Source organism: Solanum lycopersicum, chromosome 11, assembly GCF_036512215.1.
Source record: "Solanum lycopersicum chromosome 11, SLM_r2.1".
Lineage (NCBI taxonomy): Eukaryota > Viridiplantae > Streptophyta > Magnoliopsida > Solanales > Solanaceae > Solanum > Solanum lycopersicum.
In genome coordinates this window covers 11,400,407-11,544,585 of record NC_090810.1, presented here as the reverse complement: position 1 = coordinate 11,544,585, position 144,179 = coordinate 11,400,407, and the positions used below count along the sequence as shown (strand labels likewise).

The 144,179-nt window shown below is 33.1% G+C and overlaps 8 protein-coding genes and 1 long non-coding RNA gene across 19 annotated transcripts in view; 7 read left to right on the top strand and 2 right to left on the bottom strand.

Annotated features, from left to right (window-relative positions):
* LOC101251351 (protein TIC 40, chloroplastic) overlaps positions 1–1,084 on the top strand; it is a 13,419-nt gene extending 12,335 nt beyond the window's left edge. Inside the window, exons 12-14 of the mRNA XM_004250365.5 lie at positions 1–100; positions 277–324; positions 660–1,084. The exon at positions 1–100 is cut by the window's left edge and continues 4 nt beyond it. Coding sequence (XP_004250413.2) covers positions 1–100; positions 277–324; positions 660–719 — 208 coding nt within the window. The 3' untranslated portion in view covers positions 720–1,084. The remainder of the gene's footprint in view (positions 101–276; positions 325–659) is intronic.
* Positions 1,085–26,500: 25,416 nt separating this feature from the next.
* Positions 26,501–35,589, top strand: LOC101251055 (WD-40 repeat-containing protein MSI1). Of its 11 annotated transcripts, XM_069291306.1 has the most exons (8): positions 26,501–26,812; positions 29,042–29,148; positions 29,623–29,669; positions 30,564–30,602; positions 32,187–32,524; positions 33,373–33,525; positions 34,005–34,408; positions 34,958–35,589. In XM_069291306.1, the coding sequence occupies exons 1-5, from the start codon at positions 26,647–26,649 to the stop codon at positions 32,236–32,238; spliced, it is 411 nt and encodes a 136-aa protein (XP_069147407.1). In that variant the 5' UTR covers positions 26,501–26,646; the 3' UTR covers positions 32,239–32,524; positions 33,373–33,525; positions 34,005–34,408; positions 34,958–35,589. The 11 variants fall into 11 exon arrangements, with proteins under 11 accessions (XP_069147407.1, XP_069147413.1, XP_069147410.1 ...); XM_069291312.1 differs by lacking the exon at positions 30,564–30,602 and having other exon boundaries at positions 32,136–32,524; XM_069291309.1 differs by lacking the exon at positions 30,564–30,602 and having other exon boundaries at positions 26,503–26,812.
* Positions 34,185–35,344, top strand: LOC138339220 (phosphoenolpyruvate carboxylase 4-like). The gene is made up of 3 exons (XM_069290802.1): positions 34,185–34,211; positions 34,259–34,408; positions 34,958–35,344. Exons 1-3 carry the CDS (start codon positions 34,185–34,187, stop codon positions 35,342–35,344), a joined length of 564 nt encoding a protein of 187 aa, XP_069146903.1.
* A 13,104-nt stretch (positions 35,590–48,693) lies between the features above and the next one.
* LOC101250763 (receptor protein-tyrosine kinase CEPR2) lies at positions 48,694–53,196 on the top strand. The gene is made up of 3 exons (XM_004250363.5): positions 48,694–48,969; positions 49,941–52,574; positions 52,677–53,196. Exons 2-3 carry the CDS (start codon positions 50,006–50,008, stop codon positions 52,991–52,993), a joined length of 2,886 nt encoding a protein of 961 aa, XP_004250411.2. The 5' UTR covers positions 48,694–48,969; positions 49,941–50,005; the 3' UTR covers positions 52,994–53,196.
* On the bottom strand, positions 52,781–66,197 carry LOC101250857 (probable LRR receptor-like serine/threonine-protein kinase At3g47570). The gene is made up of 2 exons (XM_069291653.1): positions 63,725–66,197; positions 52,781–53,767 (listed from the first exon to the last, which is right to left on the bottom strand). The coding sequence occupies exons 1-2, from the start codon at positions 64,578–64,580 to the stop codon at positions 53,427–53,429; spliced, it is 1,197 nt and encodes a 398-aa protein (XP_069147754.1). The 5' UTR covers positions 64,581–66,197; the 3' UTR covers positions 52,781–53,426.
* On the top strand, positions 53,502–76,018 carry LOC138339711 (uncharacterized). Its single transcript, XR_011212570.1, has 2 exons — positions 53,502–53,632; positions 75,617–76,018. It is a non-coding gene; the product is annotated as an uncharacterized lncRNA (long non-coding RNA).
* Positions 76,019–98,699: 22,681 nt separating this feature from the next.
* LOC138339219 (uncharacterized) lies at positions 98,700–99,970 on the bottom strand. Its single transcript, XM_069290801.1, has 2 exons — positions 99,358–99,970; positions 98,700–99,304 (listed from the first exon to the last, which is right to left on the bottom strand). Exons 1-2 carry the CDS (start codon positions 99,968–99,970, stop codon positions 98,700–98,702), a joined length of 1,218 nt encoding a protein of 405 aa, XP_069146902.1.
* Positions 99,971–110,449: 10,479 nt separating this feature from the next.
* LOC101249139 (uncharacterized) lies at positions 110,450–115,794 on the top strand. Its single transcript, XM_069291418.1, has 4 exons — positions 110,450–114,091; positions 114,197–114,901; positions 114,989–115,107; positions 115,188–115,794. The coding sequence occupies exons 1-2, from the start codon at positions 113,065–113,067 to the stop codon at positions 114,745–114,747; spliced, it is 1,578 nt and encodes a 525-aa protein (XP_069147519.1). The 5' UTR covers positions 110,450–113,064; the 3' UTR covers positions 114,748–114,901; positions 114,989–115,107; positions 115,188–115,794.
* LOC138339218 (uncharacterized) lies at positions 114,841–115,637 on the top strand. The gene is made up of 3 exons (XM_069290800.1): positions 114,841–114,901; positions 114,989–115,107; positions 115,188–115,637. Exons 1-3 carry the CDS (start codon positions 114,841–114,843, stop codon positions 115,635–115,637), a joined length of 630 nt encoding a protein of 209 aa, XP_069146901.1.
* Positions 115,795–144,179: the final 28,385 nt, after the last annotated feature.

Below are 144,179 nucleotides of genomic sequence, written 5' to 3'. Positions count from 1 at the left end.
GATAGGACTTACTCCCGAGGAAGTCATTTCGAAGATTATGGCTAATCCTGATGTTGCCATGGCTTTCCAAAATCCAAGAGTTCAAGCAGCCATCATGGATGTATGCACTTGTTGCCCCCTTTCACGCCACCCCATCCCACTTCCCACCCCCATTATATCCTCTTGAATTTGTTGAAGTTCCAAAAAGCATATATTTGAATAATCATAGAAGAGATATGACACACATTTATTATTGCTTGAAATGTTGATGCACGCTGACTTTTATTTTTATTGCAGTGTTCTCAGAATCCACTGAGTATTGCAAAATACCAAAATGACAAGGAGGTAAGAACGTAATTTCATCTTTAACATGTCTTCTTGATATATCGATCTAAATTTGAGTAAGAAGTCTGTACTTGTTATTGACTAAGTTGCATTTTGCTTCAGTAATTAATACTAGAGATCAGTAAGATGCATCAGTTAGACAGTTTTGAGTGATAACTTTTGGTTCTTACTTCATCTTATGTTTGCCCAGTATAGCACAAATTCAATGTTTACATACTCGTTACTATGATTATTATGTTGACTAAATAGACGGAGGTTCAACTGCATATTATGTTGCATGTACGTGTATATATTTGATAAATACCTAATACATATAGTTGAACATATGATTATAGGTGATGGACGTCTTCAATAAAATATCAGAACTATTCCCTGGGGTGTCAGGTGCGCCTTGATTATCTCCGTCCTGCCTAAGCAGCTATTATGTGACAACGCTGTCATTTTTGTTCTGTTTGAGTGAAGTATCAGTCAGAATTGTTGGGCTCTGAGATGTAGTTTTCGCCCTCTGTTGCAACTCGGATGCACATGAAAACGTCGCTTCCTTTATATAAATTCATTGCCCTTCTCAAATTTTGTGGATGTGAACATACTTGCCTTGGCTTACCAGTAGTCTTTAGAAGCCAATTTCAGTTGTATATTTGCCAGTTTCTTTATGGTTTTAGAGTTACTTAAGCTTATTCAACTGTATGATTTGATGAAACGGAGGAATAAAAATTTTATTTAATAATTACTTCAATTATGAAGTTATCGCTTCTAGTTACTCAGTTGAATTTTCTGGATTTTTTAATTTTAAATTCAAGTTGATTTTATATTTAAAAGAAATGGATATTTTCTTGCTTGAGGAAGTGTAAGGATGTGCAGAAGATAATAAAGGTGGATGAGAGTGAGGTGGTGCGGGGGTGGATAAGAACTAGGAAAATAAGAAGGGAGTTAGAGTGTGTTTGGTAGGAAAGGAAAATGTTTTCCCGCAAAATAAGTAGATTTTTTACTTATTTTCTCATGTTTGGTTGGTCATTAAAAATTATATTTTGAAAAAGATTTTCAGTGTATTATGAATGAAAAATATTTTTTATTTTACTAGTGCGGAAAATAATTTTTTAAAATAAATTTTATTTCTTTTGGGGGGGAGGGGGTGTGAGATAGGGTAAAATAATAAAAAATTGAAATTGAAAATATTTTTTAAAAACAAAGTTTTTTTTGGGAGGGAGTGGGGGGGGGGGGGGGGGGTTGCCGGTAGGAGTGGGTGGGGTGAAAAAAATTGAAAATATGTTTAAAAATAAATTAAAAATTATTTTTTTTTGGTGGGGGGAGGGGGATGCTGGTGCTGGTTTGTGTGTGTGGGGGGTGGGGGGGTTAGTGGTGAGGGTGGGGTGAAAAAAATTGAAGCTGATTTTTTTTTAAAAAAAAAAACAAACTCAAAATTCTTTTTTTTTGGGAGGGGGTGGGGGCTGATGAGTAGGAACGAGGGGTTGGGTTGGGGTGAAAAAGTAAAATTAGAAATTAGAAATATTTTCTAAACCAAATTACAATTTTTTTTGGGGGGGGGGGGGGGAGCAGGGGTGAGGTTGAGGGTGGGATGAAAAAAAAATTGAACTCCAATATACTTTTTTTAAATAATTTTTAAATTTGTTCAACAATCAATTTTTTTTTTAAAAAAAAAAAATGTAATTTGAAGTTGGAGAAGAGTTTTGTACAATGTTTTTCTGAATTTTTGAAGGAAAATCATTTTCCTTAAAATCGAGGAAAATGAGTTGATTTAAAAAATATTTTTCAAAACTTTTAAACCAATCAAGTATATGGAAATTAAAAAATATTTTCATATTTTTCTTCATACCAAATACATCCTTAAGATATGTTTATTTTACTATACTTTTATGTGTCATTATAAAATGATATGAAATCTCACATGTAGCCAATCAATAAAATCCATAAATGATTAAATGAGAAAATAATTTAAATTATAGTGTTTTGGGATATCATAGATTTGTCCAACATATTTGATTGAGTTGGCATAGCTTTATTAATTTCTTCTTCATCGATTTGACTATATAAGTTATACTATCATCGATATATATAAAAAATTCATTATAGATTCTTGATTTGTTTCTACATTTTAATTTTCTTTTCTCCTTAGATTGATACAATCGACTGTGTCTATGAATCAAAAAAAGATTTGTATTTGTGTATCAAAATATTTTATCCTATTATCAAAATTTACCTTCTTCAATTCATACATAGATATAGCAAAATTCTATTTCTGTACAAGAAAACATTGTAGATGTGTATCAGAAAAAACTGATACAAATATTATCAGATAGCATTTGTGCATCGATTTTTTTTATACAACTATATATTAGGAAAAAAATGTATCAATTTATTTATTTCAGGAGTGATATAATATTTAATCAGTGTATCAATATCTTTTTCATTTGTGTATCACAAAAAATGATACTTATCATATGTCTATTTATTTTAGGGAAGATACAATGTGTATTCATTATAATATGCTGATTTGTGTATCTGTGTGCGAGATTAGGAGAGGTTTGAGAGAGACAAAGTGAGATTCGGTAGAGAAATGAGATTCTTTATATGTGTGTCTCAATTTCGATTGAGATACAAGTTATATTTGAGATACCAAATTGCTCGCATCTCTCCTCTATCTCTCTTGATCTTGCTCGTCTTCTCTCTCTTCTATCTCGCTCGTCTCTTTTCTCTACCTCTTGAGATATTGCTTTCCTCTCTTCTATCTAAAACTATTGGTATGAATATAATTAAATTACAGTTAATATTTTAATTAGGGAAAATTGTATATAATAGCAAACTATAAATTCAAATTAAATGTTATAATCATTGTTTGATTTAATTGTAAATTGTTGCTATTTCGCCTCTCTCCTGGTGAATATCGATCGTCACTCTCACTCTGTCTCGCCTCTATCGCTTTTTATACAGACGCAAATGTATAAAATGCTTTTATTTGTATATAGCGAGAGAAAATTGCATACACACATATATTTTCATTCCCTCTCTCCCCTCTCCCAGACTTCGCTTACCATTCTTATCTCTCTCGCCTATACAAACAGAACAAAATGTATAAATTGTGTTTCTAGTTGTATAAAGCGAGAGAAAAATTGTATATACACATGCAAATATATATATCTTCGTTCTATACCCTTATAATTATACAATACAAATATTCCCTGCCCAGCTTTCTTTTATCTTTCTCTCTTTCTCGTTTTATACAAACATAGATTATATAATTGACTTTTGTATATGTATACTAGAACTGAAACAATTTATATACAACTATTTTCTTTTGTATATGTATAGCAAAATATACATATTTGTTATGGAGCACAATTATACAAACTATATCTATAACATACAAATATGATTTGTGTTTGCTAAACTAGAAAGTTGCTCTTATTATTATGATCAAAACTATAGCTATTCATAAAAATTAATCAAAATAATATAACATTGACCCAAAGCTACTTAATTAATACTTTTTACTACAAATGGGCACAATAAAACCTCGTTTTAATATTTTCTTTGCAACGTTTGATTAATCATTTTTCTCAAAGGAATGAATTTCTCATTATTCAATTACTCCCTCGGTGGAAATCAATTAGAATAAAGATGAAATATCAATGATATGACCCATCATTCAATGGGTACATGGATAATTATTTTGTGTTCCTTGGATAATTTATATGTATACGTATATGAGTAAAAAAGAGTAATTAAATAGATTAACATAATACATAAATATGTCCTTTAACTTATTTTTAATAGGTACGAGGTATCTATGTCTTCCAACTTTTGTGTGTGTGCAAGTAAACACTTAAAGTTGTATAAAATTGAATAAGTAGACACTCGTATTCTACGCAACTAATGCATGTAAGACACCACGTAGGACACAACACTGCCATGTAGGATGTCACTTAGGATGAATGTGTCGATTTGTTCAATTTTATAGAAGTTTAAGTGTCTACTTGTGCATACTCTAAATTAAAGGACATAATGTCAGTTAAGGCCAAATTAAAACATATATTTATGCATGACATAATACATATATTGGACCCTAAACTTGGATTCAAATTTTAACTTTGACCTCCAACTTTCATAATGCACAAACAAACACTTTAACTATCCAACATTTAAATAAATAGACATATGAGTCTTACATAACAAAAACCACGTAGGACAAAAAATGATATGTAGAATGACATGTAGGATATGTGTGTCTATTTGTTCAAATTTATACAAATTCAAGTGTCTACTAGTGCATTACTAAAGTTAAGAGGCATAAATGTAATTCAAAACCAAGTTAAAGAGTACATTTATGTATTATGCCTTTATGCATTATGTCAAATAGATTCAAATGAATATTTTGTACAGCTTTCCCTTAAATTTACGTGTATATATATACATTTTCTAGACAATCAATTCATCTCAAAATACTTTCTTCATTATCCTTTTTTCACTTCTCTCATAGATCTAGGGATAAGATCATTAAGAGTGAATGTAATAGCTAGTCTATTCAAGTCAAACTTATGAATTTTAATAAGTTGGCATCAAAGTGAAGTTAGTGGCATTTCTTTTGACTAACTAATAATAAGTGATCTAGTCACTTATCTTATAATAAGACTACAATAATAAATTCCTGGTCCTCAACAAAGTAGAGTCCCACTAGTACCATTTACAATCACTACTAAACTTAAAAGTAAGACAAACAAATATACCTCCAAAACTATTAACATCAACCTGATAATCACTATGTAGGAAGAATATTTCCCATTAATTGATAAAGAGAGTACATATTTTGAGAATATATTTTTGTATTTATTCTCACATTATGATACACCCATAAATCATACTATTATACATTCACCTATATTATGATTTATGGGTGTCCACGATTAAATTATTAGTTCTAGAATAGCGAAGGAGTTTAGAATATATATTAGGAAAAATGCACAAGTACTTTCTCAACCTATGTCCTAAATGCCAGAGACACACTTATACTATGCTTAGAACCTATTAGCCCCCTGAACTTATTTTATAAGTAATTTTCTACTCATTTTCGGCCTACGTGACACTAGCTTGAAAAAAAGTCAACCAACGTTGGACCCACAAGATAGTGCCATGTAGACTGAAAAGGGGTAGAAAATTATTAATAAAATAAGTTTAGGGGGTAATAGGACCTTAGTATAGTATAATTGTGTCTCTGAGATTTCGGGCATAGGTTGAGGGGATACTTGTGCATTATCCCTATATATTATAATCTTTTATAAGGTATTAAGTGATAATCCTCAAAGCTAGTTTTTTCAAGTTGAGTTATAAAAATAGTTTATAATTAATTATTTTATTCTTTTTCATTTCCTCCACTAAACCAACAATTAGATGAGTATATATACACGCATAAAATATACTATGGCTACATTCATTTTGTCTAATATAGGTGTTCCAATGTTACATTATACACTTAATTATCCTTGAAAACACATACATATATGTGACTACGCGTACACACAATGACTGAGACATCCATTAGTATATATGTTATCTTGATATTACTTTACAGAACTGTTTCCTTGTATATTATAACGTGTATAAATAATATTTTTTCTAGAAGCAACATAATATGACGACATCACTTAAAAATAATACAAATTCAAACAAGGAAAAACTTCAGATATAGCAAACATCAACATACATTTTAAAATAAATAGCTAAAGTTTACTTTATTTTTATTTTATGGATATAATTAAATATTAAATAATTATATACCTATAGAATTCAGTTTTTTAATAGGTATATAAATGAGTATTAAATGACAAAATTATCATCATATGCCTAATCAATTATGGTTAGGCACGTTTTACAGTGCTGTTTCCATGCTTACCATCTTAATACTTTTCAGTACTTCCTCTTTCAAAATTTACTATATCACATATTATTATTTTTTTCCAAAGTCCTTCAATTTCACGACTCTTGCATGATTTTAGAAGTGATTTTTATGATTCTTCTTTATGAGGTATCTTGTATTTGTGCTTTTTCTCCTTTTTATGGCGACTATATTTTTGTACATATATATTTTCTTTTCATAGGGTTTTGTTTGAAAATTTTATTTTTCTCCATTACAATGGTGGAAGTTTGTAACGACTCATTTAGTCGTTTTGACTACTAAAGTTTTTTATTGCATAAAAGGCTATTGTCATAGATTCTAAATAGGTATTTTGAACTATTCTTAATTAAAATTGTATAAGTATGGGGTAATTTGAATAATTAAAATTAATAATGGATCATTTAAACCACTTTTATATTTATTCCTTTTTATAATTAGGTTAGTAAATAATCCATAGGAAATAAAATAAAGGATAATTGTATATAATATAAAACTAATAACCTAAAATAAATGAAGTAACTATCTTTTGATTTAATTGTGCCCCATAACTAACGTTTGCAAAGTTTGCCAGTCGCCTCTCTCCCAAAACTCTCGCTCGCCACTCTCCCATTCTCACTCGCCACTCTCCCTCTGCTCGCCTCTCTCGCTTTATACAACAAAAGTGTATAAATTGTGTTTCTGTTTTGTATAAAGTAAGAGAAAATTGTATATACATATGCAAAAATATATATTTTCGTGCTATACACTTAATTATACAATTTACAAATATTTTACTTCGATTCAGTTGTATACAAATGCAAATTTTATACAAATATTGCAGCGAAAAAGGCCAGCGAATTATACAATTGCAGTGAAATACAATTTTTTCTCGCTTTATACAACAAAAGTGTATAAATTGTGTTTCTGTTTTTGGATAAAGCGATAGAAAAACATATATCTTCTTCCTATACACTTATAGTTATACAATATACAAACATTTTACTTCGATTCAATTGTATGCAAAGCAAATTTTATACTCATATTGCAGCGAAATAGGCTAACGAATTATACAATTGCAGTGAAATAAGCCAGCAAATTATGCAATTTAGGCCAGCGAATCATACAATTGTATATGTATAGCGAGGCAACAACGAATTATACGGTTGTATATGTATAGCGAATTATACAATTATATGTTTGCTATGTGGCGCAATTATGCAAACTTTGTTATATCATACAAATATGAATTTTTTATTTGTTATATATGAAAGTTGCCCATATAATAAAAATAAAAAGAAGAGAATGAGAAAGCCGCACATCGAAGGCAGCAACCTCAGGTATTACAAACCCTTCGTTGCCCCTTCCATTTAGTTTTCTGTTGGTTAGTTATCAATTAATGTCCCTTTTGAATTTATTTTAAGTTTTTAGATGGATTCAAAATACAATAATCTTGTCATGAATGTAATGATTTAGGAAAGGTATAGTTTGTAGGCGTAGAAAATTTTTACTACTTGTTGATTCGAGAAGAATGAAGGTTACCCGGGTTGTTGTGTTTGACTGTTTTTTATTATTGTTATTTTATATTAAAGAATTGGGTGAAAACTTATTAGGCCTTTCACGTGAGTTAATCTGGGAATTATTGTAGGACCTCTTAATGAGCAATTAATGCCTTGCAGTGAACTAAGTTAGTACAACTATATTATATTTATATTATATAGATCGAATGGAGTTGCACGAAAGTGAAGGTCTTGGATGTTGCACATAATTTTGATATCTCAATTATAAATTCAATCTTTTTTTTTTGGTATATAGAAATAGGTAATTATTTCATTGCATGTATAGTTGTTAGTGAATTAATGGAATTATGAAGGGGAAAGGTATTACTGGTAATATGCATGAATTTGTATCACTGATTGGTTGAGACATTTGATGAAAGTGAGAAAGCAATAATTTAACAATATTGATTAAGGATATAAAAGTGTGGGGTATAGTTGAGGTGTTGGCTGCCACTGGTTCTTTAAACAGTGACTTTAACTTTTAAACAATACAATTTGTTACTATATTCTAAATTATATTTTTATATTGAGTTAAGCAATTAAGTATTTGGTGCATCAAATTATTTAAATTTTATTAAAGATATGCTAATTGGAGGAGTTAAGACTTACCCTTAAGTTTGAATTTTAGGAAAATTATTATAGAATTAGCTGAATTTTTGGGTTCTAGATTAGACATAGAATACTATGAGTGTTTATAGACTCGTCAACTTACAAACTTTGTATGTATATATATAACTTGACTTCGGTTCTTTAGTGGAGGTAGGTTATGATTTATGCTATTTGATAATGAACTCTTAATAGTGATTGATATGCATTGGATCATATTGTGAAGTCCTCTATGTACTTGATTGTGTGATTGTGTGGTTTGTGATTGGTCTGAAATCCTTAGACCGTGGAATTTGTAATCTTGAACCCTCTCTATCAAAGTGATGCCTTGAATGAAGAAGGCTTGATGAAATATTATCAATGAATTGAAAGTGGTGGTAATAAAAGATAAATTAATGGTATTATTGGATCAGAGTGTCACGTTCCGACATGGTATTCTTGGATCGGAGTGTCACATTCGACACAGTATTATTGGATCGGAGTGTCACGTTCCGACACGATATTCTTGGATCGGTGTGTCACATTCAGACACGATATAACTGAATCGAATTTTCATGTTCCGACATGATACTATTAAAGGAAAACATATTGAATTAACGGGATGCACTCAATCTCAAAGAACTCAATTCCCCAAATGGGTTTAGTTGGAGGCATGAGTCTTCATGGATGATCTTGAATTTTGTTGACTTATTACATACGTACTTTAGTGTTGTTGACACTTGTTCATGTTGCTTGTTGCTTACCACATGTTAAGTGCAATAATTTGTGTTCATACTATTATTCATTGTTCTATTTTGGATTGGCCGATGATACCTACTCAGTATATGTTGCCTCGTACTGAGCCTACTTGAATTTTTCTTTGTTTTCCTTTCATGGAGTGCAGCAAGTGTACCGGAAAATTTGACTCGCCCTTAGCTCTAGCAAGTCTCGGCATATCAGGTTCAAGGGTGAGCTATTCATTCAAGCTTGGATTGGATTCTCTCGGTCATTACCTAATGTCCTTAGTTTTCGGACACAAATTACTTTATTTTATTATTTTTATTTGTTTTATACTCTTAAACTTAACAGTTGGAGATTAGATGTCCTTGTTGTGATGACTTACAAGTTTTGCGAAACGATAGTTAATTAGTTTTGGAGCATGCACATTATTTTGTATTCGTAGTTGAATTATTGGTATATGTTGAAATTTGGATTCCTTAATTCGCCTACCTAGGAGGTTAAGTGTGGGTGCCACTCACAGCTCAATTTGGATCGTGACAAAATTAGTACTGCAAGGAGAGTATAAAATGTATACATGTATTTGACGAATTTTTGGATTAACTGTTGTCAATCTGTGTTATGAAAATCAGAAATTACTGGTTGTAATAAATTATTCAGAAACACGAATTAACTGAGATTTTTAGAACCAGTAAATAAGATGAACAGAAATTTATTTGTAAAAAATAATTAAATCTGTAAAACTTACCAGAATCTGGAATACTCTTATTGATAATTTAGGAAGAAAATCAAGTCCACTGAATTCACAGTGTCCCCTTAAGGAAATTATTCCCCTCTAGTATCCGAGGTTTGATTTGGAATATAACCTCCCAAGGTAAAATGATCTTAATCAGTAGAGTATAGATACCAAAAACTCTACTGTCAGCGAATCAATCCACAGCAGGAAAGTACACGAAGAAAGATGTGTTTTTATGAAGAAGGAAGATCAGAAAATTCGTAGTGAAATATTCTGAAGATTGGATGGTATTTATAGGCAAGAATAATATATTCTGAAAGGTTGCTACCCTTTCAGAATTGACACGACCATTAATGAAAGGTTGCAAACTTTCAAATGGTATTGACTGTTCCTGAAAGTTGCAACCTTTCAGAACAGTCATGGCGGAAAATTTTGAATATAACGGAATTTAAAATGGGTCACTCGCGCGGATCCGAGGCGGGTCGGGTTAACTAAAAAGTTGAAAATATTTCGGTTAAATTCTGTTATCAACTAATTTATTGAAAATAATTTTTGGCCATTTAAATTAATTAATAAATAATCAAAATAAATTTTGTCCAAAAAATTATCTCTCGATCATTTGCCAAAGCCAAAGCCGAAGCCGAAGCCGAAGCCGAAGCGAGCGAGCGACGACGACGACGGCGCGAGGGGGGTCCCTCTTTCCAACCCTTTTAACAATTAATAGGAGTGTTTATTTATTTAAATTCTCCTATTTTCATTTCCATTACCGATGAGGGACTATTGCCTTTTTAAATAAAGCATTAGAGGACTTTTCAAGTTCCCAACCTTTCAAGTTCTAAAATTTTCAAATTCCTCTCCTTCCCTCTAATTCCCATCAATTCTTGCTACATACCCAACAATCCCCCACATTGATGGGGAATAGTTATAACATAGGAATGCACGGACAATTATGTACTTTACAAGCAAGGATTAATTGCATTTGGATAAGTAGGTTTCCCCTTGGACTTTCCGTAGTGAACATATGTCGGATATACTCGGTCAATCGGTAGATGTGATATCTTTGAACCGTCGAACTTTGGTGTATACCTAGACAACCATATGTCACACAATTAACCCTTTACTATTTATGATTCTTACGGTTGTGTTCGTTTCAGCCATGAACACCTCCTGGTTTCATGAGTGTATAGAGAATAAGCTTTTGACATAAAATTCTCTTTGAAGCGGCTTTCACTTCACACTCACATAGGTGATTTCTAACCGTGTCATCTCGTAGATACACTATTTGGTCAAATCTACCAAACTTAGCAAATCATTAAAAACTTTAAGCTTTATTACCTCATTAACAAGCCTTAAAGTCTTAACCTTTTCCTGAACATTGTCTTCATCATGAGAATGGATTGAGTTAATTGACAATGTCGAACCGTCAGCCACAACTTTGTTTTTCTCCTTGAATCTAGCTCTTGGGATCTCCAGTCTGCTAGATAGAGTTACTGTCATGCTGACTTGTCCTAAGCCGTAAACCCATTCCCTTAGATGATCTTTCAACTGCCTCTCTCACTAGGCCTTTCGTTAGTGGATCTGACACATTATCGCTTGACTTAACATAGTCAATTGTGATAATTACACTAGAGAGCAATTGTCTTATGGTGTTATGTCTACGTCGTATATAACGAGACTTCCCGTTGTACATAACGCTCCTTGCCCTACCTATTGCTGCTTGACTATCGCAATGTATGCAAATTGGTCCAACAGGTTTGGGCCAGAATGGAATATCTTCTAGGAAATTCCGGAGTCATTCCGCTTCTTCACCAGCCTTATCCAAAGCAATGAATTCAGATTCCATTGTGGAGCGAGCAATACATGTCTATTTGGAAGATTTCCAAGAAACAGCTCCTCCACCAAGTATGAATACATAACCACTCGTGGATTTTACATCATTTGACCCGGTGATCCAATTTGCATCACTATATCCTTCAATCACAGCAGGATATTTATTATAATGCAAAACATAATGTTGTGTCCATTTTAGATAACCCAACACACGTTTCATAGCCATCCAGTGAGTTTGATTCGGATTACTAGTGTACCGACTCAGTTTACTAATAGCACATGTTATATCTGATCGCGTGCAATTCATAATATACATCAAACTTCCCAACACTCTGGCATATTCCAATTGAGAGTCACTTTGACCTTCATTCTTTTTAAATGTACAACTTAAATCAATTGGAGTTTTAACTACATTGAAATTCAAGTAATTGAACTTATCCAATATTTTTTCAATATAATGAGATTGAGATAATGCTAGTCCCTGAGGAGTTTTGATAATCCTAACCCCTAAGATCAAATCAGCAACTCCTAAGTCTTTCATATCGAATTTGCTGGACAACATGCGCTTAGTAGCATTTATATCGTCAATTTCTTTACTCATTATTAACATGTCATCAATATACAAACAAACAATGACTTCATGATTCGTAACGTTTTTAATGTCAACACATTTATCACATTCGTTAATCTTGAATCCATTTGCCAACATTATTTGATCAAATAGCATGCCATTGTTTGGGTGCTTGCTTGAGTCCATAAAGTGACTTCACAAGTCTACACACTTTCTTTTCTTTACCAGGAACTATAAACCCTTCAGGTTGTTCCATGTAAATTTCTTCCTCTAACTTTCCATTTAAGAAGGCTGTCTTTACATCCATTTGGTGGATTTTAAGATCATGCACTGCTGCTAGTGCTATTAACATCCTAATTGATGTTATCCTTGTTACTGGAGAATATGTGTCAAAGTAGTCCAGACCTTCCTTTTGTCTGTACCCTTTGACTACCAGTCTAGCCTTATATTTGTCAATAGTCCCATCAGGTTTCATTTTCCTTTTAAAGATCCATTTTGATCCTAAAGGTTTATTTCCTGGAGGAAGATCAGTCAATTCCCAAGTGTGATTGCTTAAAATTGATTCAATCTCACTATTGACTGCTTCTTTCCAATAAGTTGACTCTGACGAAGACATAACTGCTTTAAATGTTTGAGTCTCATTTTCAAGCAATAGTGCTACAAAATCTGGTCCGAAAGAAACAGATTTTCGTTGTCGAGTACTTCGCCTAGGTTCCTCACTAGTGAGAATATTTTCCATTGATTCTTCTCGTGGTCGTTTAGGTCTTTCACTTGTTGACTCACTTTCACTTTTATACGGATAAATGTTTTCAAAAAACTCTACATTATCTGATTCAATTATCGTATTAACATGAATCTCAGGATTATCAGATTTGTGAACCAAAAATCGACTGGCTTTACTATTCACAGCATACCCAATAAAGACACAATCTATTGTTTTGGGTCCAATTTTAACCCTCTTAGGTAAAGGAATCTCTACCTTGGCTAAACACCACCACACTTTGAAATATTTCAAGTTGGGTTTTCTTCCTTTCCACAACTCATATGGAATTGATTGTGTTTTTCGATGGGGTACTCTATTGAGTATTTTATTAGCTGTAAGGATTTCCCCCCAAAGATTTCGCGGTGAACCAGAATTGATCATTAAGGCATTCATCATTTCCTTTAATGTTCTGTTCTTCCGTTCTGCCAAACCATTTGACTGTGGTGTATAAGGTGCAGTAGTTTGATGAATAATACCATATTCCAAACATATCTCTGCAAAAGGAGATTCATATTCTCCACCCCTATCACTCCGAATCATTTTTATCTTTAGATTCAATTGGTTTTCCACTTCATTTTTGTATTGCTTAAATGCATCAATTGCTTCATCCTTACTATTAAGCAAATATACATAACAAAATCGAGTGCAGTCATCAATAAAAGTTATAAAATACTTTTTCCCACCACGAGATGGTGTTGACTTCATATCGCATATATCTGTGTGAATTAAGTCTAAAGTTTTAGAATTTCTTTCAACAGACTTGTAAGGATGTTTAACAAACTTACTTTCCACACAAATTTCACATTTCGACTTATCGCATTTAAAATCAAGCAATACTTCTAGATTAACCAATTTTCGCAAGGCTTTGTAATTTACATGTCCCAAACGGGCATGGTATAAATCACTTGACTCCAATAAGTAAACAGAAACAGAATTTTTATTAATACTGTCAATAACCATTACATTTAGTTTGAAAAGACCCTCATTGAGGTAGCCCTTTCCTATGAACATTTCATTCTTACTTATTACAGCTTTATTACTAACTAGGACACACTTAAACCCGTTCTTAACGAGTAGTGCAGCAGAAACTAAATTCTTCCTAATAGTAGGGACATGCAGAACATTGTTTAAAGTCAACACTTTGCCGGATGTCATTTTCAGCATTACTTTCCCAGTTCCTGCAATCCTTGCTGTTGCTGTGTTTCCCATGAATAAATCTTCATCGTACTCAGCAGGAGTGTACGTTGCAAAGGCTTCTTTTGCAGAGCAAATATGTCTAGTGGAACCTGAGTCGAGAAACCACTCCTTGGGATTTCCAACTAAGTTACACTCTGATATCATTGCACACAAGTCATCTGCATCTTCCATCTTTTCCACGATGTTTGCTTGACTTTTGCCTTTGCCTTTGTTTTTGTCCTTTCTTGGAGCATGACAATCAGAAGATCTATGACCAGCCTTGCCACAATTAAAACAGTTGCCTTTGAATTTCTTCTTGACCTGTTCTGACTTCTGCCCGTTGGACTTTTTTCTCTTTTTGTCTTTGGTAGGAGCTTCTTCAACAATATTAACTCCAATGATTGTTGAATTCTTACGCGACTTCTTTTCGGCATTTCTGTTATCTTCCTCAATCTTGAGCCGAATCACAAGATCTTCAAGCTTCATTTCTTTACGCTTGTGCTTTAGATAATTCTTGAAATCATTCCATGAAGGAGACAGCTTCTAGATCATTGCAGCCACTTGAAAAGCTTCATTTACTACCATATCTTCAGCAATCAGATCATGGAGAATAAGTTGAAGTTCCTGTACCTGTGATCCAACAGTTTTACTATCTACCATTTTATAGTCTAAAAACTTTGCGACCACAAACTTTTTCAAGCATGCATCTTCTGTCTTATATTTCTTCTCAAGTGCATTCCACAACTCTTTTGAAGTTGTTATTGCACTATAGACATTATATAAGTCATCCTCTAAAGCACTCAAAATGTAACCTTTACATGGGAAGTCTGACTGTTTTCATGCTTCAACAATCATAAATTTTTCCCTGTCTGGCATATCATCAGCAGGAACTGGAGTATCTTCACTTGTAAATTCTGCAGACCAAGAGTGGTAAGCAAGAAAAATACTCGTTGCTGCCATCCTTTGAAATTCACACCATTGAATTTACCCGGTTTATCTGCTTGTGATACAAGAGTTCGGGTTGGTGCAGCAACAACCACTGTAACACCAGTGTTTTCCATTTCTGATAAACAAATTGATACAATCAATATAAGTAAGCAATAAATTATAATTCAGACTTAAAGGAGTATAAAATCGCAAAGATTTTTGTCTCCACCAGAAACACAGATTTAATAATTTCCTTAAGATTGTTGTCAATCTGTGTTATGAAAATCAGAAATTACTGGTTGTAATAAATCATTCAGAAACATGAAGTAACTGAGATTTTTAGAACCAGTAAATAAGATGAACAGAAATTTATTTGTATAAAATAATTAAATCTGTAAAACTTACCAGAATCTGGAATACTCTTATTGATAATTTAGGAAGAAAATCAAGTCCACTGAATTTACAGTGTCCCCTTAAGGAAATTATTCCCCTCTAGTATTCGAGATTTGATTTGGAATATAACCTCCCAGGGTAAAATGATCTTAATCAGTAGAGTATAGATACCAAAAACTCTACTGTCAGCGAATCAATCCACAGCAGGAAAGTACACGAAGAAAGATGTGTTTTTATGAAGAAGGAAGATCAGAAAATTCGTAGTGAAATATTCTGAAGACTGAATGGTATTTATAGGCAAGAATAATATATTCTGAATGGTTGCTACCCTTTCAGAATTGACACTACCATTAATGAAAGGTTGCAAACTTTCAAATGGTATTGACTGTTCCTGAAAGTTGCAACCTTTCAGAACAGTCATGGCGGGAAATTTTGAATATAACGGAATTTAAAACGGGTCACTCGCGCGGATCCGAGGCGGGTCGGGTTAACTAAAAAGTTGAAAATATTTCGGTTAAATTCTGTTATCAACTAATTTATTGAAAATAATTTTTGGCTATTTAAATTAATTAATAAATAATTAAAATAAATTTTGTCCAAAAAATTATCTCTCGATGATTTGCCAAAACCAAAGCCGAAGCCGAAGCCGTAGCCGAAGCGAGCGACGACAACGACGGCGCGAGGGGGGTCCTTCTTTCCAACCCTTTTAACAATTAATAGGAGTGTGTATTTATTTAAACTCTCCTATTTTCATTTCCATTACCGATGAGGGACTATTGCCTTTTTCAATAAAGCATTAGAGGAATTTTTAAGTTCCCAGCCTTTCAAGTTCTAAACTTTTCAAATTCCTCTCCTTTCCTCTATTTCCCATCAATTCTTGCTACATACCCAACATTAACTACCTTCTTTCGTTTGTGTATTACTAAAAAACAAGCCAAATTTTCAGGCTCTATTGCTGCAATGGAGAATGAAAGAAGAACAAAGAATTGCAATGGCCCTATACCTCCAATTGTATCGATAGATTGATACAATGAAATATTTATACATTTGAATACTTGTATTGTATTAAAAAAAATTTTAAAATTTTTGGATCTTCCATTTATATTAAAACATTATAACAAGTTGAAAGGATGATTGACTACACTTGGATACATAAATACATTAAGTTTGTATCTTAAAAAAAGTACTTGAAGCAATATTGTTTGTCCTTTGTATCTAATTTTGTTTAACAACAGATATTTATATGTATGCTATATAGTTGTATCGATAAGGTAAATTTTATTTAAATTGTCTTCTTCATATGCTAAATTGCTTTATTTTGTTTTGTTTGATATATTCATAGATTATGTATTATAAATACTTGTATACATTTAAAAACAAAGTATTCATATGCTAAATAGACACATAATATATTAATCGTGAATAGAAAATTAGATTCTCTGTGTTAACTCGTCTTATTGAAGCCCCACATATGTAGATATACAAAAGTTATAACATAGTCATACTAATATAATAATTTAAAAGTACATGTTTTGGTGTATATACTTGTATTATGCAGAAATCAAACCTTTAACTGCTTAAAGGTTATGTGAATTGAAGGATAGACAAGAAAGTGATGAATCAATTTAACTAAACAAAATTAAGTGAATACTTTATGCTTGACTAAGAACAATGGAGACAACTGAAGAATTGAATATGACGTATCTCAATCTTTTTGTTGAAAGGATTGGAATCCAAGTGGATATGCATTGACTAGGTATTATTAGTTATTAATTTAAACTTGAGAAATTCAGAGTTTCATGGACATAATTAAAGTGATTCAGTTATAGTAAATATCTTATTAAGTGCAATTTAATTATAATTGTATTATTGTATGATTTTAAAAGATACACAAATACAACTAGATATAAATATAAACTATAGTTATTTTTGATAATTAGAACACTTATAGCTATTGAATTTCAATAACCATATAAATGTAGTCATTTATGTAAGTTGATCTATATTAATTTGGGACAGAAGGTAAGACCACAATAGTGATACAATTACAAATTAAATTCTTTCACAAACTCGAATTGTGTCACTAGACAAAAATTGTTGAGAAAAAAACTCTAGTGCATACCTTTATTCGTACGCATACAAATATATTTTGTGTGGTGTGTCCAAGTATATGTATATTCTAAGACTGTTTACCTTAAATTTTAGAATACAAATAAAGAAGTTGGAAAAAGTGGCATGGACTAAACCTTGATGAGTGTTAATAACATGATAATTCAGGCCCGTTGTAATGAGCTGATCGGTCATTTTTGGGAGGTTTCGTGAATTCATCGTTTTGCCCCTCCCAATATCGATCACACTAATTTTATAATTGAGTTTTGAAAGTTGGTTTCGAACTTTGAGTTTAAAGTTGAGAATTTGGTAAGATATGTGCTTGAAAGGCTAACTTTGTTCACAAGTGATGTTTGGTGTCTTTTGGAGTTTCGAGTGTCAGAATGAAATTCCTCTGTTTTCATCAGTCCCACAATGATGAATCTAGTTTATGAGAGTTATCAGTTTTAGATTTAGAGTCCTTTTGAGGATTTGAGGTCCTAAGTTACGAAATCGTGGAAATTTAGTCTTTGAGTTGATTTTGATCAACATTCTAGGTTCGGATGCTAGAATTGGAATTTTGAGAGTTCCATTAGATTTAGGGATGATTTTAGGCCTAGGTGAGGTCTTGGTAGATTTTTGAGAGGTACTGAGCTTGTTTTACCCCATTTAGACATTTAGTTAGTTTCTTGTGATTTTCACGGATGTCGGATCAAAGAGTCCTCGGATACGTGTTTTGTGTTAGGTTTAGTCCTCGGATACGTGTTTTGTGTTACGTTTTGCCCTGATTTTCTTACCTTATTTGAAGTTTATTTTTCCTAAAAGAAAAGAAAAAACATTACCATAAATATTTTAATTTTTCTGAAATGAAAATATAATTTTCTTCCACATTTGATTTATTTTTTCCTTAGAGAAAAAGTTTGGAGATCTATCGATTGAAAATCCATATTCTCATGGCATAACACAATAGCATCCACAATGTAGACGTCTACAGTTTTGTTGTGGAGAGATTTTCTCTCTACAGTTTCTATGTTTTTAATTAGTTTTTAATTATGTAGTCAATTGGTCAGTTCATTTAATAATATTATGTCTTTTAGTATAGTTTTATGTGTCGTCTAATTTATTGTCTTATGATTTGCAATTGTAAGCTTCTACATGACGCCCTAATTTACCTTCAAACCCAACATTTCTAAGGGTCCATTGAGTTTGGAACGTTTAGTATAACTAATTTGTATAGAAGTTTTGTGTGTATGGGGTTCCGAACGAACCTCAAGGGTTGTTTTGATGTTTTGAGAGATTGTTGATATTATTGATGCCTAATGCTGGTGCACCTCGTGGCCGCAAGGGATGGCTCGCTTTCGCGAGGCTCGTGTTAGCAATGTTCATGCAGAGTAAAATCTTGTTGACCTTCACATTTGCGATTAGTTTCCACTTTCGTGACTCTCACATTGAAGAAGCTATGGTTCACGATCGTGAAGGTATCCACTTTTGCGAGATTCGTTTTTGTGAACTCAAGGGAGTTTTACGACTTCAGATGGGGGTTTATTTTCTATTTTTTTTTTATTTAAGCTCATTTTTCATTTTGAGCTTGAGAAATCCTTGAAGGCAATTTTTGAAAGAATTTCTTGTGCAAAATCATTTGGGTAAACTTCTATGATCCAAGAACTTCATTTCCCTTGGATATATATGGATTCTAACATCAAAATTTGGAATTTTTATTGGTAAATGGAAGGATTTTCAAAAACTTCAGTTCTAAACTGTAATGGAGATTGTGAACTGTTTTTAAGTCCTTTATCGAAATGATTTTCACCAATGAGTTCCTAAAGCCTTGTGAATTGTTTTCAAGTGTTTATTCATTGATTCAAATCTTATTTTTGAAATTGAATTTTGAGATGATAGATCCATTTTTCAAAGAAATTGATGTGGGTATTAATGTGGTTTCCAGAGATTTATGGTTCATACTTGATTGTCATAGATTGTGTGACTTTCGACATTGGCCGAAAGAAGAAGACTCAACTCTTGGAGTGATTAATTAATTGATCTAAGGCAAGTGATCTCTTAAACCTTATATTCTAGTGGAATTTGTGTATTTCCTTCATTGTTTATGTGTTGAGAGTGATGGGGGTGATGTGAAGGGTTAATTTTCCACTTAGTAAATCTTAATAAATAAAAAAAGATTGAAATGAAAAGGTTATGTGATGCTTATGATGATGTGAATTGCCTTGTTGTGACCCTTATTGTTTGATTCATGAAATACTTGACAACGTGAATGTGGACTTGAATTGCATGAATTTATGTCTCTTACATATGGTGTGATATTGATCGTGTGCATTGATTCTTGGATATCGTGATGATACATGTGATGGTTATTATGCTGACATTGTTCCCTACAAGTGTCTATGATGCTGAGGTCATTGATGGTGAGTGCTAAAAAGCATGTTCAGTCTAGTGAGTTGATATAAACTGATGGAAAATAGTTTCGGTTGGTGAATTGATATAATGCTTATGGGAAAATATATTTGGCTAGTGATTTAATATAAAGTCAATGAAATATGGTTTGAACTAGTGATATTGTACTCATGGAAAATGATATTAACTAGAGATTGATTATGGTGATTTAACGTGTTTTAATATTTTTGTGTGACTTATTAATTGTGATTGACTCACTTGTTACGTGTAATTGACCTACATACATTGAGATTTCCTTGCTTGATGCATGTTGAATATTGACAACTGGAATTTCACTTTTGAGCCTTGTGAGCTATTTACTATAGAACTACTAGGTTTGGCTGAATTCTGTGCGGATTGTAGTTTGAGAAGGTTCGGTTGAGATAAAAGAAGTATTCATTTTCTAGATAGCTTGCTTCATTTATTAGATTACTTGTTGGATATTGTGTTGTAAGTACTCACTCCTTGTTCTATGCTTAAATAGATTCCAAGCCCGATACTGTGTGATCATCCTCAACCTCTTACTTTTGGAGGCTTGTCAAGGAACTATTCAGAGGTAGATGTTTGTTATTCCGATGGACCCTCTTTTCTTTTTCTTTAAGATTTGTTTTAATTTAGCAACAAAGACTGAAACTTGAACTTATTTTTTAATTCTGCACTTTATGTATATAGTGGTTTGTACATTTGCTTATCACATCTGGGGGGGGGGGGGTTAATAGAACTAATAGGTTTTTCCACTGTATTTTGTCTTCTTGCTTTATAGTTCTATATTTTCTTCGTTTAACTGGGTTGAGGTTGATTTGTCTTGGTCAATAGTTTAGTGTCATCATGTTTATTTTTGAGTCGTGACATATTGTATCATAAACCGAGGTTTGTAGGTCTCACGTGTGTGCAAGACAAGTCTAAGTAGAGTCTTGAGGATCGATACAGAGACATCTATATTTATCTTCGATAGGCTATGAAGACTGTTATATTCATCCCTTTGTATCGTGCGTGGTTACCATCGCTAATGTTGAGTTGTCACGTATTATTTTCACAGATGCCTAGGAGGATACTCATAATTTCTTGAATTAATTTTTCCGTGAGATGCTTGAGGCAGTGTGTATAGTGCATCCTCATGGTGTCCGATTTATTGCACTTCAGCTTTGCAGACGCGCCAGAAAGTGGTGGAGGACTTTGTGTTAGAGAGTGCTTAAATTGCATAAATTGTTGTCTCTTTCATGTGGTGTGATATCATTTCTATGCATTGATTGTTGAAAACTGTGATGAGACGTGTGATAATTATGATGTCAAGGTCATTTTCAACTAGTGTTTATGTTATCAACTAGGTTGTACTTCTAGCTAAAGTCGATTAGGATTATATTATGACTAGGATTAGATTATTTATTTATTTATTTATTATTATTATTATTATTATTATTATTATTATATCAGTAATAGCTATTGTAGTAGGACTCTAAGTATAGTTAACTTAGAATTCTACAATTCTCTCCCTATATAATGAGTATATACTCAACAACTTTGATCATCAATGTAATTCTTGATTTCTCTAATCAGTGGTGTGAGATTTCTACATGGTATCAGAGCATAAAACTCTTGCGCTTTTTGAGTATTAATAAAAAAAATTATTAAAAAATAAAGAAAAACACACGTAAAATGCAATGACCACTTCTACCAATACTATGTGGACCTCCTCATTTCACCAACTCATTCTCGCTTGCTCCATTAAACTTAAGCCAGCAAACTACCTCATAGGGAGAACATCTCAATTAATTCACGTGATGAGATTTACTTGTCTCATTACAGAGAATGAATTAAGTAAAAGCAGTTGTTCCACTGGACAGACTACTTGGAAAATCGTAGAGGTTGAGAATGATGCAAAATATAGTGGCATCATTGATGATTGGAAGACGAAATATGTGTTACTAAGGAGTTGAATTTCAAGCACATTGACCTAAGAAAACATGTACATAATTGTAGGCCGCTCAACTTGGCGATGTGGGAATGCTTGGAAGAAACTTATCTTCAAGCAACAAAAGATAAAGACTTTCAACTTAAACAACAACTACAAAGTGTTAGGGTAGGAACCAAAATTTTTGATAAATACATCAAAAAATTTAAAGTGATATGTGATGGTCTTGTAGCCATTCACAAGTCTATGGATGAAGATAGCAAAGCAATAAATTATTGCTAGAGGTGTACGTCTCAAATACAATACCTTTAGAACCTTCATGTTATATATGACATCATATTCCATCGTTAATCAATTTGTTTATGCTCTCACGAATTTTCATATAAAGGAAGATGAAGAAGATATGCCACAACAAAATCATAACATGGTATTCTCTGCCCAAAAAGGTAAGGGAAGAGGAAACAACAACATCAACTCCAAAGAAACAAGTTTCAAGCTTGCTGGATAGGGAACAGGTCCTCAGAACAATCAACATGGACCAGGTTCTCTTAACAATAAAAGTTTCAATATGACATAAGAAAAGGAACAATATTGAGTCATGTTAAATTTGTGGTAGGAATAACCATACTGCTCTTAAGTGTTTTTATTGGTGGTAACACTCGTATCAATCTAAAAATGAACTATCACAAGCAATAACTAAACATCACATTCATATTGAAGTATTGACAAAATAAGTTTTTGTTGGGTATTCGAAGCAAGTTAGGAGTAACCGTTCTTTTACTCTCTAGCTTGAAGGGAAGTGTTGATGATGAAGGAAGTTGATAATTGAAACATATCAAAGGAACATGTGCAACAAAGATGATTGGCGTATTTACAACACACATGTTTACAAAACTGATGCCAATTTAGAGTCACACTAGTATTAGACTACTTATATCGACTAGGCTGCTACTTCTAGCTGAAGCCGATTAAGATTATATTACGACTAGGATTAGATTACTTATAATTGCATTATTATAATTATAGTAGTAATAAATATTGTAGTAGGACTCCAAGAGCCCGTTTGGATAAGCTTAAAAAAGTAACTTTTAAAAAGTATTTTTGAAAGTGCTGGAACTTATTCTTAAAATAAGTTGTTACGTGTTTGGATAAAAGTGCTCAAGTTAAAAAAATGTTGATGTTTTTGGAAAATAAGTGTTGGTAAACACTTTTTTTAATCAAAATGCCTGAAATATCCTTAAATTTTGTTAACATGATAAAAGTTGATTAATTTAAGGTTTTTATACTTAAAAAAATGAAACAAAATTAATTTATATTTTACATCTATAAGTAATTATATTTTTCTGTCATTTACAGATTTCTTTGATATCAAAAATTATTTATAAATATTAATTATAACAATAATAATATGGTAATAATAATAATAATATAATTATTATTATTATTAGTATTATTATTATTATTATTATTATAATGATAATATATAATAATAATAACAATAAATAATAATAAAATAAATAATAATAATAATAATAAAATATTATTACTAATAATAATAATAAAAATAATAATAATAATAATATAATAATAATAATAAATAATAATGATAATAATATATAATAATAATAAAATAATATCAAAATAATAATAATAATAACATGAAAATAATAGTAATAATAATAATTATTATTATTATAATATAATAATAATAATAATATATAATAATAAAAAAGAATTAACAAAATAAATAATAATAATAATAATAATAGTAAAATAATAAAATAATAATAATAATAATAATATATAATAATAATAGTAATAATACTAAATTAAATAATAATAATAATAATAAAATAATGAAAAATAAATAATAATTATAAATAATAATAAAAATAATATAACAACATGAAAATATTAATAATAATAATAATAATAACATAATAATAATAATTTATAATAATAATAATAATATATAATATATAATAATAATAAATAATAAAATAAATAATAATAATATATAAAATATTAATAATAATAAATAATAATAATATATAAAATATTAATAATAATGACATATAATAATAATAAATAACAATAATAATATAATATGAAAATAATAATAACAATAACAATAACAATAACAATAACAATAATAATAATAATAATAATAATATACAATATATAAATAATAATAATAATAATAATAATAATAATATAATAATAATAAAAAAGATAAATAAAATAGAAAATAATAAAAAAATAATAAAATATTAATAATACTAGTACTTATTATTATTATTATTATTATTATTATTATAATAATAATAATAATAATAATAATAAAATAAAAATAAAAATAATAATAAATAATAATAATAATAATATTAAAAATAAAAGAATTAAGGGTAAAAAGGTAATATAGACAGTCAACATAAAATGATTATTAAGTTGGAAAAAAAAAAGCACCCCTCACCTAACTTTTAACTTTTGGCTTAAAATAAGTTATTTTTTATTTAAAATAAGTTACTTTAATATTCGTCAAACACTCTAAAAAGTCAAAAACTGACTTTTAATTCAGTTTGACCAGCTTTTAAGCCCATCCAAACTGGCTCTAAGTATATTTAACTTAGGACTCTACAATTTTTTACCTATATAAGGAGTATGTACAGAACAATTTTTATCATCTATACAATCCTTAATTTCTCTAATCCTAGACATTGAGATTTCTACACCCAATATTAATAATTCTAATATCTAAAGGTTTAGTAGGTCAATATTCTATGATCTTATTCATTATAGTATTAAGTCTAATATGAAATTATAATGCATAGGCAATATGGTAACTTTAGTTCTCGTTATTGTAGAAAGTTATGTATTCGAAAAATAAATTGTTAAATGAATCGAGGTTGCTAATTGTTATGACTTATTAATTAATGAATATGAGTGTGAGAGAGCAAAGTATTATGTCCCACCACTTCACAATTTAAATTTGGCACCGGATGAAGGGGGAAGAGTCTAGAGTTGTAGGGAGGTTAGTGGATGACTCTAGAATTCCCTAGACCTCTCCTTAGAATTCTCTAGAACCTTAGAAATTTTTTTGAAAATTTTTAGAAATTCCTAGAATGTGTAGAGATTTCTAGAGAGGGGATCAAAGTATAAATAACTTAGGGACTTGTGAGTAATTTTAAATTACAACTTTAGCCTCCTAGGAAGTAGTATAAATAGGAAAGCTCTCATTTGTAAAATTCATCCAAGCGTGAAAACAAGCATCCAACAAGTTGTAAGCACTCTTCCAAATAATAAAAAGTCTTCTTCCAAAGTTCTCAAATCTTTTTAAGTCTTCCTTTCATTCTCTTGGCGATCTTAGTCTTAAAAGCTTACTTGAGCTTACAAAATCGTGAAAGATTCGTGAGTAAGTTGTCAAGTGTAGCACGGAGCTTTAGTAAGACACTAAGTCTGTGACAAAGTGGTATCAGTTCAACCGGTACCGGTCCGATATACCAAAAGACCGATTCCTTACCAATTCAACCGGTACCGGACGGGCCGGTACGGGAACCGGACCGGCCAAAAACCGGTCCGTTTGCCACCCTTAATGTGGACGATGGAAAGTTCAAGACTCTCGATAACTTTACCCTTGAGGAGACGAAAACCTATGCAAAGAGTTGAAGGGACGCCAGTGTGCTGAGTTCGAGATGAAGGAGGCTATCACTTCCTTGTAGTGTTGGCTCATGGAGGCGTTGAACACGATTGAGACTATAAAGGCGGATATGAAAGCACACAAGGAAGGCATGGAAGTTGGAGGATTATCGTCCCTTGACTGAGATAGAGAGGCCATAGTCGAGGCTCCCAAGCCACCTATGTTCAAAGGTGTCTGTGACGCGCAAGAGGTGGAGAATTTCTTATGACACTTGGAGAATTACATCAACTGTAAACGAGTGAAGAGCGACGAGAACAAGATCAACATCGTTGTGTTGTATCTTTCAGAGATGGCTATGTTGTGGTGGAGGTGTGAAGAGTCGGAAATACGAAAGGGACTTTGCAACGTTGACAGTTAGGAGCAATTCCAGGTAGAGTTCAAGAAGGCGTTCTTCCCTAACAATGTCATCTATGAGGCGAAGTGCAAGTTTAGAGAGTTGAAGCAAATGGGAAGCATACGCGCATACATGAAGGAATTCACTACCCTCACGCTTCAAATTCCTAACCTCACGGATAAAGATATGTTGTTCTACTTCATGGATGGGCTGCAAAATTGGGCCAGGACGGAGTTGGAATGCTGACAGGTCAGGACTATTGACGAAGCCATCACGCAGGTCAAAGCTTTGACAGACTTCAGGCACGAGAAGCCCGACAGATCCAGAGGAGAAGAGATAAGAGGTAGTCATGACCATGGTGGGGGAGATTGCGACAAAGGCGAGGAGCAACAGCAACATCCTAAGAAGCATGAATAAGTCCGATGGCAAGAAGTTTGGACGTCATGGCGACGCAAAGAGAAAGACAAAGGTTGCCAAAAGAGGTGGTTGCTACATATGTGGTGGGCTGCATGGCTATGCGAGGTGCCTTGAACTGAAGAGCATTCATGCTATCATGCGAGATAGGAAAAAAAGGATGCACATGAGCAAGAACAAGGCGCGGAGACGATGCAATCAGGCTAGATAGGACTATGAGAAGCCATCACGAAGCAGCCAGGAAAGCCGAAAGAATATGGTCGTGCTATGATCAACATGAGTGCAGAAGCCAACATCATGACCAAGACGGCAGTGTCAAGGTTGGGACTGCATTACAGGCCAAGTAGCGGCCAACTCGGGACGGTCAATGCATCACCGACTTATATGAGCAGAGTCACACATGGAGTAAGCATCATGCTAGGAGAGTGGCAAGGTAAGACAATTTTACTATCGCTCCTTTAAACCTCTTTGATATAATTCTTGGGCAAGAATTCTTCCAGCAGTGTCACGCTGTGATCGATCCTTACCTCAAACGACTTATGGTCATAGAGAAAGAAGCAACATGTATTGTTCCCATGGTTAAGCTCACTGAAGACAAAAGGGCAGGTCCGACTAACGGCCATGCAGCTCAAGACAAATCCTAAGAAGGAGAAGTCGGCATTTGTATCCACCATTCCAAGTTTGAAAGAAGACAATGATGCTAAGAAGTCCTTACCACCGTGCACGAAGAAGATTCCAAGAGGGAACAACGTCGTGATGCCATAGAAGTCGTCGAGGCGCTTGTACACTAGGAAGGAGGTAGATCGTGAGGCCGAGTTAGAAGAGATAAAGAAGAAATTGAAGGAGTTACACAAGGGCATTGATCATTTCAATAGACTATTGGTCGCACATACGAGAAGGCAAAACTCAATCGCTGATGCAGTGACTATGTGACGCGATCGTCGCATCAATAGGTGGTGGAGAGTGTCATGTTCCTCCACTTCACAGTTTAAATTTGGCACCGAATGAAGGGAGAATAGTCTAGAATTATAAGGAGGTCAGTGGAGGACTTTAGAATCCCCTAGTCTTTCCTTAAAATCTCTAGAGCCTTAGATATTTTCTTGGAAATACTTAGAAATTCGTAGAAAATGTAGAGATTTCTAGAGAGGGGGCCAAAGTGTAAATAACTTAGAAACTAGCAAGTAATTTTAAATTACACTTTAGCCCCCTAGGAAGTAGTATAAATAGGGTGGATCTCATTCGTAAAATCCATCCAAGCTTGAAAACAAGCATCCAACAAGTTGTAATCAATCTTCCAAATGATAAAAAAAGCCTTCTTCTAAAGTTCTCAAATCTTTCTAAATATTCGTTTCATTCTCAGCGATCTGAGTCTTAAAGGCTTATTTGAGCTTACAAGATCGCGAAAGATTCGTGAGTAAATTGTCCAGTGCCGCACGAAATTTTAGTAAGACTCTAATTTCGTGACAAAGGCTATAAAGCAAAAGAGACGAGACAAGCATACAATCTTCAATAGTGCATTATTGAGTATTAAATCTAGCCCCATACTTGTTATTTGAAAAATGTCAAAGATTTCATTACAATTGAAAATGACTCTTTGGATAAGTGGTAACAAACGCAAGCACATGACACCAAGGAAACAACTGGTACAAATGTCTCTATAGGCTCATCCTATTATTGAAGCATTAAGTGTTCAAAATTTATTTTCCATACGGACCTTTTCCTAGTATAATTAATTGCTACTACTAGTTTTTAGCTTAAAATCTTGTCGGTATAGTGAGAAGGTTTCCTCTTCTTCTTTTTTCCTCACATGAATTTTGCATGTCACCTCACCACAAAAGGAGCTTATACTTTCGCACGTACTTTAAATTAGGGTTAATAGTTTCATTCGATCAATTATTTTCAAAAGGCATGATACATATATTAAACTATAAACTTGACTTCAAATTTTAACTTTGACATCAAACTTTTATAGTGCACAAATAAGCACTTTAACTATCCTATCTTTCAATAAATAAATAAGCGTAAATTTTTTGAGCCAAAGTACATCAAAATGCAAACGCTCTCACGTGTATTAGAGAGCCAATCAGCGGCTGCCAACTAACTAAACATTTTACATGTCTTTTTTTAAAAAAAAATATCTTACATGTCATTTTGAAACTACAAAAAAATTAAAATTAATTTTAATTAATATAAAAGAGACTCATTAATGATAGAATTGTCATTTCAACATTTTTTTACCTTTGTGGCCTCGAAAATTATCCCTCACTCACGCAGAATGCGTGCATTTCACGCATTTTGCCAAATAGAAATCACGTGTTTATTTATTGAAAGATGGGATAGTTAAAGTGTCTATTTGTGCACTATAAAAATTTGAGGTCAAAGTTAAAATTTAAAGCCAAGTTTAAAATCCAGTATATATATTATGCCTTTTTTTAAAATTGTATCATAGCAAATTTTTTATTATTGTACAATGTAATACTATAATTAGACTTATAAGAAATTGCCTCAATCATCTTAATTTTTCCTCATTTTTTCATATGGTTTAGTTGAATTTTTAATTCTACTATATTAGAAATGGCTTGTTCAACATGCCTGGTTCATCACATCTGAGAATATTTTTGTCTTTTTCATTCTAAAAGATAACTACGTGTCTTCTTTCCAGGTAATCTTCAGAATGCCTTTTTCATTTTCAATGCACATCACTCTTTACCCTTCAAGGCTTCAACTCCAAAAACTTCTCCTTTCTCCAACATTGTTCCAGCCTTCAAGGTAATTTTCTTCATATTGTTTCTTTGTTTTCTTCAAAATTGAAAGTACATTAAAAATGTTCCCCAATTTTATCTTTCGTTGACCACTTCTTATTCCATATGGGGTTTATTGTTCATGTTCAATTTTTCAGCTGCTTTCAATAGTTTCAATCATTGTGCCTTTAGTTTTTGTTTTGTTCTTGTGTTTTCATCAGAAAATAACTTCGGGATACTCAGATTTTCGTTTTATTTTCTCTCATGCAGTAACTAATTTGGTCTTATTTCATAATAATTCTTTTGAACAAAATGAATTTTCCGTCAGAATCAATTTTTTCTGGATTCCTTCAGTTCAGTTGGTCTTCTTTCTTCATAATTCTTTTAAATTATAATTCATATATGGGTTTTTCATTGAAATTAACTTTCTGCTTTCTTCATTTAGTCTTATATTGTTGAATTTTCTTCACCTCCTTCATTTTGAAATTATTTTCACTTCCAGTGTGACGTTCAAGATCTGCAGCTACTTATACCAAAATTGAGCAAAAGGTATGTCCGTTAATGCTTTCGTACGACCTTCATTTCAATTTTTGTGTACATTAGATTCTTCTATAATTTCGTAAAACTATGAAATGCCCTATCTTTTAAGGGTGAACTAATTTGTTGTTCTTATGTTTCGAGTTTTGTAAAACTTAGCTATCTTATATGGCTGATTCTAAATATTTTGTTATCTCCATTGATTAATTTTGTAGCAAAATTTTATGCTTTCAGAGTCAAAACATAACTTTTCATCTTGTTCGATTCTTTTGTGCTACTGGCACCAGGTAATTGGTGTGAAGTATATGAGGTTGATTCTTTGTATGTATGTGTCTTATGTTTTAATTATTAATAATTTAATTGTATCTTTTCATGAGTTGAGATCTCTTGTTTAGTTGGTAGTTCTGTCATCGACCTTCAGTTACATATGTGTATATGATCATATCCATTCATTGTATTCTTATGAATTTTTTATAATAGTATCTTCATTTTTCTTTATTCTTATTCTGAGGGATAAAATTAGTGATTAATCACCGTCAAAATCTTGCTTTGTTCATATATCATATTCTCAAAACTGTGATGTTTGATGTCGTCTTTGTTGAGTGAATAACTTTCAAGCTCTCTTCTTGTTATTAATCACACCTCACAACTTGGTTAGTATTTCACATATGATTTGCTGGACAAATTGCATCCATATCAATAATTGTGAACACATAATATTCTATAAAAGCAACTGTAGAATTTTAAGGATATAATACTTTATGTTTTGCTCATAAATTTGGCGTCTTCACAAAAAAAAAATATAGATTTCTTTTAATTATAAGGAATAGTTGATTCATTGCTATGTTATAGTTATACCATATAGCTGGAATGTTTCGACACTAATTTATGTCGTTACATGTTTAGGCTTTCGCACAAAGAAAGAGCTATGGTAGTGGTTACCATGTAAGATCCCTTGTTTATGCTGTTTGTTTTCATTTGTTTAACCTCCAAATGAAAGTCATTGTTCCCATAATTGCTATGATTTTATCCACCAAGGTTAATCATCTTACTTTGATGATATTCGTTATGTTTGTTGATTTAGAAATATTTAGGGGGATAAGGTTTTATGGAATATTGGCATCTTGATAGTATTTGAGTAAGTTTGCAAAGATGATAAATATGCTCAAGGAATCACTCATAGTTCAGTGATCGTTGAAGATATTAACTCTACAACTCCACAACGAATCAATACGTTTTAAATATCTTCTCATCTCACTAAATGCATACATGTAGTATGTGAATCAAGAAGATCCTATTAGACGATGCATCAAGTGTAAATAATGCTGGTTCAGCAGTGAATAGGAGGTCATTGCTATTGTCGAAATTGAAACACGGTTTGTTAAGTAAGCACAAAGAGAGTAAGAAACTGTTCCCATGGAAATTTAGATTGGAAGCTAAGGAGAAAGTTGAAGAGGAGGAAAATAGAGTTGAGGAGGAAAGGACTAGTAAAAATGAGAAGAGACTAAAGACGGGTCCAGTTGATCATGATTTGGTTTTGAGGGCAATGTCCAGGGCTCTTGAAGTTACTGAGTTAGCGTACCTGGATATGACAGATAGAGTTCTTGATCGATATCCGGAGCTAGCACTTATGGGGTTTTGTTTGTTGGTTGCTTTAATGAGAGACGAAGATGTGTATGTAATGAACGTAGGAGACAAAAATAACAATACAAGCACGTATTCAATCAAGCACCACAAACTGATCCAAAAAGAAAAGATCAGCAGCCCGTAGGATCAAATGATGTATGCAAATAAAAAATAACTTCAAGAAGATTGAGCAGGTGTAAGCAAAAACCTCTGGCTGCTTGTACGTAGCTAGATGCTCAACAATTAGATACTTAGACAGGACAACAACCACCAAAACAAAAAAGCCAGCACTGTATACATCCCAACTATAATCTGGAGATGATACTTCATTCCGCTCGGGACTCTCTTTGGAGAGTCCCTTCTTTCCAATCTATAAATATAGTACTGGCTCGCTATTTATATTATTTCTGCTTGACCAAGTCTGCTGTGATGTTTTGATTTTTCCACTTTTTTATATTAACAAATGTCAGTTTTTGATTTCTCCCATCTCTTTTTGGCTGGTGTGTTGTTATTTTCACATTGTTTTGTTCATTAATTCGATCTGGGTCTCTTCATACTTGTAATTTTTTTTTTAATTTGAGTTTGTTGTTGATGTTCTATTTTGCTTTTGCTTAGGAGAAGTTTTGTTGTTTCATTTAGTTTTTGATTTCTCCCATCTCTTTTTGGCTGGTGTGTTGTTATTTTCACATTGTTTTGTTCATTAATTCGATCTGGGTCTCTTCATACTTGTAATTTTTTTTTTAATTTGAGTTTGTTGTTGATGTTCTATTTTGCTTTTGCTTAGGAGAAGTTTTGTTGTTTCATTTTTTCATTTGCCAATGTTGCGTTTCAATGTTTTGTTGTCACATGCAGTAATTAATTTGGCCTTCTTTCTGTTCATATGGATTTTTGGTGCTATTAAAGGGGAAAAAAGTCGGAACAAATTCCAGCAAATAAATCACGATGGAGAGGTTAATCGGGCTCGATATATGCCCCAAAACCCATTTATCATTGCAACTAAGACAGTTAGTGCTGAAGTATATGTTTTTGACTACAGTAAACATCCATCTAAGCCTCCTCTAGATGGTGCATGCAATCCAGATTTAAGGTTAAGAGGCCACAGTACAGAGGGCTATGGTTTGTCTTGGAGTCAATTTAAGCAGGGTCATCTATTGAGTGGTTCAGATGACTCACATATATGTTTATGGGACATTAATTCCACTCCCAAAAATAAGGCTATAGAGGCTATGCAGATATTTAAGGTTTGCCTCGTGTTTTTTTTCATGAGTCTGCACAGGATAGATACTGCCATGTTACACTGCATAGATTATCAATTTGTTGCACATTGGTTTAATATTGTTATTTGTTTCTTATATTACTACTAGATAGAGCATGGCCGTGCAAAGCATGGCCGTGCAAAGCACGGCCCAACATTAAAGGATCATTATTTCAGAAAAATTAGCGCATCATATAAAAAATCTGATTTTCGCATTAGTGAATTATAAGTGAAATAATATCATTACAATAAAGAAGCCGATCATATTTTATATATATGTCAGAAAGCAAAATCATCCGCGTTGTACATTATACAAATCTCTAGAACTGAAAAATAACATCAAATATCTTTTCTTTTGCAAGTTTGTTCCTGTAAAATGGGGAAGAAAAATGATGTCTTACATAAACGAGAGGACAATTTGGCTAAAGCTTCACATTTACTGGACTTGGAGGATTTGGTCACTACTAAATTAACTTTTTCTTCTTACCAGTTCTGTAGTTTTATCTTGTGCAAATAACCATGATTGATAATTGGGGAAGAACTTGTATGCTTTCCCTTCCAGCAAACACCCCCAGGCACCTCGAAGTAAAAAAAAATCAAGCGAAGAAGAATAGCATGAGTTCTCTTTATTAATATCATGTTACAAAGTTAAACTGTAACTTCAATAGTGTCCCAACTTCTGTCTCGAGGATATTTTTGGTATCATCTTATCTACTATTTGCTGTCTGAAGCTTCAGTCTACCTAGCATGGACAAGAATCTTGTCTCTCGTATTATTTTCTCATTAAGCTTTTGTTAGCTTTTCTTGGTTTATTCTAATATTTTAAATGTGTAGGTTCATGAAGGTGTTGTTGAGGATGTAGCTTGGCATCTGAGGCATGAGTATTTATTTGGCTCTGTTGGGGATGATCAGTATCTGCACGTATGGGATCTGCGAACTCTATCAGTGACCAAGCCTATACAATTTGTAGTCGCACATCAAAGTGAGGTGCGGCTTAGACTTCTTAGCTGGACTTTTCCACGTTTATGTAGTTAATAATGCTTCCCTTTTGACTGGTGTAAGGACCACTCAGATATGTCTTCTTAACATTGTTGGCAGTCTTTTCATTTTCTTGCACAGAATGTAGAACTTTTTTCATGAACTTGCGCAAAAACTTATATGCGTTTGGATGTCTGGTTGTGCACTATATTTTCAGAATTAATATGATCTATATTCATGCAGTAGGGCTAATGTTAAGCCAATGAATTGTCTTTTCAGTTTTCATCTTATGCTGGTACTTGTAAAATTTCCATCTCACGGAAGGTGGTAATTTTTCAATTCTTATTATTTATCTGCATTCAGACAAGTTCACATGCCTACGGGGCAATCTCTTTTCCCCTTTAGATGATTGGATATAATCTTTATGCTCTTCCTTTCTTTCTTACATTGTAGGATTAATCTTTAATGCTAAATATTTATGTATACAGATGTGGTTCCTCTGTTTGAGACCGTCAAAGACTTGAGAGAAGCTGGCTCAGTGATTAGAAGATTACTATCAATTGATTGGTATAGGAACCACGTCATAAAGAACCACAATGGGCATCAGGAGGTATTTATGACATGATGCATTAGGCTATCTAAAAAAGTTTCACTTTTGGGCTTAGATCATGGTTGGTGTGCACAGGTTATGGTTGGTTATTCTGATTCTGGAAAAGATGCTGGTCGTTTCACTGCTGCATAGGAGCTTTACAAAGCTCAAGAAGATGTTGTAGCTGCATGTAATGAATATGAAATAAAAATAACTCTATTCCATGGACGCGGTGGAAGCATTGGCCGTGGTGGTGGTCCTACATACCTTGCAATTCAATCCCAGCCACCTGGATATGTTATGGTTAGTTTCCAGTTAAACTGTCTTGAAGTTCCTAATACATGCTATGTACCTGAAGAATTGTTTTAATTATATCATGGGTGCGTTGATTAAGATCAGGTTGTTCATAACCATATAGTTCCAGTCACCATGTGGTAATAACTGGTTACTCCATGTTAATGTCAAGACAAGGGGAGTATAGTTGGATAGGAATTGGTTTTACTAAAGATATCATATATTTCCATAATTATCCGGGAGCGGAAGACAGACGTGTATGTGTTCATCACCCTATTTTAGAATTCATTGAATTGCCACAAATTTTCTTCCTACCTTTGTTGCTTCCTCTTTGTCTAAGTCTTTTTAACTTCCTAGCTGACCACTCACAATATGCTCTCTAACTTATCATGCATAACAAAATTTGACTAGATAATAAAAAATATGGCACAACCTGTGGACATAAGTTTGCTGATTCTTAAACTAAGTTTTTGCTCTTCTTTGCTATCAGAAAAGCCTTAACATCACCTCCCTGCAATGCACTAAGAAGTTTTTTTAATTTATTACTGAAATTATCAGGGTTCTCTTAGATCTACGGAACAAGGAGAAATGGTGCAGGCGAAATTCGAATTACCCCAAATGGCTGTTCGGCAGCTAGAGATATACACTACAGCTGTTCTTCTTGCTACTTTACGTCCCCCACAGCCTCCAAGGGAACAAAAATGGCGTAATCTGATGGATGACATATCAAATTTGAGTTGCAGGAGTTATAGAAGCACAGTATATGAAAACCCTGAGTTCCTTACTTACTTCTACGAAGCAACACCTCAGGCTGAGCTAGGATATCTCAACATTGGTAGCCGTCCAACAAGGAGAAAGAGTTCAGGTGGAATTTGTCAACTCCGTGCAATTCCATGGATATTTGCATGGACAAGACAAGTACATCGAAAGAAAAGGGCGAGGTGACACAGGCCTATGGAGATTGTTGAAAAAATTAATGTATGAAAGTTGAACCAAATAACAACACCCTTGGCTAATTGGTGAGTATTCATTACATATAAATTAGAACAAAATATTTACTCATTATATATGGTGACAAGTAAAACATTAGAGATTCGTGTAATGTACAAAGGGGATACTTTTGCTTTCTGACATATATGTAAATATGATCGGCTTCTTTATTGCAATGATATTATACCACTTATAATTCACTAATGTGAAAATCAGATCTTTTATATAATGCACTAATTTTTTTGAAATAATGATCCTTTAATGTTGGGCCGTGCTTTGCACGGCCATGCTCTATCTAGTTTTAAAAATATTATCTAACACTTATCAAAGTCGGTATATTTTGACACTATTAAATATCGAAAAGTTACGATAAATATAGAATGAACATACATTCATTTTATAATATCCTACGATGACAACTAACATAAGCAATATATTCATTATTCTATAATTGATTTCATTAAACAATTAAATTTGTGTAACTTAGCAGTTATCATCCTTTTTTGTTTACAATAGTGATGAGTAATTACTGAAAACAAATCGATTCAAGCTAATTATTGAAAATATATGGTAGTGAGTTAAATCAATATATAACTGTCCTTGCGCACGCTGTTCATTACATTACTTACCGAAATATAAATAGTTGGTTAGATATATTAGTGATTAAATATTTGTAAAAATGAAATAAATAATGAAAGTTAATGATATCGGGTGAAAATATAAAGCCTTGTTGCTTGAATTGGATTTGGAGATGTTAAAATCGAACTAATCAATACATTGCTTTTGTACTATTCCAAATTCAAGCCTTTACTAGAGTATACTTCTATTCTTAGGACCCGTTTGGATGGGCTTAATAAAAGCAGGTTTAAAAAAATACTTTTGAAAGTGCTGAAACTTATTTAAAATAAGCAGTTATGCTGAAGTTGTTATTCCAAACGTGAAAAGGCGAAAATAGAAGAAAGAGATGTTAGGGTTATATGGGTAATTTGGAGATTGTATAAAAATATTAAGGGAAAAAACATAAAAATGTGGTCAACTTAAAACAGCTTATAAGCTAAAAAACAAAAAATCCTACCCCAGCTTTTAACTTTTGACTTAAAATAAGTTTTTTTTTACTTAAAATAAGCTATTTTGAATATTGCCAAACAGTTAAATAAGTCAAAAACCAGCTTTTAAGTCAGTTTGACCATCTTTTAAGCTGAGCCAAACAGGCTCTTAGACAACAAAGATACTAATACATCTAATAAAAATTCTCCACGTGGAGATACCATAATATATGTATGTTAACTAGCTAATGTGATTTGTAATTGTAGAGAAACATATTTGTTCTTTTATAGAAATACGAGTTATTGATTTTAGATTACTAAGTTTCAATTACGATTCCAATAGATCAGCTGAAGTAGTCCTCGATCTAGCCACTCTATCAAACGAATCATTGTGGATATTCTTTGCCATTTCTTGTACGTGTTTGCCCCGAGTTTTGCCACATGTATAAGCTATTTTTTCCCAATACTAATTGTGCAAATGTAGTCCTACTCGTGGTTACAAATCAAAAATACATCACATTAAAATGTTGGATGAGTTATAATAAGTTGTTATTCCATAGTTAAATTCTCTACTTATTGGGAAAATGACCGCATATCCAATTGCTCTCACAACCACTCCTCAATTACACTTTGTCCATTGTTATTAAATTTAAATATTATTATAAATTATAAAAAATATTTTTTTAAAATACTAATATCACTAAAAATATATTTTAAATAATAATTAAATTATTATTATTAATTAATTGTTCGTAAAAAATATTTTTGATGTGCTGTTAAAGTTATTATTTTGATGTGCTGTTAAAGTTATAAGACAAAGCTACGATTATATTAATCATTTTCACAATTTTCAATGCAGCATTGTTAACTTGCTATAAGTGGGCCTAGTCAAAGTATCATTTTCTTATCCCTTCCAACTATAGCTTCCATCAATATTCAGAAAATAGACATGTGATAGGTTGAAAATAAATATTGTTATCATTAATAATATATTCCACGACTTATTGATAAAACCACATAAATAAATAGGTAGCTAATTATTGTTTGACCACATATTAATAACTTGTTATGTACTGGATTATTCAAATAAACACATGATTGGATGCAGAGAAGTATAAATAACACATTTGATTTATATTATAAAATAAGATTAGTTAATTAAGCAACAATATAATTGATATTTTCCCCTTCTTCCTGTAATATGACTGTAGGATCGATAATTAGTTAATCTTGTTAGTTTAGCTAATGTCTTTGACTGGAAAAAATATATGTATATAAATTTTTGTAAAAAAAAGAGGAGAAAACTACTTTGTATAGTCTCATCCACCAAATTAATACCATATATATATATATATATATATATTATTGTATGATTTACATCAAAATATGTATTTTTTATACAAAATGGCATACATGTGTTGTTTACTACATGCAGAGAAATTACTACTACCTTCGTTTCATTTTATATGTCACATGGATTTCAAGAGTTAAACTAGCCTATTTTTAATCGTAAATTTTTTATAACATTTTAAATTATCGATTATTATAACTCATAATTTTTTACGTAGTTTACAAATATATAAATTTCATTTCAAAAAAATTGAAAATTTCATGCGCAACATTTTGATCCAACTTAAACTGTTTGACTCTGATACCATAAAAGGTTTCATATTAACTGAGATAGAGGGAGTATATATTTTCATATATTATTTCAAAAGTCGATGCATACTTGAACTAAATAATTTAAGATAGTAGCAAGAATAATTTAAATATTGTGGTGAACTTAACACTATATCATTTTACTTCATCACTTGCATGTTAGAAGTCTTTTTAACCATTAAGATGGATTATAGTGTAATGTTAAAGTATTTCACTTCTATAATGTAATGATAAAGTATTTCACTTTTAATGAGATATTTCAAATTTAAGTTTTGAATAAAAGAAATTTTTCATTAGAAGTGTCAATCTTAAATGGACCTTGCAGTCCAACTACGAACAACAGGGATAGAAAACTTCTAAATAAGAAGTCCTAATTTTAATATGACATGACCAATGCCAAGATAAACATTACGAATATGAGAATAAGAACATATACATATTAATATTTTTATTATTATTAGTCAACTAACAAAGACATACATATTCTAGCTGCCGTTTTATATTATTCTATATCTATATATATCTAAATGATTCTTTTTAGCCTTTTTCATAAAGACATTGAATAACACCAAGCAAAAACAATGGAGTTAGCAACCAAACTAGGATTAAAACAAGAAAATTAAGTTAGTTATCAAATTTCGTTATCAAATTAAATCCTCTTTTAACCCTATCTATTTAACAACTCAAACACCTAATAAATTTCCTTATATATATACAAGAAAATGAATTCATCCGATCAAAATCGATTTATTGAATGTATGCACATGTTTATAAATAATATCTTTAGAATATGCTTTAAATAGTATGACCAAATTGATTTTTGTTTTGTGATTTAGATTGAAAAAGTTTGATGCATATGTTGAGATAATTTATAATTTATAAAAGGAAAGAAATTTGTAGTTGTTTTATTGAGATTTTTCTCTTTTTCTTTATTTTTGTTACATTGAGACTTGACACTTTTTTTAATTTCCTTGAGAAAAAACAATTTTTTCCCAAAAAAAAAAAGGGTTCATAGTCTATTTTTTGAATCAGATGCCACTTACTATTAATGGTGTCTCGTTTTCTTTGAATAGATAATAACTTTTTCAAAATCAACGAAAGTGAAGTATGGATAACATTACAAAATTTGAAGAGCACCATTTAGTAGCAAAAAAGATAAATATCAAATCTATTTAATCAAACACATATGCCAAAATCAAATTATTATTTTTTTCATCTTCGTGGACATGTATAGACAGCTAATCAATATTTATATTTTGTTTCATCGAATCCAAGAAAAAATAATATTTTGTTTAGAAAAGTAAATTTCTTTTACATGATTTTGTAAAAAAAATAAGTAAAAAAAACAAGTTATAAATGACATCTCATATTCATAATATCTTTGTCACCTAATTCTAATAACTTCATTTTTATCCTACGCTGTAAATCGCATCACACTCTTCATCTATGTTTTGGTATGACACGGTATTTTTAAATTTTTCAGAAGGAAAAATAGTTTTTTTTTTTTCAAAAAAACATTTTCATCGAATAAAAAATGAATTTTGCGTGTTTGGTTGTAGAAAAATATTTTCTTTTTTTCAGAATAAAAGAAATGACTATTCCCACAATTCAGGAGAATTTATCTTTTATGATTATTTCAAATATTAATTCATATCATTGCATTAACCAACACATATTATAGATAGTATTAACCTTTAATACTAAAAGAATTCATAAAAATTTAGATTAGATGTGCTACTTTTTTCAATTCTAAAGAAACTAAGAGTAATTCAGGAACTTTGGATCGTAACTGGTAACTCAATATATTTATAGTTTATGTCTCAATTTATGTCGAATTCAGAATTAATAAAAAAAATTCTTTGACTATGATATTTTAATTTCTTTTGTTATTTTAAGTCGTTTAATATTGCAATTTATAGTGTTTTAATCGCAATTTACAAATATATAATTATTGAGAAAACCTTTTTAATGGAAATGTCTTTTCTCTTTTATCTCAATTTATGTAGTACTATGGATTGAATTTGAAGAGTTAAAATTTTTTTATACAATTTTAAGAATATTTTAAATTTTTAATTTGTTGTTTCACGAGGCAATCCACATTGATGTAATGAAAGTGAAGAATCTACGATAATAATAGAATATATATATTCTCGCTGTCCTTATTTAGTTGTTTACTTTAAAAGTGACACATATATTAAGACATCAATAATTATCATAAGTTAGTTACAATTTTACCCTTAACTCAAAATATTATGCAACTCCCCTAGTATAATAAATGTATTTTCTGATTTCAAAAAGCATACATTACAACTGAGTAGTACTAGAAATTTTCTAGAATTAAATAAGGGTATATTAGGAAAAAAATTGGTGTCCTTTTTTTATTTGTTAAAATAAATAAGTAAATAGTGACAGATATAAAAAAGAAAATATGGACAAGTAAATAGGGGGTGAGAGTAATATTTTTTATGTAATATTTTCTAAATATATAAATTACTGAAAATTCATTTCAATAATTTAAGACAAAATGCCCTTTAATGCCATTTGAATATCTTACACGTCTATAAAGACATGTAGATAAATTATATCTATTTTATTTGTCTCAATTTAATATTTTAATTGTTAATTATTATTTTAATTTATTGTACTTTTTATTTCTATGTAAATATCAAATAATATATGTTACTTTTTGTTTAATTTTTATGTGAACACGTATGAAATTTTGAGAGTCTAACTAAGTTTTTCTTATATGTTTTTAAATATTTAAGTTGTTTACTATTGTGATTTATAATACTATATTTTCATAAATTGTAAATACATAACATGCTTAAAAAGATAGTAAGATAATTAATTTTAAACGGAGAAAGTGTTAAATGAATAGAAGAAATTGAAGTAGAAAGAAAAATTTGAGAATTTTCATGTCGATCCTAGTAGCACAATAAATGTTATTCTATTTGTCTTAATTTATGTGACTATCTACTCATTTTTAAATAGATTAAGTTATTAACTATTGTAATTTACGGTATTTTTGTAACCTAATTTAAAATAATATATTATTTCATCTAGCTCAATTTATATGAGTTATTTTAATTATTGTAATTTACTGTATTTTTGTAATCTAATTTAAAATAATATATTATTTCATCTAACTTCAATTTATGTGATACATGTAAGATTTTCATAATAATAATTTTTTAATTTTATATTATTCATTATAATTTATAAAGTAATTATTTTCGTAATTTAAATATATGACATACTCAAACGTAAGTAAGATAAATAGTTAAATTGACATAAAACTACTAAATATAATTGATGAGATAATCGGAGAGTAACAATATATGAGGAGCTGGGGAATGACTAAGCAATCTGCTTGACCCCTCAAATTGCCGCTTATTATATAGAGTAGAGTAAAGTAATGTTAAAAATATTTTTTATTTACTAACCAAATATCAAAAAGGTACTTTCTCAGTGCAATTATTTTTCTATCATAAAATAAGTCATTTAAAAAAAAAGATCAATTAATTTCTGCATAAGAACATGGTCGTCTCAATCAATTTGAGAGCCTATAAAAATCAAATCGTACTCTATATAATTTTATAAGTGAAGTATCAAAAAGAAAGAAATAGAATATGTGCATATCTTAAAAAGTAAAAATATAATAATAAAATTTTTTAATAAAAAATATAATATAATGCTAGAATAATAAAATTCTACTAAAAACTTTAAAAAGTCTATATAATGATACTAAAATAGTTGTCTTAAGTTTGATAAGTAGATATAACGATATAAGATAATATTGATTTGCTGCAGCACTTGAAATTTAGAGAATACACAAAAAATATATTTTATTTTTTTATATAAACACACCAACATATTTTAATTTACATTATGCTGAAGACTTAATCGTTCGATAGACTTTAAATATTTAATATTAAGATAATAAAGATAGAAAAGGCTGCAAAAAGATAAATATATGAATAGTAATGTTAGTTCATGATAATCGCTAATATATAAATAAGTCAATAAAATAGATAATAACGTAAAAAAGGATGTAACAATTTACTAAACACTACTCTATTTCATTTGTCAGTTGTTACAACGATCTCCATCTTAAATAACGTAACCATTTGCTATTATATGTTCATTCCATTTTTTTCTTTCAACTCTATTAAAATCTCATTTCCCAATTATTACAGTGATCTCTACATAAAAATAAAATAAATAATTACTATTATTTTCTATGAAAAGAAAATCTTAAATTTATCAATATATATATACAAAAAATTGGAAGCCTTATAAAAATTTTGATCTCAAGTAATTGTTTTAATGGCCTTATAATTGAGACGGCCCGTATAAGAAGCATCCATATCATTTGAATATTGACAATATTTCGTCTTAATTGTTTTCTTTTTCATTTTACTATCCCCATTCAAGGACCAAAAATTATTGAATAGTATACTTTGTGAGATTTGATTGACAAGAAATTTAATTGGGTAAATGAAATGTGACATAAATTTCTACTCAAGTGGAGCATGTCTTGTCAATTCCATTGGATGGTTATTTTATAACACAACAAAAGTATTCGCATCAATAATTTGAGTTGACCAAAGTCAACCCTTCAGAGCTTGGTCTTTTATATTTGGTCCACATAGCATTATGTTGTCCCCCTCCAAAATGTACAACTATTGCAATCACTAGCATATTTATCTCATTCATTTTAATTTATTTGATGGAATTTAATTTTATTTGCAGTATAGCAAAACAAAAAATACAAGATCTTTAGTATCAAATTTATCACGACAGTTTCATGTTTGTATTTTATTTATTAAAAATTCAGATAATGAAAAAAGGCTTAAAATATCCTTAAAGTATTAGAAATGATATAAAACTATCTTTCATCCACGTATTTGCCCCAAAATATCCTTCTTAACCATCTATTGACTCTAAAATATCCTTGTCATCCACCTTTGAATTTAAAATTGATCTCTTATATAACGATTTTAAATTTAAACTATTCAAATAGATTTTTAAAATATGTGGCGCTCAACTATTTATAAACCAATCCACTACCCACCCATTACTAATAAAATCCCATGGATTAAAAAACGCCCCCATTACTAATGCAACAATAAAACTACTGCCAATGAGTGTTTCTAAAAATTTGAGACGAAAATGCATATATACGTTCGAGTCCTCATTCAAAACATATTATAATTGAAGTTTTTAAATAAAAATTACCGATAAACTTAAAAGTCTGACTATGTTTATGTTAATTATTACTTCGTCTCAATTATGTGATGTTACTTAATAGATAACTTTCTTAAGAAAATAATATATTCAAGTTTTTATATTTAACAAATGATAAATCTTTAAAATTATATTTTAAAAAAGTGTATGAATTATTCGGGATATACTACTTCTTTACATTTTGTTCATAAATTCAAATTCAAGCTTAAAAGAGATTCATATTGAAAGTGACCTTCTAAATAAGCGGCTCAACCTAAATTTAATTGGGGCTTCACTTCGGACTTAAATAATTTTGAATGTAATTTTCAGAAATTTGTATTTTTGTCGTGTTTTACTAGTGTTTAGAGATATTTTTATATTAGAATTTGTTTATTAATTGTGTGGATAGTGAGTTTATTTATAAATGATATTAATAAATTAAAATATAACAAATAGTTGAGCGCCAAGTATTTAAAAAAATATTTAAATAGTTTAAATTTAAAATTGTTAAAATAAGTTGTCAATTTTGAACCCAAAAGTGGATGACTAGGACATTTTGGAACCAATATGTGGATGAAAAGAGTATTTTGAAGTCAATAGGTGGATGAAGGATATTTTTATATAATTTTCAATGCTTCAAAGGTATCTTAAGCCCTTTTCCGTTAAGATAATTATATAAAATATCAATAAATTTTATAGATACTTGATTTATAAACGCTTGAGAATACAAGAAGATATTAACATACTGAAATGTAAGTTTAAAGCAATGAATTAATCTTAACTTTAAAATAAACAACTTAAAATTAATTTTCTTTTATTATTTAATGTATGAATAAGAAAATGGTACCATATGAAATAGAGTTGTGAAAGTATCTGATAGAAGTTCGAAATGGAAAAATTAAGAAAGGGATACTTGTGACAAATTTTAAATAAAATTTTCTATTCCAATCTATTGGATATTTCTTGTATTTTCTTTTAATAGTTTAACCTCTTCTTCTAAAAAAATTAGATTAGTTTAATATACGTGTATTGCATATATATTTTGCATTTTCATTTAATTGACTAAATGAGAAGTTTTTCACAAATTTATATTTAAAAAGGATTAAAATATATACGTAGACATAAAAAATAACAAAAGATGAATTATAATCACTAAATAAATAAGAAAAAAAGATATAAAGTGACACTTGAAGTTTTTTCGAATTTTTAAAAAGATACTATAAGAATGCAAACATTCTATTACCTCACAAAAATATTGAATACTCAACAAATAAATAAAAGCTATTATACTGTCAAGATTGTGGCCTGTGGGTAACTTTATATCTTTTCTTGATTCTTCTTTTTCTAAATTTTCTATAGTTACTTATATATTTATTTAAAGATAAAATAATTTAAACCTCTGTATGATATATTATGTCTGCAGAAACATCAAACAATATAAATACAAATCTATAAATAATGTGTGATATTATCTTTCTTTTTTTCTCCCTTAAGTTTTTATGTAAAACTATAGAAAACATAGATTATACATCTATTAATTTTGCGTGTTAATAATTCAAATAAACAAAAGACAAATTGCCAAACTTTTTTAACCTATATTAATTTGAGGCCAAAAGGATTTTTTCCTAATTTGAGACGTAAAATGTCATTATTTTGATCAGAGTTGTACCAACAAATTGGCCACACTTTTTGAGTTGAACATTATCTCACATGACACATTTTATTTCGTCTTTCATTTCTTTTCCAACGTCTGTTCCTTTTTGAGTGCATGTTGTTTTCAGTACACGTCTTGTTTCCAGTATACAATAAATATCCACCTTTTACATTCCAAAATGTATTTAATTTTATTCCACCTAGCTGGGAATACACTACGCAAGCACTTTGGTCATACATTTAAAATTATTTTTAACAAGTTATTTTAAGTAATGTTTTATCATGTGTTTGATAGTAGATTTTGAGAGAAATATTTAATTTTTGTCATATATTTTTAAATATTTTTACCATACACTACGCAAGCACTTGGTCATACACTTTTAAATATATTTGACAAGTTATTTTAAGTAATGTTTTATCATGTGTTTGATAATAGATTTTGAGAGAAATATTTGATTTTTTTTTTAAAATATGATTTACATCTTAAAGTTCTAATAATTATTAAAAATAGTAAAAAAAAGTATCAATATCCATACATTTATATTATCGTTTTATAATAAAAACGTTTCTTGAAAAGTCATGACAACGAACATAATAATAGATGAATTTTCGTAAATAACCACTAAAAACAACTCAATTAGACTCCATAGATATAATTTGTTAATTAAAATTTGTGATTATACGTTAGAGCTTAGAAGGAGGACAGGCGAGCAAGATTGGAAGAGGGGGGAGAGAGGCGAGCGAGAGAGGAAAAAGAGAGAGAGGTGAATTATGTTTGGATATCCTTCAAATTATATATGTATCTGCCAGATAATTGTATATATCTAATTGATATACATATGTATTTGTATATTTGACGAGCGAGATTACGAAAGGAAGGAGAGAGGCAAGCGGTAGTGGGCAAAGAATGAAGAGAAATGGATTGTATTTGTAAATCTATCATATAATTGTATATGTATATTTATAATTCGTATGTATAAAAGAGTACATAGACAAGAGAGAGGAGAGAGGAGAGAGGTGCACATTATTATAACTAAAAAGAAGATATAAGTGGTAAATAATTCAAACAATAGTTATATAAGCTAATTAATTAGTATATATTTATTTATCCACGTCGTTTTTCCTAATTAATTATATTACTATGCTCATATATAATGTAGTTTGTTTTTTCATTATCTTATTGTTTAGAATGTATTTTTCATGTTTGAATACCAACATAATTTTGATTTTTTGATATCAATGACAAAATTTATTGTAATGAATTTTTCTCCCTAATTATTAGTGTAATATTTGAGTTTTTTAGGATTGAAGAACTGCTTGAGTGAATTTTCTAAATGGTCATTCAAGTTGAGGGAATTGCCTTAAAATATCATTTATATTTCATTTAGGATCAAAATATTACCTAACTATCACTATTTTTCTTCACATATACTTGACATTTTAAAAACATCACTCTCTCCTAGTTGGCATAACATGTAATTAAAATCTTTTTTTAATAATAGACTAATTTAATTCATTAAAGTCATTTAACTAAAATAATGATCATATCATTTTTTTTATAATTTATTAAGAATAAATTTTCATACTTAATATCTTTTACCATAATTAAACTTTTTATTTTTTTATGTGATGCAGAATACGTTTTTAAAACGTACGATAATCTCATCAATTTTGAATACTTATAAATACACATATTCACAAAAAAAAATATTGGTTTACAAATCACTCATGAACGCTAATTTATTTTAATTAATCATAAATTGTATAATGAATCAATAATATTAAAGGTCGATTAATTATTAAAAAATAATTATTTGGGTGCTTTGAAATCCATATATACTTACAATGTCGTTTTAAAAAAGAAAATAGTAAGTAAATAATATTTATAGAAATAAAAATTTAATCTTTGTTTATCAGTATATGAATCTCATATAATATATATATATATATATATATATATATATATATTATTGAATTATGTAAGGAAATTCAATTAATTATTAGTTTATTTATTGATGTTTAATTTTATGTAAAGTTATAATATAATATAATATAAAATGAAAGAATAAAAATAAAAAATAAAATAAAAAAAAGATAAATAATAATTTTCTCTTTCTTACCATTTTTTTTGTCAACCATGCAAATTTATCTAAATACTTTTATAAAAAAAATTGCTTAAAATGTTCAACTAATTTATTTAGGAATTTTAAAATTACCAGGTAATAAGTGCACACAAAGATTTTTTCATTGAATTTTGTTTGGTGACAATATATAAAGTTACTAGACTTTTTATTTTTTTTTCCTTATAATCTTCATAAATTCTCATGTAATATATATATTTATTTTGTAGAGACATAAATTTGATGAATTGAAAAAAGTTTAATTTTCAAAATGATGATTTAATAACTGGGCATGAACTAAAATTTAAGAAGACGTTTGAGATATTTAGTATTTTTAATGGATAAAAAATATAATATTATTCACTTACTATTTTCTTTTTTAAAAATGATATTGTAAGTATATATGGATTTAAAAGCACCCAAATAATTATTTTTTAAATAATTAATCGACCTTTAATATTATTGATTTATTATATAACTTATGATTAATTGATGTAAATTAGCGTTAATGAGTGACTGGTACATTAATATTTTTTTTGAATGTAAGTGTTTACAAGTATTCAAAATTGATAAAATTATAGTACATTTTTAAAACGTATTCTTCATAACATAATAAAATAAAAGTTTAATTATGATAAAGATTTTAAGTATGAAAATTTATTCTTAATAAACTAATAAAAAATTTAATAAATAATATGATCATTAGTTTAATTAAACGGGTTCAATGAATTAACTTAGTTTATTATTAAATTTTTTTTGATGACATGTCATGCCAACTAGGAGAGAGTGATGATTTTGAAGTGTCAAGTATATTTGGAGGAAAATAGTGATAGTTGAGTGATATTTTGGTCTTAAATGAAACATAGATGATATTTGAAGGCAATTCTCTTAATTTGGATGACCATTTAGGAAATTGACTCGAACTTTTTTAAATCATTTTTCAAGAGATAAATAAATACCTTCATCAAATTCTAATGATTTTTTCAAGTGAAATGTGAATACACTACATCAATTTCTATATATATTCATTTTAAATTTAACTTCAAATATTATTTCTTTTTAAACATTACCAAACTCATATTCTAACTCCTGCTACTAGGATTTACCATTTAAACCAACCATCATAGGAACCTTTCTAAATACAAGTAAATGTTCTTTCCATAAAGTAGGTGTGAATTAAGCCACAATATTCAAGCAACCTACTATATTCAGAGATTAAATATAATTAATAGTATAAGACTATATTTTATAGGCAGACATGCCTATAATTTAATGAATATTAGTATACCATTAATTACTTGTGTTGTACCCATAAATATAAATGAAAATAATATGTCATTAGTTCCAATCATATCACACATTGTTTAATTAATTTTTATGTATATATATATATATATGACACTCAAAACCTCAACTTTTACCAGATTTTTTCTTATTTGTATTTTAACACGCTTTAATTGATATTTTAACTCCATCATTCATCAATATCGACTTGTTTTAAATAGTAAATTTTAAAATATTTAATATCTGATCAAACTATATCACATAAATTATTATATCATGAGATAAGTATATAATACATAGATGAGATAGAGAGAAAAGATGGGTCTCAATCAAAGTGTCTGGTGCTTATACAACTCTCTTTTATTACCCAAATTTTGTCAGCTTCTTATTCTTTTTAGTCCATAAAACACAGGTACTATTTCTTGTATTAATTATTATAAAAAAAATAATGAATGAAGCATCCCTCTTTCTTCATTTTCCTTTCACTCCACAAAAACACTCTTTTCCTATTAACAAATCTTTTTTCTTCTCATTAGATTTCTGAATTCTGCAGCTCAAACATGATACTAATTAAAGAACACATTGTTACTAGGTAAGTAATTGTGTTTCTTCTTAACTCTTTCTTCATTATTTTTGTAATATTAGGAATTCTTGAGTTATATAACATGTTTTTTAATACCAAACATGCATTCTACTTTTTGTTGTACTTAATGTCTCTGTTTCTGTTAAATTTAATTAGATTTAAATTATTTTAGACACAAAAATATATGATTTTGGTTGTTAGGACTCAATTATGAAAGTTATATGTTTTTTTTTGTCTGTCACCACTTTCTCTTTTTCTCTTACTGTATATATATGCCATACTCATTTCCTTTCCTTTTTTTTTTTTTAATGATTTGTCATATTAGAATCTCCCAATTTGTTCATTCAATAATAAGTGTATGGGTTAGTTTGAGTTCATCTTGATTAATTCTATTAGATATTTGTTATTTTTCATCAATAATAAATATCAGGTAACTTTATTTAATAAAGATTAGTGCAGATGAAAAGTAATAATCTAGTGGTTTTTTTTGTTTTTACTGAATTTTAACTTGTCTCGTAATTTTCACCTACTTCGTTAACCAATAGGCCACTGTTAAAACTTCAAGATTTTGATCTTTTTTTGTGCTATTTTGTGTCCCACTCTAGTCGGATCGCTTTAGATATGAAAAGTTTAATCGTAGAAAAGATGAAAAAACAAAGCGACTATAAAGTCAAGTAAAACATTGCAATACTTAAGTCACTTCAAAGAAAGATGTAAATTGATTTGCAATATAGTAAATCCTCAACTAAATACAAATTGACATGTTAAACAAATCCTGTATGTGTTTGTGTATATCTGTTTAACATCATCCATATGTGGTTTACTGAATTCCTAAGTTATCTTATTCTTTAAGTGATATTTTTAAATTTCTTATAATACAACAAACATTTGATTAGGTATACATTGCTTTAAAGTAAAAGGGGTTTGTTATATGTATATTCTTGTTTGGTTACTGATTGCTACTTCTCTTCTTTGATCAGTTACTCATTATGGAGTTTGTCATCCCCTTGTGAAATGACTGTTTAGCCCTTTCCCATATTCAATCATGTCTAGAATCCAAACTCTTCATTCCCTCCAAGTTCTTGTTATTTTCTTGAAGTCACTTGTTTTCTTTTGCCACCCATCTAATTCATTGTCAGTTGAGACAGAAGCACTTCTTGAATTTAAAAAGCAGCTTGTTGACCCTTTGAATGTCTTGGAATCTTGGAAATATTCAAAATCCCCTTGTAAATTCTATGGTATTCAATGTGACAAACACACTGGCTTGGTCACTGAGATTTCACTTGACAATAAGTCACTTTCTGGAGTTATTTCCCCTTCAATATCTGTCCTTCAAAGCCTTACTTCACTAGTGCTTCCTTCAAATCAACTGTCTGGAAATCTTCCAAGTGAATTGGCGGATTGCGCCAATCTCAAAGTATTGAATGTTACTGACAATAACATGAATGGTACGATACCTGATTTATCGAGATTGGCTAAGTTGGAGGTGTTAGACTTGTCAAATAACTGTTTTTCTGGACAGTTTCCAGCTTGGTTTGGAAAGTTGACTAGTTTGGTTGCATTAGGCCTTGGTGGAAATGAGTATGATGAAGGTAAACTTCCTGATTTATTTGGGAAGTTGAAGAAAGTTTATTGGCTTTTCTTAGCAGGGTCAAATTTGACAGGACAAATCCCTGAATCTATTTTCGAAATGGAGGCACTAGGTACATTAGATATTTCGATAAACCAGATGTCAGGGAATTTCCCAAAGTCGATAAACAAGCTGCGAAATCTCTTCAAGATTGAACTTTATCAAAATAATTTGACCGGGGAATTGCCAGTAGAACTTGTTGATCTTATACATCTGCAGGAAATTGATGTTTCTAGAAACCAGCTGCATGGGACTTTGCCTAAGGGGATTGACAACCTGAAGAACTTAACGGTTTTTCAAATATTCAAGAACAATTTCTCTGGACAAATCCCTCCAGGCTTTGGTGATATGCAGCATCTTAATGGCTTTGCTGTGTATAGCAACAGTTTTACTGGAGAAATTCCAGCTAATCTTGGCCGGTTTTCGCCACTGAATAGTATAGACATATCTGAAAACAATTTTAGTGGTGCATTTCCAAAATACTTATGTCAAAACAACAACTTGCAAAATTTGCTAGCTGTTGAAAACAGTTTCACAGGGGAGTTTCCAGATAATTATGCTTCTTGCAAGACTTTAATGAGATTGAGGGTGAGTCAGAATCAACTTTCTGGGAGAATTGCTGAGGGTTTATGGGAGCTTCCAGAAGTCACAATGATAGATTTCAGCAATAACAACTTCACTGGAACTGTATCTCGTGGAATCGACGCTGCGACTAAGTTGAATCAGTTGGTATTATCAAACAACAAATTTTCAGGTGATCTTCCAAAAGAACTTGGAAAGCTCACACAGTTGGAAAGGCTATATTTGGATAACAATGATTTCTCTGGCATAATACCATCTGAACTTGGCACGTTGAAGCAAATTTCATCTTTGTATTTAGAGAAAAACTCACTTTCCGGGTCGATACCATCGGAGTTGGGTGAGTTTCCCAGGTTGGCAAACTTGAATCTTGCTTCAAATCTTCTCACAGGCAACATACCAAATTCATTGTCAATGATGGCCTCGTTGAACTCTCTGAATCTTTCGAGTAACAAACTTAGTGGCTCAATTCCACCAAGCTTGGATAACCTGAAGTTATCTTCATTGGATCTCTCTAACAATCAGCTAACTGGAAGAGTTCCTACAGATCTTTTAACGGTGGGAGGAGAAAAAGCATTTGTAGGAAACAAGGGGCTTTGTGTTGATCAAAGCATCAGGAATATCCGAACGAACTCAGGCATGGGTGCCTGTAGTGCTAAGGCTGCTCAGGAAGTGTTCATGAAGAGCAAACTAGTTGTGTTTTGCGTTGTATTACTTTCTTTGGCTGTTCTAATGTGTGTTTTCATGCTTGTGAGTTACTGGAAGTACAAGTGCAACGCTGAAGCTGATTCCGAAAAGTGTCTGGGACATGCAAATGGAATGAATCCAAAATGGAAGCTTGAGAGCTTCCAACATGTGGAACTTGATGTAGATGAAATATGTGACGTTGGTGAGGACAAGCTGATAGGAAGTGGAGGCACAGGAAAAGTTTATCGGTTAGATTTGAAGAAAGGTTGTGGCACAGTGGCAGTAAAGCAGCTTTGGAAAGGAAATGAGGTGAAAGTTTTGACAAGGGAAATAGACATTCTAGGAAAGATCAGGCATAGAAATATAGTTAAACTGTATGCCAGTCTAATGAGAGAACGTTCGAAGATGTTGGTTTTCGAGTACTTGCCAAATGGTAATTTGTTCGAGGCATTACACCGGGAAGTCAAGGATGGGAAGACAGAATTAGATTGGTACCAGAGGTATAAAATTGCAGTTGGAACTGCAAAGGGAATCGCTTATTTACACCATGATTGTGTCCCTCCTATTATTCATAGAGATATCAAGTCAACAAACATTCTACTTGATGAGGAGTATGAAGCGAAAGTTTCTGATTTCGGTGTTGCAAAAGTTTCAGAAATTTCCTCTAGAGGCTCCGAGTTCAGCTGCTTTGCAGGCACTCATGGCTATTTAGCTCCTGGTATGTTTCGAAGAGGAAAAACCAAATACTATGTTTCCACTTCTTTCTATTTTCACTGTTGCTAGTTTCCTAACATCACATTTAAATTTGTTTTATTGACAGAGCTAGCATATACTTCCAGAGTGACAGAAAAGAGCGATGTATACAGCTTTGGAGTTGTTCTATTAGAATTAGTAACCGGAAGGAAACCAATCGAGGAAGCCTATGGAGAAGGCAAAGACTTGGTTTATTGGGCATCAACTCATCTTAATGACAAAGGAAGTGTTCTGAATATTCTTGATCAAAAGGTGGTTTCCGAGCTTGTCCAAGATGACATGATCAAAGTTCTGAGGATTTCTGCCCTATGTACGACTAAGCTTCCTAATTTACGCCCCAGCATGAAAGAAGTAGTAAAGATGCTTGTTGATGTTGAACCTTGAAGATGTAGTCTTCAAGCAAATGTGAGAAAAATGAGAAACATCCTATGTAGTATTCTCCTTTTCCCTCTTACCATATAGTTTAAATTCCAAACTTCAGTATAGTTTGAGTTTTCTCATTATGGATATGCCATCTAAAATTGTATCCAACTCTGTCTGTACAAGTTCATTTTGTTAAATGGAATGCATATTTCTGGTTGAGCTTATAATTTTTCACAGTTTTGTCTATTTCTTTATTAGTAAATGACATCAGTATATACAGTAAATCTAGTATAAAACATGAAACAAAGTAAACCAAAACAGGTGATTATTTTCAATTTTTTTCCATTACACAAGGAGAAGCAAGAAAAGGGGAAGGGATAAGTGGATAGTGAGAATATAACTTATACAAGTAGTATCTTTATTATGAAACTCAAGAACTTCATTGCCAATATTGCTAGTTCCTCAGGAAGGCATCTTTGATTACGTTCAGTTCATTAACAACATTGGCAATGTCCATGCGATCTTTTGCAGATTCCACTGAACAAGCAATCCCAACTCGAAAAATCAATGTGAGGCACTCAATTGTTTTATTGTTGCTGATCAGTCTGCCCATTTCATCATAGACAAGATTAGGATCAGACACATCTTTCACATGCTCAGGTATGGCTCTCTTAACAAAATCATGAAGGTTTAGACCATCCTTGAAAATCTCATCAGTTGGACTTCTTCCAGTAAATGTTTCCATTAGTAGAATTCCATAACTATACACATGTCCATAGGTCGAAAACGTATTACCTGTAGCATATTTTGCACATACATGAATTGACTGTTAAGTTTGACAAGATTCAAAATGGATTAATGAGAAGATATGGTAGTTAGGAGGATAATTCTTCATTGGTAGAAAAGTCAAGATAGCACCTTTTGTAGGTGAAATTTAGGTGAACCATAAATTGATTTCACAAGGTAAATCTTGACATTTTGACATATTGTCATGTCATGGATGACATCAATAGGAAGAATTCACTCCTATAAATAGGTAGCTCCTAATTCATTTGTAAAACACCCTAACATGCTTTCTCATCTCCTAAAACATTTGTTCTTCTTTCTCTCTTGTAGTATTTCACTTGTACTCTTTTGGAGTGAAATAAATATTGGTTGGTTGTGTCCGAGGACTAGGCAAAAGAAAATAAAAGTTTGTCGAACCTCGTTAATTTCTGGCGTTCTTTCTGTTGTTGTCTCATTTACTATTTATTAGCTACATTTAGATATAGCAGTTGTGATTCCATCACTCTCTATATATTCGGCTTTCGCAACAATTGGTATCAAAGCCAGGGTATTATCTGAGTATGCTCTGTGGTTGCAGCACAGTCTGAACTTCTACATCAGAAAAAGATTTACTTTGATCTTTGCATTGTTAGCTAGTAAATAGTATTTGTAGTAAAATGGGAGACAAGAAAAATGATGAGTCCACATCAAGTGTCAATAATACGTCATCATTGACATCTTCGCTTATAACAAGAATTGTGTCAAATGCGAAATTTGCAGTTGAAATTTTTGACGGGTCAGGACATTTCGGAATGTGGCAAGGCGAGGTCCTTGATGTTCTTTTTCAACCAGGGCTAGATATTGCCATTGAAGAAAAGAAACCAGACGGTGTAGGAGAAGAAGATTGGAAGATTATCAACCGTGTTGCTTGCGGTACCATTAGATCTTACCTTGCAAGAGAACAAAAGTATCCATACATGAAGGAAACATCTGCAAATAAATTATGGAATTCATTGGAGGAGAAATTCTTGAAGAAAAATAGTCAAAATAAACTTTACATGAAAAGAAGACTGTTACACTTCACTTATATTCCTGGTAGCACAATGAATGATCATATCACCAGCTTTAATAAGTTGGCGACAGATTTGCGGAATATGGACGTGACTTTTATGGATGGAGGTATGGCCTTAATGTTGTTAAGTTCACTTCCCGATGAGTTCGAGCATCTTGAAACGACTCTACTACATGGGAATGATGAAGAATCTCTCAAAGAAGTTTGTTCTGGCTTATACATTTATGAACAAAGAAAGAGAGAAAAACGAAAAGGCAGAGAAGCAGAAGCACTAGTTGCGAGAGGTCGTTCTCAAAATCATATGAGAACGAAGAAAGGGAGATCCAAGTCAAGATCGAGACTCAGCATAGATGAATGTGCCTTTTGCCGAGAAAAAGGGCATTGGAAGAAAGACTGCCCAAAGTTGAATAGCAAAGCCAAACCAAATAATGGGAAGCTGTCATGGATTCAAATGTGGCTGATTGTGATGATTTCGATTACTTACTAGTTACAACAGATCCATCAAATCATCTGATGTATGGTTGATGGATTCAGCTTGTAGTTATCATATGTGTCCCAATCGGGACTTGTATATTGATTTACAAGAAGGAGAATGTGGAGTTATTCACACTGCAAACAATAATCCTCTTACCACATATGGTGTTGGTTCAATCCGATTAAGGAACCATGATGGATTAAGTAGAACATTAACAGATGTTCGATATGTACCAAATTTGAAGAAAAATCTCATTTCTGTAGGAGCCCTAGAATCAAGGGGATTCAAAGTCATTGCAGATAATGGCGTGATGAGAATATGCTTTGGTGCACTGGTGGTAATGAAGGCAATTCGAAGAAATAATAACATGTACCACTATCAAGGTAGTACAGTTATTGGGACAGCGGCAACAACATCCAATGATGAGAAGGAGGCAGAAATGACCAAGTTGTGGCATATGCGCTTGGGACATGCTGGAGGGAAATCCTTGAAAACTTTATCAGATCAAGGATTGCTAAAAGGAGTAAAAACTTGCAACTTGGACTTTTGTGAGCATTGTATCAAGGGAAAGCAAACAGGGGTTATGTTATGCGGAATTCGAGATAATACGAGAAAATATAAACGCGAAAAACAAGACAACAGATTTACGTGGTTCACCAATAAATTGGCTACGTCCACGGGGAAGAGGGGGAGCAGTTTTATTATGGAGAGGCAAAAACAGAATTACAGAATAGGGTTTGTCATAGCGTCTATATATAGTGCTAAACTACGCCCTAACAGGCTTGGGCCCAAAATACAGAATTGACAGATAATTAAGGGCCCAAACTGTCCCCCGTTCTTTCTGTTGTAACGGGTCCGATTCAAGGCGTTCAACAAATCTCCACCTTGACTTGAATTCTCCAAACAGATTCTTCAGACGCACTATGATAGTGCCAGGCCTCCCCCTCTTCCTCAAAATTGCCTCGCAGGGCAATTAACAGCTTCTGATGTTGAGAAAGTCCAAACAATGTTGAAACTTGCTCTGTGGAACCGGCTTTGTGAACATATTAGCAGGATTATCAGCAGTTCCTACTTTCTTCACCTTGATTCTCTTCTCACTTCTCAGAAAATGATACCTCACGTCAATATGCTTGGTTCTCTCATGATGGACTTGATCCTTGGCTAGACAAATTGCGCTCAAACTGTCACAATACACCGAAGCTTGATCATGATGCAGACCAAGATCACTAACCAGCCCTTTCAGCCAAATCCCTTCTTTTGCAGCCTCTGTCAAGGCCATGTACTCCGCTTCCGTAGTAGACAAAGTCACTGTAGGTTGCAAAGTTGCCTTCCAACTGACGACAGATCCTCCAAGGGTAAACACATAGCCAATCATCGATCTTCTTGTGTCAACATCTCCAGCATAGTCAGAATCAGAATAGCCAGTAACCAAGCACTGATTATCACCTCCATAAATGAGACCAACGTCAGATGTACCTCTAAGGTACCAGAAAATTCTCTTCACAGCCTGCCAATGTTCTCTCCCTGGTTTTCCCATGAATGTGCTCACTACACTGACTGGATGTGCTAAATCTGGCCTTGTACAGACCATAGCATACATCAAACTTCCTACGGCACTGGCATATGGGACTCGTGACATATACTCCTTCTCTTCTTCTAATTGTGGAGCAAACATGGCAGTGAGATGGATATTGTCAGCACTGGGGGTATCAATAGGCTTAGATGAAGACATGCCAAACCTCGCCAAGACCTTCTGAATGTAGCTTCTCTGTGACAAGAAAAGTTTCCTTCTCTCTCTGTCTCTAATGATCTCCATCCCTAGAATCTTCCGAGCGGCTCCCAGATCCTTCATCTCAAACTCAGCACTAAGTAAACTCTTCAGCTTCTGAATGTCATACTTCTTCTTTGAAGCTATCAGCATATCATCTACATAAAGCACCAGATAGATGAATGAATCATCCTTGAGCCTATTGTAGTAGACACAACAATCATATGAGCTCCGAGTATAGCCCAACTTCACCATATAGCTGTCAAACCTTTTGTACCTCTGCCTTGGAGATTGCTTAAGTACATATAAGGACTTATTCAACTTGCAGACGTGATTTTCCTTCCCTGGAACTTGGAAACCATCCAGCTGAGTCATGTATATCTCTTCCTCCAACTCTCCATGTAGAAACACTGTCTTCACATCAAGTTGTTCAAGCTCCAGATTCTGATGTGTAACTATCGCTAGTAACACTCGGATGGAAGTATGTCTGACCACTGGTGAGAAGATCTCATTGTAGTCCACTCCCTCTCTTTGGTTGAAACCTCTGGCAACAACCCTGGCTTTATACTTGACTCCTTCTGCTGGTGATATCCCTTCCTTCTTCTTGAAAACCCATTTGCAAGTAATAATCTTTCTCCCCGAAGGCTGTATGACCAGATCCCATGTCTGATTCTTATGTAGGGATTCCATCTTATCTCCCATAGCAGCAAACCATTTTTCAGAATCAGGACTTAAAATGGCTTCTTTGTAAGTAGACGGCTCAGATGTATCTACCTCTTCAGCAACCTGCAGTGCATAACCCACCATATCCTCAAAACCATACCTCGTAGGTGGCCGAACTCCAATCCTCTTTGGCCGATCTTGAGCTATACTCTGATGGATATCTGATGGCATAGATTCTGGAATATCAGTTTCTGTCTGTGGCTCTTGATCCTCCTCTTCAGGTTCTTTCAAATCGCTCTCGTTCTGAATGACTTGAAACTCCACCTGTTTATCAAGGCTCCCAGTTTCTGACGTAGTTGTAGGCTTCACAATGGTTCTAAGCAGAGAAATTTCATCAAAGACAACGTTCCTGCTCATAATAACCCTCTTTTCTGCTGGAGACCAGATTCTGAAACCTTTCACTCCATCTCTGTAGCCACAACTACTCCCTTTTTAGCTCTTGGTTCTAACTTACCTTCACTGACGTGATAGTAAGCCGTACAACCAAAAGCTTTCAGATTTGAATAATCAGCAGTTTTTCCTGACCACATCTCCATAGGTGTCTTGCACTGTATGCCTGTATGTGGTCCGCGGTTAACCAAGTAGCAAGCTGTACTAACTGCTTCTGCCCAGAATCTTCTATCTAGCCCAGCATTAGAAAGCATGCACCTTGCTCTCTCCAGAAGTGTTTGATTCATCCGCTTAGCTACACCGTTCTGCTGTGGTGTATTTCTGACTGTACGATGTTGAGCAATCCCTTCATACTTACAGAATTGATCAAATTCAGACCAGCAGAATTCCAGCCCATTATAAGTTCACAACCTCTTGATCTTCTTCCCTGTTTGATTTTCCATCAAAATTTTCCACTCCTTGAAATTCTGGAAAGCTTCACTTTTATGCTTCATCATGTACACCCAAGTCATCCTTGAGTAGTCATCAATAATGGACACAAAAAATCTGCAGCCTCCCAAAGACTCAACACGGCATGGACCCTAGCAATCAGAATGGATATAATCAAGTGTGCCTTTTGTTCTGTGAATGGCCTTTGGAAACTTGTTGCGATGTAGTTTTCCAAAGACACAATGTTCACAAAACTCTAGGCTCTTAACCTTATGACCAGCAAGAAGATCCTCCTTTGACAGAATTTGCATCCCTCTTTCACCCATATGACCAAGTCTCATGTGCCATAACTTAGTCATATCCTCCTGGTGAACTTCTGACGATGCAACATGGGCTGAACTTGTAACTGTGGAACCTTGTAGAAAATACAAAGTACCATGCATGACACCTTTCAGAATCAGATTTGAACCCTTCCAGACCCGCAAGACTCCATCTTTTCCCGACTAGCTGAATCCCTTGCTGTCTAAAAGACTGAGAGATATCAGATTTTTCGTCATCAATGGAACGTGTCTGACCTCGTTCAATGTGCAGAAGCTACCGTCATGTGTCCTTATCTTGATCGAGCCTGTCCCAACCACCTTGAAGATAGAACTGTTGGCCATCGAGATGCTGCCTCCGTCTACCTGCTCATAAGTCGTGAACCACTCTCTCCTAGGACAGATGTGATAGGATGCCCCAGAATCGAGAACCCACACATCTGAATGATGAGTGTGCTGATCCGCAACTAGGGCAATGTCTTCTTCAGAATTGGTGTCTTCTTCAGCAACAACAGCAGAAACTGATTGTTTTTCCGATTACTTCTTCTTCTTCGGACAATCAAATTTCCAATGTCCCTTCTCCTTGCAGTAATTACAAACATCATCTGGCTTTGCACCCTTCGACATCGGCTTATTTTTCTTTCCGCTGTTTTTCCTTCCCTTTCCGCTACTGGTGAACAGACCGGAAGGCTGTATGTCCGTACTTGTGCCGTTAGCCTTATGCCGTAATTCCCTGCTATGAAGGGCCGATCTGACTTCTTCTAGCGACACAGTATCTTTCCCAACAATGAACAATTGAACAAAATTCTCAAACTATATTGGGAGAGATACTAACAGAATCAAGGCAGCATCTTCATCCTCGATCTTCACATCGATATTACGTAATTCTAATAACAAAGTATTCAATTGCTCTAAATGTTCCCTGAGTTGTGTACCTTCAGCCATTCGTAAACCGAATAGATGTTGTTTCAGAAGCATCTTGTTGGTTAGAGATTTTGTCATGTACAAACTCTCCAGCTTTAACCATAGACCAGCAGCAGTCTCTTCATCCGAGACCTCTGTGATGACGTCATCCGCGAGACACAGCATGATCGTCGAGTGCGCCTTTTCCTCCAAAATCGCCATCTCAGGAGTAACGACGGCGTTCTTGTCTTTCGACAACAGCGCCCAGAAGCCTTGCTGTTTCAACAAAGCCCGTATCTTGATCTGCCATAAACTGAAATTGTTCCTCCCTGTGAATTTGTCGATTTTTACGTTCAAAGCAGACATCTCGAATTCTCCTAGAACACCGATTAACCGAGAGGCTCTGATACCAATTTGTTATGCGGAATTCGAGATAATACGAGAAAATATAAATGCGAAAAACACGACAGCAGATTTACGTGGTTCACCAATAAATTGGCTACGTCCACGGGGAAGAGGGGGAGCAGTTTTATTATGGAGAGGCAAAAAACAGAATTACAGAATAGGGTTTGCCATAGCGTCTATATATAGTGCTAAACTACGCCCTAACAGGCTTGGGCCCAAAATACAGAATTGACAGATAATTAAGGGCCCAAACTGACCCCGTTCTTTCTGTTGTAACGGGTCCGATTCAAGGCATTCAACAGGTTAAATTTGGAACAACTATCCATAATACTAAAGGTATTTTGGATTATGTTTATTCGGATGTTTGGGGTGCTTCCAAAACACCTTCATTAGGTTGGAAACACTATTTTGTAACCTTTGTTGATGACTTTTCTCGAAGATTGTGGGTGTATACGATGAAAACAAAAGATGAAGTATTGAGATTTTTTCTCAAATGGAAAGCGATGATAGAAACTCAAAGTGGCAGAAAGATCAAATGTCTTCGCACAGACAATGGTGGCGAATACAAAAATGATCTTTTTCAGAAAATTTGTGAGGAAAATGGCATCATTAGACATTTCACCGTCAAAAATACACCACAACAGAATGGAGTGGCAGAACGCATGAACCGAACTTTGCTGGAGAAAGTTCAGTGTATGTTCTCCAATGCTGGCTTGGGAAAAGAATTTCGGGCTGAGGCAATAACATATGCATGCTACCTCATTAATCGTCTACCATCTGCTTGTATTGGTGGGAAGACACCATTTGAAAAATGGTATGTAAAACCTGCTGAAGATTATGGTTCTTTATATGTATTTGACTCAATTGCATATTATCATGTAAGAGAGTCAAAATTGGACCCAAGAGCAAAGAAAGCTTTATTCATGGGAATTACTTCTGGAGTCAAAGGATACCATTTATGGTGTCCAGAGACAAGAAAAGTTATTTTCAGCAGGGATGTTACCTTTGATGAATCTACCTTAACAAATAAGGTAACACTTGAAGAAGCCAACCAAATTGATGGTGCTTCAAAGTAGGTGGAGTTTGAGGGAAAGATAATTTTCCCAACACAGGGATCAAACGAGGAAACAACAAAAAATTTTCCTCTTAAAGGAGAGCCAGTCGAAGAGGAGGTTTTATCTCAAGAACCTCAACCACAACTTGAATCAATAGCAACCGGCAAGCCAAAAAGGACAATAAGAAAACCTGATCGACTCATAGATATGGTGGCTTGTGCGGACTCAATTGCAGCTGATGACATTCCTACCACTTATAAAGACGCAGTCCAAAGTTCAGAAGAAGATAAGTGGAGGATTTCCATGGATGAAGAAATACAGTCCCTCTATCAGAATCATACATGGAGATTGGTCAATGTCCCAGAGGGCAAGAAAGCAATTGGGTGCAAATGGGTATTTGCAAAGAAAGAAGGATTTCCTAACCAAGAAGATGTTCGCTACGAAGCAAGATTGGTTTCCAAAGGATATGCTCAAAAGGAGGGAATTGATCATAATGAGGTGTTTTCTCCAGTTGTGAAACACTCCTCCATTAGAGTTTTGTTGGCTTTGGTAGCACAGTTAAATTTGGAACTAGTTCAGTTGGATGTAAAAACTGCATTTTTACATGGAGACTTGGAAAAGGAAATCTACATGACTCAACCAGAAGGATTCAAAGTTGATGGAAAAGAAAATATGGTGTGCAAACTTGAAAAATCATTGTACGGATTGAAATTATCTTCTAGACAATGGTACAAACGATTTGACAAGTTTATGTTGCAGCAAAGGTACATAAGAAGCAAATACGATCATTGTGTGTATTTGCGCAAGCTTGAAGATAATTCCTTTATATACCTTCTCCTATATGTTGATGATATGTTGATAGCTTCTAAGAGTCAAGAGGAAATTGAGAAGCTAAAGATTCAACTAAGAAAGGAGTTTAAGATGAAGGATTTGGGTGAGGCAAAGAAGATTCTTGGCATGGAGATAAAAAGAGATAGACATTCAAAGAAACTCTATTTATCTCAAAAGGAATATTTGAGGAGAGTACTAAAGTGATTCGGTATGAATAATAAAACGAAGTCGGTTAGCACTCCGCTTGATCCTCATTTTAAGTTTAGTGATGCTATGTCACGTAATAATGAAGTTGAACGAGAATATATGTCAAGAGTACCATACACTAATGCTATTGGTAGCTTGATGTATGCAATGGTTTGCACAAGGCCAAATATTTCACACGCTGTTGGAGTTGTAAGCAGGTACATGCACAATCCTGGAAAGGATCATTGGCAGGCTGTAAAATGGATTCTACGGTATATTCATAATACTGTAGATGTTGGTTTGATTTTCGAGCAGAAAGATAGTCAATATCTTGTTGGATATTGTGACTCAGATTATTCAAGTGATTTGGACAAACAAAGATCAACTACTGGTTATGTTTTCACTATTGCAAATGTACCAGTTAGTTGGAAGTCTACTTTGCAGTCAACAGTTGCTTTGTCTACCACTGAGGCAGAGTACATGGCAATTACAGAGACTGTGAAGGAAGCAATTTGGCTTCAAGGATTGCTTAGAGAGCTTGGTATTGAACAAGAAGAAATCACAATATTTTGTGATAGTCAGAGTGCTATTCAATTAGCAAAGAACCAAGTTTATCATGCAAGGACGAAGCACATTGACGTCCGATATCATTTCATACGAGAAATCATAGAAAATGGTGGAGTCATAATGCAAAAAATTCATACTATAGATAATCCTGCCGATATGTTGACAAAAGTGGTGTCTGCGGTCAAGTTTCAACATTGTTTGAACTTGATCAACATTGTTGAACATTGAAGATTAAGGTTGAAGACACAATCAAAATTGTTGTTGAGAGGAAGTTGAAAATGGAGAATCTTGCCAAGGTGGAGATTTGTTAAGTTTGACAAGATTCAAAATGGATTAATGAGAAGATATGGTAGTTAGGAGGATAATTCTTCATTGGTAGAAAAGTCAAGATAGAACCTCTTGTAGGTGAAATTTAGCTGAACCATAAATTGATGTCACAAGGTAAATCTTGACATTTTGACACATTGTGATGTCATGGATGACATCAATAGGAAGAATTCACTCCTATAAATAGGTAGCTCCTAATTCATTTGTAAAACACCCTAACTTGCCTTCTCATCTCCTAAGACATTTGTTCTTCTTTCTCTCTTGTAGTATTTCACTTGTACTCTTTTGGAGTGAAATAAATATTGGTTGGTTGTGTCCGAGGACTAGGCAAAAGAAAACAAAAGTTTGCCGAACCTCGTTAATTTCTGGCGTTCTTTCTATTGTTGTCTCATTTACTATTTATTAGCTACATTTAGATATAGCAGTTGTGATTCCATCACTCTCTATATATTCGGCTTCCGCAACAATGACAAACTTGATAAGTAATAGGACCTTCATAAATATAAAGTGATGTTTAGAAAGGGAGGAGAGTTAATTACCAGGTGGAACATATCCAATAGTTCCTCTTATATTGAGAGAGCTGGCTGATTGGCTTAAGGAGAGCAGCTTTGCAGCATCAGGCAGAAACCTTGCTAGTCCAAAGTCACCTAAATGAGCCACAAAATCTTCATCCAAAAGCACATTATTTGGTTTGATATCGCAGTGTGTCAATGGAGTTCCAGATTGATGATGAAGGTAATCTAATGCAGAAGCCACATCAATTATTACATTGAGTCTCTGTAGTATGTTCCAAGTTTTAGGCTCATGATTTTCTTCACCTTCTGTACTTCTATTGTGCAACCAATTTGCCAAATTACCATTGGCCATGTACTCATAAACGAGAGCCTTGAAGTCATTACCTTGGTAATCGATACTTGAACATGATGTTAAGAGTTTTACCAGGTTTCTATGCTTGATATGTCTTAGTGCTTCACATTCAGTAAGAAAGCTCTTAGAAGCTCCCGTAACTTGGAGTTTGAGCACTTTTATAAAAACAAATTTTCCATTTTCCTCAAGAATGCCTCTGTATACGAAGCTAAGTGCACCCGAACCAATCATGTTTGACATAGAGAAGCCATTAGTTTCTTTGTAAAGACTATTATAAGTCACTCTTGGGATCACATCCAACGATGAATTTTCTGATGAAGTGGACCTCTTTTTTCTTCTAGCACACAAGAAAATAAGAAGGGCCACTGTTGTTGCTGCCAATAATCCTCCAATAACCAGCATTACTATTATCAATCTATGAGATAACCTGTGTCTTTTTGACGCTACTTTGTTGCTGCACTTTGGCATTTTGAACTCTGGAATACCACCACATAGCTCACTGTTCCCAACAAGTGAAACAACACTCATGTTTCTGAAAGCTTCTAAGGTACCTCATCCTCCAAATCATTATAAGACAAACTTAAGAACTGCAAGGTGACAAGTTCATCCAGAAACTTTGGGATCCTCCCTACAAAGTGGTTATGAGAAAGATCCATATATTCAAGACTTCTCAAAGAACTCAAAGATGCAGGAATAACTCCCTGAAGGTCATTGTTACCAAGGTATAACTCCCTCAAACTAGTCACCTGATAAATTCTTATATGAATGGTTCATGTAGATCAAGTTTATCAATCCAGTCAAGTTTCCAGAGCCAATCCCTACAGGAAAATGCCCTGTCAAGTGGTTGTTTGAGAGATCAAACTCTATAAGGGAGAGCTCAAACAGTTCTTTCGGTATAAGACCACTAAGTTGATTTCCATTCAGATACAAACGTGATAAGAACTTGCAGCTTCCAAGACTTGAAGGCACAGTACCTTGCAACTTGTTTGATCCCAAATCTAGTTCAATCAACCTCGTCAAGTTTCCAAGAGAATGTGGAATCTCACCTGAAAATCTGTTGTGGTCAAAGTATAACCTTCTAAGTTTCCTTTGTTGTCCAATAGACTCAGGAGTCATACCAGTAAAATTATTTTTCTCAAGACCAAGTACTTGCAGGTTTTCAAGCTGTAAAATCTCTATGGGAATATTTCCGCCTACAGAAAGCCGCAAAAGATTGGACATGTTGCCTATATACTCCTCCAAGATTGTTGTTTTTCCAATATTAGCTGCTCTAAACTAGTACAATTTTGTAGGGAGTACATAAACTTCATATCATCCAACATCCCATTTCCAAAATGATTTTCAGCAAGTCCAAGCTCCTTTTGGTTTCCAAAGGCAGGTACTTGTCCAGTAAAATTATTCCCTTCATGTGGAATTCAGTACTGAAGTAGGAACCTTTCCTGTCAGTTGATTTCCCACAATGTGAATGAACTTTAAACTTGGAAGATTGAACCCCATATCTGATGGAAGACCCCCTTCAAGTTTATTAAAAGTTATCTAAAGTGTGTGCAACGACGACAAGTTGAAAATCAGACATAGGAATCTCACCAGACAGATAATTCAAAGCAAAATCAAGAAACACCAAATTTCTTAGTCCACCAAAAATATCAGGTATCTTTCCATGTAATTGATTATCACCTAATGTAATTGCCAAGAGTGAACAATGATTACCTAGATAAGCTGGAACTTGTGAAGTAGCAAATTCTCAAGTTTATTCAATGAACTCAACTCTGTTGGAATACTTATTACCTAAATGAATATAATTGAGATTGGAGCACCGCGATATGTTTGTTGGTATTTCACCAGAAAATGAATTGTTTGCTATGTTCAACCTCCGTAATCTCGATAGCTTTCCTATCTCTCCAGGGATTTGGCCAGTGAAACTGTTTCTGCTGAGCCAGAGTACCCTGAGGAAACTAAGATTACCAACTGCTGGTGACAATGGACCAACCAATTCACTAGAGTTCAAGACAATCATAATGACTCGACGGTGTTTGTTGCCACATGTTATGCCGATCCAGCTGCAGAAAATGAGTAGATTCATTCCAACAAGCTGTGATGTTAAGTGGATCTGATATTACTGCATTTTTAAAGGAAATCAGGGCCAAATGATCACTCTCATTTCCTTGTGCACAACAGTTTGAGAGCCATAACAGTAAGAAGAATAGGAAGTTGAAAATTAGTGGGGACATTGTTGGAATTGAGCAACAAGTAAAGGAATGAAAAGATACAAAGTCATAATCATATCATGACCAAAGTGAAAAATTGAATTACCATTTTGCCCTTTTATTAAATTAAAATTTGATTAATTCTTTAATTAAATACAAATATATTTTAATTACAGTATGGTATTATTTAAGTCCTTAAGCCCATTAATAATGTAAATCTTTATTTCTTGATAAATGAGCGCATTGATATTGCTTTTAATCATAATCATTATTCTCACAATGGAAGAATTTTTAAAAATTATGATTGATAAAACAATGTATAATCATCATCATATCGATATATTATTAAGAATGAGAAGCTCCAAAGTATAAAGTTGAATTATCATTTTACTCCTAAACTAAATTAAAATATTATGAATTATCTAATTAATTATACATCAATAGTAGATGAATATCCCGAATTAAATTAGTCAAATAAATTCAAATTAGGAATACTGGTGAATGATATTAGGTGATTGATGAATTTCTTAGTGTATGATGATTACAAAAAAGCCAATAGTTTATTGATAAATACAAAATAATGGTTCGTATCCTTAAAGAAAAAAATGCATCATTTAACGTTAATTTACAGCTATTTTTTACGAGTTTAAGTATTTAATATTGCGTTTATGTGGAATTTTTATAACATCCAAAATTATACTTTAAATATTCGTTATAAAAGCTTATTTCAATATGACATGGAAATATATGATTCAAAATTTTCTTCTAAAAATAAAATGTTATTTTAATTATGTAAAAATTATGTTTATGATATTTTTTTGCCAGTTATTAAAAGTGCACAGAACTCAAGTTAAAAATTAAATTATCATATTATTCTTTTTTAAGAAAATAATTTACCCTTCTTTTAAGAAAATAAAAATAGTTACAGATCAACTATATATTCTACATTAATGCTTACAATTATAATCAAGCCTATAGACTCTTGTTTGTTGGCACGATGCTTCAATTGCCTTCAATTATAATTGATGAAAACAAGGATACTCCCAACAATTAAGTATGGATTTGATGAGTTTTTTTTTTATAGTCAAAATATCTTTAATTATTTGATTCTCTTCATCTTCTTAGCTTTAATAATTTCGTTCTCTTCAACTTCTTAGCTTTAATAGTTTGATTATCTTCAACTTACCATATCTAAGGCCCCTTATTTAAAGTCACATAGAAGAGCATTAAATTTGCAAATCTCATTTGTATTCAAACTCACACAACAAACGTGAAAGAATTAGAACAATTCTTATTGAGTGAATTAACTAACTAGATTACATTTACACTAGTATTTATATTCAGCTGAAATAGTAACTAACTAACTACTTGCTAACTAACTAACTACTTGCTAACAACTTTCTAACTAACTAACTAATTTACAAATTAACTATTAGTAAGCAATTAGCTTAAGTTTAATTAACTAACTAAACAATCTAACAATAAAATTAACCAACTCTAATACTCCTCCTCAAGCTGGATGTATTGAACAAGTTCAAGAATCCTAGCTTGCTAATTAAGATCTCATGTTGAATCCTGCCTAGAGCCTTGGTCAGTACATCTGCTTGTTGATCTTTTGTATGTATGTATGTAGGTCTGATTAATCCTTGCTGCACCTTTTCTCTGATGAAGTGACAATCTATCTCAATATGTTTAGTCCGTTCGTGAAATACAGGATTAGCAGCAATCTGTATGGCTGCCTTGCTATCACAAAAAATGGTAGCTGGTCCTGTTAGTTTTACTTCCAATTCATGAAACAAATTGTTTACCCAAACGATCTCAGAAGTCAAGGTAGCCAAACTTCTATATTCTGCTTCAGCAGAACTTCTAGACACTGTGTTTTGCTTTTTTGACTTCCAAGATATTAAAGAATCACCAAACTTCAATACAAAACCAGTCACAGATCTTCTAGTATTTGGACATGCAGCCCAATCTGCATCACAGAATCCTGTAAGTTGAGATTTTGTATCTGCACTCATCAGCAACCCTTTTCCTGGTTAAACTTTGATGTATCTAATCACCCTCAATGCTGCCTCCAAATGTGACCTTTTTGGCTTCTGCATAAACTGACTCAAAGATTGTACTGCAAATGCTATATCTTGCCTTGTATTAGTTAAGTACAACAGCTTCCCAACAAGCCTTTGGTATTTGTTAATATCTAGAAATAAGTCATCAGTAGTGACACTGCCTTCATCAAATTCCACACTAGTTAACTTCATGTTGCATTCTAGTGGTGTCATTACTGGTTTTGCAGCAGCTAACCCCACCTCAGAAATCATTTCTAGAGCATACTTCCTCTGATTCATAACTATTCCTTTGTTGGATCTCAAAAATTCAATTCCCAAAAAATATTTCAATTCTCCTAAGTCTTTAATCTTGAAATAACTATGCAACACATGTTTGGTTTCTTCTATCAAATTGGCATAATTTCCTGTTACCAAAATATCATCTACATAAACCAAAACAATGACAATTCCATCATCTCTTCTCTTGGTGAATAAAGAATAATCCAAGTGACTTTGTATATACCCTGAACTGCACAAAGCATTAGTCAATTTTGCATTCCATTGTCTAGATGCTTGTTTAAGACCATAAAGAGATTTAACTAACTTGCAGGCCATGTTTTCTTCCTTCATCTTGAATCCTTTAGGTAATTTAATGTATACTTCATCAAACAAATCTCCTTGTAAGAAAGCATTAAATACATCCATTTGATGAATGATCCAATGCTTAGCAGCAGCCAAAGCCACTATAGCTCTAACAGTCACCATTTTTACCACTGGTGAAAATGTCTCTTGATAATTAATACCTTCAGTTTGGTTGTATCCCTTTGCCACCAACCTAGCCTTGAACCTTTCAATCTTCCCATCAGCTTGATATTTGATCTTAAAAACCCATTTACATCCAATTGCAGACTTTCCTGCTGGCAGTTTAACTACTTCCCAAGTACCATTTTCTTCTAAAGCTTGTATCTCTAGCTTCATTTCATCAACCCACCTTTTATCTTTAATAGCATCTTCATAACTTCTAGCCTCATTTTCAACAGAAAACTTGGATAGATATACTGCATAACTAGGAGAAATGTCTTTATAAGACATGTATTTCCTTAGTGATAAGGCTGATTAGTATCTGAAACTTGTGTAATATAATCTTTCATCCATATGGGAGGTTTTGAATTCCTAAGAGATTGTCTTGGTTTTTCAGTAAAGACATCAGGTACTAAAATATCAACATTGTTCTCTGCACCTTCATTTATCATATCTGTGTTTCCAACATCTTCATTGCCTTCATTCCATGCACTGTCATTATGCATGTTAATCTCAGGAAATGTTTGTTCCTGTGGGACAATTGTTTCCATGTCATTCATCTTGTCATTCAACTCCTTATGATCATCATCCTGATATGTATCCAATGAAGAATTAGGAAATAAAGGCAGCTATCTAGTAACCATTTTTTGATAATGGAAATATATCTTCCTTAAAAACTACATCCCTGCTTACTACAAATCTCCTGCTGATCAAGTTGTACATAAGATAGCCTTTTTGAGTAGCAGGATAACCAAGAAATATACAAGCATCAGCTCTTGGTGAAAATTTGTCTCCTTTAGGCAATCGGGTAACATATCCTAAACATCCAAATACTCTCAAATGATCAAATTCTGCCTTGGCATTGTGAAACACCTCATAAGGTGTCTTCCCTTCCAATGTTATTGTAGGTAGTCTATTGATTAAATACACAGCTGTAAGAATACATTCACCCCAAAATCTTATAGGTATATGACCATTAAACTTGAGTGCTCTAGATACTTCAAGTATATGTCTGTATTTTCTTTCAGCAACTCCATTCTGTTGTGGAGTATATGTACAACTACTTTCATGAATAATCCCATGAGTAATAAGAAAATCATTACATTCTTTGTTAAAGAACTCTCCTCCATTATCAGACCTTATTCTTTTAATGTGCTTGTTAAATTGATTCTTAACAAGAACACAAAAGGATTGTAAAATATGAAACACATCACTTTTCAATTTCATCAAATATACCCATATCATTCTGGATTTATCATCAACAATAGTCAAGAAAAATCTGTAACCATTATGTGTTGCCACATGATAAGGTCCCCAAACATCTAAATGAATCAATTCATAGATACTACTAGTTTTTGAAAGACTCAAAGGAAAAGATAGTCGAGTCTGCTTTGCAAGTGGACATATAGAACATTTCTTACAGATATTATTTGAATTTGAAGAATTCAAAGACAACTCTTGTAACACCCTGGCTGATGGATGCCCTAACCTGTTATGCCGTAACAAAGCATTGTTCAAATTCTCATTATTGTGTGTCATCATAATCATCTCATTATTCTTCTCTTCTCCATGTAGTTTTTGATTAGAGAGATAGTATAGTCCATCCACTTCCTTACCAATCCCCTTCACCTTTCCATGGAAGAGGTCCTGAAAAACAACAAACTCAGGAAAGAAATTAACTGAGCAATGTAGCTGTTTTGTTAACTGTGATACTGAGAGCAAATCAAATTTGAACGTAGGAACCACCAAAACATTCTTCAACAAATCTCCTCCTAATGTTTTATAACTTCCTGAATGTGTAACAGACACAGTTTCTCCATTTGGTAAGTGAACGCTTCTATTTAAATGATCAGGAAAGTTGCAAACAGAATGCAATCTATGCAGATTATGAGTCATATGACAAGTTTCTCCTGAATCAATTATCCATCCCTCTTTCATAGTAGAATTTACAGATAATGCTCTATCAATTTTTCCTGTTATACCTGCCATATTTGCTGCTATATTGGATCATGAAGATCCCACTTCTTCTTTATCAAGCATATGCAGAATTTTCTGGTATTGTCCTTGAGTGAAAGTAGGTTGAGCTGCCAGTGCTGAAACCTCTTGTGATCTCACTCCTTGACCTTCTTCTTTTCTGCAGATTGGTGCAAAATCATCTTGTATAATTCCTTGATCAACTCTCACTTGATTTGCTTTCATGCCTTGTGTCTGTCCTATTCCATTTTGCTCATATCCTAAATTAAAATTTTCAGGTTTCTTGTTAAACTTCCAGTCAGGTGGATAACCATTCAACTTGAAACAATCAAGTTTAACATGACCCTGCAGCTTGCAATAATCACAGATTTGATCCCAATTCTTTTTCTTCAACTGTGATGATCTCATGTTGTTTCTCTGCATGTTTCCTCTTCCTGTATCATTATTCCTCTGGAAATTTCCTTTTCCTGCATAAAGTGCAGTAGGCTCCATTGTTTCCCTCCTTGATTGTGTACCTGCAGTCATCCTTTGACCTTCATCTGCCACTATCATAGCATAGGCCTTACTAACATTTGGCAATGGGTTCATCATCAAGATCTGACTACGAGCTTGACCAAACACATCATTCAACCCCATCAAAAATGCAAACAGACTTAGATAGGCTTGTTGATCCACATAAATCCTTGACTTATCACAATTACATGAAGGTGGAGGTACAAAAGCATCAAATTCATCCCATAGTAGCCTCAATTTTGTAAAATAACCAGAAACAGTCAAATTACCTTGATGTATTGTACAGATCTCTCTATGTAGCTGGTAGATCCTCGATCCATCAACTTTGTCAAATCTCTCCTTGAGAGCATTCCATACTGTTGCTGCATCATTAGCATATACAATGCCACTTAATAATTCCTTAGACACTGTATTCATTATCCAAGCTAACACAAAACAATTACATTTGTCCCACTGTTATTTGTCAATTTTCGTCGTCATCTTCTTGCTTCGAAGTCCTGGATTAGAATTTTAAAATGAATTATATATTTTTTCAATATTGTTGGTTGAATGAAGTCCTTATATTTTTAATATAAGTGACTGTTAAATTTTTAATTTTTATTAGTTTGAAGGATGAAATCAAACATTCATATTAATTGAAGGTTAATTACGCTTAATCAAATTATGTAGGGACCAAAATGAAATAATTGTATAATACACGGATTAAAATTACTATTTAAACATACTATTGTCCACTGTAAATATTATATAACGCCGTCAAAAAAGTGAAATGTTTCACTGTTAAATTTCATCTTCTATAAAGAAAATCAATTTTTTGTATCTCATCTTCTCAAATTGTTGAAGGAAATAGCTCAATGACAACTACTTGTTATGATCCATTTATGATATAATGGATGAAGTTTGTGTGATGTTAGTTGATCATGTCAAAGAGAATGCAACTGAAATGATTTGTTGAAGTCTTGTGACTATAAATGTAAAGTTTCTACAAATTTATACATAAAATTTATAATTCTTGGTTTTCTTATATAATAAATTTTGTGTGATTTTCTTTTCAAAATAGATTTAATCTCTATGATTCTTGTTACCTCTTAATAGATTCGTTTTTTGTCTAGTGAAAATTGAATTTCTTTTTTCCCTCTGATCATAACTCCATCCTATACTTGTTTGTGTAATTTCACTAGTTATTAAATATTTTTGCGTGTTAATGGAAAACTCAAATTAGATTCTTTATTTTTGTTCTTACTATAAAGTATATGTCATACATTCAATTAGGTTTCTCCATAGCGATATGTTTAGGATTATTCAAAGGGGGGTCGATAATTTTATATTACTATTTATGTTGTTTCAATTTTATCAAGTGTTCTTGAAGGGGCATCATTTTATGTTAATTTCAACTATTTAATCAAACTTGCATATGTTTATTACATTTGACTTTTTTTTTTGTAGAATAATGAAAAAAAATATTCTTTTTCAATTGGCCGAGTGACAAAAAGGGTAGACGAGAAAATCAATTGAAGCTATCAAAAAAATCTTTGAAGATGTAGTTCGTTGAATTTTAATAATCTTTCTATTATTTTATGAAAAATTATTTGAATGGTGGAGCCGGCTCAAATTAGGGTAGTGGAATGGATGAGAAAGAGCGAAATAAGAACAATTCTGACTATCATTATTATTCACCTTGAAATAAATTTTTATTTGATATAGACAAAAAATGTGGGTAGGCTCGATTTTCATTAAACAAAGCATTTCCTTATTTTTTTAATTAAAAATTTCTCTCCTAATTTCAAGGAGTTTTCTTTTAACTCAATAATTTTTTTTTAAAAAAATCTTAATATAACTTGTTATTTCATCTCTTTGATAGCGCCTACTTTTTACTTTTAAGTATATATATATATATATATATATATATATATATATATAATATAATATATATATATATATAGGGCCAGACCTAGGTTGTGTCTAGGAGGTTCATTCGAACCCTTGCGATCGAAAATTTACATTATATAAATAGGATCAAATTCTGATTTTATGTATATATATATGTATATATATATATTAAAATGAATTTCTAAAAGATAAACTGGGAAGTTTTAACTCAATTGATAAAGGGTTCAACAATGACTTTTGCATTGTGGGATCGAATCTCATGTGCAACAATTCCTCCTCTTTTTTTTTTTGTTCCTTTTTAATGCATGGAATTGGGCTCAACCTTTGAGCTTGGATCATCCTCTCTTTTTTATATTTTTTTCTCTTTTATGTCATTTTTTTTCTAGTTTTTGTTTAAATTTGTTAGACAATTTTTTTGTTCTTCTTATATCTATTAGTCATTTTATTTCAACATAATTTTATGTACAACTCTTTTAAAATGATGAATTATATATAAAGATAAATTAGATGCAATTGAGTGAAGAAACTAAAAATCGTAATATCCTTTTAATAATATATATTAAACGGAATTTATGAAATTTCTTTTCTATTTTTTTAATTCTATTTTGGAGAGATGGAAACTAAACTTATTTGATTGATTCTTCATTTTTTTCAACAAATGATGATTAAGCTAGTAAAGTAAACTACCTGAACTAAAAATTTTGAAGATGTCATTTATTTACCTTCTGAATATACATTATAATATTGAAAAAATTATACTTGCACACTTTTAGAGAATCTTGCTAATTTTTCTAGTAAATATGTGTTTGAATAGATATTAATTTAAAAAATTTGAAAATGCAAAATAAAGTAAAACATTATAAAATAAAAGTATAAAAAAGTACAAGAAATTTTAAGAATGTTCAATGGAGTAGGGTAAAATTAGGAAGAAATGCTTAATGCGGTACGATAAGGTAATATAAATTTAGTGGATTAAGGTAAATATTTTTCTTCTCCATCTCGCTTTCTTTTTCATCCTTTAATTTTCACATATTTTAGAAATTAACTTATGTAATACAATCGATCCACTAATTTTTTTTTCAACATAGCATTGTTCTCAATATTTTTAATTAGTTTGGTTTTAACTTTTATCAACCAATGAGATACCTTGTGCGTGTGCGTATGCGCGTATGTTAATTTGAAAGAACAAATTTGAATCTTGTTTAATGATTTTCTTGTCCAATACTGTTTTTATTTTGATTCCATTATAATAATTATTCAATTTCTTTCTCTACTTTAATTTGTTAAGACAATAGACAATTTTTAACATACTAAAAAGTACGGTCATGCTATAAAATAATTTGCAAACATAAAATATCATGATGATAACACTTTTGTTATCAGAACATTATTTTACATCTCCAACTGACACAAATATATTCAATTACTTATCCTTTATACAACTGTAAGTAGCTTTATAGGCAAACTTGTCTATGATTCCTCACATTGATAACAATATAACTTATTCAAACATACAATTGCGTAAACTAAAGAGTAACAATATAACTAGACAAATTACAATTGAATTTATATTTGAGAAATTAAAAATTCTCTAGGTAATTTTGTGCATATTTTTTTCACTTACTTTTAAGGTGCATTAATGCAATTATCACGGTTGATACATTTTTAGAGGCAATGTCGATGCTCTCCAAAAAAAATAAAAATATCGATGCGATAATCATCAATGTCCATTCACCGGATTTGGATACTTTTAAACTCTTGGCTCAAGCTGTGGCATTGAATATAGTTTCACTATAAGTATTTGTTTAGACTATTTCACTTATGACATCTATCACAAGCAAAGTGGGTTACTTTTATTAATACATCATTAAGAAAATCAACTGTAAAATTTGCTATTAATATGTTAATTGTTTGGATACAATACATCGTTGAATGTAAGGAACACTATTTTTTTTGTTTGGTGATATAAATTATTTATCACTAATTTCTATATTATTAAGTATAGAATATATGATTATTTTGTAACATTACTTTTATAATGAATAAAATTTAGTGATTATGTGTGACATTAACTATCACATAGTGTATAATATAATTCAATTCTAATTTCTATCTTCTTGAAATTATTATGCAGTTGTATGTGACGAAGAGAATGGATTCTCAGTAAAGAAATCTTTGGAAGAGGGAACTTGCTTTTTATTAAAAGTCCACTTATCAAGCCAATTGTGATATGTCTTCGGCAACTTGTATTGAGGAGAAAATTTTTTACAAAGAAAGAAAGCAAGAAATGGAGCAAATGAAGAAGATTAGATGAATGTTGGCAAAATTAAAATTGTTGGAGGTAATGAAAATTTATTTGGAGAGAAAATAGTATGTGTAATATTGATGAACAAAACAAAAATATTTACACTATAACAAAAGCTATTTTTAGCGGCAATAAATAAATATATCAATAAAAAGTTCTAAAGTCTTTATCAACATTAGTAAGTGTCATTAGATCCAATGTTGCTAAAGGCTTTAGGGACATATACAAAAAGTATTAATTACCGTTAAAAATATATATTTAGCGACTATTAAGAATTAATTGTCACTAAAGATCATTTTTTGTGGTAGTGCTACGAGGCTATAAAATGATACTATATCAAATGAAAAATGCAAGTTGAGGAGAAAGAGCACAACGAAAAATAAAAAGAAGATTAGTGGATGAGAAAGTAAAAATGACTCTTTTAGTTAGGTTGTTTGGCAAATAAATAACATAAAAGTGAAATGCGGATCTTTATGTGAAACTGTAATGACATTCGAGATCATTTTTGTATTTTTTGCATGCTTTAATTATTTTGTCCCTTTCCATAACTTTTTCTCCGTGGTGATGGGTTGATTAGAAAGTTTACTAAGGTAGCGGGGAGAGTTTCGAGTTAGTTTTTCCCTATTGGAGGCTAACAAAGTGAAAGAGTTGACTTTAGCCAACATCTAAAGATTCATATGTTAGATGAGGGCACCTTCAATTCTATCAGCATTAAAAGGGTTATTTTGGTCTAGTGGGATGATTGGTTTGGGTTTTGAGGTAGTCATTTTGAGTTTGTGTCATTAGATATTTTAGCTTTGAAGTTTTGACCAAAGTTTGACTTTGGTTAATATTCTTGGTAAAAGAACTCGCGATGAAAATTTTCAGTTCGCTCTGAGATACCAAGTTTGGTCTAAAAGGACCTTTGATTTAGATTCCAAGGTGCTTGGGATGAGTTTGTGACTTTTGTCGTTTGATTTGGAATTTCTTTGTAAGTGTTGACTTATTTTGACTAGACAACATTCATTGTTTGTTTTGGTGACTCCATTGAGTCTTGATTGACATTTATAATTTGGTAACATAGTTTTTTGCGTTGACACGGCTCCGGATAATTTCGAGGTCCTGTCAAGGGAATTCATACTCTTGGGAAAGAATTGATGCAGTGCTGCTGATGCAACAACATTCCCTTCTTCACGTTCACAGTCCCTTGATCACGTTCTCGAAGAGCAAATTTCATGGTCTCTGCATTCGTGCAGGAAACCTGCATACATAGAGGGTGACTGTAATACCTCAGGTTTTACAAAGGTTAAAGTGAGCTAATGAGAAAGTCCACAAACCTAAAATTTGGAAACCCTTCACGAGACCCTAAATGGCCTATTTAGGGCACCAATGTCGGCTTAATGCAAGTGGTCTAGCCGTTTAGGGTTGTTAGGACCTAAGGACACCTGGACGATTCCCTAAACGTCCAATATATAGGTGGAAGACCCATTTACAATACCAAGCCCAACCATTTATAGGCTTCCAGGAAGTAGGATCTCTTGGACCATTCCCTATGCGACCAGTGAGGTCTTGTACAGGCTATCCAACCTTTCTTTTTATGTGACTCCGTCGGTTTTTAAGCCAGGGTAATTTTAGTTGTTTGTCTAAGTGTTTTGTACCTACACTACGTCGTTTCAAATACTATTTCAAGACCTATAAAGTGTATTAAGTCTTAAAACTACCATTCTAAATCATTCACTTAATTTCAAAATTTCCCTCCAAATTCGTCCCCAAAATTCTCTCAAAGACTATGGAAGATGAGTTAGGGTTCCAATTACCAAGGTCTCAATTTTACCATATCTTTTGGGCATTGATCTCTAAGGTATGTCAGTATTCACCTATGGTGTCCTATAATCTCATATTTTACAATTTAGATTCTCAATTCAAAGTTAGGGTTTTATTAGTTAGATTCTCAATTCAAAGTTAGGGTTTTATTCAATCTTCATTGTTCTTTTTAATTATGATTCAATTGATTGTTTTCTATATTTTTATGCACGAATTGAAGTAATTAAATGATTTTAAGTTGATTTTATATTAACCTATGCATGATCCATGATTTTTGCCGATGAACACATGATGAAACGGATGAATTGTGAAAGATAAAATTATGAAGATGATACATATATGTTTATAAAGTTGATGTAAATGATTTGAGGATGCATTGAGATTAAAGTGTCAATGTTGTTTGTGAAAGGTTTACTCACACACTAATACGAATATGATTGTTTAAAGGATTTCTCACATAAAGGATTTACAAGGTTGAAAAGTTTTCTCACCTAAGATAAATCAAGTTAAGGAGCTATTCTAAATGAACTCTAGGTTGGAATGGCTTCGTAAATGGTACCTTTCTATTGATAATAATATGACTTTGATTAATGACTATTCTGTGGAATTTTACTTAGCACTGAGTGAACTTATGTCGATTACCCATTCCCATAAACCATGTGCCACCATAGGATTGGTCTCAGATATACACTAGCTAGTGGATCCACTTTAGCTCAGATTGATGGTTCTTACCTTGGAAAATAATGACATCTCTTTTTGATATGACATAGACACTGGATTCCATGATATAGCTCACATGGTCTATGTCGATTACATGGTAAACTTCCATAATAATGAACTAATATTATATCTAGTATCTCATAAGTGTTTCAAAAGAGTTAATCTTGCATTGACCGTGATTATCACTTACATTTTCTAACTCTTAATTTTATGACTTAGCTTGGTCATTACATGTCATGTAACATGCTTTTTAGGATGATTTCAGAACTCTTATGCATTGCTATCATATTTAGTATATTACATGTACTAATGCATACTTTTATCTACATTGCTTCACAAATGTAGGGCCTGACGCTCCTACCTCTCACACTCGTGGCTAGTTGATCTTTTTGCACTCAAGGATTGGTGAGTCATCATGTTTTGAGGATCAAGACACTTTTATCACTTTCTTTATTTCAATTTTCAGACATTGTATGTGATGTATGGGCTACCTCCAATCACTTCTTTTGATGTAATAAATGAATTGTTGAGATTTATGTTAGACTTTCGTTTTCTTGAAAATATTTTATGATAAAAGATTGTTTCTTAAAATATTTATTTCCATTAATTGTATGATGTATGTTAAGTGGTTTGTCTTGGGTCTCTAAGGATTCTATATATCATGTTACACATAGGGTATACTTTGGGTCATGACATTAGCCTCCTGAGACATCCGTGTTTGTGTGAGTCTCTCGACGATCACAGAGGGTTGTTGTTCCTAGACTTAGAGTTTGTCGTCATCTCGTTGCATTTACAAAGGGTCAACATGGATGATCACGACATTCATGAAGGTATAATCAACTGGCTTTTATAATTTTTAGAAGTTCATTTTAAACATGTATTCTTCAAATAAAGAATTGATATTTTGACAATTTTTAGAGCTTTACTTGGCGGAGTTGAGTGATTCTTAGTGGGTTGCATCGGGGAATTGTGTGGCACATTTCGGTATGGTCAATTCGAGAACTCATGACAGAGTCAATTTTATGACTTCGTACATAGTTCCCAGATTGTTTTTTGGGGCTCTATTGTAAGAATTATTATTATTTATTATTAATGTCACATTCGGGGAGCACCCCTTAGAGCTAACATGATGTACTTTACCTCTCGGAGGTCTTAAGCACATAGTTATTGTAACACCCCGTATCCAAAACAGGCCCAAAACCAGCTTTACAGAAAATTCTGCAGGTGGAACCAACAGCCGCATCGATGGAATGTATCTTGACGCAAGGTCCGTCCTGCACAATTGTCAATGTGATCAGAAACTCCCGAAAATCTCAGCCCAGGAAAATTGGTTAAGTGTTGGTCGACGGATAGACTTACGGTCCATAGGTCAGACTACGGTCCGTAGTCCATAACCTTCGATCCAGACTCCCTTCACCCACTCTCTGACAAGAGCTATGGATGACCAGCATGGTCCATAGGTCTGACCGTATGTGAGAAATTAGCAGACAGTTAAGGGAAAATACAATTGGGTCAACTTTAAATGGTAATAACTCTTAGAAAAAATGGAATTAGGTATTCCATGATGTAACCACAAATAGATAATTGAAATATCTTTCCATAGCCTCCGACCTTGCTAAAATCAGACATCTGAGTAAAAAGTTATGCCTGTTTTAGTAAAGGCCTGTCGAACAGGCCCAACAGACGGACCAACCGACGGGGCGTCGGTCAATCGACGGACCGTCAGTCTTGGCCATCGATTTGCCCGACAACAACTTTCCCAAGGGTCTTTTGGACCTTTCCCACTTTGTTTAAACTCTAAGATACGTCGTTTTGACCCTAAATCATTAGATTTTAGTCAGTTTAAGCCTAGAAACAGAACTAAAACATAGCTAAGTCAAATCATTAAATCAAAACTTGGAAAATTAGAAGCAAGAGAGGAGAAAAAAATTCAAAAGCCCTAGTTCAAGAACGCCACAAGTTCCAGCAGTTCCAGTCCCAAAACCTAAGTATTTTTCCATGGATTTCATCACCAGATATGTGAGATTTCACTATTGGATTCCTTTCACCCATTTGATCCCTAGTTTTCAGTCAGATTCTTGATTCTCTTGTCATGATTAAACCTAGAATTTCTAGAACTTTGATAGAACTTTATGAATTTACTAAATATATGTTCCAAATCTTATTATCATGTTATTACTCAGATTATCACATAAATTTTAGAACCCTAGCTTTATATTTCTTTAGTTCTTGAATTACACATGCTAGGTTAGATATTTCAAACACTTCAGATATATATGCCTCAGTTATAAATGCATAATTACCAGATTAATTGTTGCATTCTCAGTTTGCATGTTTAGTTTCGAGCTATCCAGTATTTACAAATACTCAGACATAATCAGTTAATTTACAAAATTCATGGGAGTAGCATAACACTGAGTTGAACTAGGGTTCAACATACCCAATTACTTCCAAAACTACTAGCCAAGTAGGTTGTAAGTCCCTTCTATGGACAATCAGTTTAGTGATCACGCCAGCATGCCTTTATACTTTTGGCAGGGTATATTGGGTCCTCTCGATGGGGCATATACATCCGACTCCACATTTAGCTCATGTGGTTTTATTATCGGTTATTATTAGCTCCCACGGTTCACTCAGACTCTCTGCATTGACCATTTATCAGTATATTCAGTATTCAGTTTCAGCATGCTATAAATTGGTCATTGCATTCAGTTAGCTCAGAAATTAAGTATATCATGTTCAGATTATTATACTTGCTTTGTGCTTGTTCAGTTATGTTTTTTTTTCTAGTTTTATTCTATCCTATATGCTCAATACCTTTCAAGTACTGACGCATACGTGCACTACATCTTCTCGTGATGTATATTCAGGTTCTCAACATTCAGATCACGCATAGATCAATTTCCGATCTTCAGTTCAACAGATTCAGTGGTGAGTCCTCATTCTCTGAGGACAACAATTATGAGTTTCATTTCAGTCTTTAGTCATTTCGTTTCAATTTTTGCTAAATTTAGATGGGGCTTGTTCTAGTATTTCTAGTCCTGTTTAGAGGCTTATTTCAGACATAGTTAGTTTCAGCTTAGTGTTGAGTTAGTAACTTCATTGTATTAAGCTTATCAGTTTTCATATATATATATATATATATATATATATATATATATATATATATATATATATATATATATATATATATATATATATATATATATATATATATATCAGTTTTAGCGTATGTGTAACCCACATATTTTTATTATAAGATATGATTTAGCTTCCACATAAGTTTATTATCTTTAGTATGCTCATGATCATGCCAGCAGGGTTAGCTTGGGATCACTTGTGGTCCTAGGTTCCGTGTCCCGTCTCAGGGGTAGCTCGGGGCTTGACAAAACTTGGCATTAGAGCACTAGGTTCAAGAGTCCTAGGATGTCTGAAAAAGCCGCAATAAGTAGAATCCTTTTCATGGGTGTGAAGTGCACCACATCTAATGAGAGGGAGTCTATGAAGTGTTTTAGGAAAAAAATTCACTTTCTTGTTACTCTTATCGTGCGTAAGGTATGATCAAATTCCACTCTAACTTGACGTTTTGCTCTTAAGATCATGCCTTCTTGTAGAGCTTAGGCATGGTATGCTAATGCACACAATGCTAACACAGTTCCTCTAGTACTAGATAAGGAAGTTCATAAGCAAAGTTTCAGAATGCCAATTCAGCTTTTGGCTCAGAGTATAACCAACCAGAACAATCAGCATGTTCTAATTCCTATTAAAATAAATGACTGATTAGTGGCAGACAGAGTTTGTGATTTTTTTAGGATGAAGCCGCCTAAGTTTTTAGGGTCTCAAGTTGGTAAGGACCCACCTAATTTGATCGATGAGGTCAAGAAAATATTTGGTGTGATGTCAATAACTGGTAGTGATAGGCGAGATTGGAATCCTACAAACTCAAGGATGTGACTCACATATGGTTCACTTAGTGGAAAGATAACAGACATGACTATGTCTTTCGTAACTCAGTATTACATTCCAATTCAGTGTTAGTCCAGAAACTCTCTCAGAATTTTTCTCAGTCTCTACTCCAGTTGGTAACCCTGTTATAGCTAGGTGGGTATACAGAAATTTCCCTGTCACAGTCTCTCAGAAAGTCACCTCAGCAGATCTAGTAGAGTTAGAAATGGTAGACTTTGATGTCATTCTAGGCACGGATTGATTAATTCATGTTATGCCTTAGTCGATTGTAGAACTAAGATTGTTCGTTTTCAGTTTCCAGACTAATCAATCTTAGAATGAAAGGGTAGTAGCTTAGCGTCTATGTGTTGATTTATTTCTTACCTTAAGACCAGAAAGATGATCTCTAAGGGTTATCTCTATCTTCTAGTTCGGGTTAAGGATTCTAGCCTTCAAACCCCAACTCTTGTGTTAGTTTCAGTAGTTTGTGAGTTTCTAGAAGTGTTTCCAGAAGATCTTCTCGGAGTCCTTCCCAAAAGGGAAATCGACTTTGGAATTGATCTTCTTCCAGATACCCAGCCTATTTCTATTCCTCCATACAAAATGGCTCTAGTAGAGCTTAAGGAATTGAAAGAGCAGTTGAAAGACCTTCTAGATAAGGGCTTCATTAGACCTAGTATTTCACTATGGGGTACACCAGTGTTGTTCGTAAAGAAGAAAGATAGTTCTCTCAGAATGTGCATTGACTATATATAGTTGAACAAGGTCACAATCAAGAATAAGTATCCCATCCCTAGGATAGATGACTTGTTTGAATAACATCAGGGTGCTAGCCATTTCTCAAAGATAGACCTCAAATCGGGCAATCATCAGCCTAGAGTTAAAGATAGTGACATTTCGAAAATAGCCTTCAAAAGTCAATATAGTCATTATGAATTTGTAGTTGTCGTTTGAACTAACTAATGCTCTTGCAGCTTTTATGGATTTAATAAACAGAGTGTTCAAACAGTACTTGGACTTGTTCGTTATCGTCTTTATTGATGATATCCCAATTTGCTTTAGGAGTGAGGAAGAGCATGCAAGTCACTTGAGAATTGTCTTACAAACTCTCAAGGATCGCCAGATATTTGCTAAGTTCTGCAAATGCGAGCTCTGGTTGCAATCTGTTGCGTTCCTTGGTCACATTGTATCTAGTGAAAGGATCCGAGTAGATTCACAGAAGATAAAAGCAGTGAAAAAATGGCCCAGACCTACCTTTGCTGCAGATATCAGGAGTTTCTTAGGTCTAGCGGGTTATTATAGAAGGTTCATGGAAGGATTCTCTTCCATAGCCTCACCATTGACTAGGTTGACTCAGAAGATGGTCAAGTTCCAATAGTTAGATGATTGTGAGAAAAGCTGATAGATCACAAGGATTATTGGACTGTCTCAAAAGGGCTATATCGAAAGAGTTCTAAAGAGATTTAATATGAACAATTGTTCAGCAGGAATAGTTCCTATTCAAAAAAGGGAGCAAATTTAATCTCATGCAATGACCCAAGAATGACGTATACCAAAAATATATGGTATTCAATTCCTTAAATTTCTATTGTTGAATGTTCAAACTTGTACATGACCATATATTAGCTTTGTGGTCAGAATGTTAGAAAGATGTTAAAGTAATCTTGGAATGGATCAGTGTAAAACTGCAAACAAAGTTTATGGCACGTTATGAAGCCATACTTCATACATTATGGCTGCGAAACTTTATTTCAAGACTTGGGGTTGTCGACACCATTACCAAGTCGCTGAAAAATTTATTGTGATAATATTGCAGCAGTATTCTTCTCTAAGAATGATAAGTACTCCAAATATGTCAAACATATGGAATTAAAGTACTTTACTGTCAAAGAAGAAATTTGAAAAAACAAAGAGTGTTACTTAAAAATATTAAAACTGATCTCATAACTGCACATCTGTTAACAAAAGCTTACAACCAAAGACATTTAAAAAACATGTTCAAAGAATTATTTTGGCTGTACGTATGATTGATACATTTATGATGTTTTACACTCTGAGCTCAAATTATGTGTTTCTGATATACATTAATGAACAACTTGTTTTTCATGATGGTGTATACATTATTGTTTGAGATATCACAAGATAAGAATATATGTTTTTATAACTTATGAATCTAGTATGATAAGTTGCTAATGTAGTAGTATATGGAAGGAAGTATGTAACTTAAAATTTATGTACAACTGCCATAACTCACATTAGTAGTTTGTTATACTGTGGTATGTATGATGGACACTATAAAAGAGATCTGTTGTATGCGCAACTAATATTTATTAAATATTGATGATATATGGTTATTGAGCCAAGTGAGAGAATGTAAGAATTATTATTACTTATTATTAATTATTTCTTATTATTGCCCAAGTTTACTTGTAACCCAAGTAATACCATAAATAGTATATAATAAGGAATAGATCTTGTCCGTACATTGGTTACTTGATGGACGTACAAGATTAAATCATAACCTCTATAAATTGGTACTCGATCCACCCATTAGGGTTAACCACATATTCACTACAATAATTCCATCACTGACGGTTGTGGTAACATAAAGTTAGGGTAAGGAGGTAGAAATTAATTTAGGACTAACGCTTCAGCTTTTCTATGTGATAGTATCTTTCTCATCAGGTATGTGCCCCTAACAATTTCTATGTAAAATTATCGTATTCAAGAACCTGATATTATAGTTATTAAATAAATTTTTTATTTGTATGGAACAAGTATGATGTTACCCTGAAGAAATTGTTGAACTCATGAATGTGCATGTCTGGTCTTACTGGAGTGCAAATCTCAAGTCATCTCCATATGCATCTTTGAAAATTTTGAAGTGGTTAATCATGTATCATTTATGTGTATTTGGTATGCAAAAAGTTATTTTGGAAAAAAATTATATTTTTATGTAGTTATTTTCTCATGTTTATAAAATGAGAAAAAAATTGTTCAAATTTTTTTTTTTAGACAGACACTTGTGCGGGAAGTTGTTTTTTTCTACGACAACCTTGATTATAATTTTATACCTTGAAGTAGAACAATATCTAAATTTTATATCACTTCTACTAGTATAAATATTTAGACATAATTATCAATATTAAGTACTCAAAAGTCTTAAAAAACATTCACCAATTAAAGAGAACACTACTAAAAAATATGAAAAAAAATAGAACAAAAAATTATCGTCAATCTGTGTTTAAAGAATCTTACTGATTCAAATAAACTTTGCAGAAACACAAAGTTACCAAAGTTTAAATAACCAGTGAAGAGTAGAAGAACAAAAGAACATATTCACAAAAAGATAAAATTTGTAAAACATACCAGAATCTTGAAAAACAGGAAGAAGATCAAGCCCAATGAATACACAGTGTCCCCTTAAAAAAATTATTCCCCTCTAGTATCCGAGGTTTGATTTGGAATATATCCTCAAATGATAGAATGATCTCAATAACCAGTGTATTGATACCCAAAACACTGGTGCTAACAAGCCACTCAATGACAGTAAAGTACACGAAGAAACTTTAAGAAAGTTTCGTAAGGAAACATTTTGAAGAATGAATGATACTTATAGCCAAAAAAATTGATTCCGAAAGGTTGTAATCCTTTTAGATTCGCACGACTATTTATGAAAGTTTGCAACCTTTTAAATGGTCATGATTGTTCCTGAAAGTTGAAATCTTTCGAAACAGTCATTTCCAACGACAGGAAATTCAGATTAAAATAGGAAATAATTTAAATAAAACGGGTCGCCCGGATACGAGTCGCATCGGAACGTTTCAGTTAATCAACTAAAAATTTGAAACATTTTGGTTAATCTCAACTAAATAGTTGAAAATGTTTTTGTCACGACGCAAGTCTATACCTTGGACGTGACCGACACTCAAAGAACATCGTTAGTCCCAAGTGAATCCTCATCCTGGCTGACTACTAGCAGAAGACTAACTTAAGCATACAAAAGCTTAAAGCTGAACAAAATTCATGAAACTGGAACACAAATCTTTAACTTAAATGAAAAACTTTGAATAAAATAATGTAATCAACTAGCCATATAATAGGCAAATTAAATCTCTAATACATTTAATATCAACTCGCCATATAATTGGCAACTTAAATCTTTAATACATTTAATAAAATAAATGAATAACACATACTTCGTAACTAAACTGACTATCTATGAATTTTTGAACTGACAATGATGGAAGTCGTGATAAGACTCATGACATCCTAACTAAATTGAAAAGTAAATGAAATCCTCCAAAATCAAAGAGTCTCACCATAGCTAACTCGAGTCTCCGATATATCAACAAAGCTTTTGTTGATGATCTTGTATACGTGTGTCTGCATCATAAGCTTGAACTTGATTAAAAAAAAGAAGGAAAACATACTTACCTCTTTACAAACTTACTAAACTCAAGGAATACTCGAGATACTCTACAATACTCAACATACTCAACTTAGAAGTATTCAAAAATAAGATACTCAGCTAAAGATTATATACTCAACTCGAAGATATGATATTCGACTCTAGATACTCAACCTAATGTAAAGCAATTAAGAATATGCATGCAATATATAGAAAGCTTTATAAAACATTAAAAACAACTTAGTTCATTAAAGAAGACGGAATAACAAACTCAACTTTACTTATATAATAAATTAATATAATTTATATGGGAGATTCTCTAATAGAAAATCGCCATTATGAGCCTAAGTAGTGATACAACGTCTTACCCACGTTGCAAGAATTGTCCTATACTTTTCCGTCGCATAGAATTCTTTAAATTAGTGGATCTACTAGCTTAATTTACGTGATCATATAAAAAGTATGACCCGTTAATACCCATGATGGCTACATGATTTACATGGAGACTTGAGTTAATATGAACTCTCATCCCCATCGGTGCTCAATACTACTCCAAAATATACTTTAGCTCATGCTTTTAAAATAACTTCCTTTCTTTGGGTTGAAAATATTTACAAACTTTTAGGGAATACTTAGTTCCCTTATAATTTTTGAGAAATGAACTCAACTCTTAGGGAATACTTAGTTTTCTTATATTACTTTGAAGGAAGATCTTCAACTCTTTACTTTAACTTGAAATTTGAGCCTTAAAATGAAGTTAAAACATTTAATAAACACTCTTGAATTTTAAGAAATTTTGCTTTAACTTGCTTCTTAACTTCTAGATTCAACTCTTTAACTTCCTTGACTTTGGTCTTAACTTACCTTGAATCTATAATCCAATTCAAGTAAAGTTAAGATCAAAGTCAAAGAAGTTAAGAGTTAAGTTTAGAAGTTAAGAGGTAAGCCAAAGTGAAGTTTCTTAAAGTTTCAAGAGTCTTTATTAAACTATACAGTAACAATATGAGTAGAAAAATAACAATTGAATTTATATAAGAGAAATTAAAAATTCCCGAGGATTTTTGTGCATATTTTTTTCCACTTACTTTTAAGATGCATTGATGCAGTTATCACGGTCTGTACATGTTCAGAAGCGATGTCACTTTCCTCCAAAGAAAACAAAAATATTGATGCAATAATCATCAGTGTCCATTCACCGGTTTGAATTCTTTTAAACTCTTGGCTCAAGCAGTGGCCTTGAATATAGTTTCACTATGTAAGTATTTGTTTTGATTCTTTCACTTATGACATCTTCACGAGCAAGTCGATTACTTTTATTAATACACCATTAAAAATATCAATTGTAAAATTTGCTATTAATCTTTTAAATTGTTTGCATACAATCCTTCGTTAAATGTAAGTAGAGCTATTTTTTTTGTTTGATGATATAAATTATTTATCACTAATTTCTATTTTATTAAGTATACAATATATGATTATTTTGCAACATCACCTTTATAAACAATAAAATTTAGTGATTATGTGTGACATTAACAATCACATTGTCACGACCCAAAATCACGAGTCGTGATGGCACCTATGTTCCCAACCAATAGGTAAGACAACCAACATATTTTAACAAACTTAACTAACTAATAAGTGAAAAGACAACAAATTGCCAAATCTCCAACACTGAGTTCTTTATAAGTACGAATGCAGAAAACTAAAAAAAAATACTACCCAAGAATTGGTGTCATAAGTACAAGAGCTTCTAAAATACGATGCAAGTATGAAACGAAAAAGACAAATCTAACATAAGGGATATCCTGTCTGAATACTGAATAACAGAATAAGTAAAAGATAGAGGGAGGTGTGGGCCACGGAACAGCCAAGCAGCTCACCACAACTCCAGACACTCCAAACTCGGACTCAAACTGCTCCTCGAGATGTGCTCCTACTTGGAATCGAATCTGCACCACAAAGAGTGCAACAAGTGTAGTATGGGTACGAAACCACATGTACTCAGTATGTCTCATTGACCGACAACGAGGAAGTAGTGACGAGAGTTTATATAAAAAAACAAATTCTTAAATTATATAAGTATTGTTATAAAATCAAGCTCATGGCAATATAAATATAAAGAGACGAAAACAAGAGAAGTAAGATGGAAGAGAAGACTTTCTTCTTATTCAAGTATATTCAAGTCTCATATGTATGTATTACAATAGTGAATGAACAACCCTATTTATAGAGTGAGAAATCACTCCAAAGGTCACCATATTATGTATCATAATAAATAGATACATTCTTATCCAAAAAGGTTCATGTAACCTAGTGAATATGAATGGTTGTTCATGTACCAACCTTATGGACTATCCACTTAATTCAATGTATTTATAACACTCCCCCTTGGATGTCCATAGATAATGTGCCTTGTTAAAACCTTACTAGGAAAAACCCTGTGGGAAAAAAATTCTAGTAAAGGAAAAAGAGTACACATATCTTTTGATACGCACTATTTGTTGCCTCATTAAAAACCTTGCCAGGAAAACCCAGTGGGAAAAAACCTCGGTCAAGGGAAAAAGAGTGCAACGCGTATTATACTCCCCCTGATTAAAACATCACTTAATTTCTTGTGATGATGTCTCCAATCTTCGTACATTGTGGTTGGTATATTCTTTTTCAAAGAAAAACCACACATTTCTTGAATATGGTGTGTCATTTATCTCAACCAGACGCACTTTCGACTTGCTTCATGGAGGACTTTTATTTCTGCATAGCAACATTTGCTTCATTGATCGCCAGGATATTATTGTGCCTCCACATGCAAACACATAGCGTGCTTGAGATAGAGCTTTATGCGGATCAGATAAATATTCTGCATCTGCATAACCAATCAATTTGTCTTGGATTCCTCGAAATAGAATAAACCCATAACTATGGTCCTTCGAGGATATTCAATCATGTGCTCAACACCATTTCAATGTCCTTTTATCGGGGAAAAATCGAATCTTGCCAGTACTGCAAAACAAATATCTGGTCAAATATTGTTAGTAAGATGCACTAGTGCCCTGATTGCACCAAGATAGAGTTTCATCACAAAGAAACTCTTCATCCTTCTTTTGAGATCAAACTGAATCATCATTTATGTCAAGTGATCTCATAATCATTGGGGTACTCAATGAATGCGATATATCCACATAAAATTGCATCAAAATTTTCCAGTGTATGTGCACTGTTAGACAAATATTTTATTTGTCAAATTAACAATCTGTAGGTCTAGACAAAATTTTGTCTTACCAAGACCTTTTCATAAAAATACAAGGACTATTAGGGTAATTCTTTTGTACCCTTTTTTTTCCTTGACTATTTCAATCCATATAAGTATTCTTGAAGCTTTATTGGAAAAGTTTCTTTCAAACTCTTATATGCTTCAGACACCTCGAATGTTTCAAGGATTTTCAAATAACCTTCATTGTCTAGCTAGACATTACAATTATTCATTTACATGCATTCAAGTTTTCGTATGTTGCCAGATCAAAACAAACCTCATTTCATCCACCAAAGGAGAAAACATCTCCACTAATGTTAGGATTTTTGCGATAAACCTTTATGCCTCAAGGCACAAACCGTATTTAATATCTTACGGTTATACTATCGCATAATAATTTATTTGTACCCCACTGACATTATACCTTGATTTATGGACTACCAGTCCAAAATGTCACTTTTCTAAGTGAAACAAAATATACTTGAATTGTGCATTTTACTTGGCCAACCATTTATCTGTTCATACTATATGACAGATTTGAATTCAAGATCCTCATCACAATTTATATCATTGAGCGCTACCTCATATCAAAGATACCGTCGACGGTTATTTGATATCGATTCCAACAAGACATAACTTATCGAGATCTCTTCATTTTTCATTATTTCAGGTACCTGAACCTTTTTCAAGATTTTATGAAGTGTTATGTCAATGTGCTCTTTTATAGCACTTGCCTCATTATCATGACCATATTGATCATTTGCTCCTTCCTTCTTCAAGGAACTTTATATTTGGAATCGATTGGTCTATTACGCTTCCGGCATATCATAGACTCTGTCCTTCAAGGACTTCACATTGAAGCATTTGCAGCTAAATTATATCATAGGGTCAGTGCATTCATCTGGCAACTGATTTGCAACATTATGCAACTGAATTATCCCTTGAACTTTAAGTTCACATATTTATTTAACGAGGATCTAGATAATTCATAATTAACCTCACACATAATTTTGAGCTGTCAATCATCTCTCCCCCTAATGTTAGAAAATCTAACATTCATTCCAACCTTATTTGGAAGTTCATCTTTATGCGTGGTGGAGCAATTAAAATCATAACCGCACATTCAACATTTTAGATGAAAATTATATGGTTCCTGACCTTGAACCAATTTTAATGGGAAAACCTTGTTGGTTTGATGCATACATGTGTTGCTACATGTTAAATAAAATTATCTCATACCAAATCTTATTTGGGAGTTTTGTTCTCATACCCATGATTTAGCTATAATTGGAGGCATACAATTTCTACTAAATCAACCAACATGATCAATATAATTTCATAGTTTGGAACTGTGCTCTTAATTTTAACAATTCAAGCAAACAACCTTACAAACCGATTTGTAAGTTGACAACAAAATACACGTGACCATCACATAGATGCATCAATCATATAGTTGCAAATGATCCACATGACAGGTGAATGAGCCCATATTCACCCTTTTATATGTTTCAAAATTTTTTTAGGGGATTACAGTCCCGACCTTAGCTGGTACAATGATCATTTTATCAAGAGAACAAACAACACAAGAGAATTCTTGAAGAATCTTTATTTCTTCATCATATAAATCACCTGAATTCTCAATCACGTTCGCATTACATTTAATCGGAATGGTCAACTAGTCATGCCAACTGATCTTTATTTTAGTACACTTATAATTTACTTTTACATGTGATTTCATCAGCATGTACATGTTTGTATGGAACAAACAAGAGGAAAAGTGGGGTAATCTTTTACATAAACATTATAACCCTCTTCGGTTGTAGTGATTTATAGTCTCAATATTTATTTTCATTCATCCGAAACTTAAAAAGTTTCTTTTGAGACTTACTACAACCCCAATATTATTCCTCTGATAATAGCACAACTCGTTAGAACTTGCAATTAATTTTGTGTACTATCACATATTGCATGACACCATCCCTATGGTAGGCATCTCCTTCAAGGAGGAAATTATATTATAATTGTCATGGCAAAATCATTACGAGCAAGACGTCTTTCTTGCTTTACTTTTGTTGTACCATAGGTACACAACCAATTACAAATTTGTATTTCCACACAATAATGACCACAATCCTTGTAGGTAAGAACTATTTCTTTCTTTTGCCCTTTCGGTAGTTTATATCATAGTGACGTATAAAACGTACAGTACAATTAGTCATTTCTGCCAAATAAAATTTATTTCCTCTCAAATCTCCCGTATAGATGAGAAGTGACATGTATCATTTTTTTTTTCTCAAACCTTCTATAGAGGTGAATTGTGACATATATCCAACCTATAATGATTTTATCACATCTGGACCCATTCTCTTATAGAATGGTCGAGCATTCACGATACTCATTACAAGTCACATTCTCTTCAAGGATTGGACTAATTATTTATATGTACTTCATAAATTTACATTATAAGCACATTGTCATGGCTTTAAAATTCATCATATTTCTATGACACACCTCAACATCACTTTGAAAGATTAAGTGTACCATCACTTTATCTTCTTGTATCATGATAGAGGATTTATAAATTTGTCAAATTATTGGGTTGACAACATTCACAAGTCTAATGACCTTTCATACCATTTTGATGATAAAAATTACCTTCACATTTTGAAGGACTATTTGAAGAACTCATAGTGTTCTTCCTTTTATCATTACCACAATGATGACTATTATAATTATGTCCCTCCATGCCCTTATTCATATCATTAATCATTTGTCATCTTTCAGACTAATCATTCACTGCTACCACATTCATATGATTGAATGGAGCAAGTTAACAGGCAAATTTCAGAGTTATTACAAGTTGCTACCACATTCTTTTCAAGGAATGAAGCAAATTCAATAGGACGAATTTCAAGACTTTTCATCAAAGCCTTAATCATCATTATATCATCATTATGGTGCATTGACTCAAACTCAATGTCTTATCCATATAAGGTGTTTTACGCCATAATTCTATGGGACTTGAACCCAATCACGGTGCATCAAAACTCTAATTGATGTCTTACCCTTTGGTGCGATAGAACTTGAATCTATCGTCTTATCCTCAAATATTTTTCATTATGGTGCATCCGGACTTTAACCTGATGTCTAACCCTTTTGGTGCGATGAAACTTGAATCTATCGTCTTACCCTTAACCAACGGTATAATAGACCGAAGTACAACATGACTCACCCTTTCAGTCTTTCAAAACAATCAAAATAACATTCAAACTCATGCTATTAAAATTTTATACCTTCTTCTATTTAAGAAGTTTTGTATAGCATGTTATATTCAACCAATAGTAGTATATGTCTTCGGTTCTTGATAATTGTTAGTGACTGAATATTATTTTTATTCTAAATCATAACATATTCTAGAAAATACATACCTAATTTTATGCATATAATACCTTGATTCTCATAACGAGATCAACCAAAACATGAGTTAAAGAAAAACTAAAACTCAATCTTAATTGGCTAGAGATTCGTGCTGATAACGTGTTATAAAATCAAGCTCATGACAATATAAATATAAAGAGACGAAAACAAGAGAAGTAAGATGGAAGAGAAGACTTTCTTCTTATTCAAGTATATTCAAGTCTCATATGTATGTATTACAATAGTGAATGAACAACCCTATTTATAGAGTGAGAAATCACTCCAAAGGTCACCATATTAAGTATCATACTAAATAGATACATTCTTATCCAAAAAGGTTCATGTAACCTAGTTAATATGAATGGTTGTTCATGTACCAACCTTATGGACTATCCACTTAATTCAATGTATTTATAACAAGTATATATATATATTACATTCACTATTTAAGTTCATCAATAAAGGTAATCAAACATCAAGTACTTTCCAACACCAAACAAAATACATAATCATCAAAATAAATGATGTGATGAAATGCAATGCAATATGGTACCATGTAATGAATCGTTTCAGAATACCCAGTACTCACTCAACCGTATATACATGATACTCCTCGAAAATACATCGAGAGCTCATGACCCATGGGGGACTCGCGAGGTCCATATACCGACACGGATGATCTCCACGTGTCTGTGCGGACAATCTCGATGCACTATCATAATATCAAATAATTTTCACACAGACGGTCTCCACGTGCCCAAATGACAATCTTAACATCTCACCATCCCCAGCACGGACGATCTCCACGTGCCCAACTTATACTCAATCTCATGTCAATGCATGTACACAATATTATTTCGATAAAGGGGATGATGATGCACCCGAATCAGTCAAATATCGACATACTACATAACCACCCCGATTATCACAACTATGCAGGTGTAATAAAGAAAACACAATCACACAAGGATTTCAAGTCAATAATATATCACCTAATGCCCATATGCTTGGCATTCTCAAATTACAATCCACATTCTATAGTAGTAATTTTCCGTTTTATAACACCGGTACTCTTACCAATGCCCGTCACACCATTTATACGAGACCCCCATCTTTCGCCCTTACCCCTTTGTATATATTCATTTTTTAATCTTTAATTAGGAAAACGTCCTTCAACAAGTCTTAAAGTCTTAACATACCTTAAGAGCCGAACCTCGTGCCACGAATCTTCAAGATAGTTCCTTCCCTTTTCGCAAAGTATCGGAACATTCCCAATATACCAATAATGCAATATTCATAAGTAAGCAAATTTTTGTAGACATTCAAATTATTATATGTCTATCATAGACGCTAAACTCACTCATATTTCCAACCAAACTCCCAATCTTGATATATATTGGTATGCCAAATTTTTCATACTAGCTAAATTTCAAGCCAAGAACTTAACTTTACATCTCCTAATACCCTTGAATTCAATGTTAAATTATATAATATACACCAAATAATTAATTACCTATCTCAATATATCAAGCTAATATCTTAATTTTATATATGTATAAAATAAGAATCAACCCCCCTCTAATTTACAAACAAGACGAACCACTGCTCCAACGTGACCTTTTTTTTTCTTCCTAAAAATCAATTCTGCCTGCAACATGCCAATTCCGTTTTTTTTCTTCAAATCCTGCAACTACGACTATATATAAATTTCAACTTTAAAATATTCCTATATATGGAAATCATTAGGAATTCTGAATAACTAAACATCCATTCAATTCAATCTAATAATTTTACTAAAGTTATATCTCTTTTAATAACAAGTTACGACAAACAATACGATATCAACAGATTCTTCACGCCAACAATTTTTACCACTAATGCATGCTTATTCAGAATATAGATCGGTTAAGGAAAAACTTTTACCTTCAATATTTTATTTTGTTCCTCTTTGTTTTGTAATCTACGCTGCCCAAAAAAATCAGTTTCTACCTCTCTTGTTTTCTGCCCTTCTAATGTTAATTAAGTAAAATAAATAAACTAACCCCACTAACCTAAATCAATTAATGGGTCAAGTAAAAATGTATTAAATGAATTATGGATATGACCCACTAACTATTAACTATATTAATTCTTCACTAAAAATTTTATCAACTAAATATTCTTAGTTTCGAATAGTTTAAAAATACCCCTTTAAATTTTCAAAAGGAGTCAAACTAGTCCTAGTTCTCAAAAAGACCTAGCGGGTCGTTACATCACCTACCATTTAAACAAAAGTTCATCCTCGAACGGGAAAAGAAAAGAGCTAACCTGAACGCTTAAAAAGATGAGGATATTTACTCCTCATGTCCGACTCTGTCTCCCATGTAGCCTCCTCCACTGAACAATGCTTCCACTGAACCTTTACTGAAGCAATCTCCTTGGACCTTAGCTTCCGAATTTTCCTATCCAAAATGGTGATCGGCTCTTCCTCAAAAGTCAAATTCTGATCAAGTAACACTGAATCCCATTGAATCACATGATCACCACCCTGATGATACTTCTTAAGCATTGAAATATGAAATACAGGATGGACACCTGACAAACCAGGTGGCAAAGCCAACTGATACACCACCTCACCAATACGCTCAACAATCTCGAAAGGACAAATATACCTTGGGCTCAACTTTCCCTTCTTTCCAAACCTCATCACACCCTTCATGGGTGAAACCTTCAATAAAACCCTTTCTCCAACCATAAACTCTAAATCACGAATCTTTCGATCTGCATAATTCTTTTTCCTACTCTGAGCCATGAGAAGTCTATCTTGGATCAACTTGACCTTGTCCAAGGACTCCCTCAACAAATCTGTACCCCATGGTCTAACCTCAAATGCACCAACCCAGCCAATTGGAGATCGACATCTCCTACCATATAGATCCTCAAATGAGGCCATCTTAATGCTCGAGTGATAACTATTATTGTAAGCAAACTCCGCTAAAGGCAATAATTGATCCCACTGACCACCAAAGTCAATCAAACACGCGCACAACATGTCCTCAAGAACCTGAATAGTCCGCTCAGACTGACCATTAGTCTGAGGGTGAAAGGCTGTACTTAGATCCACCCGAGTGCCCAATTCTTTCTGCATAGACCGCCAGAAATGAGATGTAAATTGGGTGCCACGATCTGAAATAATAGATATAGGAACCCCATGCAAACGAACTATCTCTTGAATATAGATCTTGGCTAACTTCTCTGAGTTATAGGTAGTCTGAACTGGTACAAAGTGTGCAGACTTAGTCAGTAGATCCACGATGACCCATATAGCATCAAACTTACCCAAGGTACGTGGTAACCCTACCACAAAGTCCATAGCAATGCGCTCCCACTTCCACTCAGGTATGGGCATCCTCTGAGTCATACCTCCAGGTTTTTGGTGTTCATACTTCACTTGCTGACAATTAAAACACCGAGATACAAAATCTACTATGTCCCTCTTCATATGACACCACCAATAGTGTTGCTTCAAGTCACGATACATCTTAGTAGCCCCCGGATGAATAGAGTACCTCGAACTATGAGCCTCTTCCATGATCAATCTAGTCAAATCACCTGTACGAGGAACACATATACGACCCTTAATCCTCAAAACTCCCTCACTATCAAGAATTGCAGCCTTGGCTTCTCCTTCTAACACCTTGTCCCTAATCTTACATAAATCACCATCATCAAACTGTTGAGCCTGAATCTACTCCAACAAGGATGACCTAGCCTCCATATAAGCCAACACCTTACCAGATTCTGAAATATCAAGTCTCACAAAGCTATTGTCCAGGGATTGGACATCCCTAGCTAAGGACGCTCGCCAACCTGTAACATGGCTAGACTACCCATACTTACCGCCTTCCGACTCAAAGCATCTGCTACAACATTTGCCTTGCCTGGGTGATAAAGAATAGTCATATCGTAGTCTTTGAGCAACTCCAACCATCTCCGCTGCCTCAAATTAAGATCTCTCTGATTGAATATATACTGGAGACTACGATGATCCGTGAACACCTCACAATGCACACCAGAAAGATAATGCCTCCAAATCTTCAATGCAAACACAACAGTCGCCAACTCTAAATCATGAATAGGGTAGTTCTTCTCATGAACTTTCAACTGCCTCGAAGCATAAGCTATCACCTTTCTCTTCTGCATCAATACACAACCCAGACCAATTCGAGAAGCATCACAATATACAACAAAACCTTCTCTAACCGCCTCTCCACGGGTAGGGTCAAAATCGGAGCAGTAGTCAATAAAGTCTTGAGCTTTTGGAAACTAATCTCACATTCGTCAGACCATTGAAAAGTCACCTCCTTCTGTGTCAATCTAGTTAATGGAGATGCGATGGATGAGAAGCCCTCAACAAACCGTCGATAATAACCTGCAAGGACCAAGAAACTCCGAATCTCAGTAACTAAAGCAGGTCTGACCCAATCTCTAACTGCCTCAATCTTCTTAGGATCCACCATAATACCCTCCTTGGACACTACATGTCCCAAGAATGCTACCAAACTAAGCCAAAACTCACACTTTGAAAACTTTGCATAAAGCTTCTTCTCCTTTAGAATCCCAAGAACAATCCTCAAATGATGCTCATGTTCCTCCTTAGTGCGTGAGTATATTAATATATCATCTATGAAGATAATAACAAAGGAATCTAAATACGGTCTGAACACTCCATTCATCAAGTCCATAAAAGGTGCTGGGGCATTAGTCAATCCGGAAGACATCATCAAAAACTCGTAATGACCATAACGTGTTCGAAAAGCCGTTTTAGGGATATCCTCCACCCTAACCTTCAGCTGATGATAGCCAGATCTCAAGTCAATTTTTGAGAAAATTGAAGCACCCTACAACTGATCAAATAAATCATCAATACGAGGTATCGGATACTTGTTCCTGATGGTTACCTTGTTCAACTGCCGATAGTCAATACACATACACATAGATCCATCTTTCTTCTTCACAAATAACACTGGAGCACCCTAAGGAGATACACTTGGTCTAATAAAACCTTTGCTCAACAAATCCTGCAACTGCTCCTTCAACTCTTTCAATTCAGCTGGTGCCATACGATAAGGAGGAATAGAAATAGGCCGAGTGCCTGGCTCCACATCAATATAAAAATCGATATCACGATCTGGTGGAAGACCTAGAAAATTGGTCGGGAATACCTCTGAAAATTCACTCACCACTGGAATAGACTCAAGCATAGGAGTCTCAACACTAGTATCTCGAATGAGTGCCAAGTAAGCTAAACATCCTCTCTGTACCAACTGACGAGCCTTAAGAAATGATATCACATCCTTAGGAGGGTGACTAAGAGAACCTCTCCATTATACTATAGGAAATCCAGCCATAGCTAAAGTAATTGTCTTGGCATGGCAATTTAAAATTGCGTGGTAAGAAGATAACCAATCCATACCAAGAATCACATCAAAATCTATCATATCTAAGACTTTTAAATCTTCATGAGTGTCATACCCCATCAAGGTAACAATACATATTCGATACACACGATCTACAACTACAGAATTCCCGACAGGAGTACAAACACGTATCGGTAAATCAAGGGACTCACATAATATATCAAGACTAGGAGAAAAATATGTGTACACATAAGAATAAGTAGAGCCTGGATCAAATAATACAGTAGCTGGTCGATGACAAACCGGAACAATACCTGTAATAACAACATCTGAAGCCTCAGCCTCTGGCCTACCCGGAAAAGCATAACAGTGAGAACGACCTCCATCAGATTTTGAACCTCCACGACCACCACCTCGACCAGAAGGAGAACCACCTCTACCTGAATGAGAACCACCTCTACCATTTTGTGCACCACCCCTAGCTGGAGGTCGTGCAGCCCTGTAAGTCGAAGCCTGAGAACCCTGATGTAAGCCACCACGTCTGGTCCTAGGGCAGTCTCTCACAAAGTGTCCTATATCACCACACTCAAAGCATTCCTACGAGACGCAGGCTGATGAGAGGAACCTGAATGACCAGGATGCCCTCCACGAACTACAGGTCTTGAAGATGAACCCTGCAAAGTATGCACCGAGCTCGAAGAGTTATGCCCAGCGTAACCAACCTCAGAAGCTGGTATAGCAGCATGAATGGGTCTGCTGGACTGAGGGTGATAACCTCTTCCCAAGTAACCCCGACTCCAAGGCGGAGCACCACCATAATCACCTGAATAACGAGTCCTCTTGCCATCTCGCTGCTCAAATCCGTCACGCCGAATCATCTCCAACTCCTTAGCAGCATCTACCACTTTCTGGACTGGAACACCAGAAGCAGCAACCTGAGAAACTCCTAGGCGGATCAGAATAATCAGCCTTTTAACAAACCTTCTCACTCTCTCAGCCTCTGTGGGAAGTATCATCGAAGCATGTCTAGCCAAGGTATGAAATTTACCCTCATACTCTGCAACTGACATACCATTTTGCTGCAAACCCTCAAACTCGGCCCGCTTGCGCTCCCTCTCACTGTGTGGAAAAAATTTGGATAGAAATACCTGAGTAAACTGAGTCCAGGATAGTGGATGGGATCCAGATGGCCTACTACTAATATAATCCCTCCACCACTGCTTAGCAGAGCCAGTCATCTGAAACACTGTGTAGTCAACTCCATGAGACTCCACTAATCCAAGATTATGCAACCTCTCATGACAACTAAATATAAATTCATATGCATCCTCAGCTAAGTCACCAGTATAAGTAGGATGATTCATTAGTCTGAACCTCCCAAACATCTTTTGCTCATCAATAGTCATAGAAGGCTTGCCTGTTCACCAAATATGATGTCATATCTGGAAACTCCATACTATCCAAACGAGGAGCTACAACGGCAGCTGGATGAGTCCTGAGAGTCTGAAAATCTAGAGCAACTATCGTATCTGGAGTTTGACCTCCAACACGGGTCTGTGAGCCATCAGAAGTGACAGGCAAAGCTCCTACCTGGGTCATCCTCTCTAGGATTCCTAACATACGAGCCAAGGTATCTTGAAGCACTGGGGGACAATAGTACTGGGTGGAGCCTGAGCTGGCCCATCCCCCTCGACACGATCTTGCACCTCCCCATGAATAACCTCTGCATCAGGAGGTACGGTCCTATCACGACCCTGGGTAGCTACTGTTACTTGACCATCCACAGGTGCTGCAATACGACCCCTACTCCGACCTCGAGCTCGTCCCCTACCTCTACCTCGGATAATGTTCCCAGAAGTAGGCATAGGAATAGGATCATGACCACCACTTGTCGATGTACGATTCCTCACCATCTGATAGAGAATGAGATATCAAGATTATAATTTCTACAAGGTCAAGTGTGCACGATAATGAAATAAAGAACAAAATATTTCCTAAATGTCCAATAGCCTCTCGAAGATAGGTATGGACGTCTTCATACCGATCCGCAAGACTCTACTAAACATTGCTCTTCTACTCTTGAGACTGATGTACCTAGGGCTCTGATACCAAATTTGTCACGATCCAAAATCACGAGTCGTGATGGCACCTATGTTCCCAACCAATAGGTAAGCCAACCAACATATTTTAACAAACTTAACTAACTAATAAGTGAAAAGACAACAAATTGTCAAATCTCCAACACTGAGTTCTTTATAAGTACGAATGTGGAAAACTAAAAAAAAATACTACCCAAGAATTGGTGTCATAAGTACAAGAGCTTCTAAAATACGATGCAAGTCTGAAACTAAAAAGACAAATCTAACATAAGGGATATCCTGTCTGAATACTGAATAACAGAATAAGTAAAAGATAGACGGAGGTGTGGGCTACGGAACAACCAAGCAGCTCACCACAACTCCAAGACACTCTAAACTCGGACTCAAACTGCTCCTCGAGATGTGCTCCTACTCGGAATCGAATCTGCACCACAAGGAGTGCAACAAGTGTAGTATGAGTACGAAACCACATGTACTCAGTATGTCTCATTGACCGACAATGAGGAAGTACTGACGGGAGTTTATCTAAAAAAAAATTCTTAAATTATATAAGTATGTATATATTACACTCACTATTTAAGTTCATCAATAAAGGTAATCAAACAACAAGTACTTTCCAACACAAAACAAAACACATAATCATCAAAATAAATGATGTGATGAAATGCAATGCAATATGATATCATGTAATGAATCATTTCAGAATATCCAGTACTCACTCAACCGTATATACATGATACTCCTCGGAAATACATCGAGAGATCATGACCCATGGGGGACTCGCGAGGTCCATATACCGACACGGACGATCTCCACGTGTCTGTGCGGACGATCTCGACGCACTATCATAATATCAAACAATTTTCACACAGACGGTCTCCACGTGCCCAAATTACAATCTTAACATCTCACCATCCCCAGCACGGACGATCTCCACGTGCCCAACTTATACTCAATCTCATGTCAATGCATGTACACAATATTATTTTGATAAAGGGGATGATGATGTACCCGAATCATTCAAATATCGACATACTACATAACCACCTCGATTATCACAACTATGCAGGTGTAATAAAGAAAACACAATCACACAAGGATTTCAAGTCAATAATATATCACCTAATGCCCATATGCTTGGCATTCTCAAATTACAATCCACATTCTATAGTAGTAATTTTCCGTTTTATAACACCGGTACTCGTACCAATGCCCGTCACACCATTTATACGAGACCCCCATCTTTCGCTCTTACCCCTTTGTCTATTTTCATTTTTTAATCTTTAATTAGGAAAACGTCCTTCGAAAAGTATAAAAGTATTAACATACCTTAAGAGCCGAACCTCGTGCCACGAATCTTCAAGATAGTTCCTTCCCTTTTCGCAAAGTTTCGGAACGTTCCCAATCTACCAATTATGCAATATTCATAAGTAAGCAAATTTTTGTAGACATTCAAATTATTATATGTCTATCATAGACGCTAAACTCACTCATATTTCCAACCAAACTCCCAATCTTGATATATATTGGTATGCCAAATTTTTCATACTTGCTAAATTTCAAGCAAAGAACTTAACTTTACATCTCCCAATACCCTTGAATTCAATGTTAAATTATATAATATACACCAAATAATTAATTACCTATCTTAATGTATCAAACTAATATCTTAATTTTATATATGTATAAAATAAGAATCAACCCCCTCTAATTTACAAACAAGACGAACCACTGCTCCAACGTGACCTTTTTTTTCTTTTTCTTCCTAAAAATCAATTCTGTCTGCAACGTGCCAATTCCCCCTTTTTTTTTTCTTCAAATCCTGCAACTACGACTATATATAAATTTCAACTTTAAAATATTCCTACATATGGCAATCATTAGGAATTCTTAATAACTAAACATCCATTCAATTCAATCTAATAATTTTACTAAAGTTATATCTCTTTTAATAACAAGTTACGACAAACAATACGATATCAAAAAATTCTTCACGCCAACAATTTTTACCACCAATGCATGCTTATGCAGAATATAGATCGGTTAAGGAAAAACTTTTACCTTCAATATTTTATTTCGTTCCTCTTTGTTCTGTAATCTACGCTGCCCAAAAAAATCAGTTTCTACCTCTTTTTTTTCTACCCTGTCAATGTTAATTAAGTAAAATAAATAAACTAACCCCACTAACCAAAATCAATTAATGGGTCAAGTAGAAAGGTATTAAATGAATTATGGATATGACCCACTAACTATTAACTATATTAATTCTTCACTAAAAATTTTATCAACTAAATATTCTTAGTTTCGAATAGTTTAAAAATACCCCTTTAAATTTTCAAAAGGAGTCAAACTAGTCCTAGTTCTCAAAACAACCTAGCGGGTCGTTACACACATAGTGTATGATATAATTCAATTTTAAAATCTAGTGTATGATATAATTCAATTTTAAAATCTATCTTTTTTAAATTATTATGTAATTGTATGTGATAAACAAAATTGACTCTCAATAAAGGAAGCTACGAAAAATGGAGCTTGCTTTTTTTAATTAAAAACTCACTTACCAAGGAAATGGTGATATGTGTTCGACAACTTGTATTGAGGGGAAAAATACAAAGAAAAAAAGCAAGAAATGGAGCAAAAGAAGAAGATCAGATGAATGTTGATGATGTTGGCAAAATTAAAATTGTTGGAAGCAATGAAAATTTATTTAAAGAGAAAAATATTATTCGTAATATTTGATGAACAAAACAAAAGCTACTTTTACGGTAATAAATAAACATATTAATAAACAGTGCTAAAGTCTTTACCGGCATGATTTAACTGTCATTAGATCCAATATCTCTAACTACTTTAAGGACATATACAAAGAGTGTTATTACCGTTAAAAATACATATGTAGCAACAATTAAGAATTAATTGCCATTAAAAATCATTTTTTGTGGTAGTGTTACGAGGCTATAAAATGATATTATATCGAATGAAAAATACAAGTTAAGGAGAAAGAGCAGAACAAAAACTAAAAAAGATTAGTAGATGAGAAAGTAAAAATGACTCTATTAATAAGGTTGTTAGGCAAAGAAATTACATAAAGTGAAGTGCGGATCTTTATGTGAAACTGTAATGCCATTCATGTCATTTTTGTATCTTTTGCATGCTTTTATTATTTTGTCGCTTTCCATAACTTTTTGTCTGTGGTGATGGATTGATTAGAACGTTTACTGAGGTAGCCAGGAGAGCTTCAAGTTGGTTTTTCCCTATTGGAGGCTAACAAAGTGAAAGAGTTGACTTTAACCAACATCTGAAGATTCATATATCAAATGAGGATTCCTTCAATTCTATCAGCATTGGAAGGGTCATTTTGGTCTATTGTGATGATTGGTTTGGGTTTCGAGGCTGTCAATTTGAGTTTGTACCATTAGGTGTTTTAGCTTTGAAGTTTTGACCAAAGTTTGATTTTGGTTGATATTCTAGGTAAAAGAACTTCGATGAAAATGTTTTTTTAGCACAGTTTGCTCTGAGATACCAAGTATGGTCTAGAGGAACCTTTGATTTAGATTCCAAGGTGGCCGGGATGAGTTTGTGAGTTTTGTTGTTTGATTTGGTATTTCTTTGTAAGTATTGACTTATTTTGACTATATGACATTATTTTTTGTTTTGATGACTCCATTGAGTCTTCATTGACATTTCTAATTTGGTAAAATAGTTTGTTTAAGTCGACACAACTTCAGATGAATTTCGAGCTCCCGTATGGGGAATCCTTACTCCTGGGCAACAATTGTAGTGCTGCTGATGCAACACTATTCCTTTCTTCATGTTCACGGTCCCTTGGGCACGTTCAGAGGGTGACAATAACACCTAGGGCTTTACAAAGGTTAAATTGAGCTAACAAAAAATTCCACAAATCTAACATAAGTCGAAAAACCTTCACGAGACCCTAAACGACCTTTTTTGGGCATTACTGTCTGCTTAAGGCAACTGGGCTAGCCATTTAGGTTTGTTAGGACCCAAGACCACCTGGATTATTCCCTAAACGTCCAATATATAGTTGAAAAACCCATTTACGACACCAATCCCAACCATTTATAATATTCTACGGGGGGGGGGGGGGGTCTCTTAGACCATTCCCTAGACCAACAGTAAGGCCTTGTACGAACCATCCAATATTTCATTTTAGGTGACTCGGTTGGTTTTTAAGCTAGGGTTATTTTTAGTTGTTTCTCTAAGTGTTCTGTAGCTAAATTGTGTCGTTTCAAACCCTATATCAAGACCTATATAAGCGAATAAAGTCTTAAAACTACCCATTTTAAATCATTCACTTAATTTCAAAATTTCCCTCAAATTCTTCCCTAATATTCTCCCCAAGACTAAGGAATATGAAGTTAGGGTTCGATTACCAAGGTCTCAATTTTACCATATCTTATGAGCATTGATCTCTAAGGTATGTTAGTACTAACCTATGGAGTCCTTTCCTCCATAGGGTTCCTATAATCTCCAAATTACAAGTTAGATTTTCAATTCAAAATTTGGTTTTTATTCAAGCTTCATTGTTTTTTCCATTTATGATTTAATTGATTATTTTCTCTGTTTTTATGGATGAATTGAAGTAACTAAACAATTTTAAGTTGAATTATATTAACCTATGCATGATCCATGATTTTTATCGATGAACACATGATGGAACTGATGAAGTGTGAAAGATGAAATTATGAAGATGATACATATATTTTCGTAAAGTTTATGTAAATGATTTGAGGATGCTTTGAGAGTAAAATGTCAATGTTGTTTGTGAAAGGTTTTCTCACATACTACAATGAACATGATTGGGAAAGGATTTCTCACATAAAATATTTATAAGGTTGAAAGGTTTTCTCACCTAAGTTAAATCAAGCTAGGGAGCTATTCTAAATAAACTCTAGGTTGGAATGGTTTTGTAAATGGTACCTTTCTATTGATAATAATATGTCTGTGATTGATGACTATTCTGTGAATTTTACTTAGCACTGAGTGGTCTTGCGGTGATTATCCATTTCCCATAAACTATGTGCCAACATAGGATTGGTCTCAGATATACACTAGCTAGTGGATCCACTTTACCTTAAAGTGATGGTTCTTACCTTGGCAAGTAATGACATCTCTTTTTGAAATGGTATAGACACTGGATTCCCAGATATGGCTCGCATTGTCTATATCGATTACATGGTAAATTCCCCTAATTAATATTACTTCTAGTATCTCACAAGTGTTTACGAAGAAGTTAAGCTTGCATTGACCATGATTATGACTTATATTTTCTATCCATTGATCTTATTATTTAGCTTGGTCATTACATGTCATGCCATGTGCTTTTTAGAATGATTACATAACTCTTATGCATTGTTATCGTACTTAATATATTACATGTACTAATTCATACTTGTGTCTACATTGTTTCACTAATGTAGGGTCTAACGCTCCTACCTCTCACACTCGTGGCTAGTTGATCTTTGAAAAATCACGAATCGGTGAATCCTCATGTTTTGAGGACCAAGACAATTTTATCACTTCTTTTATTTCAGTTTTCAAACAGTATATGAGATGAGACTTGTGTTAGACTTTCACTTTTGTCAAACTCTTTTATGATATAAGAATGTTTCTTAAAATATATTATCTTGTATGATGTATGTAAGTGTCTTGTCTAGGGTATCTCAGGGTTCTATATGCCATTTTACGTGTTACACCCCAAGTCTACATCCTGAAAGTGGCCGGCACCCAATGACCATTTCTGACCTTGAGCGTACCCTTGGCCTGACTTACTTAACTCAGCGGAAGACTTAACACAAGATATAATCTCAAGAAATAATTTTAAGGAAAGTAATTAGCAAAAGTGGCAACCCAAGTCTTGGACAATTACAAGTGAAAGGAAAGACTAAGAAAAACCAACATAATTTATCTACGAAGTCTCTAACATAAAGATGGATGTTGGACAGAACCCCAATCATCCAAATAATTGAATACTAAGCAAATAGCTAAAACTAAAGATGTCCTCTTGAATGAAGGAGGGCTTACTAACTGACTCTGAGCTGCTCACTAGATCAATGGTGCGCTGATTACTGATCCTAGTTAGCTGAGTCTGCATCATAATACGATGAATACCAACTGGCATCAGTACATTGAATGTATGAGTATGCAAGTTGGAATGCTAAAACAACACTTAAGTTGGGAAAGTAGTAAGAAGGAACACTTACCTTGGTTCTGTTCAACTCATGAGTAACTACTCATTTCAATATAATGCAATTTAAGAGTAAAATTAATATAAAGAAAAGCTGACTAAAAACATATTGTGAACACTGAGTGTATAATGGATATAATAAATCTCTGAGATGTATGTAAAAATACAAAGAACTGATAACTATGAAAATACAATAACTTCTGTGAGACCTTCTCTAACTGATAACCATCACTTAAGAGTTATATTGATAATACAACTTTAATCAGCCCACGCTACCTGACCATCCTAACCTTGCTAGAGTATAGGACCTGAATTGCCTAATGGATCCACTAGTATTCTGTGGAAAAAGGTTCGTCTAAAAAAGTATGATCTTCTTCTACCCATGATGATTACATGGTTTCCATGGAGGCTTGAGTTAATATAAAACTCGCATCCTCACATCGGTGCTCAATACTACTCCAAAATATACTGACTCTTATGTTTTTAAAACATACTGATTCTGTGGTTTGAGATTATTGCTCAAAACATAGCTTTAAAAGATCTCTTGGAAATCATAGTTTCCTTGCTTGCTTCATTTTATAAAGTTATTACTTCTGTCTTAAAACTAGCCCGAAGGCTCTTTACTTGGTTAAGTGTAAAAACATTTGTAACTCTAAGGGATTACTTAGTCCCCTTATAACTTTTGAGAAGAAACTCAACTTTTTACTCTTGCTTAACTTGTAACTTGAGTCTTAAAACAAAGTTAAAAATGTTTGTTAGATACTTTTGGAAACTTTCGGAACTAACTTTGACTTGCTTCCTAACCATTAACTTGACTCTTAACTTCTTTAACTTTGATCTTAACTTTACTTGAATTGGATTATGGATTTAAAGATCATGATCTAATGTTTATGGATGATTTCATAATGTTTAGATGTACTTTAGAGTGTTGCAATCAACAAAGAAATGTGGGTACATCACTTAGGAACTAGTATGAAAAGATAGGTAAAGAATGGGGTATCAAGGTGACCTTGGCGCTCTGAGAGGCGCAGAGCGCCAGAGCCTAACGGACAGACTATGGTCTGAGGCGCTCTGGCAGGCGTGATGCCCCAGGGTCTGTCAGACGGGATTTTCGACTTTTCTTCTCCGATTTTTAACTCTAAACCTTCTAAACTTCGATGGATTTTTCCCCAACACTTAGGATCACTAAAATTCTCAATACCCAATAGTTTAAACTCGTAAAATATCCTGGAAACACGAATCAAAACAACTAAAGGCATACTACAACTCAACCAACAAGAATTCAACAATTGTTCATCAAGAACTTCAATATTCATCATTCAATATATTCAGAATTCGTTGAATTAAACATGTTGGTGTGTGGGTGAACGAACCCAACACAAGAAGATCTCACATACCTCGATAGGGATCACCCCGATGAACTCCACTTGCGAAACCTTAGCGTTCTTGAATGATTCTTGGTCTTCCTCTTTTTTTCTCTTTTCTCCCAAGCCCTAAGCATATTCAACTTTTCTAAAACTGAATTAAGGCTTAGTTTTAACCCTAATAAGTCCTTAAAACGAATTGGAAAATAGTAGGGTGAAAAGACCACTTTACTCTTACTAAAATCCGTATTGGACTTTCCTCAATCCAACAACCCAACTTCCACAAGGCACATCATCCTCATATGACATCGAAATCGAGAAAACTCGGCCACATTGTAAGGATCTTCCCAAGAGATCTCCAACCGTATAAAGAATTGACCATTGTTATGCCATAATTTTACTATATTTAGAAAAATCACTTTTTGAAATGTTCTAAGTATAAAATAATTTGAAAAATATTTAGAAAAGAGTCTCCACTTAATTTTTTAAAGAAATTAAGAAAATTTAATATAAAATATTTTAACAGATTAAATATTAATAATTTTAGAGAAAATGGGTAAGAGATTCTTATTTACGCTTCAAGAAGGGTTTTAAGGCATTTGAAGCACCCGCTAACACGCGATTATCCTACGACTTATGTTATTTATATATATAACCTAAGTTATAACAATGATTCCAATTTGATTAATTAAGACATAAAACTATTTTGAGTTCATTCAAGAGTAAAGAAAAGGCTTTGACTATCCCTCCCCTCCCCCCCCCCCCCCCCCCTCTTTTTAAGAAAAATGAGCAAGTAAAGGAAACAACGTTTTTAAAGTTCTTTTTTTTAGAAACCTTAACTTGAAATATAATTTTAAATAAGCTAAAAGTGTGTTAGCTGAAAAACATTAAATAACACGTCTTTTTTAAGAAGAAAGAGATTTAATTCAATTGACACAAAAAAAAAAGTATTAAATGTAAACCAACATAACAACAATAACTCATCCTTTTTGGGGAATCTAATTAAGTTAAATAAAATATTCTATGGTTAGAGTTAAAAAATTAGTCAAGCATAATCAAAAAACAATTAGAAGAGTAAAAGAGATAATACAACTGGGCCAATTTCGCTGCAAGTTTTTGCGCTTTAACCCAATTCCATTTTTGTATACACCGTCTGTATATTAGTGTATATTGAATGTATACAGCTCATTTTTTTCATGTATATCCTGCTTCCGGACACCTGTATTTTGCCTCATCTCTGCATTTTTGCATTTTTAGCCATATAAACGTTGTATACAGTATGTATACAGCCTATTTTCGCCTTCCGGACGCCTGTGTTTCAATTTCCAGCCCTTATTTATGGTCTTCAAACTATTCATGTACCTCACGATTTGCAATGGGGGCTGACTGGAGGGAAGAAGAGGATTTGGGGCCCCATTCGGAAATGCAAAGAAAGAAGTACACCATGGTCTCAGGAGGAACGAGTTCATACACAGTAAAAAGAGAGAAACAAGATAGAAATTATTGTCTGGCCATATTTTAGAGCTATACAATAAAACCAAAGTGCATAAAAAATAATAAAGCAAGATATGTATGTGATTAGTTCGACCTGCCAATATTATACAAGGATCATAAGTGAATGCACGCAATTGTCCTCTATCCAATATTGTTAATGAAGGAATTAAAAACAAGTAAGAAAAAATCACATCATTCTTATAATTAGCAAATAACAAATAGAATAGGCTCCCTATATGGAATGAAATCATTTCATGACAAGAGGAAAACAAGAAAAAAAATCTATGGCATTTTTACATAATAAATCAGTGATCTTCTCGTCAAAATTCTGTATGCAACTAAGGCAAGAAAACAGAGGCTACACCAAAATGATAAAGGCAGTGGCTCAAAACATAACGGTGCAGCTAACATATTCATTGACACCAAACCAAAAATGGATCATCTCAAACAGAGTTTCAGTTGAACATAAAGATACCAACCTCTCGTTTCATTCACAAAGGGTTAACATGGATGGTCACGGTATTCACGAAGGGGTAATCAATTGGCATTTATAATTTTTAAAAGTTCATTTTCAACATGCATTCTTCAAATAAAGATTGATATTTTGTCAATTTTTAGAGCTTTACTTGGTGGAGTAGACTGATTGTTGGTGAGTTGCATCGGGAAATTGCGTGGGCACATTTTGGGGTCATTGAATCTTCCGCTGACCTTGGTAATTCTATCAATTTCCTCTTTAATTCTCCATATTTGATCCTGTTGAGCTTAATATTGGAGGGGCAGTATTTTCTCAATGGTGGCTTGGATTGTGGCCATTTTGGGGCACAACTTCCTTGGACAATTTGAGAACTCATTAAAGAGTCAATTTTATGACTTCGTATATAGTTCCCAGATTGTGTAATTGGGGTTATATTTCTGTTTTCAAATTCTTATTATGAGTATTATTGTGGTTGTTTTTGTGTTCCCATTGCGTTGTTGATAGCTGGAACCATTCAAAGGTCCTTCAGAAGGGAAAAACACTGAATTAGAGGTTCAACTTTGGTCTCGAGGTAGGTAATGATTTCCCTTTCCTTAGACTTGTCTCATTTAGATTGATTATATATTGAGTAGTATAGTATGTTAGATTGGAATTTAGGGTTAGCTTGGGTTTACTTGTTTCTTAGTCGATTTATGACCATTTCTGGGTTACTTAGTGTAGTTTTAGCCGGAATGTCTTAGTTTAGGTTGATCCTTGGTGATGGTATCATTTAGTATCCTTAGAAATGGCTTCTAAGGGGCGTGAAATTATTTTAACACGTGTTTTTCTTGGTTTGAATTTTTTAGTTGCTAATGTGGTATTTCTTACCTTATAAATTGTGCTAATATCAATTGTTGAACCCAAGGTTGTGAACTTGGACTAGCTAGAGTTCTGTGTTAGTACATTTGTGTCGTGATGGGATTTAGCTAAATGTGTCTTTTGTGTTGTGGTTTTGATAATGAGGTTTGAGGTTTGTGATGATATTTGAGCATGGTAGTTGCATTTGGTCGCTTATCTTCGATATAGCCTTGTGAATGGTCAAAATGAGTTATACGAATTCGGAAGCTCTTGAGACTTTATGATTTAAAGGGAAGGAAAATATTTATTTTCATGATTGTATATACTTTTTGGCTACTTTCATACTAATAAGTTTGAGGTATCATTCTGGGTGGCCCATTGACTTAATTCCTGGTGCCATTGCCTTAATTCTGGGTGACATTCTAGTATATATAACTTTCACATATAGCAAATATAAAAATTACATTTGTATGTTATAGTTACACTTTGCATAATTGCGTTCCGTAGCAAACAAAAATATGTATTTTTCGCTATATATGTATTTTTCATATTTGTTTTCGATATCACAAAGAAAATATGTCCCAAGTCACATAATGTGTTATTGGGTAAGGCATAGCTGAGGTATGCATTGTAGTAGATGAACTAGGGGAAGGAACCAATTTTCAGATGGTATTAGCAACATAATCCTATTGTGAGCAGATTGTTGTTTTATTTGATGTCCACGACCCAATTGAGGTTCATTATTTTGTTCTTCGCTGCCCTCTACCTCTGGGATACTAGACATGTCTTCTTTCGTCATTTCTTGAGCATCTTGCACCTCATTAACTTGTGAATCAGGCATATTAATCACCGGTTGATGTTAGCCATGCTCAACTCCAATATCTCTCACAAAACCATCATCAACAAATCCATTTTCGACTACTTTTTCAATATTCTCATAAGAACAGGGAACTTGTTGGATAAACAAGAATTCATTCTCAAAAAATACAATATCTCTAGAAACAAAGTACTCATTTGTTAGCTCTATTTTTGCCATTGCCATTGCTTTTATATGGAGAGAAAAGAATAAAATAAGACCTCAAAGCTCTAGATGTGATGTTGATCACATCCGCAGGAAAATTGTGCTACATCTATCCATCAAAGGTGAATGGCTAGTCATGTGAAAGCAGGCACTACATGATCTAAATTGTTTTCCTTATCTATAGGCCAATGTTATGAAAGGCGCTCACCTCGTCGCCAAAGGCGAGAGGCGAGGCGAGGCGAGGGTGGCTCGCCATTCTCTGGCGAGGCGAGGCGAGGCGAGGAGAAAAAGGCGAGGCCCTGGCGATAATGGCGCTGAAATGGCGAGAGAAAGGCGTCGCCTTTTTGATTAAAAAAATTTTGACTTAATAATATTAGTCAAAATTAGGGTTTTTTTTTTTACTTTCGAAAATTTCTGAAACTCGCGACTCTCGATCGATCGATCGATCGATTGACTCTTCTCTTCTCCCTCGCCGGCCCTCGCTGCTCCCTCGCTGTCCCTCGCCGGCCCTCGCTGCTCCCTCACTGTCGCGTCTCTGCTTCCTCGCTCTCCCTCGCTGTCGCGTCTCTTCTCCCTCGCCGGCGACCTCGCGACTCTCTGTTTTCAGGTAATGTCGCGTCTCTGTTCTTCTTCTTCTTCTGTTCTTATTTTTTCTGTTCTTTCTTCTTCATTTTTTTTTTATTTTGGTAAGCTGCGTAAGCAGCAGTGAGGACTCAGGCAGTGAGGACTCAGTAAGTGTAACAAGTGTTAATTTTTTTAAAAAAATTCTTTTCCTAAGACCTAATTATTTATTCCAATATTCCTAAACAGCGAATTAATTGAATTTGATAATCAATGGTGGATGCTAGCAAAAAGAGGGACATTGGATGGAATTACGGCACTCAAGGAGCGACGAAAGATTCGGTCACTTGTAACTTTTGTGGGAGTACTTTCAATGGTGGAATAACGCGACATAAACAACATTTAGTGGGTGGTTTCAAAAATGTTAAACAATGTGCCGCTTGTCCGTCGGAAATTAGAGAAGAAATAAGGGCTTATATGCAAAGCAAAATAGCTAATAATCCCAAATTTCAAATGAGGCAACCGGAAGAATTTGTTGATATTGATGATCTTGATGAAATGGATGATTATGCGGAAATGAGGCCTCCCTCCAAAACTCAAAGGATATCTTCTAGTGGAGGTTCATCCACCGCACGGAGTGTGACGAAAGGACCTTTGAACCTCTATTTTTCACAAAAATCAACACAAAAAGGAGGCTTAGAAAAAGGAGGAGGAATCGAAGAAACAAAGAAAATTCTAAGAGAGCGTGCGGTAAGTGCTTTTGCAATTTGGATGCATGATGCCGGGCTCCCTTTTAATTGCGTCAATCACAAATCATTCGATAAATTTATTGAGGTGGTTGGACAACATGGCCCCGGAATGAAGCCTCCTACATTCCATGAAGTTAGAGTCACTCACCTTAAAAAAGAGGTGGATAAAGTAGAAAAAATTGTTGAGGAGCATAAAGTGCAATGGACAAAGTTTGGTTGTTCCATTATGATGGACAAATGGACGGCACGAAATGGCAAAATGATCATCAATATTTTGGTGAATTCTCCAATCAGTAGTGTATTTCTTGGTTCGGTTGATGCTAGCAATGAATCTACCGATTCCACCAAAATGTACAAGTTATTTGAAAGCACTATCGAAAGAATTGGACCAGAAAATATGGTACAAATTGTCACCGATAATGCTAGTGAGAATGTCAAAGCGGGAAGTATGATGATGGGTGCGTATCCACACATTTATTGGACTCCATGTGCCGCTCATTGCATCAACTTGATATTTGGTGACATATTCAAGGTTAAGCCATATGCTTCCGGTAATCAACCTATCCTTTAACTTTATTAAGTTTCTTTATAGTCAATAGTCAATACTCAATAATTCATTAGCTACTAATTAATTTAATTTAATCTTTCTATAACAGTTTTTAAGAAGGCCATCAGAATCCATTCTTACATTAGTCAAAGGCCATTGTTGTTAAACTTGATGAGAAAATTCACCAAAGAAAGAAATTTGGTGAAACCGGCCAAGACAAGATTTGCAACGGCATTCTTAACTTTGAGAGCTATGTACATTCAAAGAAAAAACTTGAAAACTTTAGTCCTCTCAACCGAATGGAATTCAAGTAAATTTGCAAAGGAAACTTCAGGGAAAGAAGTTGCCAATCTTCTTATTTCTATCCACTTTTGGAATGATGTTGTTCGGGCACTTACAGTTTGTAGCCCTTTGACAAAAGTGCTTCGTTTGGTGGATGGGGAGAAAAAACCACCAATGGGTTATATTTATGAGGCAATGGATAGAGCCAAAGAAGCTATTGCACATGGTTTTTGTGGAGTTCAGAAGCATTATGAGAAAGTGTTTCAAATTATTGATGCAAGGTGGTCAGAACAACTCCATCGGCCTTTGCATGCTGCAGGCCATGTTTTGAACCCAGGATTATATTATAAAGCTGAAGAAGAGGGAACTTTATTATAGAGTTTGTGGACCGAGTATTATGCATGTGTTGAGAAGTTGGTCCGTGATACAACAATACAAGATGCACTAATCGCTGAGCTTCCTAAGTACAAAATGGCGGATGGACTATTTGGTTGTGGTCCGGCTAAAAGAGCTAGAGACACAAGGTCACCGGGTAAGTGGGTTGATTTAGATCTTACATTCTTACTTATATTATTTGACTTACTTATAGTCACTAACCTTTAAATTTATTTTATTATAGTTGAATGGTGGTCACTATTTGGTAGTGAAACACCAAACTTGCAAAAGTTTGCCATGAAAGTGTTAAGCCTAACTTGTAGCTCATCTGGATGTGAGCGAAATTGGAGTATGTTTGAACACGTAAGTAAAAATTTATATCCTATTTTTCATATTATATTATTATCAATATCAACTAGTTAATATCAATAACTTATGCACAGATTCATTCCAAAAAAAGGAATAGGCTTACACTATCGCGTCTCAATGATCTAGTGTACATTAAGTACAATAGAACATTGAAACTCCATTATGATGCTCGTGATCTTATTGATCCAATTCGCTTGGATAACATAGATGATTCCAACGAATGGTTAGTTGGATGCCCCGAAGATCAAGATGATGAACTAGTATATGAAGATGATGATCTTACTTGGGGTAGTGTTGCTACGGCAATTGGAGCGGACGAGAGTATCTATCATCTTAGGGGACTTTCTTCAAGATCAACAGTACTTGACAAGGGCAAAGGAGTAGAAAGTACATCTTTAAGTTCATCTTCAAGTAGGACTCGGACACTAATTGATGAAGAATACGTGGAGGAAGAAGATGAAGAGCAATATAATGATGTAGAAGATTTTGATCTTCAAGAGTTGGATAATTTTGAAGAAGAATAGACTTTTAAAGTTTTGGTTTATTGTATTTTGAATTGTTTGGTCTTTAAAGTTTTAGACATTCTATTGGTTTTTGAATTGAATATTTGCTAATATGTGTTATTGCTATTAAGGCTTTGGATAAAATATGCAATTAAATATTTTTAATTTTTGGTATTAATTGGCGCCTTTATTCAAAAAGGCAAGCGCCTCGCCGCTCGCCTCGCCGCGTGGCGAGGCAGGCCCTTGTCGCCTTTTGTCGCCTCTCGCCGTCCACAACACTGCTATAGGCTTAATTCATTGTGGATATTTTTTTGATGTATTCTGTTTTTTGTCATTCCTAGTGTAGATAGTTGTAAACTGGAGTTGTGCTCTCCGGCCTTTTAGGTTGAATAGGATAGGCTTAGTCTTCGATGGCCTTGTTTTAGTGGCGTGGATAGTCCACATTCGCTCCTGGTCTTCGTTGTAATTTTTACATACATTTTTTGTAATACTAATAGATATATTGTTTAACTCAAAAAAAAAAGATGTCGTTTTTTTTAATAACCAAGAAATCCTCAAGGGTATGTTGGCACTAAGTTTGAAAATGAGTGGATAATGGGCTGTTATTCTACCATTCTCTACTTAAATGCCAAACATTTGTTTGTGGCAGGATTTGAAGTGTGTGGTGCTTGTAATCCACATATAATGCCCTATTCTCTTACTCTGATTCCAGAAAGAAGAACATATATACATGAAATTGAATATATAATATCTCATCGAATATTTCTCATAAAATTAGATACACAATCTACAGTTACTATATTTATACAGATTTTTTGTTTAATAGAGTTCTTTTTTCGTTTTGTTGTCGAACTTTGAGAATCAATTTTTAACCCGATTTCAAGTTTGAAATTTTTAACATCAATATGGGTATATATAGTTTGTCCATATTAATGACCATATTTTGTTTTTGATAGTGTGACTGTGTTCTGAGGCTCTTCATACAGAAAAAGCACCCGAGTAGAGATTCGAGTGTAGTTTCTTGAAATAGGTTATAATTTTCTCCCTTTTAAACTTGGGCTAGTGGATTCTACATAAATTGAATAGGATTGATCATTAGAAAGCTTTAAGGATGACGTTCTAGATTTTTATCATGCTTAGTTGTATTTTGGCCACTTACATGCTTTTAGCTTAGTTGCTTTTAGTCGTTAAGCCGTTGATTAAGATTAGACTTAGTCTTGGTTGACAATATAGGATTCTTAGAATTTTTCGATGTGTCTTGAAACTTAAGTTTATCCGTTAAGGTTGGTTTGGTATGATTGTGTGATTTTCTTTGTGTATGTTCGAGCTTTTAATTCTATTTTTATGCACGGTCCACATTTGCATTGCATCGTCATGTTATCTATTTGATCATGATTGTCATGTATTAGTTGCTATGCGCTTATTGTTATTATCTTCACTATCATGGTCGATATATCTCTCATTAGCTGCTAAGATGTAGTGTTAGCATTATTGTGTCTCTTTGTTTATATAGTTTTTATTGAACTCAATCGACATATGATGCCTACTTAGTAATTCATATTTTGATAATCATACTACACTTTTTTTTTGTGATGGAACTCATAGTAGAAGCCACCCTCGCTAAGTTCAAATATTATGTTGTTGTTGATGATCTGATTATAGTGAGCTTTTGATTTTTAGAGATTGTTGTTTTTTCTATTTTGTTATTGTCTATGTGTATTTTGTTTTTATTAGACAAATTTGATGTTTATAGAATTTTTTTGTGTTTAGACGCTCTTGTGCTAGTGATACTAGGTTTGGAGTTGGTTCTTGTATATAATTTTTCTTTCTCAGTCACTTTCATACCCCTTTTTGTATATTATTTTATACATATTCATGCAACAAACCTCTCCTCTTCTTCTTATTGCTTCCGTATAGTTATATCCTTTGGTATATTCATCGCTCAAAGTCCGATTTTGGATCATGACATGTAATGAATTGAACTTATGAACTAGTCTTGGTACAATTCATACTTCTTATGATATGGCTATCTAACTTTATCTAAATCAGCCTACGACGCTTACTAAGTACATGCATTGTCTTACTTATACTATTTTGTTGCATCTTTTTATGAATATCCTAACACTTGTGGCCTTGTTGATATTTCATTCAAGACAATACTTCTTTGGGAGCTTTGGTAAGTTACTTGACATTCAAAAGGATGTCATACTTCATATATCTTTACTTTCATGACTTTATTATTTTAGACAAAATTAAAATTTTTAGACGATTGTATTCAACTGGATGTTTTTTTACTGATAACACTTATTTTTTATGTATTTTGTTATTATACACATTTTTTTTATATATTTGAAAGATGGGGTTAAGACTTTATGCATTTAATTACACCAAAGTATCATTTTAGTTTTCCTTTGGATGGAGGGTTGACGTACCTATTGGTGAATTAGAATAAGTATGAGCATGATCTTTGAAATTTTGGATCTTTCAAAAGTGATTTTTTCTTATGATCGAAAGTTTCTTTGGACACTCAGTTTATCAACACCAAAAACTATTCTTTTTCAAGAAAACATAGCCCTTCATATTTAACGTGTGAAAGAAAAAAAAAGAGGTCAAAATTATATCTTTTCCTTGATTAAAGAAAGAAAACAATAACTACATAAGTCAAATTAAAAAGATTTGTACGACAAATACTTATTTTGACCCTTGAGTCATATATATATTTAAGTTTTGATCCATGTAGAATTCGACTATATGCGTTATTAGTCTTAAAAATAATATAAACGTTCAATTTTAATCCATCAAATTAATGATAGTTATATATATGAACCAAGTATAAATGCTTAAAAGGTCATTTGTCAATTTTCGTCATCATCTTCTTGCTTCAAAGTCCTGGATTAGTATTTTAAAATGAATTTTATAACTTTACTTTTTTCAATATTTTTTATTGAATGAAGTCCTTATATTATTAAAATAAATGTCTCTGTCAAGTTTTTAATTTTTATGAGTTTGAAGGATGAAAATCACATATTTATATTAATGGAAGGTTAATTACGCTTAATCGAATTATGTAGGGACCAAACATGAAATAAACATATAATATAAGAATTAAGATCGCTATTTAAACATACTTACTGCCCACTGTAAGTACTATATAACGCCACGAAAAGGGCAAAGTGTTTCTCTGTTAAACTTAATCTTCTATATAGCAAATAATTTTTTGTATTTCATCTTCTCAAATTCTTGAAGCAAATAGCTCAATGACAACTACTTGTTATGATATAATGGACGAAGTTTACGTGATGTTAGATGATCATGTCAAAGATAATGCAACTAAAATGATTGATTTGTTGAAGTCTTATGACTATGAAGGTAGAGTTTCTACAAATCTATATATAGAATTATTTTTGGTTTTCTTATTTAAGTAAGTTTTGTGTGATTTTCATTCAAAGGAGATTTAATTCATATGATTTTTGTTCTTGTTTTAAAATTGACCTCTTATTAGATTCATCTTTTGTCTAGTGAATATGAAATTTCTCTTTTTCCTGTGATTATAAGTCCATTCTATACTTGTTTATGTAATTTCAATAGTTAATTAAATGAGTTTTGCGTGTTAATGAAATATCAAATCAGATTCTTTATTTTTGTTCTTGCTATAAAGTATATGTCATATATTCGATTAGTTTTCACCCTAGAGATGTTTATGTTTATTTAAAGGGGGATGGATAATTATACGTTGCTATTTATATTGTTTCAACTTTTATCACGTGCTTTTGAAGGGACATAGATTTATGTTAATTTCAACTATTTAATCAAACTTGCATATGTTTTTTACATTTGATATTTTTGTAGAATAAGGAAAAAATATTCTTTTTCAATTGGCTGGGTGACAAAAAGGCATAAGAGAAAATTAATTGAATCTATCAAAACTAATTTTTAAACATGTAGATCGTTGAATCTTTCTATCATTTTAAGAAAAAATATTTGGATGGTGAAGGCGGCTCAAATTAGGGTAATGGGAGGGATGAGAAAGACCGAAATAAGAATAAATCTGACTATCATTATTATTCACCATGAAATAACTTTTTATTGTATGTAGAAAAAAATGTGGGTAGGCTCGATTTTCATTAAACAGGGTATTTTCCTTATTTTTAATTAATATTTCTCTCCTAATTTCAAGGAGGTAACTCAACAATTTTTTTAAAAAATCTTAATATAACTTGTTATGTCATCCTTTTGATAAAGTTTACCTTGTACTTTCAAAAATATGTATATATATACCGGGCTGGACCTAGGTTGTGTCTAGAGGGTTCACCCGAATTTCCTCGGTCGAAAATTGACATTATATAAATAGGGTCAAATTCTGATTTTATATGTACATGTATTAAAATCAATCCCTTGAAAATAAGTGAGAAGTTGTACTCGATGCATAAGGGGTTTAGCAATGGCTTTTGCGTCGTGGGTTCAAATTCCATGTGCAGCAATTCCTCGCCTTCTTTTTTTTACTAACCCTTTTTAATGATTGGATTGGGCTCAACTTTTGGGCTTGGATCATCCTCTCTTTTTCATTATTTTTATGTTATTTTTTTCTTATTTATTTTTGTTTAAATTTACTAGACACGTTTTTTCTTTTTCTTATATCTATTTTTCATTTATTACAACATAATTTTATGTACAACTCTTTTAAAATGATGAATTTGTTATAAACAATTTGTATTATAGTGAATGTCTAATTATGTGGAGTCCTTGTATGATATGGTTAGGAATCCTACTTGGGGACCAAGTAAGGTTTCCCCTATAAATAAAGGGTTTCCATTCATTGTAAATAACATTTGTGAAAGATCAATGAATCCTGAATATACTTATGAATAAGAAATCTTTCTCTTCTCCCTAATTTATTCGTCTTCTAATTTCATATAATTTCATAACATATTATCACCACGATTGTTCTATTCTTAAAGAATGATGAAGAAGACGGGAAAAGTGCAAAAGAGATCTTGCATAAGTTATGCAATAAGGTTCTTATATCTTCAGGTATGATTTATCTTTATGTTATAATTATTTATGTAACAGATCTGGAGGTACCATCTAAAGTAAGTATTTAAATAGACTTGTCGACTTTCTATACATTTAATTTTAATCGACTGGGAAGAGAATTTCTTAATTTATTTAAATAATTAAATAAGCACAATTTAGTGAAAGATATGTTTTCAACCTTTATATGAGGTAAGTGATCTATTAAGCTATATTTATTAAACTAATGTTGATCATAATAAATCAATAATCTCAATTTTGTGTGCAATTATAATGTACGATCATATAAATGATGAGCCTCATTATGGGTAAGACAATACATTTAAGTTTTATCGCACCAAAAAAATAAGACGATGGATTTATGTCGAATCGCAAAAAGAGGGTAAGACATTGGGTTAAAGTCCTGATGCACCATGATGATAAGATATTGGGTTCAAGATCCATCGATTTATGACCTAAGAAACTTTTATATGGATAAGACATTGAATGTGAGTCTCAATGCACCATATTGATGATATAATAATGATTAAAGGGAAACTAATGTATTTTTGATGAGAAGTCATGAAATTTACTTAATTTTCTCCATTACGTAAAGTGAATGTGGTTGTAGTGCATAATATGTCTGAAAGAAGACAAGTGATTGAATAATGCACATAGATATGGAATGAGGTACAAAAGTTATCACTATTTTATATGCTCACATATTTGTGTTTCATTCATGAAGAATGAGAACTTTTGATAAATGCTAAAAATTATAGATCCATTCTCTAAAAGGAATGAGGTGTAAGTCACCATGCTAGGCATGAGAAAGATTGCGACCTTTGGTTAACGATGTGTGATATACCGTGGTTTCACGGTATTATTAATACTTTTTCCTTAAGTTTAGTGTGTCCAAAAGCCTTTTTGGGCTAATGTTTATATAAGTTTCTCTTTATTTTGCAGGAAATCTGTCCAAAGATGAATATGGAGATTTTGAGCGAAGAAATGCAGAAGAGACCACCTACGGAGCTTATGACGGTCTGTCGTGCTTGTGACGGTCCGTAGGTGGCAGCGTAGTGCAGCTGCTGAAGGAAGATGGGGAAGTCTGACCAAGTGTGGGGCTACGGAGTTCATGACGGTCCGTCCTGCAGGTTTGTGATGAAGTTCAGAGAAGTAGTCCCAGTACCCATATTCCAAGTGTTTTGAAACGAAGACCCTTGACGGACCGTTGTGCCTATGATGGTCCGTCATACCTGCCGTCGAGGGTAATGAAGAGAGCAACAGAAGAAATTGCATAAGTATGGGACGACGGAGTCCATGATGGTCCGTCGTGACCACGACGATCCGTCGCGAGTTCCGTCGACCCAGTTGCATTTTGACAGATTTCCAGCAAATAGAGTCTTTGTTTAATTAGGTTTTTATTTTCTATAAATAGTTCGAAAAACCTCGTTTTTGAGGTTAGACTCGGTATTATTATTTAGACTCCGTATTGTTAGACATCATATTAGTAGACGCTGTATTGTTAGACTTTTGAGAATCATTAGACTTTTTGTGAGAATGTTGATTACTTTAAGATTCTTGCAAGTGATTATTGGTGATTAATCAAGCAAACTTTCGGATTTTACTCTTTCTCATTGAAGTAAGTACATGAATTCTTATTTAATATATTTGAATATTGTGATTATGACTATGAGTAACTAAAATCCATAACTAGGGTTGTGGGAACCATAGCAAATAATGAGATAAAACCTAACTAAAATAACGATTCTAGAATAGTGTCTTGCATGTATTAATAATTCTTTCGCTTAGAAGTATTTTTAACGGATGGCCAACGTTAGAACTCGCCTTAATGCTACTTGCCGGACCAAGGAGGTAGATAATAGGAAAATAATTATCAACATAGATTTAGTGTATGCTATCTAATAGACTAGTATTGATTGGTACGAGGTAATAACTTAGTCAAATATCGAATACGATGCTTAATATGAGGTAAATATAAGGGTTAGGATAGCAACACACGTAGCCAGACCAAGGTGCGGAGTGAGATTTTCTAGATGCCGGACCAAGGATTTAGAAGTACATAACTTATCACTTTGCATGCAAGATACTAGGAAAGAATTGTTTTAGTTAGAATTATCAAGTTATGAACCTGTGGGAACACGTAAACTCTAGTTACTTTGATTAATTGATTAAAATCAAACATTCAAAGCTGTTAAGTGTCTCTTTCAATTTAGGTAGTTATTTTCATTCATTTAGAAATAGAAACCCCCCTTTTATTGTTTTTACTTTCCAAGGAATTAATTGACTAAACAAAAGTAATAATAGATTGAAGTTAAGTCTAGACTATTTTCCTCGTGGGAACGATCCCAACCTCACTAGTTGGGTTATTTACTTGACACGACCGATTTACTTCTTATTTGAGAAGTAAGTTTGAGCGTATCAATGTGGTATCATCATGAATGTCTATAAGAAGACATGTATTATAGGAACGTTTCATACTTTATCTTCAGGCTTGTATTGGACAAGAATTAGTTCAATTGAGGCACATTCTATGATAAATAAGAAGTTTTCTAATTTCAACACTTTCTTAATTTGACATGATTGTCTGAAACATCATTAGTCTATAATGTTTAGATGAATTATGATAAATTAAAATGGACATCCGTTAAAGAACCTAAAAATTCTTTTAAATAGTGAATTTCTTGTAATGATTGCTAGTAAGGCAAGCTAATTGTGAGACCATCATAACGAAAGTTGAGATTGAATTCTCTGCGTTCTAGGAACGTATACAAATATTTGTGTACCTAGTCATCCACCTAGTGGATTGATTAGACATTTAATGGTCCTAATAAATGTTTCTTCTATATGGTCTCATGTGTGTCTATTATTATCTCGCAACTTGATGTTTACAAAAATGTTGCACACATTATATGTTACATGCACAATTTTTTTCAGATTAGTTCATCCAATGATGGGATCACAACTCACCTAAAGGGTGATGTAATTGAGAAGAAATAATTTTGAAATACTCTTGGATTAATAAAATTAAAATTTACTCATATAATAGTAAATAAAAAATTTACTAAAGCAAAAGGCACATGACGTAGTAAACTTGGAGTTTACGAGTATTAATAATTATATTAGTTGGCATGAATAATTTGGTCATCCCAAAGATGTGCATACGGAGTAATGAACATACATCAAAAAAGTTGAAGATTCTTCAAGAATTCTTTACGTTGCTTGTTCTCGTGATAAAGTTGATTGGACCAATTAAAGTTGGGACTAAATCCCTAAATTCTGAAAAGTATAAAAGGGAAATATGGCCCGTTCACCTATAATGTGATATGAAAAAAAATGAATCTATAAGATAATCACATGTGCGTTTGTTGTCAACATGTAGTTTGACATTCACAAAATTGTTTGTGCAAAAATAATTGAGTTAAGATAACAATTTCAGAATATGCAATCAAGACAATTTATCTTGATAATATTGATAAATACTCAAGATAATGTGACACTAAATGTCTCAAATAGTAAAATCATTATTTATGAAAATAAAGCTTCATATGTCGATATGAAATACGATATTGCATACAAAAGTAATTGTACACATCAGACCGATAAATTATGATCAAATTTTTTTCAATTGATTTATGGTCGCCGACAAAATATTTTTCATCTGATTATTTTGATATGTGGTATATAATCAATGAATATACATTGATGCACAAGGATAGATTCTCCAAAGATTGAGATATATGTTAGTTTGTCTAACATAAGGGGGAGATTAGAAGCAACACAAAAGTTGTAAATACTCCTATTGAATGTCCCTTAAAGATAGAGTCCACTAATCAATTCTAAATAAAATAATCTTTGAAAAAGGGAGAGGATCAAAGAATCAAATGATCATAATAAGAAGATAATGTGCTCTTGGAAAGTCTACGACATAACACTTTGTGAAACCTCATGAGAGGGGTAGCTACCTAAAAATAATGAAGTGATGAGATCTCAATAAGTTATGTCGTATTGTGAATCAGGGCAAAATGGTATATCATTAACGATATCTTTAATACAATAGCGTGCAATATTGTAAAAGATTATGAGGATATGAATTCTACATCTATTAAAGCATGCTTGTGTAGAAATAATTATCAAGCGAAAAGTAGAATGATGCATCTTGGTAACCTCCTGAAGCCACAAGTAGAACACCTGGTAAAGAGACCCAATCTTGAGTGAAATAAATACCGCGACTTCTATCTTGTTCAACAAAATCATCACGCAGTAAATCAACAAAGCCCAAAGTTATGTCTCTTTCACCTTCAAGTTTACCTACTACGGTACCAGAGTGAATATGATCTCCACCAGACATACGTAACGCTTTTGCTAATACCCGGAAGTGGATACCATGATTCTTCTGTCTATCAATAACCGCATGCATTGCACGGTGGATGTGAAGAAGTCCGTAAAGCTTATTTGACTTGCATTCTAGGCACTAGAAAATGTCATACATCTAATATTAAATGTTGTTACTTGACAAAATTGATATGAAAATATCCAATGGGTTCAAAATCTAAAGCATATACAAGTTTTTTAAAAACTTGTTTATCATCCTCATAAGGATTAAATAGATTCAAAATGCATAGAGCATATACAAGTATTATTATGCAAGTTGATGATTAGAATTGAAAATCTTGGCAATAGATTATTTGCTTAAAAAAGTTGAAGTAAGGATCTTGCAGAAATCTTTGACCCTCAAGGGAAGATTTATAAAAGCATATAGAAGAAAGCATATTTCGTCAAGGTTTTTCTACACTCATAAGCTCCCAAGAATAGGGATATCAACATGTAAGAGGTCTGTTCAAGTAATATTATTGTTGATTTATTCACTAAATCTCTACCAACTACAACTTTCAAGAAGATGCTGCACAAGCTTGGAAAACAAAGATTCTAGTCTCTGAATTAATGTTGTCATTAAAGGGAGTTAATACGCGATGTACTCTTTTTTCCTCACAAGGTTTTGTTCCACTGGATTTTCCTTGTAAGGTTTTTAATGAGGTATCCATAATGCGTATTGTTAGATATGTGTACTCTTTTTCCTTCACTAGATTTTTTCCTACTGAGTTTTATCTAGTAAGACGCAGCCGTAGATCGAGCCCTGGAAGTCCTCTCCTTACAGTCAAGTGGCTTTCAGCTTTTAACGAGGCACATAATTTATGGACATTCAAGGGGGAGTGTTATGAACAATTTGTATTATAGTGAATGTCTAATTCTGTGGAGTCGTTGTACGACATGGTTAGGAATCCTACATGGGGACCAAGTAAGGTTTCCCCTATAAATAAAGGGTTTTCCTTCATTGTAAATAAAACTTGTGAAAGATCAATGAATCCTTAATATACTTATGAATAAGAAATTTTTCTCTTCTCCCTATTTTATTCGTCTTCTAATTTCATATAGTTTAATAACAGAATTATATATATAAAGATAAATTAGATGTAGTTGAGTGAAGAAATTAAAAATCGTCAATATCCTTTTCATAGTATATAATTAACAGAATTCATGGAATTTCTTTTCTATTTTTTCAGTTTTATTTTAGAGAGGTGGAAACTAAACTTATTTGATGATTCTTCATTTTTTTCAACAAGTGATGACTAACCTAGTATATTAAACTACGTGAACTAAAAATTTTGAAGATGTCATTTATTTATCTTCTGAATATGCATTATAATATTAGTAAATATATATTTGCACACTTTTAGAGAATCTTGATAATTTTTCTAGTAATATGTGTTTGATTGGATACTATTTTAAAAAAAAAAAAAGCAAAATAAAGTAAAACATTACAAAATAAAAGTATAAAAAAGTAAAAGAAATTTTAAGAATGTTCAATGGAGCAGGGTAAAAGTAGAAAGAAATGCTTAATATAGTACGATAAGGTGATATAATTAGCGGGTTAAGCTCCATATTTTTCTTCTTCGTCTCGCTTTCTTTTTTATTCTTTAATTTTCATGTGTTTTGGAAATTAGCTTATGTAATACAACTGATCCACTAAATTTTTTTTCAATGTAGCATTGTTCTCAATATCCTTAATTAGTTTGGTGTTAATTTTTATCGACCAATAATCTACCTTGTACAAAAAACATGTCGGAATTACTACGCTCAAATACTGTTTTTATTTTTGTTCCATTATAATAATCATTCAATTTCTTTCTCTATTTTAATTTGTTAAGACAATAGACAATTTTTAACATACTAAAAAGTACGGTCATGCTATAAAATAACTTACAAACATAAAATATCATGATGATAACACTTGTTAACGTAACATTATTTTACTTCTCCAATTGACACATATATATTCAATTACTTATCCTTAATAGAACTGTATATAGCTTTATAGGTAAACTTGTCTATGATTCCTCACATTGATAACAATATAATTTATTCATACGTGCAATTGCGTAAACTAAAAAATAACAATATAACTAGAAAATTACAATTGAATTATATATGAGAAATTAAAAATTATCGAGATAATTTTTTGCATATTTTTTTCACTAACTTTTAAGGTATATTGATGCAATTATCACGGTCGATACGTATTCAGAAGCAATGTTAATGTTCTCCAAAGAAAATAAAAAAATTGATGCGATAATCATCAGTGTCCATTCAGCGGATTTGGATTCTTCTAAACTCTTGACTCAAGGGCCTTGAGTATATTGTTCTGATTCTTTCACTTATGACATCTATCACGAGCAAAGTCGGTTACTTTTATTAATATATGATTAAGAAAATCAACTCTAAAATTTGATATTAATATGTTAAATTGTTTGGATACGATACGTCGTTAATGTAAGTGGCACTATTTTTTTTGTTTGGTGATAATAAATTATTTATCACTAATTTCTATTTTATTAAATATATTATATATGATTATTTTGTAAAATTACCTTTATAATGAAAAATTTAGTGATTATTTGTGTCACTAACTATCACATAGTGTATAATATAATTCAATTCTAATTTCTATGTTCTTGAAATTATTATGCAATTGTATGTGACGAAGAAAACGGACTATCACTAAAGAAAGCTTTGGAAGAGGGAGCTTGCCTTTTTATTCCAAACCCACTTACCTAGGAAATTGTAATATGTGTTTAACAACTTGTATTGAGAGGAAACATACAAAGAAAGAAAGCAAGAAATGGAGCAAAAGAAGAAGATCAGATGAATGTTGATGATGTTGGCAAAATTAAAATTGTCGGAGGTAATGTAAATTTATTTGGAGTGAAAAATAGTATGCTAATATTGATGAACAAAACAAAAATATTTACACTACAACAAAAGCTACTTTAAGGCGTAATAAATAAACATATTAATAAAGAATGCTAAAGTATTTATTATAGTAGTCAAGTGTCATTTGATTCAATTTTGCTAAAGACTTTAGGCACATATACAAAAAATATTAATTACCGTTAAAAATATATATTTAACGATAATTAATAATTAATTACCACTAAAAATTATTTTTTGTAATAATGATACGAGGCTATAAAATGATATTATATCGAATGGAAAATGCAAGTAGAGGAGAAAGAGCACAACAAAAAATAGAAAAAGATTTAGTGGGTGTGAAAGTAAAAATGACTCTATAATAAGGTTGTCAGGCAAATAAATTACATAAAGTGAAGTGTGGATCTTTATGTGAAACTGTAATGCTATTTCAGGTCATTTCTGTATTTTTTGCATGCTTTTATTATTTTGTTCCTTTCCAATAACTTTTTCTCAGTGGTGATGGATTGATGAGAACATTTACTGAGGTAGCTGGGAGAGTTTCGAGTTGGTTTTTCCCTATTGGAGGCTGACGAAGTGAAAGAGTTGACTTTAGCCAACATATGAAGATTCATATGTCAGATGAGGATTCCTTCAATTCTATCATCATTGGAAGGGTCATTTTGTTTTAGTGGGATGATTGGTTTGGGTTTGGAGGCTGTCATTTTGAGTTTGTGTCATTAGGTGTTTTAGCTTTGAAGTTTTGATCAAAGTTTGATTTTGGTTAATATTGTTGGTAAAAGAACTCCGATGAAAATTTTGTCAGCACAGTTCGCTCTGAAATACCAATTTTGGTCTAGGACTTCTGATTTAGATTCCAAGGTGGTCGGAATGAGTTTGTGACTTTTGTCATTTTATCTGGTATTTCTTTTTACGTGTTGACTTATTTTGACCAGACGACTTTCATCATTTTTTTTGTTGACTCCAATGGGTGTTGATTGACATTTCTAATTTGGTAACATAGTTTGGTTTTGTCCACATGGCTCCGGATAAATTCCGAGCTCCCATCGAGGGAATTCTTACTCTTGGGAAACAATTGGTGCAGTGTTGCTGATGCAACATGTCACACCCCTTTTTTTCAATTATTTTTTATTTTTGTTTTTTTGAAAGAAAAAGAGTTTTTCCAATTAAAGTAACGTTTTGAAAAGGGATAATTATTATTTAGAGTCGCCATTTAGAATTGAGTTTTGGTGTTCCAAGTCACCTTTTTTTAAATCCCTAATCAAAAGGAAATTTGACTCTATTTTTTATTGGTCTGCGAACTAGAAATTCGGGTAAGGAATTCTGTTGACTGAGGGGAAGGTGTTAGGCACCCCTCAATTCTCGTGGTTCTGGCACGGTCGCTTTATTAACTTTAGTATGACTTAACTTAATTTTTGGACATTGTATTATTTAAACTTAATAACAAAATTGTTATTTATCCTCAGATTTATTCTAAAACTTATTTGAAACTGGCTTATTTATCTTAAAGGGTCTTTATTTTTTTTTATTTTTTGTGTAATTTTAAAATTGAACATCCGTGTATATATATATATATATATATATATATATATATATATATATATATATATATATATATATATAATTTTTTTTGTTGATATTTGTATGTTTTTAATTTTTACTGTTATTATAGGTAGAATATATATAGATATCTAATTTCTAAGAATTAGAGTTTGTGTAGGAAGGAGATAATTAGAGTTCAAGTTAATTTAGGATTATATATTTATTTATTTATTTTAGATTTAAAATTAAAAAAAAAATTATAAGATTTGAAGTTAGTTTTATCAAGAAATCCTAAATAAATTAGCAATATCTTTTTTTTAATGAAACAAAATTGTCTCTCTTTTTTTTCATACGTTTTTGTTTTATTTTTAAATTTTCTTTTTTATTTTATTTTATTTTTTTCTTGTAAAATCTGTTTCTCTCCTTTTTCTTTTTTTCTTTTTTTTTTTAGATTTTGTCTTTTTCTCTTTTTTAAAAAAAATAATTTTTTTGTTACTTCTTTTTTTTAACGTTTTTTTTTGTTTCTTACTTTTTATTTTATTAGTTTTATATTTTATTTTTATTTTCATTCTCCTTTCATCTTTAAAAAAAATGTATGATACATCTTTTATTTTTATAAATATTTTTTAAAAAAATGTATGATACATCTTTTATTTTATATTATTTTTGTTAGCAAGAAACATTTTTTTTTCGTTTTTCAGATCGAGAAAAAAATAAAAAAATCTTAACATGCATCACATATTGACATTGCATAATAATAACATAAGATTCAAAGAACTTCATATTATAGATTCAAATATTCATACAACATAACATTTAAATAATGCGAGAGTTAAGAATTACCTCGCTGCGAAGATGGCTATCACGAAAAATAACTTCTATGATCTATTGATTTGAGCCACGAATTTGGAACCACGACAAAAAAAAACTCTAACTCTGACCTAACTCTCAAAAGAATGACTCACTTTTCTTCCTCTATATATTTCTCTCTGTATTTCTCTCTTTTCCTCTTTGTATTTCTCTATATCTGTGTGTTCTCTTTTTTTCAACTGAACGTGTTTTTTTATAATAATTTTGGCTGAGAGTTTGGTGCTAATTAAAAGGAACGTAGTAGAGTTGGATTAGGATTTAATTTGAAATATTGTTGAGGGAATTGGGTTGAGATAAGGATGGATATAAAATGAATAAATAATAATAATAGAAAATTTAAAAAAAATGTGAAATAACGTCCAGAGAGAGAGAGAGAAGAAAGAAAAAAATAAAAATAAAAAATAAATGGGATGAGATTTTTTAGTAAAATAAGTTAGGAAGTTGGGAATAATTAGGATAAGGGGAAGATAATTTGAATATTTAGGACTCCCCTTTTTTCTTCTTCTACCATTATTTTTAAACTAATTAAAAGTTGAAGATTTAAAACAAATACCATATATTCATAATTTTTTATTATTAAAGTAATTTACACAATTTATTGATTTTTTATTTATTTTAAATATAACCTTTTTAAAAAAAAATTGGTGTTTGACTTTTTATATTTTGGTAAAAAATTAGGTGTTCACACAACACTATTCTCTTCTTCACGTTCACGATTCCTTGGCCACATTCACGGAGAGAAACTTGCATGGCCTTCGCATTCGTGCAGGAAACCTTGCATTCATAGAGGGTGACTGTAACACATCGGGTTTTGCAAAGGTTAAAGTGAGCTAACGAGCAAGTCCACAAACCTAAAATAAGTCGAAAACCCTTCACGAGACCCTAAACGGCATGTTTAGGGCACCAATTGTTAGATAGTGGAGCCTGATTAATTTTAGGTTTTCCTATTTATTCTCTATTTTAGGTTTTCCTATTTATTCTCTGTAACCAAAAATACTCTGATTTATTAATATAAATATACCTCACCGCCGTGAAAGTTTACTCACGGGGTGTTACCACGAAATATTGGGTTTTCTCTTTCTCTCTCTAGATCTCTCATCTCTTTCTCTTGAAAGTTCTTGTGTTTTCCATTCATCTAGTGTGTGTGCGTGAATTCGATCCTAAAAACTAGTATCAGAGCTAAGGAGATTCAACACGATCACAGAAGATGGATAGTTCGAAACTTGGAATCGAGAAGTTTGATGGATCCGATTTCAGTTTCTGGAAGATGCAGATCGAAGATTATCTGTACCAGAAAGATCTTCACGAACCGTTGACCGGGGTGAAGCCGGAATCCATGACGGAGGAGAAGTGGAAACTCAAGGATCGCCAGGCTCTAGGGTTGATCCGGTTGACATTGTCAAGAAATGTGGCGTTCAACATCGTGAAGGAGAAGACTACGTCCGGTCTATTGAAGGCACTGTCAAACATGTATGAAAAACCATCGGCTATGAACAAGGTATATTTGATGCATAGATTTTGTTCAATTTACAGATGTCTGAAACTGGATCCGTTTCTGATCATATAAACGAGTTCAATATGATTGTGAGTCAACTCAATTCTGTGGATATTAATTTCGAAGATGAAATTAAGGCGTTGATTTTGATTTCATCTCTGCCCGAGTCTTGGGATATTGTTGTTGTTGCGATTAGCAGTTCCCGTGGATCTGAGAAACTGAAGTTTGATGAAATCCGTGATGTTGTTCTTAGCGAAAGTATTCGCAAACGAGAAGTGGGAGATTCATCGGGCAGTGCTCTCAGCGTTGATCGAAGGGGGAGAAGTAAGACGAAAGGCCAAAATCAACATGGTCGATCAAAATTAAAGAATCGAGGAAAATCACTGAACAGATCAAACATGACTTGTTGGAACTGTGGAAAAAAAGGGCACTTTCGGACGAACTATACAAAGCCAAAGAAGAAACATAATCAGAAATTTGGAGATGACAATTATTCTGTAAATTCAGCATAGGACATTTGGGATGCTCTAATCCTTAGTGTGAACAGCCCAGTTGAATCATGAATTTTGGATTCTAGTGCATTTTTCCATTCGTCTCCAAGCAAAGAGTTGTTCCAAAACTTCAAATCTGGAAATTTTGGAAAAGTATATCTTGCTGACAATAAAGCCTTAGAGATTGAAGGAAAGGGGGATGTTTGCATAAAGATCACCTCGGGAAACCAGTGGAAAATGGAGGATGTCAGATATATTCTTGGAATCAAGAAAAATCTTATCTCTATTGGTCAGTTTGATAGCACGGGATATGCAACAGAGTTTGGGAAAGGTTCGTGGAAGATCGTGAAAGGTGCTATGGTAGTAGCTCGTGGCACCAATTCTGGAACCTTGTACACCACTGCAGGGTGTATAAACATGGTCGTTGTTGCTGAAGGTGCTTCTGGTTCATGTCTGTGACACAACAGACTTGGACACATGAGTACTAAAGGAATGAAGATGCTGGTTGCAAAAGGAGCATTAGAGGGTCTGAAGTCTGTTGATATGGGTCTTTGTGAGAGCTGTGTTATGAGCAAACAGAAAAGAGTAAGCTTCACAAAGACTCCTAGAGAGCCAAAGAAAGTGCGGTTGGAAATGGTCCATACAGATGTTTGGGTACCATCCCCAGTAATATCACTTGGAGGATCCAGATTCTATGTTAAGTTCATTGATGATTTAAGCAGGAAGGTATGGGTTTACTTCTTGAAGCATAAGTCAGATGTGTTTGCAACTTTCAAGAAGTGGAAAGCTGAAGTTGAGAATCAGACCGGTTTGAAAGTCAAATGCCTAAGGTCTGACAATGCAGGAGAGTATGACAAATCAGAGTTCAAGGCATTCTGTGCAGCTGAGGGAATCAGATTGATGAGGACAGTTCCTGGTAAGGCAAGGCAGAATGGAATTGCTGAGAGGATGAACAGAACATTGAATGAGCGTGCAAGGAGTATGAGGATACACTGTGGGCTGCCCAAAACACTTTGGGCAGATGCTGTGAGCACAACTGCATACTTGATCAACAGGGGACCATCAGTTCCTTTAGGGTTCAAGATTCCAGAGGAGGTGTGGACAGGAAAAGAACTCAAGTACTCACACTTGAGGACTTTTGGTTGCACTCCTTATGTTGATGTTGATCCAAAAAAGAGAGACAAGCTTGATGCCAAGGCTTTGAAGTGTTACTTCATAGGATATGGTTCTGATTTGTTTAGTTATAGGTTTTGGGATGACAAGAACAAAAAGATCTTGAGACATTGTGACGTAACATTTGATGAGTCTGTCCTGTACAAGGACAGAGAGCAGAAGGTTCTAGAGATTACAAAGCAAGTGGGAGTTGAGGTTGAGTTGGAGAAGAGTAACCCCAGAGGTGTCGAAGCTGATACTCAACCAACTCCTACTGAAGAATCTGAAGTGGAGCAAGTTACAGCTAAGCAGGTGTTAAGGAGATCATCTAGATCCATCAGGGCACCAGATATGTATTCACCTTCATTACACTATCTATTGCTGACTGATGAGGGGGAACCAGAGTCTTTTGATAAGGCCCTACAGGTGGAGGATTCGATCAAGTGGGAGCAAGCCATGGATGATGAGATGAGGTCACTTGAGAAGAATGATACATGGGTGTTGACTGAGTTACCTGAAGGGAAGAGAGCTTTGCTGAACAAGTGGGTGTTCAGAATCAAGACTGAACCAGATGGCAAAAGAAGGTTCAAGGCTCGTTTAGTGGTTAAAAGATATTCACAAAGGAAAGGTATTGATTATGCTGGAATATTCTCTCCTGTTGTGAAGTTAACCTCTATTCGAATTCTGTTGAGTATTGTTGCATCAGAAAATTTGCATCTAGAGCAAATGGATGTAAAAAACAGCGTTTTTACATGGAGATCTGGACAAAGAGATCTATATGCAGCAACCGGAAGGATTTGTGGTTCCAGGCAAGAAACACATGGTGTGCAAGCTCACTAGGAGCTTGTATGGACTAAAGAAAGCTCAAGGCAGTGGTACAAGAAGTTTGACTCCTTCATGACCAAGAGTGGATTCTGCAAAGCTGAAAAGGATCCTTGTTGTTACTTCAAGAAATACACTGATTCATATGTCTTTCTACTCTTGTATGTGGATGATATGTTGATTGCAGGATCTAGTATGAGGGAGATTAACAATCTGAAGACAAGGTTGTCTACAGCGTTTGAGATGAAAGATTTGGGTCCAGCAAAGCAGATTTTGAGGATGAAGATTTCTCGGGATAGATCTGCTGGCACTTTAAATCTATCTCAGGAGTTGTACATTGAGAAGGTGCTGAGCAGATTCAGCGTTAATGATGTTAAACCAAGGACTACTCCATTGGCAAATCACTTTAAATTGTCAAAGGAGCAGTCACCCAAGAATGCCGAGGAGCGTGATCACATGGCACTTGTTCCATATGCTTCAGCAGTTGGTAGTTTGATGTATGCTATGGTCTGCACTAGACCTGATATAGCACATGTAGTGGGAGTAGTTAGCAGGTACATGGCGAACCCTGGGAAAGAGCATTGGGAAGCTGTGAAGTGGCTTCTGAGATATCTGAGAGGTACATCCAGTACTTCACTTTGTTTTGGCAAAGGCAAGGTGACTCTACAGGGTTTTGTGGATGCTAATCATGGTGGGGATGTTGACTCGAGCAAGAGTACATCCGGGTACATTTACACCATAGGTGGAACAACAGTGAGTTGGATGTCCAGGCTTCAGAAGTGTGTTTCTCTTTCATCTACTAAAGCTGAGTATGTGGCAATAGCTGAAGCTGGGAAAGAGATGATATGGCTGGTAGATTATCTTGAGGAATTGGGCAAGATGCAGAGCGAGAAGATTCTTTACTCAGATAGCCAATGTGCCATACAGTTGGTGAAAAATCCAGTCTATCATTCGAAGACAAAGCACATCAGAAGGCGATACCATTTCACTCGCAGGGCAGTGGAGGATGGTGATATGTGCTTGGAGAAGATAGAAGGTGAAAGAAACCCAGCAGACATGTTGACGAAATGTGTTGATGTTGGGAAACTAAGGTTATGTAAAACTTCGGTTAGTCTTCTGTAGTTGTTGCTACAGATGTTGCGGTGCGGTAAAGATGTTGATGATGAAGAGATTTTTTTTGAGAATGTATTTTTTGGATGACTGAGTCAGTCTCCAAGTGGGAGAATTGTTAGGTAGTGGAGCCTGATTAATTTTAGGTTTTCCTATTTATTCTCTATTTTAGGCTTTCCTATTTATTCTCTATTTTAGGTTTTCCTATTTATTCTCTGTAACCAAAAATACTCTGATTTATAAATATAAATATACCTCACCGCCGTGGAAGTTTACTCACGGTGTGTTACCACGAAATATTGGGTTTTCTCTTTCTCTCTCTAGATCTCTCATCTCTTTCTCTTGAAAGTTCTTGTATTTTCCATCCATCTAGTGTGTGTGCGTGAATTCGATCCTAACACCAATATCCACTTAAGGCAAGTGGGCTAGTCGTTTAGGGCTGTTAGGACCCAAGGCACTTGGACGATTCCATAAACGTCCAGTATATAGGTGGAAGACCCATTTATGAGACCAAACCCAACCATTTATAGGTTTCTAGGAAGGGGGGGGGGGTCTCTATGACCATTCCCTAGACGACCAGTGAGGTCGTGTACGGACCATCCAAACTTTCTTTTTAGGTGATTCTGTCGGTTATTAAGCTAGGGTCATTTTATTTGTTTCTATAAGTGTTTTCTACCTAAACTAAGTCGTTTCAAACCCTATTTCAAGACCTATACAAGTGAATTAAGTCTTAAAACTACACATTCTAAATCATTCACTTAATTTCAAAATTTCCCTCCAAATTCTTCCCCAAATTTTCCCACAGACTAAGGAAGATGAAGTTAGGTACCAATTACCAAGGTCTCAATTTTACCATATCTTTTGGGAATTTATATCTAAGGTGTGTTAGTATTCACCTATGGAGTCCTTTCCTCCTTAGGGTTTCTAAAATCTCCAATTTTACAAGCTAAATTATCAATTCAAAGTTAGGGTTTTATTCAATCTTCATTGTCTTTTCCAATGGTGATTCAATTGATTGTTTTCTATCTGTTTACGCATGAATTGAAGTAATTAAATATTTTTTAGTTTAATTCATATTAACCTACGCATGATACATGATTTTTGTCGATGGACACATGATGAAACTGATGAACTGGGAAAGATGTAATTATGAAGATGATACATATATTTTTATAAAGTTGATGTAAATGATTTGAGGATGATTGAGAGTAAAGTGGCAATGTTGTTTGTGAAAGGTTTTCTCACCTAAGTTAAATCAAGCTAAGGAGCTATTCTAAATGAACTCTAGGTTGGAATGGTTTCGTAAATGGTACCTTTTTCTATCGATAATAATCTGTTTGTGATTAATGACTTTTTGTTGAATTTGACTTAGCATTGAGTGGACTTGCGACGATTACCCATTGCCCATAAACTATGTGCCACAATAGGATTGGTCTCAAATATACACTAGCTTGTGGATCCACTTTAGCTCAGACTGATGGTTCTTACCTTGGAAAGTAATGACATCTCTTTTCGATATGGATAGACACTGGATTCCATGATATGGATCACATTTTCTATGTCGATTACATAGTAGACTTCCCATAGTAATGATTAATGAACTAATATTACTTCTAGTATATCATAAATGTTTTCGCAGTAGTTAAGCTAGAATTGACCGTGATTATGACTTATATTTTGTAACCCTTGATCTTATGATTTAGCTTGGTCATTACATGTCATGTAACGTGATTTTTGGGATGATTTCATAACTCTTATGTGTTGTTATCGTACTTAGTATATTATATGTACTAATGCATACTTGTGTCTACATTATTTCACTAATGTAGGGTCTGACGCTCCTACCTCTCACACTCGTTGCTAGTTAATCTTTTGTCACTCAAGGATTGGTGAGTCCTCATGTTTTGAGGACCAAGACACTTTTATCGCTTTTTTTGTTTTAGTTTTCAGACATTGTATGTGATTTATGGGTTACCTCCAATCACTTCTTTTGATGTAATAAATATTTTGTTGAGACTTATGCTATAAGATTATTTCATAAAATATTTATTTCTATTATCTTATATGATGTATGTAAGTGGCTTGTGTAGTATCTCTCGGGGTTCTATAAGTCATGTTACGCGTAGGGTATTACTTTGGATCGTGACATTGACCTGCTGAGAAATTTCTATTTGTGTGAGTCGTTCGACGATCACAGAGGGTTGTTGTTCCTAGCCTTAGTGTTCCGACCTGTAGTTGCATTCGAAAAGTGTTAACATGGATGATCACGGTATTTACGAAGGGGTAATCAATTGGCATTTATAATTTTTAAAAATTCATTTTCAACATGCATTCTTTAAATAAAGAATTGATATTTTGGCAATTTTTAGAGCTTTACTTGGTGGAGTAGAGTGATTATTGGTGAGTTGCATCGGGAAATTGCATCAGCACATTTTGGGGCCATTGAATCTTCCACTGACCTTGGTAATTCTATTAATTTCCTCTTTAATTCTCCATATTTGATCCTTATTGATCTTAATATTGGAAAGGCGGTATTTTCTCAATGGTGGCTTGGATTATGGCCATTTTGGGGCACAACTTCCTTGGACAATTTGAGAACTCATGATAGAGTCAATTTTATGACTTCGTATATAGTTCCCAGATTGTGTAAATGGGGTTATATTTCTGTTTTCAAATTCTTATTATGAGTATTATTGTGGTTGTTTTTGTGTTCCCATTGCATTGTTGATAGCTTGGAACCATTCAAAGGTCCTTCAGAAGGGAAAAACACTGAATTAGAGGTTCAACTTTGGTCTTGAGGTAGGTTATGATTTCCCTTTCCTTAGACTTGTCTCATTTAGATTGATTATATTTTTAGTAGTACAGAATGTTAGATTGGAATTTAGGGTTAGCTTAGGCTTACTTGTTCCTTAGACAATTCATGACCATTTTTGGATTACTTAGTGTAGTTTTAGCCGGAAGGTCTAAGTTTATGTTGATCCTTAGTGATGGTATCCTTCTAGTGTGTGTGAAATTTATTTTAACACGTTTTCTTTTCTTGGTTTAAATTTTTTTGTTGCTATTGTGGTGCTTATAAACTATGTTCATATTGATTGTTGAACCCAAGGTTGTGAACTTTCGACTAACTAAAGTTTCGTGTTAGTACACTGTGTTGTGATGGGATATAGCTAAATGTGTGTTTTTCGTGTTGTGGTTTTGATGTTGAGATTTGAGATTCGTGATGATATTAGAGCAAGGTAGTTGAATTTGGTCGCTTATCTTTTATATAGCCTTTGAAATGGTCAAAAGGGGGTTATACGAATAATTTGGAAGATCTTGAGACTTTATGATTTAAATGGAAGGAAAACATTTGTTTTTATGATTGTATGTACTTTTCGTCTACTTTTATACTAATATGTTTGAGGTATCCTTCTAGGTGGCTCATTGACTTAGTTTTGGCCTACATTCTAATATCTATACTTGTTAATAAGTCCAAGGTAGTATTCCTGGCAGTCCATTGAGTTATATATGGGTTACTAGTATATTATTGATAAGTCTTAGGTATCATACATCTTAGCTCCTTCAGTCATCATTGGCATTATTGAGTGATTTAACTATTGAGTGTTCTTGTGGTTGTCTTGTATTTGTGTGTACCTTGGACTTGAGTTATTAGTATTTTTTCTTGTCTCTGTATTAGTTTAATCGTATCTTAGAATCTATCCTTGAAATTCGAGTATCATCATTAATTCTCTTTATATACTTGATCTTTCTGATCTCAGTCTGTGTGTGGTGCTTGATGAGTATCTTGTGCTTTAGTACTCATACTATACTTCTGCATTTTTTTCTAATGTAGCTCTCAGTATGAGTTACCCTCAGTGAGCGTTGGGTCTCCCTCGGCTATAACATAGCGAGATCATGGTTAGCTCTTGGCGTGTTTTAGTACTCATACTACACTTCTACATCTTTTCTGATGCAACTCTTAGTATTATCCACCCTTAGTGAGTGTTGGATCTCCCTTGGTTGTCACATTATTTGCTCATTGTAAGCACTGAAATTCAAAGATCTTTTCCAGACTTGATGTCTTCTCTCCTTTTTAATGACTTGTATTTTGTAATTTGTTAGTCAGTTCTTTCGTATATATAGCCTTTCTGTACTTAGTACCTCATGTATCGGCGACACTAGGTGTGGGTATTAGGTCTTATGTTCGTTTGTTTTCTTGGTCACTTTTGGGCCTATTTCGTACACTATGTTTCGTATTTACAGTTCTATACTATGACCCATTTCTATATGTTATTCATGTTTCCGCTTATTCTTAGTCTTTATTATTGTTATTTAAATTGTTTATCTTCTACAAAATCTTTGTTTGGGTTTAGCCTGCCTACTCCGGTTTGTGGTAGGCGTCATTATAGCCCGATTTTGGATAGTGACAAAAATTTATGAAAAGCTTGCAACGACTTGGTTAACAAAGTAAGTTTACTTTACTAAGAATGAAATTTATATTCGTTTCTATGGAGCGATATGTACATCAGTTCATAATTTTAGCTAACATCATCTCATTTGAAATTAAAGCGTAACGCTTATTGTATTTGCATGTGTCTTTGCTTGATTTGGAAATATTGTAGTTATTAAATTACATTTTTATTTTTATGGAATAAGTAGGATGTTACCCTGAGAAAATTATTGAACTCATGAATGTGTGTGGTCTTACCAGAGTGCGAATCTCAAGTCATTTCCAGAAGCATCTTTGAAATTTTTTAAGTGGTAAATCAAGTATCATTATTTGTGTGTATTTGGTATGCAAAAATTTATTTTGAAATATATATATATATATATATATATATATATATATATATATATATATATTATGAGTTATTTTCTCATGTTTATAAAATAGGGGGAAAAAATTTGGATACTTTTTTTTAGAGACAAACACTTGTGTCAGAAATTGTCTTTTTCTACCACTATTTTGATTAGAATTTTATATTTGAAGTAGAACAATAACTAAATTCCATATCACTTCTACTAGAATAAATATTTAGACATAATTATTAATATTAAGTATTCAAAAGTCTTATCAAAACATACATTCACCAATTAAAGAGAACACTATTAAAAAACTGGCAAAAAAGGATAGATCCAAAAATGACAAATGTTGACGCTCCAAATAAGCGATGCCATTTGAGAAATTGTCCATCTTTTTAATTTTTTTTATTAAAAACGACAGACAATGACGTTATATCGGTCATTTATTTTGATTTGTCCGTTGTTTTTGGTCTAACATTTTAAAGAAGCGACTGATGATGTCGCTTCGTCTGTCGCTTTTTTGGGTAAAAATGTTGGTCAAACATTTTTTAAAAAGTGATGGACATAGCCAGTTGGCGGAGACAGAAATTTCAAAAAGGGTGTCCAAGTGTTAAAGTGAACCCGCTTTTATTAAAAAGTGGAGAAAAATTGTTACTATTGAGATTCGAACACACAAACACTTTAAGTTCGTGTAGATCTTAACAGATCTCAAGGCACCTGAAACCACTAGATTACATTATATTGTGGTGTCAAGGGTGGCCAAAATATGTTATTTAGCCACTTTATTTATTATTTACTTGTATATACGGTATAGTTATCCGATTAAGGGTGTCCAATTAGACAACCTGACATAAGGGTGGCTACGCCACCGGGCATAGCTGTAGACACATAATCTTTTACCGAACTTAAACTTTCACACCATTTTTAGTGCTTGAATGTATCTTAAAATTTTGAATTAAATTTTTTGATTTTTATCTTATTTTATCAAGTTTATTTCAAAATATTTGAAAACAACAAAATATAAATCACATTTTAGGTAAGTTTTATATTTTTTTAAGAAAGTAAAGAAACATTACAAAAAATATCTGTTTTCTTTTATTTTTGGTGTTATAAATAAGTTAGTATTGTCTTAATTATATTTCTTACCCTAGCAATTTAAATTTTTTATATTTTTATTAGTTCATAATAGTCAGTTAATATTTTTATTATTATTTTTTTGTAAAAAAATAAAATAATAACTAATCCTAATAAACTAATCACCACGGGTGTGCATCGGTCAGTTTATCAATTTTTGATAAAATATTCTTTATCAATTTTCGGTTTATCAGTTTTGATCATTATCGGTTCAGTTTTCGATTTACCTAATAAGAAAATGTTCGTAAAATATTATATGTCTTCTAACTTCTCTAAAAGCTTTGATATAGTGAAACAAGAAAGATAATTAAAATTGCATCAATAAGAGAAAATATTGTAAGAAGGCTATAATTACATGTTACCACCAAAATATAGTATGGAATCTTTTGTGTTAATCAAATTACGGACCTTTACAAACTTGCAAATGCTACAGCCTACAATTACAAACTAAAACTAAAATAAAATAGTTCGACAAGACTAAAACTAAAATTAAAACTAAAAACAAATAGCTACAATTGTGAAACCTAACTTTAGTCTTTAGGTTTTTAGTGAACAGTAAAAACAAGTAAAGTGTCTAGTTTGAAGTTGGTAGAGAACTGATAATTTGATATAGTTATAGTGTCCAATTGTACATTAAATTATTTATATTTAATGATTAGGAAGGATAACATAATAAATTATTACCGTCTTATAGGGTTATCAATTTACCCAATAATCTAATAGTAAAAATTGATATCGAACCAATAACCCCAATAAATTTTTTTAATAAACCCATTGAAAATTCAATAACATTTTTTTCTGTTTTGTTTATCGGTCAGTTCAGTTTTGTCTTTAAATTATTAATTCTATCTTATTTAATCATCCTTACCATAGAGGAGCGGCTCCTCCCAACATCCGCACTACAACAACAAAATGCTCTCTAGAGCGATATATGATACTAATCCGAGGCTGAGATATATAGAGGTCTCGAGAAACTACTCGCGACACACTAGCTAGAAATCATCCGTGGAAGGTCTTCTGGAATAGACATACTACTAATTGATTTGTTGATAATTCATGATTAAATACAACATAGGAAGAGTTTTACGCCTACTTAACAACCCTCCTTTCCCAAAGGAAAATGCCTGGGTCATTTGGAGCTAGACTAGTGAGCTATTACGCTTTTTTCAAAGGATGGCTGCTTCCAAGACCACCTCCTGATTTTCATCACTCGAGCACTTCCTTCTTCACTAAGTAATTGCTTGCGGATCTAGTGTATTATCTGGGTTGTTTCCCTCTGGACTTTGGGAGTCAATCGATGACAGAAAAGATTGTTTAATGTCTTATGTGACAGTTTTGCAGCTTAGACGAGACGTTGTATCATCACATAGCTTATAGTGATGGTTGTCCGTTACAGAATTTCCCAAACAGAGTGATTTTGTATCTTTACATACAAACTGAGTTGTTGTTGTATTTTTAAATACATTGAGTTGTTATTTACAGTATTAAATGCTTATATAAATTGGTTTTTATTGTTCTTTTATACTGCATTGAATTGAGTATCCATGAGTTGAGGTTGAGTTGAGTAAAGTCGAGGTGAGTATGTTTCTTCTTTCCAAGTTCAAGCTTTTATGTTATGTTCAGTATTCCCCTTACATGCTTGTACATTCCATGTACTGACGCCATTTGGCTTGCATCATTCATGATGCAAATACAGGTAACCAAAATCATCAACCAACGCTTCCTTGATCTAGTCGAATTCTAGAGTTGTTTGGCGAGTCTCCTTGCTTTCGGAGGATCCCTTATTTTTCTTCATCAAGGGTCTTGTCTCGACATCCCTCATAGTATTAGAGGCTTCATAGATAGATAGACAGTAGTAGTTTATGAGTCTTTTCATTTCTTTGTAAAATGTTTTAAAGACTTGAGTTGTCTATTTCTGGCTAATTGAATATTCTATTATATTTTGAGTTGTTCATTTGAGATATTCAGGTCCAAAATTTTAGTTTTAAAGTTCTTTGTGTTGAGTAAGTCTTCCTCTGAGTCTTTAGTCAGGCCAAGAGATTGCTTGGATCCAGCAATGGTTCTTGAGATATATATACACTCACATTACCGAGTGTTGGAATGTATGCATCTACTTATATAGATGGGATCAGGTCCTCAATACATAAATAACACAACATTAAAGAACAGATGCCGAAAGTAAATATTGACAAGTAACTTTACGTTGAAACCTTCTTGCTCAAAGGAGGAAAACCAAGACATGTTCTCAACAATACTTTTCAAACCGTTTTAACTAATCTTTAACAGGCAAAAGTAAAAGTGGATTACAACAAGAGATTAGCCTGCAAATATCTCCACTAAGTAATACTCCATATCACCTAGTTGAACCTGAGCAGATACGACACTACTCTTTATACAAATTCTACCCTGTTAATATAGACTTAGAGTAAGAAACTAAGTTACCCTTAACCTAGCCCTTACAATGATTCACCAAGGTTTGAAGCATCTCTTTCATAGATGAAACGAATCCTACAATATAAGAACAATTACAAGCAAGCAAATGCATCAAATACAAAAAGCAATGAAAGCACTTCAATCAGTTCTCTTATTGTTCTTGAAGCTTGAAAATACCTCTCTTTGAATGAATGAATAAAACTTGTTGTTGTTTGTTTGATATATATACTATGAAGAGTTATTACTCATCAAACAAACAACCTCGTCCCTTCTGATTGGTGAAGTATTCTTCTGCATCACTAACTTCCTGACGCGGATAGCTTTTACACTTTTACAACACTTTGACAACTGGACGAGTTTCATACTCTGCATAGCACCATGTCCCCGCAATATCATCAAAAAATCTAAGAGCATAAATACATATCAATTTCCCTC

Excerpts from the sequence above, each read along its gene's own strand:
- LOC101249139 (XM_069291418.1), top strand. The coding sequence starts at position 113,065 with ATGGTGGATGCTAGCAAAAAGAGGGACATTGGATGGAATTACGGCACT. Across the intron at positions 114,092-114,196 it reads GGTTAAGCCATATGCTTCCG|TTTTTAAGAAGGCCATCAGA; the intron begins GTAATCAACCTA and ends TTTCTATAACAG.
- LOC138339220 (XM_069290802.1), top strand. The coding sequence starts at position 34,185 with ATGGTTGGTGTGCACAGGTTATGGTTG. Across the intron at positions 34,212-34,258 it reads GTGTGCACAGGTTATGGTTG|GAGCTTTACAAAGCTCAAGA; the intron begins GTTATTCTGATT and ends ACTGCTGCATAG. Across the intron at positions 34,409-34,957 it reads AGCCACCTGGATATGTTATG|GGTTCTCTTAGATCTACGGA; the intron begins GTTAGTTTCCAG and ends TGAAATTATCAG.
- LOC101251055 (XM_069291303.1), top strand. The coding sequence starts at position 32,102 with ATGTTGCGTTTCAATGTTTTGTTGTCACATGCAGTAATTAATTTGGCC. Across the intron at positions 32,525-33,372 it reads AGGCTATGCAGATATTTAAG|GTTCATGAAGGTGTTGTTGA; the intron begins GTTTGCCTCGTG and ends TTAAATGTGTAG. Across the intron at positions 33,526-34,004 it reads TAGTCGCACATCAAAGTGAG|ATGTGGTTCCTCTGTTTGAG; the intron begins GTGCGGCTTAGA and ends TTATGTATACAG.
- LOC101250857 (XM_069291653.1), bottom strand. The coding sequence starts at position 64,580 with ATGAGTGTTGTTTCACTTGTTGGGAACAGTGAGCTATGTGGTGGTATT. Across the intron at positions 53,768-63,724 it reads TATTGGATATGTTCCACCTG|GTAATACGTTTTCGACCTAT; the intron begins GTAATTAACTCT and ends AATATGCTACAG.
- LOC101250763 (XM_004250363.5), top strand. The coding sequence starts at position 50,006 with ATGTCTAGAATCCAAACTCTTCATTCCCTCCAAGTTCTTGTTATTTTC. Across the intron at positions 52,575-52,676 it reads TCATGGCTATTTAGCTCCTG|AGCTAGCATATACTTCCAGA; the intron begins GTATGTTTCGAA and ends TTTTATTGACAG.
- LOC138339218 (XM_069290800.1), top strand. The coding sequence starts at position 114,841 with ATGGCGGATGGACTATTTGGTTGTGGTCCGGCTAAAAGAGCTAGAGAC. Across the intron at positions 114,902-114,988 it reads TAGAGACACAAGGTCACCGG|TTGAATGGTGGTCACTATTT; the intron begins GTAAGTGGGTTG and ends ATTTTATTATAG. Across the intron at positions 115,108-115,187 it reads ATTGGAGTATGTTTGAACAC|ATTCATTCCAAAAAAAGGAA; the intron begins GTAAGTAAAAAT and ends ACTTATGCACAG.
- LOC138339219 (XM_069290801.1), bottom strand. The coding sequence starts at position 99,970 with ATGACTGGCTCTGCTAAGCAGTGGTGGAGGGATTATATTAGTAGTAGG. Across the intron at positions 99,305-99,357 it reads AGGGCATCCTGGTCATTCAG|GACACTTTGTGAGAGACTGC; the intron begins GTTCCTCTCATC and ends GTGGTGATATAG.